This window comes from Rhinoraja longicauda, chromosome 19 (genome assembly GCF_053455715.1).
Source record: "Rhinoraja longicauda isolate Sanriku21f chromosome 19, sRhiLon1.1, whole genome shotgun sequence".
Classification (NCBI taxonomy): Eukaryota; Metazoa; Chordata; class Chondrichthyes; order Rajiformes; family Arhynchobatidae; genus Rhinoraja; species Rhinoraja longicauda.
Genome location: NC_135971.1, coordinates 15,535,337 through 15,679,515, shown reverse-complemented (window position 1 = coordinate 15,679,515; position 144,179 = coordinate 15,535,337). Strand labels below are relative to the sequence as shown.

The 144,179-nt window shown below is 46.9% G+C and overlaps 1 protein-coding gene across 1 annotated transcript; it reads left to right on the top strand.

Moving 5' to 3' along the window:
* The first annotated feature begins 50,247 nt into the window (after nt 1-50,247).
* LOC144603152 (zinc-binding protein A33-like) lies at nt 50,248-102,822 on the top strand. Its single transcript, XM_078416312.1, has 6 exons — nt 50,248-50,280; nt 91,092-91,187; nt 92,488-92,721; nt 93,902-93,924; nt 94,020-94,138; nt 102,145-102,822. Exons 1-6 carry the CDS (start codon nt 50,248-50,250, stop codon nt 102,675-102,677), a joined length of 1,038 nt encoding a protein of 345 aa, XP_078272438.1. The 3' UTR covers nt 102,678-102,822.
* The last annotated feature ends 41,357 nt before the right edge of the window (nt 102,823-144,179 follow it).

Genomic DNA, 144,179 nt, shown 5'->3' with positions numbered 1-144,179 from the left:
CTGGTGTTCATGGGGTCATGAAAGAGACTCTGGATTTCCTGATCATGGGCACGCTTTGCTCGCCTGATGACTCGGTTCAGGCTGGCTCTTGCTGATCTGAGTGCCACCATGTCACCGGATTTAAATGCCGCATTACGTGCTCTCAGCATTGCACGTGCCTCGCTGGTCAACCAGGGATTCTGGTTGGCCCGTAAAGTTATGATCTCGGTGACACAGACATCCTCTATGCACTTGTCCATGTACGCACACGCAGCGTACTCCTCCAGGCTGGTGTGTTGATTGTCAGTCGCAGCCATCTTGAACATGTCCCAGTCAGCGCACTCAAAGCAGTCCTGTAATGCTGACATAGCTCCCTCTGGCCAGACCCTAACCTGCTTCACAGTGGGGGTTTCTCTGGTGAGCAGAGGCCTGTATGCAGGAATTAGCATCACTGAGAGATGGTCTGAGGAGCCAAGGTGGGGGCGGGGGACTGCCTTGAATGCCTTCTTGATGTTTGTATAGGCTAGGCCCAGTGTGTTCACACCCCTGGTTGCAAAGTCCACATGCTGGTAGTAATGAGGGAGAACTGTCTTCATGTTGGCCTGGTTAAAGTCCCCAGCAACAATGAAAACACCGTTGGGATGTGTAGTTTGCAGGTCACTGATGGAGCGATAAAGGACATTCAGGGCCTCCTTAGTGTTTGCACTGGGGGGATGTACACGGCTGTGATGGTTATGATAGTAAATTCCCTGGGCAGATAGAAGGGTCTACATTTTATTGTCAAAAACTCAATGTCTGGAGAGCAATGACTTGAGACCACTGTGGCATTATTACACCAGCTGTTATTAGTGTAAATGCACACACCACCGCCCCGGGATTTACCACTGAGAGCGCAGCTGCTGTCCGACCGGAATGTTGTTCGCCCTCCACGCTGATAGTGACGTCGGGAACGGAGGAGTTTAACCACGTCTCTGTCAAGATCAGGGCGCAGCAGTCTCTCATCTCCCGTTTGGTTATTAAACCCAGCTTCAGATAGTCCAGTTTATTCTCCAAGGGGCGGACGTGAGCGAGCAGAATAGATGGAAGCGGCGTTCTGCAGGGGTTCGCCTTTAGCTTCGCTGTTAGCCCTCCCCGAGTGCCGCACTTCTGCCTCCTGTCGCACCGCCTCCGTCTCCTCCGACAGCGGCTGGGGCTGGGAGGAGACTCCGCAGCTTTGTCGGCCGCCGGTACCAGCCGACGTAGCAGTCCCAGGCTCCGTCGAGTGGCCAGAGTGGCCGGATCCACGGTTGCTGAACTGCTAGATGGACGGAATTCTAGCACAAACTGACAATCATATACTAGTTGTACTTTGGTACTGAACATTTACTCCTGAAATCTCTGGTCTAAGTGAGTTATTTACTGCTAAATCAGGATGCCGTCCGCCAGCCTGATTCTCTCCTCACTGAAACCTCAATCATCCCCTCTAACATCTTCAGACTTTAAACTCAAAGCTTGTCACCGACTGATTGCTGAAGATAGACACAAAAGGCTGGAGTAACTCAGCGGGACAGGCAGCATCTCTGGAGAGAGGGAATGGGTGACGTTTCGGGTCGAGACCCTTCTTCAGACTCAATCTTCGGTTTAAACCAGCATCTGCAGTTCCTTCCAACGCATGGGTCGATTCTGACCGTTTGAAGATGGGTCTTGACACGAAATGTCACCCATTCCTTCTCTCCAGAGATGCTGTTTGTCCCGCTGAGTTACTCCAGCATTTTGTGTCTGTCTTCGGTTTAAACCAGCATCTGCAGTTCCTTCCTACACAGACCGACTGATTACTGTTCACTTCAGCTTTGATGTCAACCGGTATTATGGAAGCAAGACCCCATGGCGCTGATGGCGGCGGCAACCCGAGACCCGCTGTTGCCGCAGCTCCTCATCCCCCTCCTCCACCCTCTCCCCCTCATCCCCCTCCCTCTCCGCCGGGCCTGCAGCGGCGGCCTCGACCCCGACCCCGCCCGGCAGCGGCTCCACAAGGAGCGGCGGCGGAGAGAGGGGCCTTCGAGGCCCGGAGTGGAGGAGGAGAGAAAAATGGAGGGGTGAGGGAGAGGAGGAGAGAGAAATGGAGGGGTGAGGAGGCGAGGAAGAGGAGGAGACGAGGGAGAGGAGAGGTGAGGTGAAAGAGGGATGAGGGAGAGGTGGAGGTGGAGAGGAAGAGGGGAGAGGAGGGGGAGGAGGAGGAGGAGAAGAGGTGAAGGAGAGGAAGAAGGGGAGGAGAGGTGAAGGAGAGGAAGGGGGGGGGGGGTGAGGAGGAGGTTCAGGGAGAGGGAGAGGATGAGAGAGAGTGGTGGACAGGGAGAGGAGGGTGAAAGGGGAAAGAGGGTGAAAGGGAGAGGAGGAGAGGGGAGGAAGAGAAGGAGGAGGAGGGGTGAAGGAGAGGAAGTGGAGGGGTGATTCAGAGGTATCCACTTTCTTCAGGAAACGGGGCTTCAACTCCACTCCACGTTGTTGTCCAGCCTCACTTACCCCCTCTGGCAGCTTGTTCCAGACACCCACGAACTTCTGTGTGAAAATGTTGGTCCTCAGGTTCCGATTAAATCTTGCACCTCTCACCACAAACCTGTGTCCTCTAGTTCTCGATTCCACTGCTCCGGGTAACAGACTGTGCATTCTCCCTGTCTATTCACCTCTTGATCTTGTGCACTTCAGCCTCCTGCTCTGCAATTAATAAATCCTTCCCTGCCCAACCTCTCCCTTTCGCTCTGACCCTCAAATCCTGGCACCATCTTCGTGAATCCACTCTGCAGTTGTTTCCAGCATTTTATCCTGCCTTACACTGTCCCAAGCACTACTCTCCGCTTCCGTCTATATTCAGAACAGTTTAATGTGTAACTGACCCTCCCTGTGGTAGAGAGCGGGGGAACCCTCCATAGTTTCCGCGGGTGGATTTGTCTCCTTCCTTTAAAATGGTCGTAACGATGGTGACCCTCGGGTGCTCTGGCCGGCGCTCCTCTTCCCAGAGGAAGGCAGACATTGATGGTGAAACTCACCAGCGCCTTCAGTGCACCTGCACAACCTTTGGCCGTCTGAGGAGAAGACTGTTTGAAGATCAGGACACAATTCGCAAGTCCTCAATCATTTTAGAAACATAGAAAATAGGTGCAGGAGTAGGTCATTCGGCCCTTCGAGCCTGCACCGCCATTCAATATGATCATGGCTGATCATCCAGCTCAGTAACCTGTACCTGCCTTCTCTCCATACCCCCTGATCCATTTAGCCACAAGGGCCACATCTAACTCCCTCTTAAATATAGCCAATGAACTGGCCTCAACTACCTTCTGTGGCAGAGAATTCCACAGACCCACCACTCTGTGTGAAGAAATGTTGTCTCATCTCAGTCCTAAAAGACTTCCCCCTTATCCTTAAGATGTGACCCCTGGTTCTGGACTTCCCCAACATCGGGAACAAACTTCCTGCATCTAACCTCTCCAACCCCTTAAGAATTTTATATGTTTCAATAAGATCCCCCCTCAGTCTTCTAAATTCCAGCGAGTATAAGCCTAGTCTATCCAGTCTTTCTTCATATGAAAGTCCTGCCATCCCAGGGATCAATCTGGTGAACCTTCTCTGTACCCCCTCTAATGCTAGAATGTCTTTCCTCAGATTAGGAGACCAAAACTGTACACAATATTCCAGGTGTGGTCTCACCAAGGCCCTGTACAACTGCAGCAGAACCTCCCTGCTCCTATACTCAAATCCTCTTGCTATGAATGCTAACATACCATTCGCTTTCTTCACTGCCTGCTGCACCTGCACGCTTGCTTTCAATGACTGGTGCACCACGACACCCAGGTCACGTTGCATCTCCCCTTTTCGTAATTGGCCACCATTCAGGTAACACTCTGCTTTCCTGTTCTTGCCGCCAAAGTGGATTACCTCACATTTATCCACATAATATTGCATCTGCCGCATTTGCCCACTCTCCTAATCTATCGAAATCACTCTGCAGCCTCCTAGCAACCTCCTCGCAGCTAACACTGCCACCCAGCTTCGTGTCATCCGCAAACTTAGATATGTTGCATTCAATTCCCTCGTCCAAATTATTAATATATATTGTAAATAACTGGGGTCCCAGCACTGAGCCTTGCGGTACCCCACTAGTCACTGCCTGCCATTCCGAAAAGGACCAGTTTACTCCTACTCTTTGCTTCCTGTCCGCCAACCAATTCTCTATCCACCTCAACACTGAACCCCCAATACCGTGTGCTTTAAGTTTGTACCCCAATCTCCTATGTGGGACCTTGTCGAAGGCCTTCTGAAAGTCCAGATATAACACATCGACTGGTTCTCCCTTATCCACTCTGCTAGTTACATCCTCGAAAAATTCTATAAGATTCGTCAGGCATGATTTGCCTTTCATAAATCCATGCTGGCATTTTTCCTATGATTTCATCACTTTCCAAATGTGATGCTATCACATCTTTAATAACTGACTCTAGCATTTTCCCCACTACCGATGTTAGGCTAACTGGTCTATAATTCCCCGTTTTCTCTCTCCCTCCCTTTTTAAAAAGTGGGGTTACATTAGCTACCCTCCAATCCTCAGGAACTACTCCAGAATCTAAAGAGTTTTGAAAAATTATCACTAATGCATCCACTATTTCTGAGGCTACTTCCTTAAGCACTCTGGGATGCAGCCTATCTGGCCCTGGGGATTTAACGGCCTTTACTCCATTTAATTTACCTAACACCACTTCCCGACTGTAGATCAGTGCATGTTCCTTTAACATAGTGACCTCACCACTACTAACCACTCCCCATTGTCTCTTGTATAATTGTAGCTTCCCCACCTCCAGCTCGCTCTCTAGTTCCAGTGATGACCACGGACAGCTAGGGCATAACATGTGTGTAGTGAAATTAATAAACAATATCCAGTAAAAGACTCTGTGTGCAAAGGACGTCTCTTTACATGGTGTCAGAGCGGTAGACTTGCGTCTCCTGTTTATCGGGTTTTTATTTTTAGCATTTGTTCGTCCCAGTTGTGTCCCATCCTTCCACTTTGCCATGGCTCCCTCGTGTCGTCGTCCGGACACGCTTGTTTTTGATGAGGACATAGTGCACCGCTGGACTGTCTTCCAGCGGGACTACGAGCACTATATAGCGATTGCCCATCCTGATGCAACTGCTGCGATAAAAGCTCACCTGCTCCTCAACCTGGCTGGTCCGGAGGCAATGGAACGCTATGCGTCGTTCGAATTCGTCCCTCCGGAGGACCGCAACGACCCGGTATGTCTCATGGCTAAGTTCACTGCCCTGTGCGATATACCCACCAATAACATTATCGAACGTTTCAACTTTTTCTCGCGGCGTCAGACTCCAGGGGAGCACGTTGACGCCTTCATTGCATCCTTAAGACATATGGCTCGGCGGTGCCGCCTTCAAACGATTACACCCGACGAGATGATCAGGGACGTCCTGGTCAACGGTCTCCTAAACTCTAAGCTGCGGGATGAGCTCCTGATGAAGCCTGACCTGTCGCTAACGGACGCCATACATGCCGCACGCATGGCCTCTGCTGTTGGCTCAGTATCTCGGCCGGCGCCCCAGGACATAAATTTCACCGGCCGCCGGCGATTGAATGACCCGCAGACCAGGGTCACCCCCTCCGCGCCCACTATGGTCACCCCTCGCAGATGCCCAAACTGCAACTTCTCGTCACACAGGTATAACGTTTGCCCAGCGCAGGGCAAAACTTGTAATTCCTGCGGGAGGCAGAACCATTTTTCTGCAGCTTGTCGTTCTCGTGGGAGACCTGTCCCTGCTCCTAGAAGGAGTCTAAACAACCTTGCGACCGATGATAGCGCAACCGGTTCCCGGTACCAACATGAGGAACTCCATGGCTCAGATACGACTTCCTCCCATGGAGACTCTCTGGTGTTTTCGCTCTTGGGAGCACCTGCATTGATAACGGATCCATCCGTGCATGTTACAGTCAATGGACACTCCTTCCCTGCCAAGGTCGATACTGGGGCTTTTGCAAATGTTATGTCTGTGGGCCTCTTCGAGCAGATAAGCTCGGGGGAGAGGGTTACTCCTGACAACTCCCGCCTCCATGCCTATGGGGGAGGCATTCTGATTGCCGTGGGAAAGGCAACGGTTATCTGTACTGTTCTGGAGACCTCTCGGCCCCTCACGTTCCTCCTGCTAGCATCTGACAACGTCACCCTGCTGGGCGCCCGTGCATGCCAGGACTTTGGTTTGGTCTCATTCCACCGCGACATCCACCTGGTGCAGGCCCCCATGGACCCCCTGATCGAGTACCCTGACCGATTTGATGACGTCCTGGGGAAGCTGCCCTGTGCCTACAAGATCGTTGTGGACCCGGGGGTCGACCCAGTGGTCAGACCGGCCCACCGTGTGTCTTTTGCCATGAAGGGCCGCGTGGAGTCCACACTACGTGGCATGGTGGACATGGGCATCCTCAAGGAGGTGAGTGCCCCCACCCAGTGGGTCTCCACCATGGTGGTCGCTGCCAAGAAGGACGCGAGCGAGATCAGGATCTGCATCAACCCCAAGGACCTGAACCTGGCTATTAAACGCCCGCACTACCCCATGCGGACGGTGGAGGACGTCGCGGCACAGGTCGGTCCAGCCACAGTTTTCTCGGTCCTGGATGCCAAGAGCTCCTTTTGGCAGATCCCGCTGGATGCACGTTCCTCCTTCCTGACCACCTTCAGCACACCGTTCGGCAGGTTCCGTTTCCTCCGCATGCCTTTTGGGATCAACTCGGCAAGCGAGGTTTTTCAGCGTACGATGGAGCAGCTGTTTGCTGGGTTGCCGTGCGCCATCATTGTGGATGACATCCTGGTGTACGGGAGGGACGTCGCTGAGCATGACCGACACCTCCGCCAAGTCCTGGACAAGGCTCGTGAGATCAACCTCAAGCTTAATCGAAGGAAGTGTCGGTTCCGCGTTGAGGAAGTCACCTACGTCGGCCACGTTTTCACGGCGGGGGGCCTGAAGCCAGACCCCGAGAAGACGGCGGCGATCACCAAAATGCCCGCTCCCACTGACGTGCCCGGCCTGCAGCGCTTCCTGGGCATGGTCAACTACTTGGGTAAGTTCATACCCGACCTCAGCGAACTGAGTGCCCCCCTGAGGGAGCTGACCAAGAAGGACAATGCCTGGGTCTGGCTCCCGCACCACCAATCGGCCTTCGTGGCCCTGAGGTCCAGACTCGCACGGACCCCCACTTTGCAGTTCTTCGACCTGAACAGGCCAATCGTCCTCACCTGCGATGCATCTCGGTTCGGCCTTGGTGCTGCCTGCCTGCAGCTCTACGACGACCGACAGCTGCCCGTCTCCTATGCCTCTCGCACAATGACCCCTGCTGAACAGCGCTACGCCCAGATAGAAAAGGAGCTCCTTGCCGTGGTGTTCGCGTGCTCCAAATTCAGAGACTACGTTCTTGGAAAAACTTTCACCATCGAAACTGACCACCAGCCGCTGGTCTCTATTTTAAACAAGCCCATCCACGCAGCCTCGTCCCGCTTGCAGCGAATGATGCTGCAGCTGCAGCGTTTCACATTCAAAATCGTGTACCGCAAAGGCAAGGAGATGTTCGTGGCAGACACTTTGTCCCGTGCCCCACTACCTTCCACTTCCCGCCATCCGTACGAATCGGCTGACCTGATGGTGTTGAACGTCAACATCGTTCCATCTTGGCAGATGCAGTCACTGGTCACACACACTGCCGCTGATCCGAACCTTCAACAGCTTGAGGGCGTCATCCGCCGTGGCTGGCCTGAACGACGGTCTTCCCTGCCGGCTGGTGCCGTGCCCTACTTCCTGGTTCGGGATGAACTGGTGCTGCACGCGGGCGTGGTGGTGAAGGGTCACAAGGTTGTGGTGCCGGCTGCGCTGCGAGATCACTACTTCCAGACTGCCCACAACGGACACCCAGGGGTGGAGGCCACGTTATCCCAGGCCCAAGCACAGTTTTACTGGCCTGGCATGGTCAAGGACATCCAGGACAGGGTCTCCGCCTGCGCTGCCTGCAACAGCCTACTACCTCATCAGCAGCGCCAGCCTCTCCTGCAGCAGCCGGCTCCCGAGTTGCCGTGGATGGCTGTTGCCGCTGATATTTTCGAGTGGCGTGGCAAACACTACCTGGTCCTGGTGGACTCCTACTCCAGCTGGTTCGAGGTGGACCTGCTGCCGTCCCTCACGTCTGCTGCCGTCATCGGGAAGCTTCGCCGCCACTTCTCTACCTTTGGTTCCCCGGCATCCCTCCAGTCCGACAACGGCAGCCAGTTTACCAGCGCGGAGTTTGCTGCTTTCGCCACCCGGTGGAACTTTCGCCACATCACCAGCAGCCCCGAGTACCCGCAAAGCAATGGACTTGCAGAGCGCGCTGTCCGCAGCGCTAAGGAACTGATGGAACGTTGCCGGCTTGACAGTTCGGACTTGTACCTTGCCCTCCTCAACCTCCGCAACATCTCCCGGGACCCCGCGCTCGGTTCCCCTGCCCAGCGCCTCATGTCCCGCACCACTAGACCCCCTATCCCCGTCTCCCAGCAATCCCTGCAACCCACGGCTCGGAGCCCTGCCGCTGTCAGGGAGCGCTTCACTGAAAAGCAGCTCATTCAGAAGCGCTCCTTTGACAAATCGTCCCGTCCCCTTCCACCTCTGTTCGCTGGCCAGGTTGTCCGGATGGAGTCCACCTCCGGTCACCACCGGCTGGCCGTGGTCGTCGGCAATGCTGACTCTCCACGGTCGTACCTGGTCAACTACGAGGGCACCGTGTATCGTCGTACCCGCCAGCACCTGATGCTGGTAAACGAGCCTGCACCGCCTCCCGCGGTCCCGTATTCACCTCCCGTCCAGTCCCCGGTGCCTGATGTGCCTCCTGCTCCGGTACATCCGCAGTCGCCCCAGCCCCCTTCCCCTCCCTCGCCTGCGCGTGTATCGCTTCCCAGTCCTCCTCCTTCCCCTGGTTCCCCAGCCTCTGTACCCGCACCCGTCCATGCTGTTCCTTCGACCGGAGGGGATGGTGGGTTGCGCACCCGCTCTGGGAGAGTGGTCAGGCCGCCTGTCCGGTACGGTGTGTACGAGTAGTTTGTGTTGTGCTGCATTCTATCTGCTCCCTGCTTGTAGTTTGAGCCTAGCGCATGAGCCGTGGTCACTTTTGTTTCCAAGAGGAAGGATGTAGATCAGTGCATGTTCCTTTAACATAGTGACCTCACCACTACTAACCACTCCCCATTGTCTCTTGTATAATTGTAGCTTCCCCACCTCCAGCTCGCTCTCTAGTTCCAGTGATGACCACGGACAGCTAGGGCATAACATGTGTGTAGTGAAATTAATAAACAATATCCAGTAAAAGACTCTGTGTGCAAAGGACGTCTCTTTACACCGACTAACCAGGATTACCCCCAGTTCCTCCATCTTGTTAGACCCCCGGTCCCCTGCTATTTCCGGCAGATTGTTTATGTCTTCCCTAGTGAAGACAGAACCAAAGTAGTTGTTCAATTGGTCTGCCATCTCCTTGTTCCCTATGATCAATTCACCTGTTTCCGACTGCAAGGGACCTACATTTGTCTTAACTAGTCTTTTTCTCTTCACATATCTATAAAAGCTTTTGCAGTCAGTTTTTATGTTCCCTGCCAGTTTTCTCTCATAATCAATTTTCCCTTTCCTAATTAAGCCCTTTGTCCTCCTCTGCTGGACTCTGAATTTCTCCCAGTCCTCTGGTTTGCTACTTTCTCTGGCTAATTTATATGCTTCATCTTTTGTTTTAATACTATCCTTGATTTCCCTGGTTAGCCACGGATGCACTACCTTTCCTGGTTTGTTCTTTTGCCAAACTGGGATGAACAATTGTTGTAGTTCATCCATGCAATCTTTAAATGCCTTCCATTGCATGTCCACCGTTAACCCTTTAAGTATAAATTGCCAATCTATCTTGGACAATTCACGTCTCATACCCTCAAAGTTACCTTTCTTTAAGTTCAGAACACTTGTTTCTGAATTGACTTTGTCACTCTCCATCCAAATGAAGAACTCCACCATATTATGGTCACTTTTGCCCAAGGGGCCTCGCACAACAAGACTGCTAACTAACCCTTCCTCATTACTCAATACCCAGTCTAGAATGGCCTGCTCTCTCGTTGGTTCCTCGACATGTTGGTTTAGAAAACCATCTCGCAAACATTCCAAGAAAGCCTCTTCCTCAGCACCCCTGCCAATTTGGTTCACCCAATCTATATGTAGATTGAAGTCACCCATTATAACTGCTGCACCTTTAGTGCACGCATTTCTAATTTCCTGTTTGATGCCATCCCCAACCTCACTATAGACAATAGACAATAGGTGCAGGAGTAGGCCATTCAGCCCCTCGAGCCAGCACCGCCATTCAATGTGATCATGGCTGATCATTCTCAATCAGTACCCCGTTCTTGCTTTCTCCCCATACCCCCTGACTCCACTATCCTTAAGAGCTCTATCTAGCTCTCTCTTGAATGTCACCACTACTGCTGTTAGGTGGCCTGAACACAACTCCCACTAGCGTTTTCTGCCCCTTAGTGTTTCGCAGCTCTACCGATATCGATTCCACATCCTCCGAGCTAATGTCCTTCCTTTCCACTGCGTTAATCTCCTCTCTAATCAGCAACGCTACCCCACCTCCTTTTCCTTTCTGTCTATCCTGCCTGAATATAGAATATCCCTGGATGTTGAGCTCCCAGCGTTGGTCACCCTGGAGCCATGTCTCCGTAATCCCAACTATATCATAATCATTAATAACTATCTCCACATTTAATTCATCCACCGTATTACGTATACTCCTTGCATTGAGACACAAAGCCTTCAGGTTTGTTTTTACAACGCTCTTACCCCTTATACAATTATGTTGAAAAGTGGCCCTTTTTGATTTTTGCCCTGGATTTGTCTGCCTGCCACTTTTACTTTTCACCTTGCTACCTATTGCTTCTACCCTCATTTTACACCCCTCAGTCTCTCTGCTCATGCTCCCATCCCCCTGCCACATTAGGTTAAATCCTCCCCGACAGCACTAGCAAACACTCCCCCAAGGACATTGGTTCTATTCCAGCTCAGGTGCAGACCGTCCTGTTTGTACTGGTCCCACCTCTCCCAGAACTGGTTCCAATGTCCTAGAAATTTGAATCCCTCCCCCTTGCACCATTTTTCAAGCCACATATTCATCTAAAATATCCTCCTATTTCTACTCTGACTAGCACGTGGCACTGGTAGTAATCCAGAGATTATTACCTTTGAGGTCCTACTTTTAAGTTTATCTCCTAGCTCCCTAAATTCACCTTGTAGGACCTCATCCCGTTTTTTACCTATATCGTTGGTGCCAATGTGCACCACGACAACTGGCTGTTCACCCTCCCCCTCCAGAATGTTCTGCAGCCGCTCAGAGACATCCCTGACCCTTGCACCAATAATATAAAGGAGGATAGCAAAAGTTTTTTTAGGTACGTGAAGAGGAAAAAAATAGTCAAGGCAAATGTGGGTCCCTTGAAGACAGAAGCAGGGGAATTTATTATGGGGAACAAAGAAATGGCAGACGAGTTAAACCGTTACTTTGGATCTGTCTTCACTGAGGAAGATACACACAATCTCCCAAATGTTCTAGGGGCCGGAGAACCTAGGGTGATGGAGGAACTGAAGGAAATCCACATTAGGCAGGAAATGGTTTTGGGTAGACTGATGGGACTGAAGGCTGATAAATCCCCAGGGCCTGATGGTCTGCATCCCAGAGTACTTAAGGAGGTGGCTCTAGAAATAGTGGAAGCATTGGAGATCATTTTTCAATGTTCTATAGATTCAGGATCAGTTCCTGTGGATTGGAGGATAGCAAATGTTATCCCACTTTTTAAGAAAGGAGGGAGAGAGAAAACGGGTAATTATAGACCAGTTAGTCTGACATCAGTGGTGGGGAAGATGCTGGAGTCAATTATAAAAGACGAAATTGCTGAGCATTTGGATAGCAGTAACGGGATCATTCCGAGTCAGCATGGATTTACGAAGGGGAAATCATGCTTGACAAATCTACTGGAATTTTTTGAGGATGTAACTAGGAAAATTGACAAGGGAGAGTCAGTGGATGTGGTGTACCTCGACTTTCAGAAAGCCTTCGACAAGGTCTCACATAGGAGATTAGTGGGCAAAATTAGGGCACATGGTATTGGGGGTAGGGTACTGACATGGATAGATAATTGGTTGACAGACAGAAAGCAAAGAGTGGGGATAAATGGGTCCCTTTCGGAATGGCAGGCAGTGACCAGTGGGGTACCGCAAGGTTCGGTGCTGGGACCCCAGCTATTTACGATATACATTAATGACTTAGACGAAGGGATTAAAAGTACCATTAGCAAATTTGCAGATGATACTAAGTTGGGGGGTAGTGTGAATTGTGAGGAAGATGCAATAAGGCTGCAGGGTGATTTGGACAGGTTGTGTGAGTGGGCGGATACATGGCAGATGCAGTTTAATGTAGATAAGTGTGAGGTTATTCACTTTGGAAGTAAGAATAGAAAGGCAGATTATTATCTGAATGGTGTCAAGTTAGGAGGAGGGGGAGTTCAACGAGATCTGGGTGTCCTAGTGCATCAGTCAATGAAAGGAAACATGCAGGTTCAGCAGGCAGTGAAGAAAGCCAATGGAATGTTGGCCTTCGTAACAAGAGGAGTTGAGTATAGGAGCAAAGAGGTCCTTCTACAGTTGTACCGGGCCCTGGTGAGACCGCACCTGGAGTACTGTGTGCAGTTTTGGTCTCCAAATTTGAGGAAGGATATTCTTGCTATGGAGGGCGTGCAGCGTAGGTTCACCAGGTTAATTCCCGGAATGGCGGGACTGTCGTATGTTGAAAGGCTGGAGCGATTGGGCTTGTATACACTGGAATTTAGAAGGATGAGGGGGGATCTTATTGAAACATATAAGATAATTAGGGGATTGGACACATTAGAGGCAGATAACATGTTCCCAATGTTGGGGGAGTCCAGAACAAGGGGCCACAGTTTGAGAATAAGGGGTAGGCCATTTAGAACGGAGATGAGGAAGAACTTTTTCAGTCAGAGGGTGGTGAAGGTGTGGAATTCTCTGCCTCAGAAGGCAGTGGAGGCCAGTTCGTTGGATGCTTTCAAGAGAGAGCTGGATAGAGCTCTTAAGGATAGCGGAGTGAGGGGGTATGGGGAGAAGGCAGGAACGGGGTACTGATTGAGAGTGATCAGCCATGATCGCATTGAATGGCGGTGCTGGCTCGAAGGGCTGAATGGCCTACTCCTGCACCTATTGTCTATTGTCTATTGTCTCGTTTGCGGCCTATCTATTCCCCTTACAATTGAATCCCCTATTACTATAGCCCTTCCACTCTTTTTCCTCCCCTCTTTTGCCGCAGAGCCACCCACGGTGCCAAGAACTTGGCTGCTGCTGCCTTCCCCTGATGAGCCATCTCCCCCAACAGTATCCAAAATGGCATATCTGTTTAGGAGGGAGATGACCGCAGGGGACTCCTGTACTACCTGCCTACTGCTACGCTGGCTAGTGGCCACCCGTTTCCTTTCTGTCCGCTTATCTTTTACCTGCGGTGTGGCCAACTCACTGTACGTGCTATTCACGACCTTCTCAGCATCGTGGATGCTCCAGTATGAGCCCAACTGCAGCTCCAACCGTTCAATGCGGTCTGCCAGGAGCTGCAGCTGGACACACTTCCTGCACACGTAGTCATCAGGGACACCGACAATATCCCTGATCTCCCACATGTTGCAGGATGAGCATTCCACGGGGCCGATCTCACCTGACATGTCTTACCCCCAAATTAAATCAAATCCCTCTTAATCCTTTAAACTGTACCTTTACTGAAAAGCACTGAACCCTTAACTCATTGAACCCTTAACTCACTGAACCCTTAACTCACTGAACCCTTAACTCACTGAACCCTTAACTCACTGAACCCTTAATTCACTGAACCCTTAAGGATAGCGGAGTGAGGGGATATGGGGAGAAGGCAGGAACGGGGTACTGATTGAGAGTGATCAGCCATGATCGCATTGAATGGCGGTGCTGGCTCGAAGGGCTGAATGGCCTCCTCCTGCACCTATTGTCTATTGTCTATTAATTCACTGAACCCTTAACTAAAAGTACGAATAAAATGCAGAAATACAACCCTGGGGTTACGCCCAATCAGCTGCTTCCTCTAGTCCGCTTCCACCAATCAGCGGCTTCCTCCAGACCACTTCTTTTGAATTGTGCAGGAACGTTTTTACACCAACGCTGCACCAACCGCTCCTGGGCCCCGCCCACACGCTGTCCCAACCGCTCCTGGGCTCCGCCATACGCTGCTCCAACCGCTCCTGGGCCCCGCCCACACGCTGCACCAACCGCTCCTGGGCTCCGCCATACGCTGCTCCAACCGCTCCTGGGCCCCGCCCACACGCTGTCCCAACCGCTCCTGGGCTCCGCCATACGCTGCTCCAACCGCTCCTGGGCCCCGCCCACACGCTGTCCCAACCGCTCCTGGGCTCCGCCATACGCTGCTCCAACCGCTCCTGGGCCCCGCCCACACGCTGCTCCAACCGCTCCTGGGCCCCGCCCACACGCTGCTCCAACCGCTCCTGGGCCCCGCGCACACGCTGCACCAACCGCTCCTGGGCCCCGCCCACACGCTGCACCAACCGCTCCTGGGCCCCGCCCACACGCTGTCCCAACCGCTCCTGGGCTCCGCCATACGCTGCTCCAACCGCTCCTGGGCCCCGCCCACACGCTGCTCCAACCGCTCCTGGGCCCCGCCCACACGCTGCTCCAACCGCTCCTGGGCCCCGCCCACACGCTGCTCCAACCGCTCCTGGGCCCCGCGCACACGCTGCTCCAACCGCTCCTGGGCCCCGCCCACACGCTGCACCAACCGCTCCTGGGCCCCGCCCACACGCTGCTCCAACCGCTCCTGGGCCCCGCCCACACGCTGCTCCAACCGCTCCTGGGCCTCTGTGAAAACAAAGCCCCGCGCTCGGTTTTTAAACCTACCGCCCGGACAATAGACAATAGGTGCAGGAGGCTCTTGTTCAGACCTTATCTTTTTTCCTGACTATCGTGTAATGAGGATCTGTGATGCCGTCTGCCAGCCTGATTCTCTCCTCACTTACAACTCAATCATCCCCTCTAACATCTTCAAACTTTAAACTCAAAGCTTGTCCCCGACTGATTGCTGAAGATAGACACAAAAGGCTGGAGTAACTCAGCGGGACCGGCAGCATCTCTGGAGAGAAGGAATGGGTGACGTTTCGGGTCGAGACCCTTCTTCAGACTCAATCTTCGGTTTAAACCGGCATCTGCAGTTCCTTCCTACACAGACCGACTGATTACTGTTCACTTCAGCTTTGATGGCAACCGGTATTATGGGAGCAAGACCCCATGGCGCTGATGGCGGCGGCAACCCGAGACCCGCTGTTGCCGCGGCTCCTCATCCCCCTCCTCCACCCTCTCCCCCTCATCCACCTCCCTCTCCGCCGGGCCTGCAGCGGCGGCCCCGACCCCGACCCCGACCGGCAGCGGCTCCACAAGGAGCGGCGGCGGCTGCGGAGATAGGCGGCCATGGAGGCCCGGAGTGGAGGAGGAGAGAGAAATGGAGGGGTGAGGGAGAGAGAGAAATGGAGGGGTGAGGGAGAGGAAGAAGAGGAGGCGAGGGAGAGGAGGGGTGAGGGGAAGCAGAGGGATGAGAGAGAGGTGGAGAAGAAGAGGGGGAGGAGGAGGAGAGGTGAAGGAGAGGAAGAGGGGGGTGAGGAGGGGGTGCAGGGAGAGGGAGAGAATGAGAGGGAGTGGAGGAGAGGGAGTAGAGGAGAAGAAGTGAGGGAGAGGAGGAGAGGGAGAGGTCGAGGAGGAGGGGTGAAGGAGAGGAAGGGGGGGGGGGGGGTGAGAGGGAGGAGGAGCAAGCGGAGGAGGGGTGATTCAGAGGTATCCTCTGTTCAGTAAACGGGGCTTCAACTCCACTCCACGTTGTTGTCCAGCCTCACTTACCCCCTCTGGCAGCTTGTTCCACACACCCACGACCTTCTGTGTGAAAATGTTGTTCCTCTGATTCCGATTAAATCTTGCACCTCTCACCACAAACCTTTGTCCTCTAGTTCTCGATTCCATTGCTCCGGGTAACAGACTGTGCATTCACCCTGTCTATTCGCCGCTTGATCTTATGCACTTCAGCCTCCTGCGCTCCAATTAATAAATCCTTCCCTGCCCAACCTCTCCATTTCGCTCTGACCCTCAAATCCTGGCACCATCTTCGTGAATCCACTCTGCAGTTGTTTCCAGCATTTTATCCTGCCTTACACTGTCCCAAGCGCTACTCTCCGCTTCCGTCTATATTCAGGACAGTTTAATGTGTAACTGACCCCTCCCTGTGGTAGAGAGCGGGGGAACCCTCCATAGTTTCCGCGGGTGGATTTGTCTCCTTCCTTTAAAATGGTCGTAACGATGGTGACCCTCGGGTGCTCTGGTCGGCGCTCCTCTTCCCAGAGGAAGGCAGACATTGATGGTGAAACTCACCAGCGCCTTCAGTGCACCTGCACAACCTTTGGCCGTCTGAGGAGAAGACTGTTTGAAGAACAGGACACAATTCGCAAGTCCTCAATCATTTTGTCACACACCTTCTGTCTTTTCATCTCTGTCCAACCGTCTGACTATCAACTCCCTCTCCCCCCTCAACTGTGTCAACCTATTGCCAGCCAGGCTTTGTCCTGCCCCCTTCCTCCCATCGTTATTCCATCTCCCACCCCCTACAATCAGTCTGAAGAAGGGTCCCGACCCGAAACATCAGCTGTCCATGTTCTCCAGATGTGCTGCTTGACCCACTGACTTACTCCAGCACTTTGTACTTTTTTTTGTAAACCTGCATCTGCAGTTCCTTGTTTCTTCGTCTTCACGTTGAACTTTTGCGTCAGATTTACATTCATTCCTCTAGACGGCGGCGTGCGCAGTGGACATGCGTTTTGAACCAGGAAGTTGCAGAGTTAAATGGCTTCGAAAGACCAGGTCGAGAGTTGGTCCGAGGAGGCAGTTTGTCCCATCTGCCTGGATTTCTTCACTGATCCGGTGTCACTGGAGTGTGGACACTACTTCTGCCGCTCCTGTATCACACAGAGTTGGGACAGGGAGGGGAGAAACTCCTGCCCGGAATGTAGAGAGGTGTTTACAGACCGCACCCTCAGGGTGAGTCGGGCCTTGGCGAGACTGGCTGAGAAAGCTCGAACACTGAGCCTGAATCGGACAGAGAAGGAAAGTAAACTTCACTGCGAGGAACATCAGGAAGAACTGAAGCTGTTTTGTGAAACTGACAAGAAGCTGATCTGTGTGGTTTGTGCAGCTGGGCGGGAACACAAGTCTCACAGCTTCATGCCGGTTAAAGAAGCTGTTGAAAACCACAAGGTAAAAGCAAACCGATTTTGATCGCATCATTGTTTAATTCCGTTTTTATTGTCTAACACTTTTATTCTCCGATTTTCAAACACAACCGCAGGGTCAGGTTAAAGCTTCCATCCAGTCTCTCACAAAAGATAAATCAGAGATCCAGCAAATGGAGCAGCAACAGAAGGAGAAGATTTCTGGAGTTCTGGTAAGGCTTTTAAGTTTCGATTTCCTGATCTTGTGCAGGTTTGATCCCTGTGACGCGTGTAATAACAGGGCAGCGCAGTGACACAAGTAGTGCTGCTGTCTCCTAGTTCTGGTGACCGGGTTCGATCCTGACCTCGGGTGCTGCATAGAAAATAGGTGCAGGAGTAGGCCGTTCGGCCCTTCGAGCCAGCACCGTCATTCAATATGATCATGGCCTACCCTTTATTCTTAAACTATAACCCCTGGTTCTGGACTCCCCCAACATCGGTAAATTTTTTCCTGCATCTAGCCTCTCCAATCCCTAAAGAATTTTACATGTTTCTATAAGATCCTATCTCATCTTTCTAAATTCCAGTGAATACGAGCCCAGTCGAGCCATTCAGAATCAGTCTGAAGAGGGTCTCGACCCAAAACGTCACCCATTCCCTCTCTCCTAGATGCTGCCTGACCTGCTGAGTTACTCCAGCATTTGTGATACATTCTTTCATCATATGTCAGTCCTGCCATCCCGGTAATTAACCTGATGAACCTACACTGCACTCCCACAATAGCAAGAATGTCCTTCCTTAAATTAGGAGATCAAAAGAGCACACAATTTTCCAGGTGTGGTCTCAACAGGACCCTGCACAACTGCAGTAGGACCTCCTTGCTCCTAAACTCCAATCCTCTCACAATGAAGGCCAACATGCCATTAGCTTTCTTCACTGCCTGCTGTACGTGCATGCTTACTTTCATAGACTGGTGTACAAAGACACCCAGGTCTCATTGCACCTCCACTTTTCCTAATCTGACACCATTCAGATAATAATCTGCCTTCTTGTTCTTGCCACCAAAGTGGATAACGTCACATTTATTCACATTTTACTGCATCTGCCCACTCACCCAACCTGTCCAACTCACCCTGCAGTCTCACAGCATCCTCCTCGCAGCTCACACTGCCGCCCAGCTTTGTGGCATCCGCAAACTTGGAGATGTTACATTTAATTCCCTCGTCTAAATCGTTATATATTGTAAATAACTGCGGTCCCAGCAATGAGCCTTGCGGCACCCCACTAGGGGGTGGTGGACGGATAAATGGGAATTAATGGGCACTTGAAAAGGAATAGGCAGCTGGGAATTGCATTAGGGGTAGAGGGTTGATGGGTTATCAGATTACCCTCACAACACTTCAGAAGCATTTAGACAAACTATTGAATTGCCAAAGCAAATAAAAATGCATGGGACAAATGTCACCGTCAACCTCTGAGGGAAACACAATCAGTGACATTACATATTGATCTTCACCTTTCATTTGACAGGAACAGTCACACAACCTTCAGTCCAAGATCGCATCCCAGTTTGCTGAACTGCACCAGATTCTCACTGAGAAAGAGCAGCGTATACAGGCAGATATCCGGGAGGAAGAGAAGAGGATTCTGAATAGAATGAAGAAAAATCTTGGAGAGATCGAAGAGAATTTAAAATCTATTCAGGAGGAACTCTCTAAGTTGCAGCAGCAGATGGATCAAAAGGACAGTGTGGTGTTTCTGAAGGTGAGGGGTTACACCACAGTCTGGCGAAGTGAAAGTGCAGTCACAAAATGGAGGGGGATATTTCAGAAGAATACATGCTGCATTTACCAGTAATTCAGAACTGGGTAAATGTTTCATCTTTTCCAGCTGTTGTTCCCAAACTAATTGGCCTCCCGCATAATCTATGGGATCTCAGGACTGCCTCGCCTGAATGTAGAGAGGTGTTTGTATTCTGTGGAGTTGAGAACTACGACGGGTGATCCTATATCTGATCCCAAGGGCCACGAATGAGCAGAGGACAGTAAATCTCTGGGATTTTCCAACCAAGAGACTCTGAGAGGTTTAACCTGTTAGACGTATTTATACCAGAGGAAGATACATTTTTGAAAATTCGGGGAACTGAAATCAAAGGGAATGGGACAAGTCAGAGGAGTTCGTTCCTGGGCTAGATCAGCCATGACCACATTGTGGGGATTAACATTGAAATCTAGAATGTGGCGCACACAGCAGATTGAACATCTATATCCGGTTCCCATCAGCAGTGGGTGGTCACCTTGGGGGAATTTGCTCTGTTTGTTTTACCCACCTTTGTTCACCATAGAATGACATCCTATTCTACATCATAGACAGGCCATTCGGCCCATCCTATCCAGCCAAGATTTCTGCTCCACTCAACATCCCTCCCATCTACTCACCACACCCGGTAACAATACCCCGAATTCCAGGAGTGCTCGCGTGTTTATCCCGCTTGCCCTTAAATGTATCTCTGCTGTTGTCTTCATTCCCTCCAATGCAAGTGAGGTCCATGTTCTCATGACTGCATTCCTTTCGGTATTTGTTGAAGACCAGGTTACATTTCAGCTTTGATTTTTGCTCTCCCATCGATTAGAGATATTATTTCATCCTCACCCATTTAAATCCACCGATAAATTAAATCCTATCTCATCATTCCTGACATTTTCTCCAGATAAAATCCCACGACCTGCCCAGTCTTTACATTGAGCTCCATCCTCTCAGTCATGGCATCATTCTCATGAACATTCCTTGTGCTTTTCCCCATCGTTCTACGTCTCGACGGTAATGTCCACTTTCTATCTGCATGGCAGCGGAGATAAGAGTTGGGAAATGGAAATTATCAGAGGGTTGTAGAAATGTGGAGAAATTCCCGCTGTCGGGATGAGGACGGTCCATCTCAGTCAATTGAGATTTGTGTTTTATTTCTTTCAGGGGGAAGCTGGTCGCAAGCGAAGGTAGGACATGCTCTTGACGGAAACATTGTAAGTTTTCGTGGAACAGTTCAAAACATTTCTAATGCTGTTGATAACCGGCTGTTAAATATTCGCAGGGTTCGTGATGAAGCCAAACCACTGTCGGTGGTAGAGGAGGCCTTGCCGATTGAAAAGTTTCATTGCCCTGTTTCATTCAACACAACATTTAAAGACACATCTGATGACTTCAAGCAAGGTAAAGCTTATACCTTTTCCATTGTTCTTGTTTCTGACATCTTGAAGTAAGATGTGTACGAAAGAACTGCAGTTGCTGGTTTAAATCGAAAGTAGACACAAAATGCTGGAGTGACTCAGCGGGACAGGCAGCATCTCAGTCGAGAAGGAATGGGTGATGTTTCAGGTCTGGACCCTTCTTCAGTCTGAAGAAGGGTCTCGACCTGAAACGTCACCCATTCCTTCTCTCCAGAGCTGCTCCTGTTGTAGTCCGTGGCCTATTAGAAAAAACAGGCAGACAACCGAATTCGTTTAACCTCTTTATTCTACTCACCCAGGTGGGAGAGAGTCTAGAAACCGAAGCGTTTAGAAACGCTTAGGAAGCCAGTGTAGTCTCTCTCCCCGAATGCTAACAATTACACACATTTTATACCCGTAATACATGTGCCAGTACATTTCCGTTGCTACCTTATATGGCAAGTTTTACAATGTCCTATAAATCTTTATGTGCCCTTTAGGACCCCCATGTCCTCCGTGTCCTGTGTGACCTACATGTCCTCGGTATTCCCAGGACCAAAGAGCAGGCTATATGGCCAAATGTTCCCCTTAACCATCAAAGGATGGTTAACCATCAAAGCCTTAAAGCCAGTTGCCCATATCAAAGGATACACTTAGCCATAAACTGCGCTTCCATGCTGACAACAGGATGTCCTGGCAACATAATCGAGCCGGAGCTTTCACACCCCTTTTACACCCCTGCAATAAAACCCACATGGCTACATTCGTAATGTGAGCCCTTACATTCCCCTCTTTGATTATGCTATAATCACTATAATTATGCTATAATTATTCTATAGTCTTTTAAAGTGGCCGATTGACAATAGACAATAGGTGCAGGAGTAGGCCATTCAGCCCTTCGAGCCAGCACCGCCATTCAATGCGATCATGGCTGATCACTCTCAATCAGTACCTCGTTCCTGCCTTCTCCCCATACCCCCTCACTCCGCTATCCTTAAGAGCTCTATCCAGCTCTCTCTTGAAAGCATCCAACGAACTGGCCTCCACTGCCTTCTGAGGCAGAGAATTCCACACCTTCACCACTCTCTGACTGCAAAAGTTCTTCCTCATCTCCGTTCTAAATGGCCTACCCCTTATTCTTAAACTGCGGCCCCTTGTTCTGGACTCCCCCAACATTGGGAACATGTTTCCTGCCTCTAATGTGTCCAATCCCCTAATTATCTTATATGTTTCAATAAGATCCCCCCTCATCCTTCTAAATTCCAGTGTATACAAGCCTAATTGCTCCAGCCTTTCAACATACGACAGTCCCGCCATTCCGGGAATTAACTTAATGAACCTACGCTGCACGCCCTCAATAGCAAGAATATCCTTCCTCAAATTTGGAGACCAAAACTGCACACAGTACTCCAGGTGCGGTCTCACCAGGGCCCGGTACAACTGTAGAAGGACCTCTTTGCTCCTATACTCAACTCCTCTTGTTATGAAGGCCAACATTCCATTGGCTTTCTTCACTGCCTGCTGTACCTGCATGATTCCTTTCAGTGACTGATGCACTAGGACACCCAGATCTCGTTGAACATCCCCTCTTCCTAACTTGACACCATTCAGATAATAATCTGCCTTTCTATTCTTACTTCCAAAGTGAATAACCTCACACTTATCTTCATTAAACTGCATCTGCCATGTATCCGCCCACTCACACAACCTGTCCAAGTCACCCTGCAGCCTTATTGCATCTTCCTCACAATTCACACTACCCCCCTGCTTAGTATCATCTGCAAATTTGCTAATGGTACTTTTAATCCCTTCACCTAAGTCATTAATGAATATCGTAAATAGCTGGGGTCCCAGCATCGAACCTTGCGGTACCCCACTGGTCACTGCCTGCCATTCCGAAAGGGACCCATTTATCCCCACTCTTTGCTTTCTGTCTGTCAACCAATTTTCTATCCATGTCAGTACCCTACCCCCAATACCATGTGCTCTAATTTTGCCCACTAATCTCCTATGTGGGACCTTGTCGAAGGCTTTCTGAAAGTCGAGGTACACCACATCCACTGACTCTCCCCTGTCAATTTTCCGAGTTACATCCTCAAAAAATTCCAATTCCAGTAGATTTGTCAAGCATGAATTCCCCTTCGTAAATCCATGCTGACTCGGAATGATCCTGTTACTGCTATCCAAATGCTCAGCAATTTCGTCTTTTATAATTGACTCCAGCATCTTCCCCACCACTGATGTCAGACTAACTGGTCTATAATTACCCGTTTTCTCTCCCTCCTTTCTTAAAAAGTGGGATAACATTTGCTATCCTCCAATCCACAGGAACTGATCCTGAATCTATAGAACATTGAAAAATGATCTCCAATGCTTCCACTATTTCCAGAGCCACCTCCTTAAGTACCCTGGGATGCAGACCATCAGGCCCTGGGGATTTATCAGCCTTCAGTCCCATCAGTCTACCCAAAACCATTTCCTGCCTAATGTGGATTTCCTTCAGTTCCTCCATCACCCTAGGTTCTCCGGCCCCTAGAACATTTGGGAGATTGTGTGTATCTTCCTCAGTGAAGACAGATCCAAAGTAACGGTTTAACTCGTCTGCCATTTCTTTGTTCCCCATAATAAATTCCCCTGCTTCTGTCTTCAAGGGACCCACATTTGCCTTGACTATTTTTTTCCTCTTCACGTACCTAAAAAAACTTTTGCTATCCTCCTTTATATTATTGGCTAGTTTACCCTCGTACCTCATCTTTTCTCCCCGTATTGCCTTTTTAGTTAACTTTTGTTCCTCTTTAAAAGAGTCCCAATCCTCTGTCTTCCCACTCTTCTTTGCTATGTTATACTTCCTCTCCTTAATTTTTATGCTGTCCTTGACTTCCCTTGTCAGCCACAGGTGTCTCTTACTCCCCTTAGAGTCTTTCCGCCTCTTTGGGATAAATTGATCCTGCAACCTCTGCATTATTCCCAGGAATACCTGCCATTGCTGTTCTACCGTCTTCCCTGCTAGGGCCTCCTTCCAGTCAATTTTGGCCAGCTCCTGCCTCATGCCTCTGTAATCCCCTTTGCTATACTGTAATACTGACAAGGTCCCAGCACCGAGCCTTGCGGTACTCCACTAGTTACCTCCTGCCATTCTGAAAGGGACGCATTTATCCCCACTCTTTCTGTCTGTCAACCAATTTTCTATCCATGTCAGTACCCTACCTCCAATACCATGAGCTCTAATTTTGCCCACTAATCTCCTATGTGGAACCTTGTCAAAGGCTTTCTGAAAGTCAAGGTGCACCACATCCACCGGCTCTCCCCTGTCAATTTTCCTGGTTACATCCTCAAAGAATCCCAGAAGATTAGTCAAGCATGATTTCCCCCTCGTAAATCCATGCTGACTCGGAACAATCCTGTTACTACTATCCAAATGCTCCGCAATTTTGTCTTTTATAATTGACTCCAGCATCTTCCCCACCACTGATGTCAGACTAACTGGTCTATAATATCCCGTTTTTTCTCTCCCTCCTTTCTTAAAAAGTGGGACAACATTAGCTAACCTCCAATCCACAGGAACTGATCCTGAATCTATAGATCATTGGAAAATGATCACCAATGCGTCCACAATTTCTAGCGCCACCTCCTTAAGTACTCTGGAATGCAGACCATCAGGCTACCCAACACCATTTCCTGCCTAATGTGGATTTCCTTCAGTTCCTCCATCACCCTAGGATCTCTGCCCACTAGAACATCTGGGAGATTGCTTGTACGCTCCTTAGTGAAGACAGATCCAAAGTACCGGTTCAACTCGTCTGCCATTTCCTTGTTTCCCATAATAAATTCTCCCGCTTCTGTCTTCAAGGGACCCACATTTGCCTTGACTATTTTTTTCCTCTTTACATACCTAAAAAAGCTTTTACTATCCTCCTTTATATTATTGGCTAGTTTACCCTCGTACCTCATCTTTTCTCCACGTTTTGCCTTCTTAGTCATCTTCTGTTGCTCTTTAAAAGAGTCCCAATCCTCTGGCTTCCCACTCTTCTTTGCTTTGTTGTACTTCTGCTCTTTTATTTTTATGCTGTCCTTGACTTCCCTTGTCAGCCACGGGTGTCTCTTACTCCCCTTGGAATCTTTCCTCCTCTTTGGGATAAAATGGATGGAGTTGAGGGGGGAGGTAAAGGGACCGGTGTTGCATCTCCTGCGGTTGCAGGGGAATGTGCCCGGGGATGGGGTGGTTTGGGCAGGAAGGGACGAAAGGTCAGAGCCTCAGAATTAAAGGATGTTCCGTTGGGAAGGAGATGAGGGGAAATGCTTTTAATCAGAGGGTGTTGAATTTGTGGAATTCATTGCCACAGAAGGCTGTGGAGGCCAAGTCGGTGGATATTTTTAAGGCAGAGATAGCTGGATTCTTGATTAGTATGGATGTCAGAGGTTATGGGGAGAAGACAGGAGAATGGGGTTAGGAGGGAGAGATAGATCAGCCATGATTGAACGGTGGAGTAGAATTGAAGGGCCGAATGGCCTAATTCTAATACTTTCATTGATGACATTATGACCTGATGACTGTCCAACTTCACCCGATAACCCAGACCTTCAGACCTGATGAAGTTGTTGTAAACCCTTTTGCACCCATTCCAATTGAATAACAAACCCACCCTTCCCTTTGTCTCACCCTCCACTCAAAAAACACAGGAGCAGGTCATCTGGCCCCTCGTGTCTACCCCCACTCACTGTGATCATGACGACCCCACTACGCACCTCTACCTCCTCTTTAACAACCTCAAATTACTGCTAACCTCAATATCAACCTGCTCCGATCTGCCTCCACATCTGAATAACCCGCTTCATTCCTCCATCCCGACCGCAATTTCACAATCCTCCTCACTCTCCGCACTCGTCCTCCCCGTCCACCCTCCCCCACCTCACGAAATTCCCCTCTCCATCCCCGGATAAAAACTCCGGGAGAGATGTCTGTTGTCCACCCGATGTGGTCGGGGTGAAACCCCGGGCAGGGTTTCAGTTGTCCGCCCGCCTGTGCCTGAGGCTGAGCGGCCTCTCCCCCGGTCCCGGGGCCGCGCTGCCCGAGTCTCCCCCCGACCCCCGGGGACTCTCTGATTCTCTGCTTCTCCCCCCAGTCTCCGTCACCCTGGATGTGGAAACAGCGGCTCCGGGGCTCGAGGTGTCTGAGGATCGGAAGAGGGTGAGATGGACCGGGACCGGGAGGAGTCTCCCTGACACCGGGAAGAGGTTTACAGGCAGTGCGTGTGTGCTGGGATCGGAGGGATTCACATCGGGGAGACATTACTGGGAGGTGGAGGTGGCGGGGAGTCGGGGCTGGAGTCTGGGAGTCGCCGCAGAGTCTGTGGAGAGGAAGAGACGGGTCACACCGACCCCGGAGACTGGAGTCTGGAGCATCAGGCGGGTGGGTGGCGGGTTTGATGCACTCACCTCCCCTCCATCCCGTCTCCCCGCCCGTCCCATCCCCGGGAGGGTGGGAGTTTATCTCAGTTACGAGTCCGGGACAGTTTCATTTTACGACGCGGACACCAAGTCCCATCTCCACACCTTCACTGGGAATAAATTCACGGGGAAACTTTATCCTTTCTTCGGGGAATATTGGGATGGAAACTGGCTGAGGATCTACTCCGGTTCCGCACCGGGTGTGTAAAAGTGTCGGGTCTCGGGACCGGCGTCAGGAGCGGGGCTCAGGGGCTGTGGGGCAGAAACCCGGTGGACAACAGGTCGGCGCTGAACGGCTCCCATTTAATCCCCAAATTCGGCGTCGTAAAACCCCAGTGAGCGCGGAAATAAAACCAGGGGGAATGTAAATGTGGGAAGAGAGAAATAAACAGCAAGTGGAATCAGAGCTGTCGATCCGTTCATTTCAACTCGTTAACTGCGTCACTTCTTTGTCCCGCCACTAGATGGCAGCAACGCCACGCGGTGCGACCACAGACCAGCTGTAACTTTGAGAATTAACTTTGACAATTGCAGAAACAGCGGGAATCTGATTTAATAAGTGACTTTTGTCACCTGTTACCACACCTGCGGCCCAAACCACATGCATGGCTTAAAATGGGGAACATAATCGAGCTGGAGCTTTTGCACCTTTTTTACACCCCTGCAATAAAACCCACATGGCTACGCTGAATTTGAGCCCTGACATCCCCTCTTTGATTATACTATAATCACAGTCTTTTAAAGTGGTTGATTGACAAATATTTGGCATATACATGGACCAAAGCAATAACAGATTAACAGAATCACAACAATTAACGCAATGATACTGCCATAATGGAGAATCAGCCCCCACAATTATCCTAAACCAAACCAATCCCATCCTGAAGCATTAATTCGATCTTGGGCTAAATCTGCCCCTATTTTCTTAGTCAAGTCAAGTCAATTTTATTTGTATAACACATCTAAAAACAACCCACATTGACCAAAGCGCTGTACATCAGTTCAGGTACTAAGAACAAACATACAATGGCACACAAACATAACAGCACATACATAAACAGTTCACAGCGCCCCCTCAGAGGGCTCAAACGCTAAATGCTCTTTCTATAACCTCCTTCACATGCCCCGCGATATTGGTGATATTAGAGGATACATCTGGTACAAATGTACAACATTCTTGCCCTATCATAGCACAGGTACCCCCTCTCTCGGCTAGCAGGAAATCTAGAGCCATACGATTCTGGAGAGCGACAAGACGCAGGGCCATCATTTCAGTTGTTAACTGGCCTATTTGTTCCTGAGTCTCGTACAGTCCATCAGCGGTACAATTTGCTAATTGTTCCAGGGCACTAGCTAAGTTTCAAATTTCAGTTCCCGCCCGAGCGGTTCCCCATCTCGGGAATATTAGCCACCAAAACCCCTCAAACTCCGATACAGCTCGTTTAGAGCTCTGGATGCTGTAGAAGATGATTTATGATTCGTAAATGTGGGATTACAAAAGCTAGATAACAGCACCCTGTCCAGGTCTCATAAGACCCCTGATCATACCGTGGCGAAAGTCCTGGTGACCAGACATATGCTCAGCTCCCACATATTAAGTAAGTCCCATTAAGAGGTCTTGGGGGAACTGCAGTACTGATATGGGTGCATGTGCTGAATCCCACAGACAGGCTAACTTCATTTGGTTTAGATCCCATTCTACAGAAACAAGTTGTATTGGTGTTTCTGGAGAGTCATGAGGAGAATTAACTTGTATCCGGGGCCAATTCTCCTGTGTTTGATTAAGATAGGGTCTCAAGGACCACCCATTAAAACATTGAAATCCACAGTCATCTGGTCGGTTATCATAATCCGTACACCAATTATTGGGGCCAGGGCTCTGTGAGTGATTCAAAAAGAACCGGGCAGACCTGGTGTTCTAAAGCACCAGCTCACCCTCCGAGCAAATGGTTATCGCTCTCAATACTAGGCAGTAAATAAGTCAATAATAAAGCGTGCACGGAATAGGAGTAAGGAAAGGTGTTATCCATAAAATAGTTCACCATGAAGTTGCTACGCCTGATTAAAAGTTTTGTCAACTTGTAACATGAATTTTAAAATATCTGGACTGAAAGACAAAAAAAAAATTCCCATGTAACCTCCAATTTTTCCCAGTCTATTCTTCCCCTCATCTCCTCTCGTAGGGACGACTGATGTAACCCTCGAGTTCGTCTAGATCGACCCTGATACGGCTGCTGCTTCTTACATGGAAAACTAAATTCATCTGTCAGGCATTGGAAATTAAACTGGCACAAAGCATGTCCACAGGGTACAACCCAATAGGCTTGGTCTCTCAATTGTTTAGCTCTGGTCTTATTAAACCATTAAACTATCCTGAGCAGGGTCCTATTCTTTCTGCCTTCCAGGGTATTGTGCCTTTGTCTCCTCTGCACATCATCTGATCGTCTTTACATAAATGTCATGGAGTAAATACAGATTGACCACAATACCATATAATTCTTGAGTGCACTTCCCCTAATAGCAGGAGTAACAATAGCAAAATAGCAACATCAATAGCAAAATCAATCCATCAGCTAAACACATCAACAATAACTAAGCAATACTTATAACTATGTACACGTGGCAATTCAATAAAATCAATTTGTAAACCCCAATGTATTTTGGGGTGATACCATGTAGCATTTATTACATCCAACATTCCCCTCTTACCAGCATAGGTAAGAGAGTGCACATAATGCAACAAAACAGGTAAAAGCGCGTTAGGGACACAAACTTTGCCAGAGGCAGTAACCCAAAGCGAGTTAGATTCGCGAGGGGAACACCCATCCTGGCTCCACTGGTGTCTCTCAGCCTCGGGGGCGTCCCCCTGAAGCTGGCAGAATTCCGAAACACTGGGCATAGCGATAGTTGCAGAAAACTGCTGTTGTTCCCTGAAGAAACTAAAATGGTAGGGGTCAGGGCTTCTGTGCGTACCAATGTGTCAGTCAATGCATTCCTGAAAGAAATGGGATCCTTGACAGATGTATGCGAATTACATTTAATGACAGCCAAGATTTTCGGGAGTGTTAAACTCGCTAGTAGATTTCGGACAAACAGGGCATTTTTAATAGGAGTGCCTGCTGCAGTCAAAAAGCCCCTGTGCTGCCACGGGGTACCAAAATCATGTGCAACCCCAAAAGCATATTGTGAGTCGGTGTAAATATTAGCACATTGGTCAGCGCAAAGGTGGCAGGCCCGTGTGAGAGCAAATAATTCAACCTGCTCGGCAGCATGAGGTGTACTGAAAAAAGCTAGGGTGGGCAGTATCCTCAATCTCTAGCGCCGATCGTGCGGATTCTTGTCCGTGGCGCAACCTAACCCTTTCACCAACGGTTGTCTGGGACCTATCCATATTCCCTGATGCTGCCTCATAATTGGGGGGGTAGTCCCGAATATCCTGGCGGGAGGGTAGAACCGGGACTGGCACCACCGCAGCCGGTGGCTCTGCCTGTGGGGCTGTGGGGATCGGACACGTCCAGGGTTCCTCGGATTCCTGATGACCTAATATAGCCGCTATGCCTTCCAGTGGTTCGGACTCTGACTTTTGTTGTTGTTGGGCGGGATATATCCCTTTGGTACCGGGTTTAAATTCATCTCGAGCTCGGGTATCACGGTCAAGTCTTAGATCATACACCTTACATTCCGCTTGCAAAATATCGCTTGTTTTCGGTATTCCCAACCTATCACACACTGATATCCCTCTACTACTTGCATTTTCCCTCCAACTTCGCTCCCTCGACTCCTGATGGCGCTTCTGCACCCCCTCTTTGATAGTCTCTACATTCCATGTACCCCCTACTGGCCAGGCCTCGTTTCCCAATCTTTTCATTAACGAAGCAAATAAATAAATAACACATGTGTTGTACCGGGGCACCGCCATCACTCTTATCCAAAGACTGTCCCATATGTCTGATTGCCAATTACCCGAAAATATGTTACCAATAAATACTACCAATAAATATTACCAATAAATATTAATTGCACCCAGACCAAGACAATGACAACAAGAGTGACCGCCCCTTACCTTCCAAATCCGGAACCTTATCCTTATCCTTATCCTTGTCCTTATCGGTTCGTCCGTGAATCTCAGTTGAACACGAAATCAACCCCAAACGAGGGACTTCAGTGTCTGAAAAACGTCAACGTCCGGGGTCTCGAACAACGGTCGAGAAGTGCACTCTGTCCCCTTCGGACGTGTTTCAGCCACCGATGACGCTTAGTCGTTCGTGGTTGACGGTGCCAAAGAGATCCTGCCGACTACGCCAAATGTTGCAGTCTGTGGCCTATTAGAAAAAACAACCAAATTCGTTTAACCTCTTTATTCTACTCACCCAGGTGGGAGAGAGTCTAGAAACCGAAGCGTTTAGAAACGCTAAGGAAGCCAGTGTAGTCTCTCTCTCCGAATGCTAACAATTACACATATTTATACCCGAAATACATGTGTCAGTACATTTCCTGTTGCTACCTTATATGGCAAGTTTTACAATGTCCTGTAAATCTTTATGTGTCTTTCGGGACCTCCGTGTCCGTTGTGTCCATCGTGACCTCTTCTTTCTTGGGAACAAAGGGCAGTCCATACGGCAAGTTGTTCTTCTTAACACTTCAAAGGATGGCTAACCATCAAAGCCTTAAAGCCAGTTGCCCATATCAAAGGATACCCTTAGCCATAAACAGGATGTCCTGGCAACATAATCGAGCTGGAGCTTTTACACCTTTTTTACACCCCTGCAATAAAACCCACATGGCTACGCTGAATTTGAGCCCTTACAGGGGTCCCTCATGATCTTGCTTGCTCTGGATCTGCACCTCGTGATGTATGGGTCCTGCAGGGGGACGAGTGTAGTTCCCATGGTGCGTTCTGCCGAACGCACTACTCTCTGCAGGGCCATCCTGTCCTGGGCAGAGCTGTTCCCAAACCAGACTGTAATGTTGCCGGACAGGATGCTCTCTACAGCCCCAGAGTAGAAGCAATGAAGGATCCCCAGAGACACTCTGAATTTCCTCAGCTGTCTAACGTGGTAAAGGCGTTCCTTTGCCTTACCCACCAGTGCGGCAATGTGCGTTGCCCACGTCAGATCCTCTGTAATGTGGACTCCCAAGTATTTAAAACTGCTCACCCTATCCACAGTAGACCCATTTATCTCCAGTGGCGTGTACGTCCTTGGATGTTTAGCCCTTCTAAAGTCCACAATCAGCTCCTTAGTTTTAGTGACATTCAAGAGGAGGCTATTGTCCTGACACCAGAGTGCCAGATCAGCCACCTCCTCCCGGTAGGCCTTCTCATCATTGTCGGAGATCCGGCCCACCACCACAGTGTCATCAGCAAACTTGATGATGGAGTTTGAGCTGAACCTGGCCCCACAATCATGTGTGTACAGGGAGTACAGTAGGGGGCTAAGGACGCAACCATGGGGGGATCCTATGTTCAGACTGAGGGAGCTAGATGTGTGTTCCCCCATCCTGACCACTTGGGGCCTGGCGGTGAGAAAATCCAGGACCCAGGCACACAGAGGGGTGCTAATCCCCAGTTCCAGCAGCTTCTCAGCCAGTCTGCTGGGGACTACTGTGTTAAAAGCTGAACTAAAGTCAATGAACAGCATCATCACATAGCCCCCCTGGCTGTCCAGATGAGAGAGAGCGGTGTGCAGAACCTGGGAGACCGCATCATCCGTGGACCTGTTCGGACGGTATGCGAACTGTAGTGCGTCCATGTTGCGAGGACGATGAATGGTCTTTCCATTCGGATTTTCAGGATCTGTGTTTTTTTTTAACTTCATCCAGTTGATTGGGTGATTGGAATGTGAGACTGAGCATATACTGCCAACAAAAAACAGAAAACGTCCGCATTCAGCAGCTTGGGCAGTATACTATGGGCACAGCGCCTTGGGGTTTAAATATAGCACTATATCCACAGTGCTATGGGTCACAGACTGCTCAGGAAATTTACGTTTACCAAGGGTGACCATCCCTGTGGGGTGCTGGGGGAATGAGATGCTGACGTTCAGGTGAATTGTTAAACTCCAGTGACATCCGCTCCATTGGATGGACTTAGTTTCGTATAGTTTAGTTAAATTTCAGAGGTGCAGATCGGAAACAGGCCCTTCAGCCCACCTAGTCCGTGCTGAACCATCAACACTATGACCATTACCATCAACACTATCATACACAATGGGGACGTTTTAAATTTCTTAACGGAGCCAATTAACCTACAAATCTGCACGTCTTGAAATGTGGGTGGAAACCAGATCACCTGGAGGAAACCCATGCGGTCACACTGAGAACGTACAAACTCTGTGCAGACGGCACCCGTAGTCAGGATTGAACCCTGACGCTGTATATCTAAAGTTTAAAAGACAGTTGGACAGGAACATGGATAGGAAAGGTTCAGAGGGTCGTGGACCAAATGTGGGGCAGGTAGGACTAGTGTAGATGGGGCATGTTCGTTAAGTTGGGCTGTTGGGCCCGTTTCCACACTGTATGACTTAATTGGTGCATCAGGCTTATCATGTCATATCATATATATACAGCCGGAAACAGGCCATTCGGCCCACCAAGTCCGTGCCGCCCAGTGATCCCCGCACATTAACACTATCCTACACCCACTAGGGACAATTTTTACATTTACCCAGCCAATTAACCTACATACCTGTACGTCTTTGGAGTGTGGGAGGAAACCGAAGATCTCGGAGAAAACCCACGCAGGTCACGGGGAGAACGTACAAACTCCTTACAGTGCAGCACCCGTAGTCAGGATCGAACCTGAGTCTCCGGCGCTGTATTCGCTGTAAAGCAGCAACTCTACCGCTGCGCTACCGTGCCGCCCTTGAATAATTGAATATTTGAATAATTGAATAGGCAGCATCACCGGAGAACCTCAATAGGTGACATTTCGGATTGAGTCCGAAACGTCGCCTATCCATGTTCTCCAGAGATGCTGCTTGATGAGCGTTTGACTGCACTGGGTCTGTGCTCGCTGGAGTTTAGAAGAATGCGGGGGGACCTAATCAAAACGTAGTAAATAATGAAAGGCTTGGATATAGTGGAGATAATGTTTCCACCAGTGGGAGAGTCTAGGTCTAGAGGTCATAGCCTCAGAATTGAAGAATGTTCTTTTAGGAAGGAGATGGGCAGGATTTTCATTTTGCCAGACGGTAGTGAGTCTGTGGAATTCTTTGGCACAGATGGCTGTGGAGGCCATCAGTGGATGTTTTTACGGCAGTAATAGATAGTCTTGATTATTTCGGGTATCAGAGGTTATGGGGAGAAGGGAGGAGAATGGGGTTAGGAGGGAGAGATAGATCAGCCATAGTTGAATGGCGGAGTAGACAATAGGCCGAATGGTGGGGCAGCGGTAGAGTTGCTGCCTTACAGCGAATGCAGCGCCGGAGACTCAGGTTTGATCCTGACTACGGGTGCTGTACTGTACGGAGTTTGTACATTCTCCCAGTGACCTGCGTGGGTTTTCTCCGAGATCTTCGGTTTCCCCCCACACTCCGAAGACGTACGGGTTTGTAGGTTAATTGGCTGGGCAAATGTAAAAATTGTTCCTAGTGGGTGGAAGAATAATGTTAACGTGCTGCGTGGAGCCGGTGGGCAGAAGGGCCTGTTTCTGCGCTGTATCTCTAAATCTAAATGTCCCAATTCTGCTCCTATCACTTGTGACCCGCTGAGTTACTCCAGCACTTTGTGTCCTTTTGAACATAATATTCTCGAGTGCAGCCTCACCAATGAGTTGGACAAAGTGAGTGCTGTGGTCTTTGCAGATGGGACACTGAAACATGTGAAGCTCCCACTGTCAGTCCAGGCGTAGATTGGGTGACCAAGTCAAGGGCTCCCAGGAGATTTTTTAATGAATGAACACGTTTAAACACGGCTGTTTGTCTATCCCTTTTCACTGAACAGAATGATTTAGAAATAAACACAACTGTTTTGTTGAATGGCACTGTGGATAACTTCCTGGAACTTCACTTCTGTAACTTATGTTCATCCCCATGACCAAAGCTTCAAAGAGTTGCCAATCTTTGAAGCCGGGATGAGGCTGGGGGAGCGGGGACCCTTGTCACGTGCGGAGGGCGGGACAATGGGAGCGCCCTGCGTTATGTCACTCTGCTGTCACATGCCGTGGGGAAAAGGGGTGTGGACGGAGTCCGCTGTCACGTGTCGGGGGCGTGTTGAATGTGATCTAGTGTCATGTGTCAGGGGCGGGAGAATGGAGATCTGGTGTCACGTGTCGGGGGCGGGAGAATGGAAATCTGGTCTCACGTGTCGGGGGCGGGTTGAATGGGATCTAGTGTCACGTGTCAGGGGCGGGAGAATGGAGATCTGGTATCACGTGTCGGGGGCATGCGAATGGGGTCTGGTGTCACGTGTCGGGGGCAGGGGAATGGGGTCTGGTGTCACGTGTCGGGGGCAGGAGAATGGGGTCTGGTGTCACTTGTCGGGGGCGGGTGAAATGGGGTCTGGTGTCACTTATCGGGGCGGGTGAATGGGGTCTGGTGTGACGTGTCGGGGGCGGGGAATGGGATCTGGTGTCACGTGTCGGGGGAGGGGAATGGGGTCTGGTGTCACGTGTCTGGGCGGGTGAATCGCGATCTTGTGTCTCGTGTCGGGGGCGACGGGGCGGAATAGCGGCGCCGGCCAGTGACGTGTGGTTGGGCGCGCGGGCGGGCCGGCGCTGGAGCAGGAAGCGGGGAGTGGGGGTGAGTAACCATGGCGACCGGAGGAGGGGGAGAGGGGGGCAACGGCGGGGCCCGTTTCCATGGAGACGCGGCCTGGTCCCAACCTGGACAGGGAAGAGGGAGGAAAAAGGGGAAGGGCGGGTTATGGGGGAGGGGGGTGTTTGGGGAGGAGAAGTGACGGGAAAAATGAGGAGGGGGGGTGAGGGGTGGGAGGGGAGGAGGGGTGGGAAAGGAGGGCAGGCAGAAGAGGAGAGGTTGAGGGGAGGGGGACAAGGTGGGATACATAGATAAATAGACAATAGCTGCAGGAGGAGGCCATTCGGCCCTTCGAGCCAGGACCGCCATTCAATGTGGGCATGGCTGATGATCCACAATCAGTGCCCTGTTCCTGCCTTCTCCCCATATCCCTTGGTTCCGCTGGCCCCTAGAGCTCTATCTAACTCTCTCTTGAACATATCTGGTGAATCCACAGATTCACAACTCTCTGGGTGAAAAAGGTTTTTCCTGATCTCAGTTCTAAATGGCCGACCCCTTATTCTTAAACTGTGTGTGACCCCTGGTTCTGGACTGCCCCAACACCGGGAACATGTTTCCTGCAACCAGCGTGTCCAATCCCTTCATAATTTTATGTGTTTCTATAAGGCACGGTAGCGCAGCGGTAGAGTTGCTGCTTTACAGCGAATGCAGCTCCGGAGACTCAGGTTCGATCCTGACTACGGGTGCTGTACTGTAAGGAGTTTGTACGTTCTCCCCGTGACCTGCGTGGGTTTTCTCCGAGATCTTCGGTTTCCTCCCACACTCCAAAGACGTACGGGTATGTAGGTTAATTTGACTGGGTAAATGTAAAAAATTGTCCCTAGTGTGTGTAGGATAGTGTTAATGTGCGGGGATCGCTGGGCGGCGTGGACTTGGAGGGCCGAAAAGGCCTGTTTCCGCGCTGTATATATATGATATGATATGATATGAAGACCCCCACTCATCCTTCTAAATCCCAGTGAATACCAGCCCTGCAGCTCCATTCTTTCATCATATGACAGTCCCGCCATCCCGGGAATTAACCTCGTGAACATGCGCTGCACTCCCTCAATAGGAAGACAGCTCATTCCATGTACCTACCACCCTTTGTATAAAAAAAAGTGACCCCTCACGTTCCTGTGAAATCTTTCCCCAGTCTCACCTTAAATCTATGTCCTCTGGTTCTTGATTCCCCGAATCTGAGTAAAGGACTCTGTGCCTCTACCCTAGCTATTCCCCTCAGGATCGTATATATCATCATAAGGTGACACCTCATCCTCCTGCGCTCGAAGGAATAAAGTCCGAGCCTGTTCAACCTCTCCCTATTGCTCAGGCCCTCAAGTCCTGGCAACATCTTTGTGAAACTTCTCTGTAATCGGACTTCCGGTTGAACGAGCCACGAGATGGCAGATTAGGGTAAGAGCTCCCGACATTTTGAGTTAATATTTACCCACTACAACTCGAATATTTCCAAAACTTTTGTTGCAGTTTCGTAAATATTGTGGGTCAGGATTATGCCTAGAGGAAAGAGTAAAAAGTCGACGCAGATGGAGTTTTTCGATGGTGAGGGGGAAGGGCCTAGCCGAGCCTCCTCAGCTAGCAGTGCAAGGGAGGACGATGATAATCAAATGCACCCAGATAAGGAACGAGAGAGAGCAGACCTCAGCCTCATATTGAAAGAGTTGAGAGAGTTTAGAAAGGACAATAGTGAGCAGCTGAACGGAATTCAGGAAGAAATTACTAAGACGAACACCAGAATCGGGGAGGCGGAAGAGAGGATTGACGCGGCTGAAAACAGGCTACAGGTGGCAGAGGACGTGGTGACGGAGCTGCTGCAACTCCAAATATACCTAGATGCCAAATTGACGGATATAGAGAGCCGCTCCAGACGTGAAAATATCCGAATTCATGGAGTTAAAGAGGGAGCAGAGGAGAACTCCCCGTCAATGGTGGATTTTGTGGAAAGTTTGTTGCGGGAAGGACTGGGGCTCCCGGCCGCCTTTAAATTACGGGTAGAGAGAGCGCACCGAGCTCTGATGTCGAAGCCGCCCGGGGATGCCCGACCGAGGTCCATGGTGGCCAAGTTGTCAAGTTACAGGATGAAAGAGGAGCTGCTTAGACTGGCCTGGCAGAATAGAGGATTTCAATACCTCGAGAAGAGAGTTAACCTGGATCACGATTATGCGCCAGATGTGTTAAAAAAAACGGAGGGAATACGCTGAAGCGAAAAGAATCCTGAAGGAGAAGAAAATCAGATTTCAAAATCCATTTCCGGCCAAGTTAAGAGTTTTCTACCAGGAGGGAACAGTGGTATATGGATCGGCGGAGGAGGCGACGGAGGATATGGCGAAGAGGGGACTCCCGGTGTCGGTCATCAAACACCCGGAGTCCCTTTTGGAGCGGATCCAGCATCTCACTTGGCGTAGTGCCGAGAGACCGGGGAACCGGGAGAGAACGGTCAGGAAAGTGGATTTCAAGGAAAAGTTACAGGCTTTTAGACGCCAGTACTCGGGATAATGACTGAACCGAAAGGTTTGAATGGCAGAGGTGACCAAAGGAAGCGGGTGAGTCGAGTTTTGATGTTGGGGAGTTTCAGGACCCGTCTCCCATCGGAGGACAGACTTTAAGGCCTTGTTTTTACTCGTTACATTAAACGAGCATGGTATTGGCTATGAACACGGATATTACGTATATGTCGGGTGGACTCTTCTAACTGGGTAGCCGGATAGATGGACAGCTTTGGAACGGAAGAGCCACCGTTAGAAGACGGCCCTCTCCCATCTGTCAGGGGGAGAGGCAACACCTCAAAGCCCTCTCACCATCAGGGCTTTAATAGGGTCAAAATCAGGACCCCACAGTTGGAAGTCCGTTTATTTACTTTAGTGTTATTATTGTGTTTTTGTTTTGTAGTTGTTTTTTGGGGGCTGTTTCGTGCATGGATACTGGAGCTGGTATGGTTTATATACTTTTATTTCTTCTACTTATTGAACACTAAATGCAAGCAGTTAAAATAGTAACTTATAATGTGAATGGCCTTATCAATCCTATTAAGAGAAGCAAGATATTAACCAAAATAAAGAGAGATAGAGTCGAGGTGGCCTTTCTACAAGAAACACACCTGTCTGAAACAGAGCATGCTAAACTAAAACGACTGGGCTTTAAACATCAGTACTCCTCATCATATAGTGCTGGTCATAGGAGGGGGGTGGCAATATTAATGTAGGTTATGTAGGTTAATTGACTGGGTAAATGTATGTAGGTTAATTGACTGGGTAAATGTAAAAATTTTCCCTAGTGGGTGTAGGATAGTGTTAATGTGCGGGGATCGCTGGGCGGCGCGGACTTGGTGGGCCGAAAAGGCCTGTTTCCGCGCTGCATATATATGATATGATTAATCTCTAGCAATATAAGTTTTGATCCCACCTTTGAAAAGAGAGATCCAGAGGGGAGATATATCTTCATGAGAGGTCATTTAGGCGGCTCATTGGTTACTCTGTTTAATATTTACGCTCCTCCCAACTCGGATTGGAAATGTTTTAAACAAGTGTTTGATTTGATAATATCTGAAACCCAGGGAGTATTAATCTGTGGGGGGATCTTAATGTTAGATTAAATCCTAAACTGGACTCTTCAAATGTTCATATAGCTCAGCCGAAATTGATAAATAAAAAAATTAATTTGGCAATGAAGGATATTGGATTAATTGATGTATGGAGAGAACTAAATTTGTCAAAACGAGACTACACATATTTTTCTAATCCACATTTGGCATATTCTCGGATTGATTATTTTCTTACCTTTGGAAAAGACCTTCATAGGGTTGTAAGCTGCGAGGTGGGGAGCATGGACCTTTCAGATCATAGTCCTGTGTATTTAAAACTACTTCTTGATCGGTATCAAAGAGACACTTTATGGAGATTAAATACATATGTACTGACTCATATGAAAGAACAGATTAAGAACGATATTACAGAGTATCTGGAACTAAATGACAATGACGAAGTTTCACCTCTGATACTGTGGGATGCATGTAAAGCGGTGCTTCGGGGCAAGATAATAGGATACAGTGCTCACATAAAGAAAGCTAGACATGAAAAGTTAGATCGGCTGCAAGTGGAACTGAAACAACTGGAACAAGTCAAGTCAAGTCAAGTCAAGTCAATTTATTTGTATAGCACATTTAAAAACAACCCACGTTGACCAAAGCGCTGCACATCTGACCAGGAAAAAAAGAAACATACAGTGGCAGGCAGCCAAACACAACGGCGCGGCCATCTTGAACGAAATGTTAATTCAATCACCCACAGTCCAACAATAAAAGCACTAAACAGGCACCCAAATTACCCAACCCCAAAAACCCCCCAAAACACAGTCCAACAATAGAAGCATTAAATAGGCATTCAAATCACACACCCCAAAACCCCCAAAAACACAGTCCAACAATAAAAGCATCAAACAGGCACTCAAACCACCCAACCCCAAAAAACACACAAAAAAGAAACATCCATCAAAGAAACATCCATCACAGTGAGTCTCCTCCAGTCCTCTCTCTCCTCACTGTGATGGAAGGCCACAATGTCTTTCCCTTCTCCCGCTGTCCTCGCCCGCAGTCAGGTTGCTGTGGTTGCAGGCCGCACCGGATGGTCCACAGCGGGCCAAGCCCAAGGCGCGTCGCGTCGCAGCCGCTCCCGCAGCCTCCGAAAACGGCCGGCTCCGCCGATGATAAGTCCGATCCGGGGCGGGCGAACACACTGCTGCTGCCGCTGTTGTTGCACGTCGGGGCGGTCGTGGCTCCCGACATTGAAGCCCCCGCCCAGCAGAGAAATATCCCGCGGCCTATCTTAGGCCGCGCCGGACGGTGAAGTGTCCGCGACCCAAGCCCCGCGATCCGGGGCGGGCGAACATGCTGCCGCTGCCGGAGCTCCCGATGTCGGCATCCACGCGACCCGAGCCTAAGGCGAGTCGCAGCCGCTCCCGCAGCCTCCGAAGACGGCCGGCTCCGGTGGTGGTAAGTCCGATCCGCGGGCTCTGCGAACCAGAGCCCTGGAGGCCGCCAGCTCCAGGAGTTGGGCCGATGGTAGACCGCAGCAGGAACGGAGACACGGCCCAGAAAACAAAGGTCGGGTCTCCGTTCTGAAGGGACACATATTTACAACGTTACAGTTTCCCCCTCCCCCCCACATACACACATAGTACACAAACACAAAAACAGCACATCACAACTACAATTAAGACCAAAAAAACCAACAAAAACACAAAGACAAATGGACCGCAGGTGAGCGGCAGCTGCTAGGGCAGTGCCGCCATTTTGTTCTCGACAAAACCATAAGGATACAAAACAAAACCATAAGGATACAAATGATCAAAAAATCCGAGAACTACTTGTGAAGAAGAAGAATGAAATAAATGATATTTATACAAAAGATATAGAAAAAAAGTTGATTTTTGTAAAACAGAAATATTATGATGGGGGAGGAAAAGCCAGTAAATTATTAGCCTATAAACTAAAAAAACAACAGGCAGAGAATACAATTCATAAAATAAAACACCCTGTAACTAATTTTACACACTATAAATTGAAGGAAATACAACATTGTTTTGATATATTTTTCAAAAGATTATATTTACAACCTCAAATCAGTGGGGAGAAAATGGAGGATTTCTTTAATGAGATTCATTTGCCAAAATTGACCAGTGAACAGAGTAAGTCCCTTGTAGCTGAAATAACAGAGTAAGATGTTAGGTCTGCTATAGTACATCTTAAACCAAATAAGGCCCCGGGCCCAGACGGGTTCCCTTCAGAATGGTACCGGGTAATGGTGGACTCATTGGTCCCTACGTTACAACGCACTTTCAATTGGGTTCTCAAAGAGAACGTAATACCCCCCTCCTGGAAGGAGGCAGTAATCTCATTGATTCTGAAAGAGGGAAAAGATAAATCTGTATTCAGTAATTTTAGGCCAGTGAGCGTACTCAACCAGGATTACAAAATTTTTACTCACATACTAGCCAAACGGTTAGAGTGTTTGCTACCACAAATTATTAGCCTGGATCAGACAGGGTTTGTTCGAGGGAGACAAACCCAAGACAACATTAGAAGGCCCCCATTGCACATAATTGACCACATAACAAAATTTAACTTAGAAGCAGTCCTAGTTGGGCTAGATGCTGAAAAAGCTTTTGATTGTGTAAATTGGTCTTTTTTGCTTAGAGCTTTAGATAGATTTGGATTTCACAATACTTTTATTAAAACAATACAGGCTCTTTATGATAGCCCAAGTGCAAGAATTAAAATTAACGGAGTAGTTTCAAAACCATTTTTGCTAGAAAGAGGAACAAGACAGGGATGTCCAATCAGCCCCCTTTTATTTGCGGTTTTTATCGAACCTTTGAGTCAGTGGATTATCCAGAATAATAATATCAAAGGAATAGTAATGAAAGGAGGGGAACAAAAGATTTCTTTATTTGCCGATGACGTATTGGTGTATTTGTCAGACCCTGAACAATCTTTGTTACAGTTATTTTATGTTTTGGAACGATATGGATCCTTCTCTGGCTATAAGTTAAATGTTATAAAAACACAAATTCTTAGTTTCAAATATAGCCCCTCAGTAAAAGTAAGGGAAAAGTTTAATTTGAGGTGGGATGCTGAATCCATGAGATATCTGGGAATAAATATTCCAATAGATCTGACTAAACTGCACTTGCTTAACTACCTCCCATTGAACAATAAGATCAGGGAAGACATTAGGAGGTGGGACCTAATACCTTATCTTAATTTTGGATCTCGTATTGAATCGGTCAAAATGGTTATGTTACCGAGGCTGTTGTATCTCTTTCAATCACTTCCACTAGATATATCAGACCAACAATTTCAAGAATGGGATAAACAAATCTCGAGGTATATTTGGCAGGGACAAAGACCAAGAATCAGATACCAGGGGTTACAACTGACCAAAAATAAAGGTGGGGTTGCACTCCCGTGCTTGAAAGACTATTATGCAGCTGCTCAGCTGAGAACATTAATTTATTGGTGCAACCCCGACTATTGTGCTAGATGGAAGGAGATTGAGATTGCTATAACAGAGGAATTTCCGATTCAGGTTGCAATCGGAGATAAGGAGTTAACAAATAAGTTAATTAATTTGGGAAACTCATGGATTCGATTATCACTTAAGGTATGGAATAAGGTCGTTACCCAAAATCATCTGAGGGATGCTGTGAAGGTTTTGAGATGGTGCACGTTTGATCCAGATTTTGTACCAAAAAGACAGGACACTAGTTTTAAAAGATGGAGTTCTCAAGGTTTGACATCATATTGCACATTTTGAACAGCTTTGAGAATCTGAAGAGGCAATTTGGTTTGAATAATGATGATTTCTATAGATACCTTCAAATTCGCCATTATATAGATCAAATACAAAAGGAATGTGCAGAAGTAAAATGGGATAATATTTTGTTAAATGTATTTATTGATGCTTACCATGGAGGCTCAAAACAGAAAACCATCTCAAAATTATACAAGGGTTTACGGCAGAGAAAAGGCAACTCACTGTATGTAAAACAGAAATGGGAAAGGGAAGGTAATCTGGTTCTAAAGGAAGAAACCTGGGAGAGCTTATGTGAGATACAATGGAAAACTTCAAGTTCAAATGTTTGGCGGGTGTTTTGCTGGAAAACCCTTATTAGGTTTTTTATTACACCAGTTCAAAAAAGGCATTACACAAATTCTTCTTCATGCTGGCGACAATGTGGGTGTCTTGAGGCAAACCATTTTCACATATTTTGGTCTTGTGTATCAGTGATCCCATTTTGGCAGGAGATTCATAAAGTTTTACATAAAGTTTTTAATATGGATATTCCATTTAAATTTGAGTTTTTATATTTTGGTGCTTTACCAGTACAAAATGCTTCTATTAAAGATAAGTATCTTTTCCAGATCTTAAGTGCTGCCAGCAGGAAAGCTATTACTAGGAAGTGGTTGAAACCTGGAAAACCTAATGTGGATGACTGGATTAACATTGTATATGATATTTTTATAATGGAAAGGATAACTTTTGCTTTAAGATTGCAACAGGGAATATTTTTGAAAAGGTGGGAAAAATGGATGTTGTACATTATGCCCGTACGGCCATCATTTGTTTAAAGCGGATCTTTGTATCCTACTTCCGTGTCCTATCTCATTTTCCTTGATTTCATACCGCTCCAGAAGTAGTGATGAAATATTATAGAGGTATACCCCAAATGTTGGTTTTAGTTGTTTTTGTTTTTGTGTGTAGTTAAGTTTTGGATATGATCAAATGTCCAGTAAGTCATTACCCATCCTTGTAGTGCTTCCAATACCTGTGGTATGATTTATTTTGGGATATGCAGTATTTGTTAACTACGGAGGGCTTAAGGTGAATGAGAATGTGTATCATTGTGGAATGTATGGAACTGGAAAATCAAAATAAAAATAGAATTATAAATTAAAAAAAGAAACTTCTCTGTAATCTTGCCAGTTTAACGACATTTATACATGAATGACACACAACATTCTACAAGAAAGAAGACTGTGCGAAAAAGCGAGACTTTTATGCTGCAAATTCTGCAGGGGCATTGTAACTGTTCGTGCCAGCCCCAAACTGGTCTCAAATCGTCCCTTCCAGTTTTTAATCGTATGATTTTTCTATTAACACAAGTTTGCTAGGAATGCAACTATTACATTACAGCAGGAATGTATATTTTAAATTAGTTTATTAATATAAACTGCAGATTCTGTTTCTAATATTGCAGCCATTTCAATGACAATTTTAATGTTCTTTTAAATATTTTTGTGGATTTTGTTTGAATTATTCATTGGATGCAAAGACACAATTGGACACAATCCGAGACTGTGGAACAGCATCCCTCTCCCCATCAGAACTGCCCCCACCATCGACTCCTTTAAGTCCAGGCTCAAAACCTGTTTCTACTACCCAGCGTTTGAGGCCCTCTTAGGGGGTGCTGTGAACTGTTTATGTATGTGCTGTTATGTTTGTGTGCCACTGTATGTTCGTTTCTTAGTACCTGAACTGATGTACAGCACTTTGGTCAACGTGGGTTGCTTTTAAATGTGCTATACAAATAAAATTGACTTGACTTGACACAAAACAGACATCTAAAGAGGGGTCTCGACCCAAAACATCACCCATTCCTTCCATCCGGACATGCCACCTGTCCCGCTGAGTTACTGCAGCAATTTGTGTCCATGTTTGGTTTAAACTACCATTTGCAGTTCCTTCCTACACACAAACAGACCATTCGGCCCAATCATGCATTTCTGGTCTTCATGCTCCAGGCAAGCTTCCTCCTCAGTTTAAAACTATCGGCATAACCCCCTTTTTTGCTTTTTCCCTCGGGTGGCACAGTGGCCTAGATGGTAGAGCCGCTGCCCCACGGCGCCAGATACCAGGGTTTCCATCCTGACCTCGGGTACTGTCAGTGTGGAGTTTGCACATTCTCCCTGTGATTGCGTGGGTTTCCTCCGGGTGCTCCGGTTTCCTCCCATATCCCAAAGACGTGTGGGTTCGTAGGATTATTGGCTTCGGTAAAAATTGTAAATTGTCCCTAGTGATTAGCCTATTGCTAGTGAACAGGGATCACTGGTTGGCGCGGACCCGGTGGGCCGAAGGGCCTGTTTCTGCGCTGTATGTCACCCCGGTGTCTCGGTAGTTTTGAATTTAGTTGATTGAGTTCAGTTGTCAGGCGTGGTGCAGTGAGAAGCTTTTGTTGAGTGCTAACCAGTGGATGAGAAAGTGAGGTACCATAGAACTAGTGTGAACGGGTGATCGATGGTCGGCGTGGACGCGCTGGATTGAAGGGACTGTTTCCATGCTGTATCTTTAAACTAAAATATATTCACTCTATTCTGTTCAACCTGAGGGAGTGGGTCACACATTCCCACTGTTCTTTGGCTAAAAAACGTTCTTTGGTTTACTTTAAGAGATACAGTGCGGAAACAGGCCCTTTGGCCCACTGTGTCCGTGCTGACCAGCGATACCTGTACATTAGCACTATCCCACACAGGGTGGCGCGGGTCTCTGATGATGCTGGCTGCCTTTCCCAGGAACAGGAAAAAAATCTTCCTTCGAAATCTCACCTAAAAAAAAAATCAGAGCAAATGGAGCAGCAACAAAGCAGAAGCAACAGGGCAGCGCAGTGACACAAGTAGTGCTGCTGTCTCCTAGTTCTGGTGAGCGGGTTCCATCCTGACCTCGGGCGCTGCCCGTGTGGTTCACGCCTTCTCCCGGTGACCACGTCCGATTCCTTCCACGTCCACAATACACACTGGTTCTATGGTCAATCGGCGACTGTAAATTATTCCTGTGAAAGTGGGTGGTGGGCGGATGAATGGGAATTAAAGGGCACGTGAGAAGGAAAAGGCAGCAGGGAATTGTATTGGGGGAAGAGGATTGATGGGTTATAAGATACACTCTCTGCACTCGTCCTCCCCGCCCTCTCCCTCCCCCCTCCCGAAACCTCCCGAAATTCCCCTATCCATCCAGGATAAAGACTCCGGGAGACATGATCTCCCCCGGTCCCGGGGCCGCGCTGCCCGAGTCTCCCCCCGACCCCTGGGGACTCTCTGATTCTCTGCTTCTCCCCCCAGTCTCCGTCACCCTGGATGTGGGAACAGCAGGTCCGGGGCTCGAGGTGTCTCAGGATCGGAAGAGGGTGAGACGGACCGAGACCCGGAGGAGTCTCCCTGACACCGGGAAGAGGTTTACAGGCAGTGCGTGTGTGCTGGGATCAGAGGGATTCACATCAGGGAGACATTACTGGGAGGTGGAGGTGGCGGGGAGTCGGGGCTGGAGTCTGGGAGTCGCGCAGAGTATGTGGAGAGGAAGAGACAGGTCGCACCGACCCCGGAGACTGGAGTCTGGAGTATCTAGCGGGGGCTGGGTAACGGGTCTGATGCACTCGCCTACCCTCCATCCCGTCTCCCCGCCCGTCCCATCCCCGGGAGGGTGGCAGCTTGTCTCAGTTACGAGTCACGGAGTCATAGAGTGACACAGTGTGGAAACTGGCCCTTCGGCCCAACTTGTCCACACCGGCCAACCTGTCCCAGCTACACTAGTCTCACCTGCCTGCGCTTGGTCCATATCCCTCGAAACCTGTCCTATCCATGTACCTGTCTAACTGTTTCTTAAACATTGGGATAGTCCCAGCCTCAACTACCACATCTGGCAGCTTGTTCCATACACCCGCCATCCTTTTGTGTGAAAAGGTTACGCCTCAGATTCCTATTAAATCTTTTCCCCTTCAACTTGAACCTATGCCCTCTGGTCCTCGATTCTCCTACTCTGGGCAAGAGACTGTGCATCTTCCCGATCTATTCCTCTCATGATTTTGTACACCTCTATAAGATCACCCCTCATCCTCCTGTGCTTCAAGGAATAGAGACCAAGCCGACTTAACCTCTCCCTTTTGCTCAAACCCTCGAGTCCTGGCAACATCCTCGTAAATCTTCTCTGAATCCTTTCAAGCTTGACAATTTCTTTCCAATAACATGGTGTCCAGAACTGAACACAATATTCTAAATGCGGTCTCACCAACGTCTTATACAACTGCAACATGACCTCACAACTTCTATATTCTGATTGATGAAGGCCAATGTGCCAAAACCTACTTGAACTTATCTACCTGGGACTTGACCTTCAAGGAACTATACACCTGCACTCCCAGTTCCCACTGCTCTACAACACTCTCCAGAAGCCTACCATTCAGTGTGCAGGTCCTGCCCTTGTTAGACGTTCCAAAATGCAATACCTCACACTTCTCTGTTTTAAATACCATCAACCATTCCTCCGCCCACCTGGCCAATCGATCCAGATCCTGCCGCAATCTTTCACAACCATCTTAACAATCTCAAAACCACCCACTTTTGTATCATCAGCTAACTAGCTAATCGTGCCCTGTATGTTCTCATATGAATCATTGATGTAGATGACAAACAGTAATGGGCCCAGCACTGAACCCTGAGGCACACCATTGGTCACAGGCCTCCAGTCTGAGAAGCAACCTTCCACCATCACCCTCAGCTTCCTTCCATGGAGCCAATTTGCTGTCCATTCAGAGTCCGGGACAGTTTCATTTTACGACGCGGACACCAAGTCCCATCTCCACACCTTCACTGGGAATAAATTCACGGAGAAACGTTATCCTTTCTTCGGGCCTTTTGGGATGGAAACTGGCTGAGAATCTGCTCCGGTTCCGCTCCGGGTGTGTAAAAGAATCGGGTCCCGGGACCGTCGTCAGGAACGGGGCTCGGGCTGTGGGGCAGAAACCCGGTGGACAACAGGTCGGCGCTGAACGGCTCCCGTTTAATCCCCAAATTCCACGTGGTAAAAAACCCCAGTGAGCGCGGAAAGAAAACCAGGGGGAATGTAAATGTGGGAAGAGAGAAATAAACAGCAAGTGGAATCAGAGCTGTCGATCCGTTCATTTCAACGAGTTAACTGCGTCCGTCAACGGAACAGAAATACTTTTGTGAAAATATAAAGAGTGAAACAATCGCCCTTCCCTTTTATTTATTTTTTTATTATCAAAAAATATTTTATTCAAGAAATAAATATATACAAAAGATGTTCCTTCCAAAACTCCATCCGACATTCTCAGTGGCTATACACACATTCAATGCAGATATTCAATACACCACTTACACAAAATTACCCCCTACCCCTGCCACTCATGTGGCTCAATGCCGTGGAATCTCTTCCCTTATTTGGAGGGGCGTCTCCACCACACCCTGCCCCCCTCCCCCCCCCCCCCCGTGTCCAGCAGCAGAAGGACCCTAGTCTGTGGCCCTCCCCCACAGAGCCTTGGTGTTGGCTGCACCAAGCTTCAATGCGTCCCTCAGCACGTACTCCTGCAGTCTGCAGTGGGCCAGTCGGCAACATTACCAGACGGACAGCTCGCTCCGCTGGGAGGTCAACAAAGCTCGGGCAGACCAAAGAGCGTCTTTCACCCAGTTGATGACCTTCCAACAGCACTCGATGTCAGTCTCTGAATGCGTCCCTGGGAACAGTCCGTAGATCACAGAGTCCTCTGTGACGGAGCTGCTCGGAATAAATCGTGACAGGGACCCCTGCAAACCTCTCCAGACTCTCTTGGAAAATCCACACTCTGTGAAGAGGTGTGCGACCGTCTCCTCTCCGTGGCAGCCGTCCCGAGGGCAGTGTGCGCTGGTAGTGAGGTTCTGACGGTGCAGGAAGGATCTGACTGGGAGGGCTCCCCTCACCGCCAGCCAAGCCAGATCTTGGTGCTTGTTGGTGAGTTCTGGTGATGAGACATTTTGCCAGACAAGCTGGGCAGTCTGCTCTAGGAACCACGCCACAGGATCCATGGAGTCATTTCCCTGCAGTGCCTGCAGGACGTTCCGTGCTGACCACTGTCCGATGGACTTGTGCTCAAACGTGTTGGTCTGGAAGAACCTTACCACGAATCACATGTTGCGGCAATGGTCCAGCTGACTGTCACAGTGCGTGGCATCTGCGCCAGGTCCATCCATCGCAACACTGGGGACAGGTAGAACGTCAGCAAACAGTGATACTTGGTGCCCACATGCCTTGGCTCTACGCTCCGCCTGATGCAGCCACACACGAAGGCGTCCATCAGGGTGAATGCGACGTTGGGCAAGCTTTTACCCCCATTGTCTGCCAACTTGTGCATTATGGCCCGTCGCACCCGGTCCATCCACGACCCCCAGATGAAGCGGCGTATGAGTGGGGGAGGGGGGGTCACATAACATGTGACAATAGAGTATAATTGAATCATTGAGTTGAATTCAAGTTTGCACATGAGACTGTTAAATAAAATAACAGTGTTTGCTGTAGAAGTAATGTTATTGTGCAGCCTAATGTAATGAACAATTCACGATGAGAAACACTGATGTGTTGAGTTTAAGGGAATGAAATTTACCCGCAGCTGATTGCAAATGACATCCACTTTGTGGTCAGGGCTGTGATTGACGGGGCTGAGCTCCGCCTCCCCCCAGCCGTGCCCCGCCCCTTTCATTGGCCGCAGGTTCAGCAGCAGTCGCGGCGGCGGCTCCACAGCTCCGCCCCCCCCGGGTCCTAAACCCGCCGCACGTTGTTGTCCAGCCTCACTTACCCCCTCTGGCAGCTTGTTCCAGACACCCACGACCTTCTGTGTGAAAATGTTCCTCAGGTTCCCATTAAATCTTGCACCTCTCACCACAAACCTGTGTCCTCTAGTTCTCGATTCCACTGCTCCGGGTAACAGACTGTGCATTCACCCTGTCTATTCACCTCTTGATCTTATGCACTTCCACCTCCTGCGCTCCAATTAATAAACCCTTCCCTGCCCAACCTCTCCCTTTCGCTCTGACCCTCAAATCCTGGCACCATCTTCGTGAATCCACTCTGCAGTTGTTTCCAGCATTTTATCCTGCCTTACACTGTCCCAAGCGCTACTCTCCGCTTCCGTCTATATTCAGGACAGTTTAATGTGTAACTGACCCCTCCCTGTGGTAGAGAGCGGGGGAACCCTCCATAGTTTCCGCGGGTGGATTTGTCTCCTTCCTTTAAAATGGTCGTAACGATGGTGACCCTCGGGTGCTCTGGCTGGCGCTCATCTTCCCAGAGGAAGGCAGACATTGATGGTGAAACTCACCAGCGCCTTCAGTGCACCTGCACAACCTTTGGGCGTCTGAGGAGAAGACTGTTTGAAGATCAGGATACAATTATCAAGTCATCAATCATTTTGTCACACACCTTCTGTCTTTTCATCTCTGGCCTTTGTCCAACCGTCTGACTATCAACTCCCTCTCCCCCCTCAACTGTGTCAACCTATTGCCAGCCAGGCTTTGTCCTGCCCCCTTCCTCCCTTCGTTATTCCATCTCCCACCCCCTACAATCAGTCTGAAGAAGGGTCCCGACCCGAAACATAAGCTGTCCATGTTCTCCAGATGTGCTGCTTGACCCACAGACTTACTCCAGCACTTTGTACTTTTTTTTTGTAAACCTGCATCTGCAGTTCTTTGTTTTTGCAACTTCACGTTGAACATTTGCGTCAGATTTACATTCATTCCTCTAGACGGCGGCGTGCGCAGTGGACATGCGTTTTGAAACAGAAAGTGGCAGAGTTAAAAAAATGGCTTCGAAAGAACAGGTCGAGAGGTTAACTGAGGAAGCAGTTTGTCCCATCTGCCTGGATTTCTTCACCGATCCGGTGTCACTGGAGTGTGGACACTACTTCTGCCGCTCCTGTATCACACAGAGTTGGGACAGGGAGGAGAGAAACTCCTGCCCGGAATGTAGAGAGGTGTTTCCAGACCGCACCCTCAGGGTGAGTCGGGCCTTGGCGAGACTGGCTGAGACAGCTCGAACACTGAGCCTGAATCGGACAGAGAAGGAAAGTAAACTTCACTGCGAGGAACATCAGGAAGAACTGAAGCTGTTTTGTGAAACTGACAAGAAGCTGATCTGTGTGGTTTGTGCAGCTGGGCGGGAACACAAGTCTCACAGCTTCATGCCGGTTAAAGAAGCTGTTGAAAACCACAAGGTAAAAGCAAACCGATTTTGATCGCATCATTGTTTAATTCCGTTTTTATTGTCTAACACTTTTATTCTCCGATTTTCAAACACAATCGCAGGGTCAGGTTAAAGCTTCCATCCAGTCTCTCACAAAAGATAAATCAGGGATCCTGCAAATGGAGCAGCAACAGAAAGAGAAGATTTCTGGAGTTCTGGTGAGGCTTTTAAGTTTCGATTTCCTGATCTTGTGCAGGTTTGATCCCTGTAACGCGTGTAATAACAGGGCAGCGCAGTGACACAAGTAGTGCTGCTGTCTCCTAGTTCTGGTGAGTGGGTTCGATCCTGACCTCGTGTGTTGCATAGAAAATAGGTGCAGGAGTAGGCCATTCGGCCCTTCGAGCCAGCACCGTCATTCCATATGATCACGGCCTACTTTTTATTCTTAAACTATAACCCCAGGTTCTGACTCCCCCAACATCGGGAACAATTTTCCTGCACCTAACCTCTCCAATCCCTAAAGAATTTTACATGTTTCTATAAGATCCTATCAAATTCCAGTGAATACAAGCCCAGTCGACCCATTTAAAATCAGGCTGAAGAAGGGTCTGACCCAAAACGTCACCCATTCCCTCTCTCCTAGATGCTGCCTGACCTGCTGAGTTACTCCAGCATTTTGTGATACATTCTTTCATCATATGTCAGTCCCGCCATCCCGGTAATTAACCTGATGAACCTACACTGCACTCCCTCAATAGCAAGAATGTCCTTCCTTAAATTAGGAGAACAAACAGCACACAATTTTCCAGGTGTGGCCTCAACAGGACCCTGCACAACTGCAGTAGGACCTCCTTGCTCCTAAACTCAAATTCTCTCACAATGAAGGCCAACATGCCATTAGTTTTCTTCACTGCCTGCTGTACGTGCATGCTTACTTTCATTGACTGGTGTACAAGGACACCCATGTCTCATTGCACCTCCACTTTTCCTAATCTGACACCATTCAGATAATAATCTGCCTTCTTGTTCTTGCGACCAAAGTGGAGAACGTCACATTTATTCACATTTTACTGCATCTGCCATGCATCTGCCCACTCACCCAACCTGTCCAACTCACCCTGCAGCCTCACAGCATCCTCCTCGCAGCTCACACTGCCGCCCAGCTTTGTGGCATCCGCAAACATGGAGATGTTACATTTAATTCCCTCGTCTAAATCGTTAATATATATTGTAAATAACTGCGGTCCCAGCAATGAGCCTTGCGGCACCCCACTAGGGAGTGGTGGACGGATAAATGGGAATTAATGGACACCTGAAAAGGAATAGGCAGCTGGGAATTGTATTAGGTGTAGAGGATTGAAGGTTATAAGATTACCCTCACAACATTTCAGAAGCATTTGGACAAACTTGAATTGCCAAAGCAAGTAAAAAAAATGCACAGGACAAATGTCACCGTCAACCTCTGAGGGAAACACAATCAGTGACATCACATATTGATCTTCACCTTTCATTTGACAGGAACAGTCACACAACCTTCAGTCCAAGATCGCATCCCAGTTTGCTGAACTGCACCAGATTCTCACTGAGAAAGAGCAGCGCGTACAGGCAGATATCCGGGAGGAAGAGAAGAGGATTCTGAATAGAATGAAGAAAAATCTTGGAGAGATCGAAGAGAATTTAAAATCTATTCAGGAGGAACTCTCTAAGTTGCAGCAGCAGATGGATCAAAAGGACAGTGTGGTGTTTCTGAAGGTGAGGGGTTACACCACAGTCTGGCGAAGTGAAAGTGCAGTAACAAAATGGAGGGGGATATTTCAGAAATATATGCTGCATTTACCAGTAATTCAGAACTGGGTAAATGTTTCATCTGTTCCAACTGTTGTTCCCAAACTAATGGGCCTCCTGCATAATCTATGGGATCTGAGGACTGCCTGGCCGGAATGTAGAGAGGTTTGTGTTCTGTGGAGTTCAGAACTACGACAGGTGATCCTATATCTGATCCCAAGGACCACAAATGAACGGAGGGCAGTAAATCTCTGGGACTCTCCAACCCACAGACTCTGAGAGGTTTAACCTGTTAGACGTATTTATACCAGAGGAAGATACATTTTTGAAAATTCGGGGAACTGAAATGAAAGGGAATGGGACAAAGCGGAGGAGTTCGTTCCTGGGCTAGATCAGCCATGACCACATTGTGGGGATTAACATTGAAATCTAGAACGTGGCGCACACAGCAGATTGATCATCTATATCCGGTTCCCATCAGCAGTGGGCGGTCACCTTGGGGGAATTTGCTCTGTTTGTTTTACCCACCTTTTTTCACCATAGAATGACATCCCATTCTACATCATTGACCAAGCCATTCGGCCCATCCTATCCAGTCAGGATTTCTGCTCCACTCAACATCCCTCCCATCTACTCACCACACCCGGTAACAATACCCCGAATTCCAGGAGTGCTCACGTGTTTATCCCGCTCGCCCTTAATGTATCTCTGCTGTTGTCTTCATTCCCTCGACTGCAAGTGAGGTCCATGTTCTCATGACTGCATTCCTTTCGGTATTTGTTGAAGTCGACGTTACATTTCAGCTTTGATGTTTGCTCTCCCATCGATTAGAGCTATTATTTCATCCTCACCCGTTTAAATCCACCGATAAACTTAAATCCTATCTCATCATTCTTCAGATAAAATCCCAAGACCTGCCTAGTCTTTGCATTGAGCTCCATCCTCTCAGTCATGGCATCATTCTCATGAACATTCCTTGTGCTTTTCCCCATCGTTCTATGTCTCGACGGTAATGTCCACTTTCTATCTGCATGGCAGCGGAGATAAGATTTGGGAAATGGGAATTATCAGAGGGTTGTAGAAATGTGGAGAAATTCCCGCTGTCGGGATGAGGACGGTCCATCTCAGTCAATTGAGATTTGTGTTTTATTTTTTTCAGGGGGAAGCTGGTCGCAAGCGAAGGTAGGACATGCTCTTGACGGAAACATTGTAAGTTTTCGTGGAACAGTTCAAAACATTTCTAATGCTCAGTTGATAACCGGCTGTTAAATATTCGCAGGGTTCGTGATGAAGCCAAACCACTGTCGGTGGTAGAGGAGGCCTTGCCGATTGAAAAGTTTCATTGCCCTGTTTCATTCAACACGACATTTAAAGAAACATCTGATGACTTCAAGCAAGGTAAAGCTTATAACTTTTCCATTGTTCTTGTTTCTGACATCTTGAAGTAAGATGTGTACGAAAGAACTGCAGTTGCAGGTTTAAATCGAAAGTAGACACAAAATGCTGCTGTGACTCTGCGGGACAGGCAGCATCTCAGTCGAGAAGGAATGGGTGATGTTTCAGGTCTGGACCCTTCTTCAGTCTGAAGAAGGGTCTCGACCTGAAACGTCACCCATTCCTTCTCTCCAGAGCTGCTCCTGTTGTAGTCCGTGCCTATTAGAAAAAACAGGCGGACAACCGAATTCGTTTAACCTCTTTATTCTACTCACCCACGTGGGAGAGAGTCTAGAAACCGAAGCGTTTAGAAACGCTTAGGAAGCCAGTGTAGTCTCTCTCCCTGAATGCTAACAATTACACACATTTTATACCCGTAATACGTGTGCCAGTACATTTCCGTTGCTACCTTATATGGCAAGTTTTACAATGTCCTATAAATCTTTATGTGCCCTTTAGGACCCCCATGTCCTCCGTGTCCTGTGTGACCTACATGTCCTCGGTATTCCCACGAACAAAGAGCAGGCTATATGGCCAAATGTTCCCCTTAACCATCAAAGCCTAAAAGCCAGTTGCCCATATCAAAGGATACACTTAGCCATAAACCGCGCTTCCATGCTGACAACAGGATGTCCTGGCAACATAATCGAGCTGGAGCTTTCACACCCCTTTTACACCCCTGCAATAAAACCCACATGGCTACATTCGTAATGTGAGCCCTTACATTCCCCTCTTTGATTATACTATAATCACAGTCTTTTAAAGTGGCAATTGACAAATATTTGGCATATACATATACATGGGCCGAAGCAATAACAGATTAACAGAATCACAACAATTAACACAATGATACTGCCATAATGGAGAATCGGCCCCCACAAATATCCTAAACCAAACCAATCCCATCCTGAAGCATAAATTCGATCTTAGGCTAAATCTGCCCCTATTTTCCTATTCAAGCCAAGTCAATTTTATTTGTATAGCACATTTAAAAACAACCCACATTGACCAAAGCGCTGTACATCAGTTCAGGTACTAAGAACAAACATACAATGGCACACAAACATAACAGCACATACATAAACAGTTCACAGCACCCCCTCAGAGGGCTCAAACGCTAAACGCTCTTTCTATAACCTCCTTCACATGCCCCGCGATATTGGTAATATTAGAGGATACATCTGGTACAAATGTACAACATTCCTGCCCTATCATAGCACAGGTACCCCCTTTCTCGGCTAGCAGGAAATCTAGGGCCATACGATTCTGGAGAGCGACAAGACGCAGGGCCATCATTTCAGTTGTTAACTGGCCTATTTGTTCCTGAGTCTCGTACAGTCCATCAGCAGTACAATTTGCTAATTGTCCCAGGGCACTAGCTAAGTTTCTAATTTCAGTTCCCGCCCGAGCGGTTCCCCATCGTGGGAATATTATCCACCAAAAATCTCTCAAACTCCGATACAGCTCGTTTAGAGCGCCACTCTGGATGTTGTAGAGGATGATTTATAATTCGTAAATGTGCGATTACAAAAGCTAGATAACAGCACCCTGTACAGGTCTCATAAGATCCCTGATGATACTGTGGCGAAAGTCCTGGTAACCAGACATATGCCCAGCTCCCACATATTAAGTAAATCCCATTAAGAGGTCTTGGGGGAACTGCAGTACTGATATGGGTGCATGTGCTGAATCCCACAGACAGACCAACTTCATTTGGTCTAGATCCCATTCTACAGAAACAGGTTGTATTTATTGGTGTTTCTGGAGAGTCATGAGGAGAATTAACTTGTACCTGTGTTTGATTAAGATAGGGTCTCAAGGACCACCCATTAAAACATTGACATCCACAGTCATCTGATTGGTTGTCATAATCCGTACACCAATTATTGGGGCCAGGGCTCTATGAGTGATTCAAAAAGAACCGGGCAGACCTGACTTCACTCGGAGTGAAGGGGACCGGGTAAAGAGGCATCATGCTTTTTCCATGTGTTGAAACCTGGGGCGCACACCCAACAGGCAGACCGTTCCACCTGTGTAGCATATGTCTGACATAAAGAGAGGAAACGATTGGTTCGCCGGAGATCCGAGGTTCGTCCTTCTATCTGACTACTGAGGGTCAATATAATCCACAATCCCATCTTAGCCTCATGTTGTCCCGTGGTTTCTGGGCGTCTCGGACCTGAGAATGCTAGACTGATAAAGATTGGGTTAATAATTTCATATATTCAATTAAACACGCATCCAGGTCGTACAGTTCATGGAGGTTGATGCACCCCTTTTCCTCTGCCCCCCAAGGGGTTCGGAGTGGTTTCTCGTATAATACCTCAGCTGGGGTTAAACCTGTAGTAGAGTGTGGGGTTATACGCATAGAGAATAATGCCATCGGCAGGACTTGGACCCAATTTAATTTAGTCTCCTCTTGTAGTTTGACCAATTTATTTTTTAGTGTGCCATTTGCACGTTCCACTAGACCTGCAGCCTGTGGATGGTGTACGCAGTGGAACTGCTGGCGGATATTCAACTGTTTGCACATTTCCTCATTAACTTTAGCTGTGAAATGGGGTCCATTGTCCGAGCTTAATGTACATGGTAATCCAAACCGTGGTACTATTTCCCTTAATAAATCTGCTGCCGTGGTGGTAGCTGTATTATTAGTCGTTGGCACCACTTCAATCCATCGGCTAAACACATCAACAATAACTAAACAATACTTATAACTATGTACACGTGGCAATAGACAATAGGTGCAGGAGGAGGCCATTCAGCCCTTCGAGCCAGCACCGCCATTCAATGCGATCATGGCTGATCACTCTCAATCAGTACCCCGTTCCTGCCTTCTCCCCATACCTCCTCACTCCGCTATCCTTAAGAGCTCTATCCAGCTCTCTCTTGAAAGCATCCAACGAACTGGCCTCCACTGCCTTCTGAGGCAGAGAATTCCACACCTTCACCATTCTCTGACTGAAAAAGTTCTTCCTCATCTCCGTTCTAAATGCCCTACCCCTTATTCTTAAACTGTGGCCCCTTGTTCTGGACTCCCCAACATTGGGAACATGTTTCCTGCCTCTAATGTGTCCAATCCCCTAATTATCTTATATGTTTCAATAAGATCCCTCCTCATCCTTCTAAATTCCAGTGTATACAAGCCTAATTGCTCCAGCTTTTCAACATACGACAGTCCCGCCATTCCGGGAATTAACCTAGTGAACCTACGCTGCACGCCCTCAATAGCAAGAATATCCTTCCTCAAATTTGGAGACCAAAACTGCACACAGTACTCCAGGTGCGGTCTCACCAGGGCCCGGTACAACTGTAGAAGGACCTCTTTGCTCCTATACTCAACTCCTCTTGTTATGAAGGCCAACATTCCATTGGCTTTCTTCACTGCCTGCTGTATCTGCATGCTTCCTTTCAGTGACTGATGCACTAGGATACCCAGATCTCGTTGAACATCCGCTCTTCCTAACTTGACACCATTCAGATAATAATCTGCCTTTCTATTCTTACTTCCAAAGTGAATAACCTCACACTTATCTACATTAAACTGCATCTGCCATGTATCCGCCCACTCACACAACCTGTCCAAGTCACCCTGCAGCCTTATTACATCTTCCTCACAATTCACACTACCCCCCAGCTTAGTATCATCTGCAAATTTGCTAATGGTACTTTTAATCCCTTCATCTAAGTCATTAATGTATATCGTAAATAGCTGGGGTCCCAGCACCGAACCTTGCGGTACCCCACTGGTCACTGCCTGCCATTCCGAAAGGGACCCATTTATCCCCACTCATTGCTTTCTGTCTGTCAACCAATTTTCTATCCATGTCAGTACCCTACCCCCAATACCATGTGCTCTAATTTTGCCCACTAATCTCCTATGTGGGACCTTGTCGAAAGCTTTCTGAAAGTCGAGGTACACCACATCCACTGACTTTCCCCTGTCAATTTTCCTAGTTACATCCTCAAAAAATTCCAGTATATTTCTCAAGCATGATTTCCCCTTCGTAAATCCATGCTGACTCGGAATGATCCTGTTACTGCTATCCAAATGCTCAGCAATTTCGTCTTTTATAATTGACTCCAGCATCTTCCCCACCACTGATGTCAGACTAACTGGTCTATAATTACCCGTTTTCTCTCTCCCTCCTTTCTTAAAAAGTGGGATAACATTTGCTATCCTCCAATCCACAGGAACTGATCCTGAATCTATAGAACATTGAAAAATGATCTCCAATGCTTCCACTATTTCTAAAGCCACCTCCTTAAGTACCCTGGGATGCAGACCATCAGGCCCTGGGGATTTATCAGCCTTCAGTCCCATCAGTCTACCCAAAACCATTTCCTGCCTAATGTGGATTTCCTTCAGTTCCTCCATCACCCTAGGTTCTCCGGTCCCTAGAACATTTGGGAGATTGTGTGTATCTTCCTCAGTGAAGACAGATCCAAAGTAACGGTTTAACTCGTCTGCCATTTCTTTGTTCCCCATAATAAATTCCCCTGCTTCTGTCTTCATGGGACCCACATTTGCCTTGACTATTTTTTTCCTCTTCACGTACCTAAAAAAACTTTTGCTATCCTCCTTTATATTATTGGCTAGTTTACCCTCGTACCTCATCTTTTCTCCCCGTATTGCCTTTTTAGTTAACTTTTGTTCCTCTTTAAAAGAGTCCCAATCCTCTGTCTTCCCACACTTCTTTGCTATGTTATACTTCCTCTCCTTAATTTTTATGCTGTCCTTGACTTCCCTTGTCAGCCACAGGTGTCTCTTACTCCCCTTAGAGTCTTTCCGCCCCTTTGGGATAAATTGATCCTGCAGCCTCTGCATTATTCCCAGGAATACCTGCCATTGCTGTTCTACCGTCTTCCCTGCTAGGGCCTCCTTCCAGTCAATTTTGGCCAGCTCCTGCCTCATGCCTCTGTAATCCCCTTTGCTATACTGTAATACTGACACTTCCGATTTTCTCTTCTGCCTTTCCATTTGCAGAGTAAAACTTATCATGTTGTGATCACTGCCTCCTAATGGCTCTTTTACCTCTAGTCCCCTTATCAGATCAGGATCATTACACAACACTAAATCCAGAATTGCCTTCTCCCTGGTAGGCTCCAGTACAAGCTGTTCTAAGAATCCATCTCGAAGGCACTCTGCAAACTCTCTGTCCTGATTCAATAAAATCAATTTGTAAACCCCAATGTATTTTGGGATGATACCTTGTAGCATTTATTACATCCAACATTCCCCTCTTACCAGCATAGGTAAGAGAGTGCACATAATGCAACAAAACAGGTAAAAGCGCGTTAGGGGCACAAACTTTGCCAGAGGCAGTAACCCAAAGCGAGTCAGATTCGCGAGGGGAACACCCATCCTGGCTCCACTGGTGTCTCTCAGCCTCGGGGGCGTCCCCCTGAAGCTAGCAGAGGTCCGAAACACTGGGCATAGCGGTAGTTGCAGAAAACTGCTGTTGTTCACCTGAAGAAACTAAAATGGTAGGGGTCAGGGCCTCTGTGCGTGCCAATGTGTCAGCCAATGCATTCCCGAAAGAAATGGGATCCTTGACAGATGTATGCGAATTACATTTAATGACAGCCAAGGTTTTCGGGAGTGTTAAACCCGCTAGTAGATTTCGGACAAACAGGGCATTTTTAATAGGAGTGCCTGCTGCAGTCAAAAAGTCCTTGTACTGCCACAGGGTACCAAAATCATGTGCAACCCCAAAAGCATATCGTGAGTCGGTGTAAATATTAGCACGTTGGTCAATGCAAAGGTGGCAGGCCCGTGTGAGGGCAAATAATTCAGCCTGCTGGGCAGCATGAGGTGTACTGAAAAAGGCGAGGGTAGGCAGTATCCTCAATCTCTAGCGCCGATTGTGCGGATTCTTGTTCATGGCGCAACTTAACCCTTTCACCAACGGTTGTCTGGGACCGATCCATATTCCCTGATGCTGCCTCATAATTGGGGGGGTAGTCCCGAATATCCTGGCGGGAGGGTAGAACCGGGACTGGCACCACCGCAGCCGGTGGCTCTGCCTGTGGGGCTGTGGGGATCGGACACATCCAGGGTTCTTCGTCACCCTCGGATTCCTGATTACCTAATAAAGCCGCTATAGACTCCAGTGGTTCGGATTCTGATTTTGTTGTTGTTGGGCGGGATATATCCCTTTGGTACCGGTTTTAAATTCATCTCGAGCTCGGGTAGCACAGTCAAGTCTTAGATCAGCGTAGTGAGGGGGTATGGGGAGAAGGCAGGAACGGGGTACTGATTGAGAGTGATCAGCCATGATCGCATTGAATGGCGGTGCTGGCTCGAAGGGCTGAATGGCCTACTCCTGCACCTATCGTCTATTGTTTATTGTCTGTCATACGCCTTACATTCCGCTTGCAAAATGTCCCATGTTTTCGGTATTCCCAACCTATCACACACTGATATCCCTCTACTACTTGCATTTTCCCTCCAACTTCGCTCCCTCGACTCCTGATGGCACTTCTGCACCCCCTCTCTCCATTCTTTAATCCTCTTTGAGAGTCTCTACATTCCATTTACCTCCCACTGGCCAGGCCTCGTTTCCCAATCTTTTCATTAACGAAGCAAATAAATAAATAACACACGTGTTGTACCGGGGCACCGCCATCACTCTTATCCAAAGACTGTCCCATATGTCTGATTGCCAATTATCCGAAATTATGTTACCAATAAATACTACCAATAAATATTACCAAACGATCAATTTCATCCAGACCAAGACAATGACAACAAGAGTGACCGCCCCTTACCTTCCAAATCCGGAACCTTATCCTTGTCCTTATCCTTGTCCTTTTCCTTATCGGTTCGTCTGTGAATCTCAGTTGAACACGAGATCAACCCCAAACGAGGGACTTCAGTGTCTGAAAGACGTCAACGTTCGGGGTCTCGAACAACGGTCGAGAAGTGCACTCTGTCCCCTTCGGACGTGTTTCAGTCACCGCTGCCTCTTAGTCGTTCATGGTTGACGGTGCCAAAGAGATCCTGCCGACTACGCCAAATGTTGTAGTCCGTGGCCTATTAGAAAAAACAGGCAGACAACCGAATTCGTTTAACCTCTTTATTCTACTCACCCACGTGGGAGAGAGTCTAGAAACCGAAGCGTTTAGAAACGCTTAGGAAGCCACTGTAGTCTCTCTCTCTGAATGCTAACAATTACACACATTTTATACCCGTAATACATGTGCCAGTACATTTCCGTTGCTACCTTATATGGCAAGTTTTACAATGTCCTATAAATCTTTATGTGCCCTTTAGGACCCCCATGTCCTCCGTGTCCTGTGTGACCTACATGTCCTCGGTATTCCCAGGACCAAAGAGCAGTCTTTATGGCCAAATGTTCCCCTTAACAATCTAAGGATGGTTAACCTTCAAAGCCTTAAAGCCAGTTGCCCATATCAAAGGATACACTTAGCCATAAACCGCGCTTCCATGCTGACAACAGGATGTCCTGGCAACATAATCGAGCTGGAGCTTTCACACCCCTTTTACACCCCTGCAATAAAACCCACATGGCTACATTCGTAATGTGAGCCCTTGCACTCCCTGTCCCGCTGAGTTATTCTAGCATTTTGTGTCTACCTTTGATTGGTCTATCTAAGATGCAAAGATTAATGTTATTTTGAACTGAAGGGAAATTGAAGATTTGATCTCCCACCAAGCTCATCTGCTGGGAAACATCACCGAGTCAGAGAGCTTTGTAGCACAGCAACAGGCCCTTTGACTCGACTCGACCATGCCAACCACGTTGCCCAACCAAGCTAGCCCCACTTGCCTGAGTCTGGCTCATATCTTTCCAAGTCTTTCTTATCCACGTATCTACCCAATTCTCTGTGAACTGTTGTAATTGTACCTGCCTCGACCACTTCCTCTGTCAGATCGTTCCACATCTACACTACCCACTGACTGAAAAACCTGCTCCTCAGGTCCTTTTTATTGTTTCCACTCTCACCTTAAACTGATGCGCTCGAGGTTTAGACTCTCCGACCTTGGGTAAAGTATTGCGGCTAATCACCTTGTCTGTGCATCTTATACACATCTATAATGTCACTCTGACAGGCCCCCAAGAAAAAATGTCCCAGTCTGAATAGTCTCTTTTCAGGAATGAGTATATGAATCTATGATGAGCGTTTGTCGGCATTGGGCCTGTACTCGCTGTTGCTTAGAGAAATGAGGGGGGATCTCATTGAAAAATACAGAAAAGTGAAAGGTTTGGATAGAGTGGACGTGGAGAGGATGTTTCCATTAGTGAGTGAGTCCAGGACTAGATATTTATTTACAAAAATGCTGGAGTAACTCAGCAGGTCAGGCAACATCTCAGGAGAGAAGGAAAGGGTGACGTTTCGGGTGGGACAAAGGAAGGATGTATGTGGAGACAGGAAGACAGAGGGAGAACTGGGAAGGGGGAGGGGAAGAGAGGGACAGAGGAACTATCTAAAGACAATAGACAATAGGTGCAGGAGGAGGCCATTCGGCCCTTCGAGCCAGCACCGCCATTCAATGTGATCATGGCTGATCATTCTCAATCAGTACCCCGTTCCTGCCGTCTCCCCATACTCCCTGACTCCGCTATCCTTAAGAGCTCTATCCAGCTCTCTCTTTCATGCATTCAGAGAATTGGCCTCCACTGCCTTCTGAGACAGAGAATTCCACAGATTCACAACTCTCTGACTGAAAAAGTTTTTCCTCATCTCAGTTCTAAATGGCTTATTCTTAAACTGTGTTCTGGACTCCCCCAACACTGGGAACATGTTTCCTGCCTCTAACGTGTCCAACCCCTTAATAATCTTATACATTTCGATAAGATCTCCTCTCATCCTTCTAAATTCCAGTGTATACAAGCCTAGTCGCTCCAGTCTTTGAACATATGAAAGTCCCGCCATTCTGGGAATTAACCTAGTAAACCTATGCTGCACGCCCTCAATAGCAAGAATATCCTTCCTCAAATTTGGAGACCAAAGCTGCACACAGTATTCCAGGTGCGGTCTCACTAGGGCCCTGTACAACTGCAGAAGGACCTCTTTGCTCCTATACTCAACTCCTCTTGTTATGAAGGCCAACATTCCATTGGCTTTCTTCACTGCCTGCTGTACCTGCATGCTTCCTTTCAGTGACTGATGCACTTGGACACCCAGATCTCGTTGTACGTCCCCTGTTCCTAACTTGACACCATTCAGATAATACTCTGCCTTCCTATTCTTAAAACCAAAGTGGATAACCTCACACTTATCCTCATTAAACTGCATCTGCCATGCATCCGCCCACTCACACAACCTGTCCAAGTCACCCTGCAACCTCATAGCATCTTCTTCACAGTTCACACTACCACCCAGCTTTGTATCATCTGCAAATTTGCTAATGGTACTTTTAATCCCTTCATCCAAGTCATTAATATACATTGTAAATAGCTGTGGTCAATAGACAATAGACAATAGGTGCAGGAGTAGGCCATTCAGCCCTTCGAGCCAGCACCGCCATTCAAAGCGATCATGGCTGATCACTCTCAATCAGTACCCCGTTCCTGCCTTCTCCCCATACTCCCTGACTCCGCTATCCTTAAGAGCTCTATCCAGCTCTCTCTTGAAAGCATCCAACGAACTGGCCTCCACTGCCTTCTGAGGCAGAGAATTCCACACCTTCACCACTCTCTGACTGAAAAAGTTCTTCCTCATCTCCGTTCTAAATGGCCTACCCCTTATTCTTAAACTGTGGCTCCTTGTTCTGGACTCCCCCAACATTGGGAACATGTTTCCTGCCTCTAATGTGTCCAATCCCCTAATTATCTTATATGTTTCAATAAGATCCCCCCTCATCCTTCTAAATTCCAGTGTATACAAGCCTAATTGCTCCAGCCTTTCAACATACGACAGTCCCGCCATTCCGTGAATTAACCTAGTGAACCTACGCTGCACGCCCTCCATAGCAAGAATATCCTTCCTCAAATTTGGAGACCAAAACTGCACACAGTACTCCAGGTGCGGTCTCACCAGGGCCCGGTACAACTGTAGAAGGACCTCTTTGCTCCTATACTCAACTCCTCTTGTTATGAAGGCCAACATTCCATTGGCTTTCTTCACTGCCTGCTGTACCTGCATGCTTCCTTTCAGTGACTGATGCACTAGGACACCCAGATCTCGTTGAACATCCCCTCTTCCTAACTTGACAACGTTCAGATAATAATCTGCCTTTCTATTTTTACTTCCAAAGTGAATAACCTCACACTTATCTACATTAAACTGCATCTGCCTTGTATCCGCCCACTCACACAACCTGTCCAAGTCACCCTGCAGCCTTATTGCATCTTCCTCACAATTCACACTACCCCCCAGCTTAGTATCATCTGCAAATTTGCTAATGGTACTTTTAATCCCTTCATCTAAGTCATTAATGTATATCGTAAATAGCTGGGGTCCCAGCACCGAACCTTGCGGTACCCCACTGGTCACTGCCTGCCATTCCGAAAGGGACCCATTTATCCCCACTCTTTGCTTTCTGTCTGTCAACCAATTTTCTATCCATGTCAGTACCCTACCCCCAATACCATGTGCTCTAATTTTGCCCACTAATCTCCTATGTGGGACCTTGTCGAAGGCTTTCTGAAAGTCGAGGTACACCACATCCACTGACTCTCCCCTGTCAATTTTCCTAGTTACATCCTCAAAAAATTCCAGTAGATTTGTCAAGCATGATTTCCCCTTCGTAAATCCATGCTGACTCGGAATGATCCCGTTACTGCTATCCAAATGCTCAGCAATTTCGTCTTTTATAATTGACTCCAGCATCTTCCGCACCACTGATGTCAGACTAACTGGTCTATAATTACCCGTTTTCTCTCTCCCTCCTTTCTTAAAAAGTGGGATAACATTTGCTATCCTCCAATCCACAGGAACTGATCCTGAATCTATAGAACATTGAAAAATGATCTCCAATGCTTCCACTATTTCTAGAGCCACTTCCTTAAGTTCCCTGGGATGCAGACCATCAGGCCCTGGGGATTTATCAGCCTTCAGTCCCATCAGTCTACCCAAAACCATTTCCTGCCTAATGTGGATTTCCTTCAGTTCCTCCATCACCCTAGGTTCTCTGGCCCCTAGAACATTTGGGAGATTGTGTGTATCTTCCTCAGTGAAGACAGATCCAAAGTAACGGTTTAACTCGTCTGCCATTTCTTTGTTCCCCATAATAAATTCCCCTGCTTCTGTCTTCATGGGACCCACATTTGCCTTGACTATTTTTTTCCTCTTCACGTACCTAAAAAAACTTTTGCTATCCTCCTTCATATTATTGGCTAGTTTACCCTCGTACCACATCTTTTCTCCCCGTATTGCCTTTTTAGTTAACCTTTGTTCCTCTTTAAAAGAGTCCCAATCCTCTGTCTTCCCACTACTCTTTGCTATGTTATACTTCCTCTCCTTAATTTTTATGCTGTCCTTGACTTCCCTTGTCAGCCACAGGTGTCTCTTACTCCCCTTAGAGTCTTTCCGCCTCTTTGGGATAAATTGATCATGCAACCTCTGCATTATTCCCAGGAATACCTGCCATTGCTGTTCTACCGTCTTCCCTGCTAGGGCCTCCTTCCAGTCAATTTTGGCCAGCTCCTGCCTCATGCCTCTGTAATCCCCTTTGCTATACTGTAATACTGACAAGGTCCCAGCACCGAGCCTTGCGGTACTCCACTAGTTACCTCCTGCCATTCTGAAAGGGACGCATTTATCCCCACTCTTTCTGTCTGTCAACCAATTTTCTATCCATGTCAGTACCCTACCTCCAATACCATGTGCTCTAATTTTGCCCACTAATCTCCTATGTGGAACCTTGTCAAAGGCTTTCTGAAAGTCAAGGTGCACCACATCCACCGGCTCTCCCCTGTCAATTTTCCTGGTTACATCCTCAAAGAATCCCAGAAGATTAGTCAAGCATAATTTCCCCCTCGTAAATCCATGCTGACTCGGAACAATCCTGTTACTACTATCCAAATGCTCCGCAATTTTGTCTTTTATAATTGACTCCAGCATCTTCCCCACCACTGATGTCAGACTAACTGGTCTATAATTTCCCGTTTTCTCGCTCCCTCCTTTCTTAAATAGTGGGACAACATTAGCTAACCTCCAATCCACAGGAACTGATCCTGAATCTATAGATCATTGGAAAATGATCACCAAGGCGTCCACAATTTCTAGCGCCACCTCCTTAAATACTCTGGGATGCAGACCATCAGGCTACCCAACACCATTTCCTGCCTAATGTGGATTTACTTCAGTTCCTCCGTCACCCTAGGATCTCTGCCCACTAGAACATCTGGGAGATTGCTTGTACCTTCCTTAGTGAAGACAGATCCAAAGTACCAGTTCAACTCGTCTGCCATTTCCTTGTTTCCCATAATAAATTCTCCCTCTTCTGTCTTCAAGGGACCCACATTTGCCTTGACTATTATTTTCCTCTTTACATACCTAAAAAAGCTTTTGCTATGCTCCTTTATATTATTGGCTAGTTTACCATTGTACCTCATCTTTTCTCCACGTATTGCCTTCTTAGTCATCTTCTGTTGCTCTTTAAAAGAGTCCCAATCCTCTGGCTTCCCTCTCTTCTTTGCTTTGTTGTACTTCTGCTCTTTTATTTTTATGCTGTCCTTGACTTCCCTTGTCAGCCACGGGTGTCTCTTACTCCCCTTGGAATCTTTCCTCCTCTTTGGGATAAATTGGATGGAGTTGAGGGGGGAGGTAAAGGGACAGGTGTTGCATCTCCTGCGGTTGCAGGGGAATGTGCCCGGGGATGGGGTGGTTTGGGCAGGAAGGGACGAAAGGTCAGAGCCTCAGAATTAAAGGATGTTCCGTTGGGAAGGAGATGAGGGGAAATGCTTTTAATCAGAGGGTGTTGAATTTGTGCAATTCATTGCCTCAGAAGGCTGTGGAGGCCTAGTCGGTGGATATTTTTAAGGCAGAGATAGCTGGATTCTTGATTAGTATGGATGGGGAGTATAGTATAGTATGGGGAGAAGACAGGATAATGGGGTTAGGAGAGAGAGATAGATCAGCCATGATTGAATGGTGGAGTAGAATTGAAGGGCCGAATGGCCTAATTCTAATACTTTCATTGATGACATTATGACCTGATGACTGTCCAACTTCACCTGATAACCCAGACCTTCAGACGTGATGAAGTTGTTGTAAACCCTTTTGCACCCACTCCAATTGACTAACAAACCCACCCTTCCCTTTGTCTCACCCTCCACTCAAAACACAGGAGCAGGTCATCTGGCCCCTCGTGTCTGCCCCCACTCACTGTGATCATGACGACCCCACCACGCACCTCTACCTCCTCTTTAACAACCTCAAATTACTGCTAACCTCAATATCAACCTGCTCCGATCTGCCTCCATATCTGAATAACCCGCTTCATTCCTCCATCCCCACCGCAATCTCGCAATCCTCCTCACTCTCCACACTCGTCCTCCCCGTCCACCCTCCCCCACCTCACGAAATTCCCCTCTCCATCCCCGGATAAAAACTCCGGATGAGATGTCTGTTGTCCACCCGCTGTGGTCGGGGTGAAACCCCGGGCAAGGTTTCAGTTGTCCGCCCGCCTGTGCCTGAGGCAGAGCGGCCTCTGCCCCGGTCCCGGGGCCGCGCTGCCCGAGTCTCCCCCCGACCCCCGGGGACTCTCTGATTCTCTGCTTCTCCCCCCAGTCTCCGTCACCCTGGATGTGGAAACAGCGGGTCCGGAGCTCGAGGTGTCAGAGGATCGGAAGAGGGTGAGACTGACCCGGACCCGGAGGAGTCTCCCTGACACCGGGAAGAGGTTTACAGACAGTGCGTGTGTGCTGGGATCGGAGGGATTCACATCGGGGAGACATTACTGGGAGGTGGAGGTGGCGGGGAGTCGGGGCTGGAGTCTGGGAGTCGCCGCAGAGTCTGTGGAGAGGAAGGGATGGGTCACACTGACCCCGGAGACTGGAGTCTGGAGCATCAGGCGGGGGCTGTGTGACGAGTTTGATGCACTCACCTCCCCTCCATCCCGTCTCCCCGCCCGTCCCATCCCCGGGAGGGTGGGAGTTTATCTCAGTTACGAGTCCGGGACAGTTTCATTTTACGACGCGGACACCAAGTCCCATCTCCACACCTTCACTGGGAATAAATTCACGGAGAAACTTTATCCTTTCTTCGGGCCTCCTTCGTTTGGAAACTGGCTGAGGATCTGCTCCGGTTCCGCTCCGGGTGTGTAAAAGGGTCGGGTCCCGGGACCGGCGTCAGGAGCGGGGCTCAGGCTGTGGGGCAGAAACCCGGTGGACAACAGGTCGGCGCTGAACGGCTCCCATTTAATCCCCAAATTCCACGTCGTAAAAACCCCAGTGAGCGTGGGAATAAAACCAGGGGGAATGTAAATGTGGGAAGAGAGAAATAAACCGCAAGTGGAATCAGAGCTGTCGATCCGTTCATTTCAACGCGTTAACTGCGTCACTTCTTGGTCCCGCCACTAGATGGCAGCAACGTCACGCGGTGCGATCACAGACCAGCTGTAACTTTGAGAATTAACTTTGACAATTGCAGAAACAGCGGGAATCTGATTTAATAAGTGACTTTTGTCACCTGTTACCACACCTGCGGCCCAAACCACATGCATGGCTTAAAATGTGGAATAAAAGCATGAATTGCACCAAATACTCAGCAGGTCAGGCAGCATCTGCAAGGTGAAACAGACTTTACATTTCAGGTCTAATACAAGTCAAGTCAAGTTTATTTGTCACATACACACACACGATGTGTAATGAAATGAAAGTGGATTGTGCACAAAAAAGAATTACAGTTACAGCATATAAATAAAGTTAATAAGTTAATATAGAGAAGACAAAATTTAGCCCCTGGAGTTATAAAAGTTAACAGTCCCGATGGCCTGTGGGAAGAAACTCCGTCTCACCCTCTCCTTTTTCACAGCGTGACAGCGGAGGCGTTTGCCTGACCGTAGCATCTGGAATAGTCCATTGCTGGGGTGCCAGGGGTGTTGTAGTCTGTGGCCTATTAGAAAAAACAGGCAGACAACCGAATTCGTTTAACCTCTTTATTCTACTCACCCAGTTGGGAGAGGGTCTAGAAACCGAAGCGTTTAGAAACGCTTAGGAAGCCAGTGTAGTCTCTCTCCCCGAATGCTAACAATTACACATATTTATACCCGAAATACATGTGCCAGTACATTTCCTGTTGCTACCTTATATGGCAAGTTTTACAATGTCCTATAAATCTTTATGTGTCTTTCGGGACCTCCGTGTCCATTGTGTCCATCGTGACCTCTTCTTTCTTGGGAACAAAGGGCAGTCCATATGGCAAGTTGTGTTCTTCTTAACACTTCAAAGGATGGCTAACCATCAAAGCCTTAAAGCCAGTTGCCCATATCAAAGGATACCCTTAGCCATAAACAGGATGTCCTGGCAACATAATCGAGCTGGAGCTTTTACACCTTTTTTATATCCCTGCAATAAAACCCACATGGCTACGCTGAATTTGAGCCCTTACATCCCCTCTTTGATTATAGTATAATCACAGTCTTTTAATGTGATTGATTGACAAATATTTGGCATATACACGAACCGAAGCAATAACAGATTAACAGAATCACAACAATTAACGCAATGATACTGCCATAATGGAGAATCGGCCCCCACAAATATCCTAAACCAAACCAATCCCATCCTGAAGCATTAATTCGATCTTGGGCTAAATCTGCCCCTATTTTCTTAGTCAAGTCAAGTCAATTTTATTTGTATAACACATCTAAAAACAACCCACATTGACCAAAGCGCTGTACATCAGTTCAGGTACTAAGAACAAACATACAATGGCACACAAACATAACAGCACATACATAAACAGTTCACAGCGCCCCCTCAGAGGGCTCAAACGCTAAATGCTCTTTCTATAACCTCCTTCACATGCCCCGCGATATTGGTGATATTAGAGGATACATCTGGTACAAATGTACAACCTTTCTTGCCCTATCATAGCACAGGTACCCCCTCTCTCGGCTAGCAGGAAATCTAGAGCCATACGATTCTGGAGAGCGACAAGACGCAGGGCTATCATTTCAGTTGTTAACTGGCCTATTTGTTCCTGAGTCTCGTACAGTCCATCAGCGGTACAATTTGCTAATTGTTCCAGGGCACTAGCTAAGTTTCTAATTTCAGTTCCCGCCCGAGCGGTTCCCCATCTCGGGAATATTAGCCACCAAAACCCCTCAAACTGCGATACAGCTCGTTTAGAGCTCCACTCTGGATGCTGTAGAGGATGATTTATGATTCGTAAATGTGGGATTACAAAAGCTAGATAACAGCAAACTGTCCAGGTCTCATAAGACCCCTGATCATACCGTGGTGAAAGTCCTGGTAACCAGACATATGCTCAGCTCCCACATATTAAGTAAGTCCCATTAAGAGGTCTTGGGGGAACTGCAGTACTGATATGGGTGCATGTGCTGAATCCCACAGACAGGCTAACTTCATTTGGTTTAGATCCCATTCTACAGAAACAAGTTGTATTTATTGGTGTTTCTGGAGAGTCATGAGGAGAATTAACTTGTATCCGGGGCCAATTCTCCTGTGTTTGATTAAGATAGGGTCTCAAGGACCACCCATTAAAACATTGAAATCCACAGTCATCTGGTCGGTTATCATAATCCGTACACCAATTATTGGGGCCAGGGCTCTGAGTGATTCAAAAAGAACCTGGCAGACCTGGTGTTCTAAAGCACCAGCTCACCCTCCGAGCAAATGGTTATTGCTCTCAATACTAGGCAGTAAATAAGTCAATAGTAAAGCGTGCACGGAATAGGAGTAAGGAAAGGTGTTATCCATAAAATAGTTCACCATGAAGTTGCTACGCCTGATTAAAAGTTTTGTCAACTTGTAACATGAATTTTAAAATATCTGGACTGAAAGACAAAAACAAAATTCCCATGTAACCTCCAATTTTTCCCAGTCTATTCTTCCCCTCATCACCTCTCGTAGGGACGACTGATGTAACCCTCGAGTTCGTCTGATACGGCTGCTGCTTCTTACATGGAAAACTAAATTCATCTGTCAGGCATTGGAAATTAAACTGGCACAAAGCATGTCCACAGGGTACAACCCAATAGGCTTGGTCTCTCAATTGTTTAGCTCTGGTCTTATTAAACCATTAAACTATCCTGAGCAGGGTCCTATTCTTTCTGCCTTCCAGGGTATTGTGCCTTTGTCTCCTCTGCACATCATCTGATCGTCTTTACATAAATGTCATGGAGTAAATACAGATTGACCACAATACCATATAATTCTTGAGTGCACTTCCCCTAATAGCAGGAGTAACAATAGCAAAATAGCAACATCAATAGCAAAATCAATCCATCAGCTAAACACATCAACAATAACTAAGCAATACTTATAACTATGTACACGTGGCAATTCAATAAAATCAATTTGTAAACCCCAATGTATTTTGGGGTGATACCATGTAGCATTTATTACATCCAACATTCCCCTCTTACCAGCATAGGTAAGAGAATGCACATAATACAACAAAACAGGTAAAAGCGCGTTAGGGACACAAACTTTGCCAGAGGCAGTAACACAAAGCGAGTTAGATTCGCGAGGGGAACACCCATCCTGGCTCCACTGGTGTCTCTCAGCCTCGGGGGCGTCCCCCTGAAGCTGGCAGAGGTCCGAAACACTGGGCATAGCGATAGTTGCAGAAAACTGCTGTTGTTCCCTGAAGAAACTAAAATGGTAGGGGTCAGGGCTTCTGTGCGTACCAATGTGTCAGTCAATGCATTCCTGAAAGAAATGGGATCCTTGACAGATGTATGCGAATTACATTTAATGACAGCCAAGATTTTCGGGAGTGTTAAACTCGCTAGTAGATTTCGGACAAACAGGGCATTTTTAATAGGAGTGCCTGCTGCAGTCAAAAAGCCCCTGTGCTGCCATGGGGTACCAAAATCATGTGCAACCCCAAAAGCATATTGTGAGTCGGTGTAAATATTAGCACATTGGTCAGCGCAAAGGTGGCAGGCCCGTGTGAGAGCAAATAATTCAACCTGCTCGGCAGCATGAGGTGTACTGAAAAAAGCTAGGGTGGGCAGTATCCTCAATCTCTAGCGCCGATCGTGCGGATTCTTGTCCGTGGCGCAACCTAACCCTTTCACCAACGGTTGTCTGGGACCTATCCATATTCCCTGATGCTGCCTCATAATTGGGGGGGTAGTCCCGAATATCCTGGCGGGAGGGTAGAACCGGGACTGGCACCACCGCAGCCGGTGGCTCTGCCTGTGGGGCTGTGGGGATCGGACACGTCCAGGGTTCCTCGGATTCCTGATGACCTAATATAGCCGCTATGCCTTCCAGTGGTTCGGACTCTGACTTTTGTTGTTGTTGGGCGGGATATATCCCTTTGGTACCGGGTTTAAATTCATCTCGAGCTCGGGTATCACGGTCAAGTCTTAGATCATACACCTTACATTCCGCTTGCAAAATATCGCTTGTTTTCGGTATTCCCAACCTATCACACACTGATATCCCTCTACTACTTGCATTTTCCCTCCAACTTCGCTCCCTCGACTCCTGATGGCGCTTCTGCACCCCCTCTTTGATAGTCTCTACATTCCATGTACCTCCTACTGGCCAGGCCTCGTTTCCCAATCTTTTCATTAACGAAGCAAATAAATAAATAACACATGTGTTGTACCGGGGCACCGCCATCACTCTTATCCAAAGACTGTCCCATATGTCTGATTGCCAATTACCCGAAAATATGTTACCAATAAATACTACCAATAAATATTACCAATAAATATTAATTGCACCCAGACCAAGACAATGACAACAAGAGTGACCGCCCCTTACCTTCCAAATCCGGAACCTTATCCTTATCCTTATCCTTGTCCTTATCGGTTCGTCCGTGAATCTCAGTTGAACACGAAATCAACCCCAAACGAGGGACTTCAGTGTCTGAAAAACGTCAACGTCCGGGGTCTCGAACAACGGTCGAGAAGTGCACTCTGTCCCCTTCGGACGTGTTTCAGCCACCGATGACGCTTAGTCGTTCGTGGTTGACGGTGCCAAAGAGATCCTGCCGACTACGCCAAATGTTGCAGTCTGTGGCCTATTAGAAAAAACAACCAAATTCGTTTAACCTCTTTATTCTACTCACCCAGGTGGGAGAGAGTCTAGAAACCGAAGCGTTTAGAAACGCTAAGGAAGCCAGTGTAGTCTCTCTCTCCGAATGCTAACAATTACACATATTTATACCCGAAATACATGTGTCAGTACATTTCCTGTTGCTACCTTATATGGCAAGTTTTACAATGTCCTGTAAATCTTTATGTGTCTTTCGGGACCTCCGTGTCCGTTGTGTCCATCGTGACCTCTTCTTTCTTGGGAACAAAGGGCAGTCCATACGGCAAGTTGTTCTTCTTAACACTTCAAAGGATGGCTAACCATCAAAGCCTTAAAGCCAGTTGCCCATATCAAAGGATACCCTTAGCCATAAACAGGATGTCCTGGCAACATAATCGAGCTGGAGCTTTTACACCTTTTTTACACCCCTGCAATAAAACCCACATGGCTACGCTGAATTTGAGCCCTTACAGGGGTCCCTCATGATCTTGCTTGCTCTGGATCTGCACCTCGTGATGTATGGGTCCTGCAGGGGGACGAGTGTAGTTCCCATGGTGCGTTCTGCCGAACGCACTACTCTCTGCAGGGCCATCCTGTCCTGGGCAGAGCTGTTCCCAAACCAGACTGTAATGTTGCCGGACAGGATGCTCTCTACAGCCCCAGAGTAGAAGCAATGAAGGATCCCCAGAGACACTCTGAATTTCCTCAGCTGTCTAACGTGGTAAAGGCGTTCCTTTGCCTTACCCACCAGTGCGGCAATGTGCGTTGCCCACGTCAGATCCTCTGTAATGTGGACTCCCAAGTATTTAAAACTGCTCACCCTATCCACAGTAGACCCATTTATCTCCAGTGGCGTGTACGTCCTTGGATGTTTAGCCCTTCTAAAGTCCACAATCAGCTCCTTAGTTTTAGTGACATTCAAGAGGAGGCTATTGTCCTGACACCAGAGTGCCAGATCAGCCACCTCCTCCCGGTAGGCCTTCTCATCATTGTCGGAGATCCGGCCCACCACCACAGTGTCATCAGCAAACTTGATGATGGAGTTTGAGCTGAACCTGGCCCCACAATCATGTGTGTACAGGGAGTACAGTAGGGGGCTAAGGACGCAACCATGGGGGGATCCTATGTTCAGACTGAGGGAGCTAGATGTGTGTTCCCCCATCCTGACCACTTGGGGCCTGGCGGTGAGAAAATCCAGGACCCAGGCACACAGAGGGGTGCTAATCCCCAGTTCCAGCAGCTTCTCAGCCAGTCTGCTGGGGACTACTGTGTTAAAAGCTGAACTAAAGTCAATGAACAGCATCATCACATAGCCCCCCTGGCTGTCCAGATGAGAGAGAGCGGTGTGCAGAACCTGGGAGACCGCATCATCCGTGGACCTGTTCGGACGGTATGCGAACTGTAGTGCGTCCATGTTGCGAGGACGATGAATGGTCTTTCCATTCGGATTTTCAGGATCTGTGTTTTTTTTTAACTTCATCCAGTTGATTGGGTGATTGGAATGTGAGACTGAGCATATACTGCCAACAAAAAACAGAAAACGTCCGCATTCAGCAGCTTGGGCAGTATACTATGGGCACAGCGCCTTGGGGTTTAAATATAGCACTATATCCACAGTGCTATGGGTCACAGACTGCTCAGGAAATTTACGTTTACCAAGGGTGACCATCCCTGTGGGGTGCTGGGGGAATGAGATGCTGACGTTCAGGTGAATTGTTAAACTCCAGTGACATCCGCTCCATTGGATGGACTTAGTTTCGTATAGTTTAGTTAAATTTCAGAGGTGCAGATCGGAAACAGGCCCTTCAGCCCACCTAGTCCGTGCTGAACCATCAACACTATGACCATTACCATCAACACTATCATACACAATGGGGACGTTTTAAATTTCTTAACGGAGCCAATTAACCTACAAATCTGCACGTCTTGAAATGTGGGTGGAAACCAGATCACCTGGAGGAAACCCATGCGGTCACACTGAGAACGTACAAACTCTGTGCAGACGGCACCCGTAGTCAGGATTGAACTCTGACGCTGTATATCTAAAGTTTAAAAGACAGTTGGACAGGAACATGGATAGGAAAGGTTCAGAGGGTCGTGGACCAAATGTGGGGCAGGTAGGACTAGTGTAGATGGGGCATGTTCGTTAAGTTGGGCTGTTGGGCCCGTTTCCACACTGTATGACTTAATTGGTGCATCAGGCTTATCATGTCATATCATATATATACAGCCGGAAACAGGCCATTCGGCCCACCAAGTCCGTGCCGCCCAGTGATCCCCGCACATTAACACTATCCTACACCCACTAGGGACAATTTTTACATTTACCCAGCCAATTAACCTACATACCTGTACGTCTTTGGAGTGTGGGAGGAAACCGAAGATCTCGGAGAAAACCCACGCAGGTCACGGGGAGAACGTACAAACTCCTTACAGTGCAGCACCCGTAGTCAGGATCGAACCTGAGTCTCCGGCGCTGTATTCGCTGTAAAGCAGCAACTCTACCGCTGCGCTACCGTGCCGCCCTTGAATAATTGAATATTTGAATAATTGAATAGGCAGCATCACCGGAGAACCTCAATAGGTGACATTTCGGATTGAGTCCGAAACGTCGCCTATCCATGTTCTCCAGAGATGCTGCTTGATGAGCGTTTGACTGCACTGGGTCTGTGCTCGCTGGAGTTTAGAAGAATGCGGGGGGACCTAATCAAAACGTAGTAAATAATGAAAGGCTTGGATATAGTGGAGATAATGTTTCCACCAGTGGGAGAGTCTAGGTCTAGAGGTCATAGCCTCAGAATTGAAGAATGTTCTTTTAGGAAGGAGATGGGCAGGATTTTCATTTTGCCAGACGGTAGTGAGTCTGTGGAATTCTTTGGCACAGATGGCTGTGGAGGCCATCAGTGGATGTTTTTACGGCAGTAATAGATAGTCTTGATTATTTCGGGTATCAGAGGTTATGGGGAGAAGGGAGGAGAATGGGGTTAGGAGGGAGAGATAGATCAGCCATAGTTGAATGGCGGAGTAGACAATAGGCCGAATGGTGGGGCAGCGGTAGAGTTGCTGCCTTACAGCGAATGCAGCGCCGGAGACTCAGGTTTGATCCTGACTACGGGTGCTGTACTGTACGGAGTTTGTACATTCTCCCAGTGACCTGCGTGGGTTTTCTCCGAGATCTTCGGTTTCCCCCCACACTCCGAAGACGTACGGGTTTGTAGGTTAATTGGCTGGGCAAATGTAAAAATTGTTCCTAGTGGGTGGAAGAATAATGTTAACGTGCTGCGTGGAGCCGGTGGGCAGAAGGGCCTGTTTCTGCGCTGTATCTCTAAATCTAAATGTCCCAATTCTGCTCCTATCACTTGTGACCCGCTGAGTTACTCCAGCACTTTGTGTCCTTTTGAACATAATATTCTCGAGTGCAGCCTCACCAATGAGTTGGACAAAGTGAGTGCTGTGGTCTTTGCAGATGGGACACTGAAACATGTGAAGCTCCCACTGTCAGTCCAGGCGTAGATTGGGTGACCAAGTCAAGGGCTCCCAGGAGATTTTTTAATGAATGAACACGTTTAAACACGGCTGTTTGTCTATCCCTTTTCACTGAACAGAATGATTTAGAAATAAACACAACTGTTTTGTTGAATGGCACTGTGGATAACTTCCTGGAACTTCACTTCTGTAACTTATGTTCATCCCCATGACCAAAGCTTCAAAGAGTTGCCAATCTTTGAAGCCGGGATGAGGCTGGGGGAGCGGGGACCCTTGTCACGTGCGGAGGGCGGGACAATGGGAGCGCCCTGCGTTCTGTCACTCTGCTGTCACATGCCGTGGGGAAAAGGGGTGTGGACGGATTCCGCTGTTACGTGTCGGGGGCGTGTTGAATGATATCTAGTGTCACGTGTCAGGGGCGGGAGAATGGAGATCTGGTATCACGTGTCGGGGGCGGGAGAATGGAAATCTGGTCTCACGTGTCGGGGGCGGGTTGAATGGGATCTAGTGTCACGTGTCAGGGGCGGGAGAATGGAGCTCTGGTATCACGTGTCGGGGGCATGCGAATGGGGCTGGTGTCACGTGTCGGGGGCAGAGGAATGGGGTCTGGTGTGCCGTATCGGGGGCGGGGAATGGGATCTGGTGTCACGTGTCGGGGGAGGGGAATGGGGTCTGATGTCACGTGCCTGGGCGGGTGAATCGCGATCTTGTGTCTCGTGTCGGGGGCGACGGGGCGGAATAGCGGCGCCGGCCAGTGACTTGTGGTTGGGCGCGCGGGCGGGCCGGCGCTGGAGCAGGAAGCGGGGAGAGGGGGTAAGTAACCATGGCGACCGGAGGAGGGGGAGAGGGGGGCAACGGCGGGGCCCGTCTCCATGGAGACGCGGCCTGGTCCCAACCTGGAGAGGGAAGAGGGAGGAAAAAGGGGAAGGGCGGGTTATGGGGGGTGGGGGGGTGTTTGGGGAGGAGAAGTGACGGGGAAAATGAGGAGGGGGGTGAGGGGTGGGAGGGGAGGAGGGAGGAGGGGTGGGAAAGGAGGGCAGGCAGAAGAGGAGAGGTTGAGGGGAGGGGGACAAATGGGATACATAGATAAATAGACAATAGCTGCAGGAGGAGGCCATTCGGCCCTTCGAGCCAGGACCGCCATTCAATGTGGTCATGGCTGATCATCCACAATCAGTGCCCTGTTCCTGCCTTCTCCCCATATCCCTTGGTTCCGCTGGCCCCTAGAGCTCTATCTAACTCTCTCTTGAACATATCTGGTGAATCCACAGATTCACAACTTTCTGGGTGAAAAAGGTTTTTCCTGATCTCAGTTCTAAATGGCCGACCCCTTATTCTTAAACTGTGTGTGACCCCTGGTTCTGGACTGCCCCAACACCGGGAACATGTTTCCTGCATCCGGCGTGTCCAATCCCTTCATAATTTTATGTGTTTCTATAAGGCACGGTAGTGCAGCGGTAGAGTTGCTGCTTTACAGCGAAAGCAGCTCCGGAGACTCAGGTTCGATCCTGACTACGGGTGCTGTACTGTAAGGAGTTTGTACGTTCTCCCCGTGACCTGCGTGGGTTTTCTCCGAGATCTTCGGTTTCCTCCCACACTCCAAAGACGTACGGGTATGTAGGTTAATTTGACTGGGTAAATGTAAAAAATTGTCCCTAGTGTGTGTAGGATAGTGTTAATGTGCGGGGATCGCTGGGCGGCGCGGACTTGGTGGGCCGAAAACGCCTGTTTCCGCGCTGTATATATATGATATGATATGATATGAAGACCTCCGCTCATCCTTCTAAATCCCAGTGAATACCAGCCCTGCAGCTCCATTCTTTCATCATATGACAGTCCCGCCATCCCGGGAATTAACCTCGTGAACATGCGCTGCACTCCCTCAATAGGAAGACAGCTCATTCCATGTACCTACCACCCTTTGTATAAAAAAAAGTGACCCCTCACGTTCCTGTGAAATCTTTCCCCAGTCTCACCTTAAATCTATGTCCTCTGGTTCTTGATTCCCCGAATCTGAGTAAAGGACTCTGTACCTCTACCCTAGCTATTCCACTCAGGATCGTATACATCATCATAAGGTGACACCTCATCCTCTTGCGCTCCAAGGAATAAAGTCCGAGCCTGTTCAACCTCTCCCTATTGCTCAGGCCCTCAAGTCCTGGCAACATCTTTGTGAAACTTCTCTGTAATCGGACTTCCGGTTGAACGAGCCACGAGATGGCAGATTAGGGTAAGAGCTCCTGACATTTTGAGTTAATATTTACCCACTACAACTCGAATATTTCCAAAACTTTTGTTGCAGTTTCGTAAATATTGTGGGTCAGGATTATGCCTAGAGGAAAGAGTAAAAAGTCGACGCAGATGGAGTTTTTTGATGGTGAGGGGGAAGGGCCTAGCCGAGCCTCCTCAGCTAGCAGTGCAAGGGTGGACGATGATAAGCAAATGCACCCAGATAAGGAACGAGAGAGAGCGGACCTCAGCCTCATATTGAAAGAGTTGAGAGAGTTTAGAAAGGACAATAGTGAGCAGCTGAACGGAATTCGGGAAGAAATTACTAAGACGAACACCAGAATCGGGGAGGCGGAAGAGAGGATTGATGCGGCTGAAAACAGGCTACAGGTGGCAGAGGACGTGGTGACGGAGCTGCTGCAACTCCAAATATACCTAGATGCCAAATTGACGGATATAGAGAGCCGCTCCAGACGTGAAAATATCCAAATTCATGGAGTTAAAGAGGGAGCAGAGGAGAACTCCCCGTCAATGGTGGATTTTGTGGAAAGTTTGTTGCGGGAAGGACTGGGGCTCCCGGCCGCCTTTAAATGACGGGTAGAGAGAGCGCACCGAGCTCTGATGTCGAAGCCGCCCGGGGATGCCCGACCGAGGTCCATGGTGGCCAAGTTGTCAAGTTACAGGATGAAAGAGGAGCTGCTTAGACTGGCCTGGCAGCATAGAGGATTTCAATACCTCGAGAAGAGAGTTAACCTGGATCACGATTATGCGCCAGATGTGTTAAAAAAACGGAGGGAATACACTGAAGCGAAAAGAATCCTGAAGGAGAAGAAAATCAGATTTCAAACTCCATTTCCGGCCAAGTTAAGAGTTTTCTACCAGGAGGGAACAGTGGTATATGGATCGGCGGAGGAGGCGACGGAGGATATGGCGAAGAGGGGACTCCCGGTGTCGGTCATCAAACACCCGGAGTCCCTTTTGGAGCGGATCCAGCATCTCACTTGGCGTAGTGCCGGGAGACCGGGGAACCGGGAGAGAACGGTCAGGAAAGTGGATTTCAAGGAAAAGTTACAGGCTTTTAGACGCCAGGACTCGGGATAATGACTGAACCGAAAGGTTTGAATGGCAGAGGTGACCAAAGGAAGCGGGTGAGTCGAGTTTTGATGTTGGGGAGTTTCAGGACCCGTCTCCCATCGGAGGACAGACTTTAAGGCCTTGTTTTTACTCGTTACATTAAACGAGCATGGTATAGGCTATGAACACGGATATTACGTATATTTCGGGTGGACTCTTCTAACCGGGTAGCCGGATAGATGGACAGCTTTGGAACGGAAGAGCCACCGTTAGAAGACGGCCCTCTCCCACCTGTCAGGGGGAGAGGCAACACCTCAAAGCCCTCTCACCATCAGGGCTTTAATAGGGTCAAAATCAGGACCCCACAGTTGGAAGTCCGTTTATTTACTTTAGTGTTATTATTGTGTTTTTGTTTTGTAGTTGTTTTTTGGGGGCTGTTTCGTGCATGGATACTGGAGCTGGTATGGTTTATATACTTTTATTTCTTCTACTTATTGGACACTAAATGCAAGCAGTTAAAATAGTAACTTATAATGTGAATGGCCTTATCAATCCTATTAAGAGAAGCAAGATATTAACCAAAATAAAGAGAGATAGAGTCGAGGTGGCCTTTCTACAAGAAACACACCTGTCTGAAACAGAGCATGCTAAACTAAAACGACTGGGCTTTAAACATCAGTACTCCTCATCATATAGTGCTGGTCATAGGAGGGGGGTGGCAATATTAATGTAGGTTATGTAGGTTAATTGACTGGGTAAATGTATGTAGGTTAATTGACTGGGTAAATGTAAAAATTGTCCCTAGTGGGTGTAGGATAGTGTTAATGTGCGGGGATCGCTGGGCGGCGCGGACTTGGTGGGCCGAAAAAGCCTGTTTCCGCGCTGTATATATATGATATGATTAATCTCTAGCAATATAAGTTTTGATCCCACCTTTGAAAAGAGAGATCCAGAGGGGAGATATATCTGCATGAGAGGTAATTTAGGCGGCTCATTGGTTACTCTGTTTAATATTTACGCTCCTCCCAACTTGGATTGGAAATGTTTTAAACAAGTGTTTGATTTGATAATATCTGAAACCCAGGGAGTATTAATCTGTGGGGGGGATCTTAATGTTAGATTAAATCCTAAACTGGACTCTTCAAATGTTCATATAGCTCAGCCGAAATTGATAAATAAAAAAATTAATTTGGCAATGATATTGGATTAATTGATGTATGGAGAGAACTAAATTTGTCAAAACGAGACTACACATATTTTTCTAATCCACATTTGGCATATTCTCGGATTGATTATTTTCTTACCTTTGGAAAAGACCTTCATAGGGTTGTAAGCTGCGAGGTGGGGAGCATGGACCTTTCAGATCATAGTCCTGTGTATTTAAAACTACTTCTTGATCGGTATCAAAGAGACACTTTATGGAGATTAAATACATATGTACTGACTCATATGAAAGAACAGATTAAGAACGATATTACAGAGTATCTGGAACTAAATGACAATGACGAAGTTTCACCTCTGATACTGTGGGATGCATGTAAAGCGGTGCTTCGGGGCAAGATAATAGGATACAGTGCTCACATAAAGAAAGCTAGACATGAAAAGTTAGATCGGCTGCAAGTGGAACTGAAACAACTGGAACAAAACCATAAGGATACAAATGATCAAAAAATCCGAGAACTACTTGTGAAGAAGAAGAATGAAATAAATGATATTTATACAAAAGATATAGAAAAAAAGTTGATTTTTGTAAAACAGAAATATTATGATGGGGGAGGAAAAGCCAGTAAATTATTAGCCTATAAACTAAAAAAAACAACAGGCAGAGAATACAATTCATAAAATAAAACACCCTGTAAATAATTTTACACACTATAAATTGAAGGAAATACAAAATTGTTTTGATATATATTTCAAAAGATTATATTTACAACCTCAAATCAGTGGGGAGAAAATGGAGGATTTCTTTAATGAGATTCATTTGCCAAAATTGACCAGTGAACAGAGTAAGTCCCTTGTAGCTGAAATAACAGAGAAAGAAGTTAGGTCTGCTATAGTACATCTTAAACCAAATAAGGCCCCGGGCCCAGACGGGTTCCCTTCAGAATGGTACCGGGTAATGGTGGACTCATTGGTCCCTACGTTACAACGCACTTTCAATTGGGTTCTCAAAGAGAACGTAATACCCCCCTCCTGGAAGGAGGCAGTAATCTCATTGATTCCGAAAGAGGGAAAAGATAAATCTGTATGCAGTAATTTTAGGCCAGTGAGCGTACTCAACCAGGATTACAAAAATTTTACTCACATACTAGCCAAACGATTAGAGTGTTTGCTACCACAAATTATTAGCCTGGATCAGACAGGGTTTGTTCGAGGGAGACAAACCCAAGACAACATTAGAAGGACATTGCACATAATTGACCACATAACAAAATTTAACTTAGAAGCAGTCCTAGTTGGGTTAGATGCTGAAAAAGCTTTTGATTGTGTAAATTAGTCTTTTTTGCTTAGAGCTTTAGATAGATTTGGATTTCACAATACTTTTATTAAAACAATACAGGCTCTTTATGATAGCCCAAGTGCAAGAATTAAAATTAAAGGAGTAGTTTCAAAACCATTTTTGCTAGAAAGAGGAACAAGACAGGGATGTCCAATCAGCCCCCTTTTATTTGCGGTTTTTATCGAACCTTTGAGTCAGTGGATTATCCAGAATAATAATATCAAAGGAATAGTAATGAAAGGAGGGGAACAAAAGATTTCTTTATTTGCCGATGACGTATTCGTGTATTTGTCAGACCCTGAACAGTCTTTGTTACAGTTATTTTATGTTTTGGAATGATATGGATCCTTCTCTGGCTATAAGTTAAATGTTATAAAAACACAAATTCTTAGTTTCAAATATAGCCCCTCAGTAAAAGTAAGAGAAAAGTTTAACTTGAGGTGGGATGCTGAATCCATGAGATATCTGGGAATAAACATTCCAATAGATCTGACTAAACTGCACTTGCTTAACTACCTCCCATTGAACAATAAGATCAGGGAAGACATTAGGAGGTGGGACCTAATACCTTATCTTAATTTTGGATCTCGTATTGAATCGGTCAAAATGGTTATGTTACCGAGGCTGTTGTATCTCTTTCAATCACTTCCACTAGATATATCAGACCAACAATTTCAAGAATGGGATAAACAAATCTCGAGGTATATTTGGCAGGGACAAAGACCAAAAATCAGATACCAGGGGTTACAACAGACCAAAAATAAAGGTGGGGTTGCACTCCCGTGCTTGAAAGACTATTATGCAGCTGCTCAGCGGAGAACATTAATTCATTGGTGCAACCCCGACTATTGTGCTAGATGGAAGGAGATTGAGATTGCTATAACAGAGGAATTTCCGATTCAGGCTGCAATCGGAGATAAGGAGTTAACAAATAAGTTAATTAATTTGGGAAACTCATGGATTCGATTGTCACTTAAGGTATGGAATAAGGTCGTTACCCAAAATCATCTGAGGGATGCTGTGAAGGTTTTGAGATGGTGCACGTTTGATCCAGATTTTGTACCAAAAAGACAGGACACTAGTTTTAAAAGATGGAGTTTTCAAGGTTTGACATCATATTGCACATTTTTACATAAGGGATCTATGAACAGCTTTGAGAATCTGAAGAGGCAATTTGGTTTGAATAATGATGATTTCTATAGATACCTTCAAATTCGCCATTATATAGATCAAATACAAAAGGAATGTGCAGAAGTAAAATGGGATAATATTTTGTTAAATGTATTTATTGATGCTTACCATGGAGGCTCAAAACAGAAAACCATCTCAAAGTTATACAAGGGTTTACGGCAGAGAAAAGGCAACTCACTGTATGTAAAACAGAAATGGGAAAGGAAACATTTTTTATATGGATATTCCATTTAAATTTGAGTTTTTATATTTTGGTGCTTTACCAGTACAAAATGCTTCTATTAAAGATAAGTATCTTTTCCAGATCTTAAGTGCTGCCAGCAGGAAGCTATTACTGGGAAGTGGTTGAAACCTGGAAAACCTAATGTGGATGACTGGATTAACATTGTATATGATATTTTTATAATGGAAAGGATAACCTTTGCTTTAAGATTGCAACAGGGAATATTTTTGAAAAGGTGGGAAAAATGGATGTTGTACATTATGCCCGTACGGCCATCATTTGTTTAAAGCGGATCTTTGTATCCTACTTCCGTGTCCTATCTCATTTTCCTTGATTTCATACCGCTCCAGAAGTAGTGATGAAATATTATAGAGGTATACCCCAAATGTTGGTTTTAGTTGGGGGTTTTTTTGTGTGTAGTTAAGTTTTGGATATGATCAAATGTCCAGTAAGTCATTACCCATCCTTGTAGTGCTTCCAATACCTGTGGTATGATTTATTTTGGGATATGCAGTATTTGTTAACTACGGAGGGTTTAAGGTGAATGAGAATGTGTATCATTGTGGAATGTATGGAACTGGAAAATCAAAATCAAAATAGAATTATAAAAAAAAAAAAGAAACTTCTCTGTAATCTTTCCAGTTTAACGACATGTATACATGAATGACACACAACATTCTACAAGAAGGACTGTGCGAAAAAGCGAGACTTTTATTCTGCAAATTCTGCAGGGGCATTGTAACTGTTCGTGCCAGCCCCAAACTGTGGTCCCAAATCGCCCCTTCCAGTTTTTAATCGTGTGATTTTTCTATTAACACAAGTTTGCTAGGAATGCAACTATTACATTACAGCAGGAATGTATATTTTAAATTAGTTTATTAATATAAACTGCAGATTCTGTTTCTAATATTGCAGCCATTTCAATGACAATTTTAATGTTCTTTTAAATATGTTTGTGGATTTTGTTTGAATTATTCATTGGATGCAAAGACACAATTGGACACAATCCGAGACTGTGGAACAGCATCCCTCTCCCCATCAGAACTGCCCCCACCATCGACTCCTTTAAGTCCAGGCTCAAAACCTGTTTCTACTACCCAGTGTTTGAGGCCCTCTTAGGGGGTGCTGTGAACTGTTTATGTATGCGCTGTTATGTTTGTGTGCCACTGTATGTTCGTTTCTTAGTACCTGAACTGATGTACAGCACTTTGGTCAACGTCAATGTGCGAGACAAATAAAATTGACTTGACTTGACACAAAACAGACATCAAAAGAGGGGTCTCGACCCAAAACATCACCCATTCCTTCCATCCGGACATGCCACCTGTCCCGCTGAGTTACTCCAGCAATTTGTGTCTATGTGTCTATGGCAAACCACCATTTGCAGTTCCTTCCTACACACAAACAGACCATTCGGCCCAATCATGCATTTCTGGTCTTCATGCTCCAGGCAAGCTTCCTCCTCAGTTTAAAACTATCGGCATAACCCCCTTTTTTGCTTTTTCCCTCGGGTGGCACAGTGGCCTACATGGTAGAGCCGCTGCCCCACAGCGCCAGATACCAGGGTTTCCATCCTGACCTCGGGTACTGTCCGTGTGGAGTTTGCACATTCTCCCCGTGACTGCGTGGGTTTCCTCCGGGTATTCCGGTTTCCTCCCATATCCCAAAGACGTGTGGGTTCGTAGGATTATTGGCTTCGGTAAAAATTGTAAATTGTCCCTAGTGATTAGCCTATTGCTAGTGAACAGGGATCACTGGTTGGCGCGGACCCGGCGGGCCGAAGTGCCTGTTTCTGCGCTGTATGTCCCCCCCGGTGTCTCGGTAGTTTTGAATTTAGTTGATTGAGTTCAGTTGTCAGGCGTGGTGCAGTGAGAAGCTTTTGTTGAGTGCTAACCAGCGGATGAGAAAGTGAGGTACCATAGAACTAGTGTGAACGGGTGATCGATGGTCGGCGTGGACGCGGTGGATTGAAGGGACTGTTTCCGTGCTGTATCTTTAAACTAAAATATATTCACTCTATTCTGTTCAACCTGAGGGAGTGGGTCACACAATCCCACTGTTCTTTGGCTAAAAAACGTTCTTTGGTTTACTTTAAGAGATACAGCGCGGAAACAGGCCCTTTGGCCCACCGTGTCCGTGCTGACCAGCGATACCTGTACATTAGCACTATCCCACACAGGGTGGCGCGGGTCTCTGATGATGCTGGCTGCCTTTCCCAGGAGCATGAGAAATCTTCCTTCGAAATCTCACCTAAAAAAAAAATCAGAGCAAATGGAGCAGCAACAAAGCAGAAGCAACAGGGCAGCGCAGTGACACAAGTAGTGCTGCTGTCTCCTAGTTCTGGTGAGCGGGTTCCATCCTGACCTCGGGCGCTGCCCGTGTGGTTCACGCCTTCTCCCGGTGACTGCGTCCGATTCCTTCCACGTCCACAATACACACTGGTTCTATGGTCAATCGGCGACTGTAAATTATCCCTTTGAAAGTGGGTGGTGGGCGGATGAATGGGAATTAAAGGGCACGTGAGAAGGAAAAGGCAGCAGGGAATTGTATTGGGGGAAGAGGATTGATGGGTTATAAGATTCACTCTCTGCACTCGTCCTCCCCGCCCTCTCCCTCCCCCCTCCCGAAACCTCACGAAATTCCCCTCCCCGTCCCGGATAAAGACTCCGGGAGACATGATCTCCCCCGGTCCCGGGGCCGCGCTGCCCGAGTCTTCCCCCGACCGCCGGGGACTCTCTGATTCTCTGCTTCTCCCCCCAGTCTCCGTCACCCTGGATGTGGGAACAGCAGGTCCGGGGCTCGAGGTGTCTCAGGATCGGAAGAGGGTGAGATGGACCGAGACCCGGAGGAGTCTCCTTGCACCAGGAAGAGGTTTACAGGCAGTGCGTGTGTGCTGGGATCAGAGGGATTCACATCGGGGAGACATTACTGGGAGGTGGAGGTGGCGGGGAGTCGGGGCTGGAGTCTGGGAGTCGCGCAGAGTATGTGGAGAGGAAGAGACAGGTCGCACCGACCCCGGAGACTGGAGTCTGGAGTATCTAGCGGGGGCTGGGTAATGGGTCTGATGCACTCGCCTACCCTCCATCCCGTCTCCCCGCCCGTCCCATCCCCGGGAGGGTGGCAGTTTGTCTCAGTTACGAGTCACGGAGTCATAGAGTGACACAGTGTGGAAACTGGCCCTTCGGCCCAACTTGTCCACACCGGCCAACCTGTCCCAGCTACACTAGTCTCATCTGCCTGCGCTTGGTCCATATCCCTCGAAACCTGTCCTATCCATGTACCTGTCTAACTGTTTCTTAAATATTGGGATAGTCCCAGCCTCAACCACCACATCTGGCAGCTTGTCCATACACCCGCCATCCTTTTGTGTGAAAAGGTTACGCCTCAGATTCCTATTAAATCTTTTCCCCTTCAACTTGAACCTATGCCCTCTGGTCCTCGATTCTCCTACTCTGGGCAAGAGACTGTGCAACTTCCCGATCTATTGCTCCCATGATTTTGCACACCTCTATAAGATCACCCCTCTTCCTCCTGTGCTTCAAGGAATAGAGACCAAGCCGACTTAACCTCTCCCTTTTGCTCACACCCTCGAGTCCTGGCAACATCCTCGTAAATCTTCTCTGAATCCTTTCAAGCTTGACAATTTCTTTCCAATAACATGGTGCCCAGAACTGAACACAATATTCTAAATGCGGTCTCACCAACGTCTTATACAACTGCAACATGACCTCACAACTTCTATACTCTGATTGATGAAGGGCAATCTGCCAAAACCTACTTGAACTTATCCACCTGGGACTTGACCTTCAAGGAACTATGCACCTGCACTCCCAGTTCCCACTGCTCTACAACACTCTCCAGAAGCCTACCATTCAGTGTGCAGGTCCTGCCCTTGTTAGACATTCCAAAATGCAATACCTCACACTTCTCTGTATTAAATACCATCAACCATTCCTCCGCCCACCTGGCCAATCGATCCAGATCCTGCCGCAATCTTTCACAACCATCTTCACAATCTGCAAAACCACCCACTTTTGTATCATCAGCTAACTAGCTAATCGTGCCCTGTATGTTCTCATACGAATCATTGATGTAGATGACAAACAGTAATGGGCCCAGCACTGAACCCTGAGGCACACCACTGGTCACAGGCCTCCAGTCTGAGAAGCAACCTTCCACCATCACCCTCAGCTTCCTTCCATGGAGCCAATTTGCTGTCCATTCAGAGTCCGGGACAGTTTCATTTTACGACGCGGACACCAAGTCCCATCTCCACACCTTCACTGGGAATAAATTCACGGAGAAACGTTATCCTTTCTTCGGGCCTTTTGGGATGGAAACTGGCTGAGAATCTGCTCTGGTTCCGCTCCGGGTGTGTAAAAGGATCGGGTCCCGGGACCGTCGGCAGGAACGGGGCTCGGGCTGTGGGGCAGAAACCCGGTGGACAACAGGTCGGCGCTGAACGGCTCCCGTTTAATCCCCAAATTCCAGGTGGTAAAAAACCCCAGTGAGCTCGGAAATAAAACCAGGGGGAATGTAAATGTGGGAAGAGAGAAATAAACAGCAAGTGAAATCAGAGCTGTCGATCCGTTCATTTCAACGAGTTAACTGCGTCCGTCAACGGAACAGAAATACTTTTGTGAAAATATAAAGAGTGAAACAATCGCCCTTCCCTTTTATTTATTTTTTTATTATCAAAAAATATTTTATTCAAGAAATAAGTATATACAAAAGATGTTCCTTCCAAAACTCCATCCGACATTCTCAGAGGCTATACACACATTCAATGCAGATATTCAATACACCACTTACACAAAATTACCCCCTACCCTTGCCACTCATGTGGCTCAATGGCGTGGAATCTCTTCCCTTATTTGGAGGGGCGTCTCCACCACACCCTGACCCCCTCCCCCCTCCGTGTCCAGCAGCAGAAGGGCCCTAGTCTGTGGCCCTCCCCCACAGAGCCTTGGTGTTGGCTGCACCAAGCTTCAATGCGTCCCTCAGCACGTACTCCTGCAGTCTGCAGTGGGCCAGTCGGCAACATTACCAGACGGACAGCTCGCTCCGCTGGGAGGTCAACAAAGCTCGGGCAGACCAAAGAGCGTCTTTCACCCAGTTGATGACCTTCCAATAGCACTCGATGTCAGTCTCTGAATGCGTCCCTGGGAACAGTCCGTAGATCACAGAGTCCTCTGTGATGGAGCTGCTCGGAATAAATCGTGACAGGGACCCCTGCAAACCTCTCCAGACTCTCTTGGAAAATCCACACTCTGTGAAGAGGTGTGCGACCGTCTCCTCTCCGTAGCAGCCGTCCCGAGGGCAGTGTGCGCTGGTAGTGAGGTTCTGACGGTGCAAGAAGGATCTGAGTGGGAGGGCTCCCCTCACAGCCAGCCAAGCCAGATCTTGGTGCTGTTGGTGAGTTCTGGTGATGAGACATTTTGCCAGACAAGCTGGGCAGTCTGCTCTCGGAACCACGCCACAGGATCCATGGAGTCATTTCCCTGCAGTGCCTGCAGGACGTTCCGTGCTGACCACTGTCCGATGGACTTGTGGTCAAACATGTTGGTCTGGAAGAACCTTACCACGAATCACATGTTGCGGCAATGGTCCAGCTGACTGTCACAGTGCGTGGCATCTGCGCCAGGCCCATCCTTCGCAACACTGGGGACAGGTAGAACGTCAGCAGGCAGTGATACTTGGTGCCCACATGCCTTGGCTCTACGCTCCGCCTGATGCAGCCACACACGAAGGCGTCCATCAGGGTGAATGCGACGTCGGGCAAGCTTTTACCCCCATTGTCTGCCATCTTGTGCATTATGGCCCGTCGCACCCGGTCCATCCTCGACCCCCAGATGAAGCGGCGTATGAGTGGGGGAGGGGGGTCACATAACATGTGACAATAGAGTATAATTGAATCATTGAGTTGAATTCAAGTTTGCACATGAGACTGTTAAATAAAATAACAGTGTTTGCTGTAGAAGTAATGTTATTGTGCAGCCTAATGTAATGAACAATTCACGATGAGAAACACTGATGTGTTGAGTTTAAGAGAATGAAATTTACCCGCAGCTGATTGCAAATGACATCCACTTTGTGATTGACGGGGCTGAGCTCCGCCTCCCCCCAGCCGTGCCCCGACCCTTTCATTGGCCGCAGGTTCAGCAGCAGCAGTTGCGGCGGCGGCTCCACAGCTCCGCCCCCCCCCCCCCCCCCCCCCCCCGGGTCCTAAACCCGCCGCACGTTGTTGTCCAGCCTCACTTACCCCCTCTGGCAGCTTGTTGCAGACACCCACGACCTTCTGTGTGAAAATGTTCCTCAGGTTCCCATTAAATCTTGCACCTCTCACCACAAACCTGTGTCCTCTAGTTCTCGATTCCACTGCTCCTGGTAACACACTGTGCATTCACCCTGTCTATTCACCTCTTGATCTTATGCACTTCAACCTCCTGCGCTCCAATTAATAAATCCTTCCCTGCCCAACCTCTCCCTTTCGCTCTGACCCTCAAATCCTGGCACCATCTTCGTGAATCCACTCTGCAGTTGTTTCCAGCATTTTACCCTGCCTTGCACTGTCCCAAGCGCGACTCTCCGCTTCCGTCTATATTCAGGACAGTTTAATGTGTAACTGACCCCTCCCTGTGGTAGAGAGCGGGGGAACCCTCCATAGTTTCCGCGGGTGGATTTGTCTCCTTCCTTTAAAATGGTCGTAACGATGGTGACCCTCGGGTGCTCTGGCCGGCGCTCCTCTTCCCAGAGGAAGGCAGACATTGATGGTGAAACTCACCAGCGCCTTCAGTGCACCTGCACAACCTTTGGCCGTCTGAGGAGAAGATTGTTTGAAGATCAGGACACAATTCGCAAGTCCTCAATCATTTTGTCACACACCTTCTGTCTTTTCATCTCTGGCCTTTGTCCAACCGTCTGACTATCAACTCCCTCTCCCCCCTCAACTGTGTCAACCTATTGCCAGCCAGGCTTTGTCCTGCCCCCTTCCTCCCATCGTTATTCCATCTCCCACCCCCTACAATCAATCTGAAGAAGGGTCCCGACCCGAAACATCAGCTGTCCATGTTCTTCAGATGTGCTGTTTGACCCACAGACTTACTCCAGCACTTTATACTTTTTTTTGGTTATCCTGCATCTGCAGTTCCTTGTTTCTGCATCTTCACGTTGAACATTTGCGTCAGATTTACATTCATTCCTCTAGACGGCGGCGTGCGCAGTGGACATGCGTTTTGAACCAGGAAGTGCCAGAGTTTAAAAAATGGCTTCGAAAGACAGGTTCGAGAGTTGGACCGAGGAGGCAGTTTGTCCCATCTGCCTGGATTTCTTCACCGATCCGGTGTCACTGGAGTGTGGGCACAACTTCTGCCGCTCCTGTATCACACAGAGTTGGGACAGGGAGGGGAGAAACTCCTGCCCGGAATGTAGAGAGGTGTTTACAGACCGCACCCTCAGGGTGAGTCGGGCCTTGGCGAGACTGGCTGAGAAAGCTCGAACACTGAGCCTGAGTCGGACAGAGAAGGAAAGTAAACTTCACTGCGAGGAACATCAGGAAGAACTGAAGCTGTTTTGTGAAACTGACAAGAAGCTGATCTGTGTGGTTTGTGCAGGTGGGCGGGAACACAGAGATCACCGCTTCATTCTGATAGATGAAGCTGTTGAAAACTACAAGGTAAAAGTAAACCGATTTTGATCGCATCATTGTTTAATTCCGTCTTTATTGTCTAACGCTTTTATTCTCCGATTTTCAAAAACAATCGCAGGGGCAGGTTAAAGCTTCCATCCAGTCTCTCACAAAAGATAAATCAGAGATCCAGCAAATGGAGCAGCAACAGAAGGAGAAGATTTCTGGAGTTCTGGTAAGGCTTTTAAGTTTCGATTTCCTTATCTTGTGCAGGTTTGATCCCTGTGACGTGTGTAATAACAGGGCAGCGCGGTGACACAAGTAGTGCTGCTGTCTCCTAGTTCTGGTGACCGGTTTCGATCCTGACCTCGGGTGCTGCATAGAAAATAGGTGCAGGAGTAGGCCGTTCGGCCCTTCGAGCCACCACCGTCATTCAATATGATCATGGCATACCCTTTATTCTTAAACTATAACCCCTGGTTCTGGACTCCCCCAACATCGGGAACATTTTTCCTGCATCTAGCCTCTCCAATCCCTAAAGAATTTTACATGTTTCTATAAGATCCTATCTCATCTTTCTAAATTCCAGTGAATACGAGCCCAGTCGACCCATTCAGAATCAGTCTGAAGAGGGTCTCGACCCAAAACGTCACCCATTCCCTCTCTCCTAGATGCTGCCTAACCTGCTGAGTTACTCCAGCATTTGTGATACATTCTTTCATCATATGTCTGTTCCGCCATCCCGGTAATTAACCTGATGAACCTACACTGCACTCCCACAATAGCAAGAATGTCCTTCCTTAAATTAGGAGATCAAAAGAGCACACAATTTTCCAGGTGTGGTCTCAACAGGACCCTGCACAACTGCAGTAGGACCTCCTTGCTCCTAAACTCCAATCCTCTCACAATGAAGGCCAACATGCCATTAGTTTTCTTCACTGCCTGCTGTACGTGCATGCTTACTTTCATTGACTGATGTACAAGGACACCCAGGTCTCATTGCACCTCCACTTTTCCTAATCTGACACCATTCAGATAATAATCTGCCTTCTTGTTCTTGCCACCAAAGTGGATAACGTCACATTTATTCACATTTTACTGCATCTGCCCACTCACCCAACCTGTCCAACTTACCCTGCAGCCTCACAGCATCCTCCTCGCAGCTCACACTGCCGCCCAGCTTTGTAGCATCCGCAAACTTGGAGATGTTACATTTAATTCCCTCGTCTAAATCATTATTATATATTGTAAATAACTGCGGTCCCAGCAATGAGCCTTGCGGCACCCCACTAGGGGGTGGTGGGCGGATAAATGGGAATTAATGGGCACTTGAAAAGGAATAGGCAGCTGAGAATTGCATTAGGGGTAGAGGATTGATGGGTTATCAGATTACCCTCACAACACTTCAGAAGCATTTAGACAAACTATTGAATTGCCAAAGCAAATAAAAATGCACGGGACAAATGTCACCGTCAACCTCTGAGGGAAACACAATCAGTGACATTACATATTGATCTTCACCTTTCATTTGACAGGAACAGTCACACAACCTTCAGTCCAAGATCGCATCCCAGTTTGCTGAACTGCACCAGATTCTCACTGATAAAGAGCAGCGCGTACAGGCAGATATCCGGGAGGAAGAGAAGAGGATTCTGAATAGAATGAAGACAAATCTTGGAGAGATCGAAGAGAATTTAAAATCTATTCAGGAGGAACTCTCTAAGTTGCAGCAGCAGATGGATCAAAAGGACAGTGTGGTGTTTCTGAAGGTGAGGGGTTACACCACAGTCTGGCGAAGTGAAAGTGCAGTCACAAAATGGAGGGGGATATTTCAAAAATACATGCTACATTTACCAGTAATTCAGAACTGGGTAAATGTTTCATCTGTTCCAGCTGTTGTTCCCAAACTAATTGGCCTCCCGCATAATCTATGGGATCTCAGGACTGCCTGGCCTGAATGTAGAGAGGTGTTTGTATTCTGTGGAGTTGAGACGGGTGATCCTATATCTGATCCCAAGGGCCACGAATGAGCAGAGGACAGTAAATCTCTGGGATTCTCCAACCAAGAGACTCTGAGAGGTTTAACCTATTAGACGTATTTATACCAGAGGAAGATAAATTTTCGAAAATTCGGGGATATGAAATCAAAGGGAATGGGACAAGGCGGAGGAGTTTGTTCCTGGGCTAGATTAGCCATGACCACATTGTGGGGATTAACATTGAAATCTAGAATGTGGCGCACACAGCAGATTGGACATCTATATCCGGTTCCCATCAGCAGTGGGCGGTCACCTTGGGGGAATTTGCTCTGTTTGTTTTACCCGCCTTTGTTCACCATAGAATTACATCCCATTCTACATAATAGACCAGGCCATTCGCCACATCCTATCCAGTCAGGATTTCTGCTCCACTCAACATCCCTCCCATCTACTCACCACACCCGGTAACAATACCCCAAATTCCATGAGTGCTCACGTGTTTATCCCGCTTGCCCTTAAATGTATCTCTGCTGTTGTCTTCATTCCCTCCAATGCTAGCGAGGTCCATGTTCTCATGACTGCATTCCTTTCGGTATTTGTTGTAGACCAGGTTACATTTCAGGTTTGATTTTTGCTCTCCCATCGATTAGAGATATTATTTCATCCTCACCCATTTAAATCCACCGATAAATTAAATCCTATCTCATCATTCCTGACATTTTCTCCAGATAAAATCCCACGACCTGCCCAGTCTTTGCATTGAGCTCCATCCTCTCATGAACATTCCTTGTGCTTTTCCCCATCGTTCTATGTCTCGACGGTAATGTCCACTTTCTATCTGCATGGCAGCGGAGATAAGAGTTGGGAAATGGGAATTATCAGAGGGTTGTAGAAATGTGGAGAAATTCCCGCTGTCGGGATGAGGACGGTCCATCTCAGTCAATTGAGATTTGTGTTTTATTTTTTTCAGGGGGAAGCTGGTCGCAAGCGAAGGTAGGACATGCTCTTGACGGAAACATTGTAAGTTTTCGTGGAACAGTTCAAAACATTTCTAATGCTGTTGATAACCGGCTGTTAAATATTCGCAGGGTTCGTGATGAAGCCAAACCACTGTCGGTGGTAGAGGAGGCCTTGCCGATTGAAAAGTTTCATTGCCCTGTTTCATTCAACACAACATTTAAAGAAACATCTGATGACTTCAAGCAAGGTAAAGCTTATAACTTTTCCATTGTTCTTGTTTCTGACATCTTGAAGTAAGATGTGTACGAAAGAACTGCAGTTGCAGGTTTAAATCGAAAGTAGACACAAAATGTTGGAGTGACTCAGCGGGACAGGCAGCATCTCAGTCGAGAAGGAATGGGTGATGTTTCAGGTCTGGACCCTTCTTCAGTCTGAAGAAGGGTCTCGACCTGAAACGTCAACCATTCCTTCTCTCCAGAGCTGCTCCTGTTGTAGTCCGTGGCCTATTAGAAAAAACAGGCAGACAACCGAATTCGTTTAACCTCTTTATTCTACTCACCCAGTTGGGAGAGAGTCTAGAAACCGAAGCGTTTAGAAACGCTTAGGAAGCCAGTGTAGTCTCTCTCCCCGAATGCTAACAATTACACACATTTTATACCCGTAATACATGTGCCAGTACATTTCCGTTGCTACCTTATATGGCAAGTTTTACAATGTCCTATAAATCTTTATGTGCCCTTTAGGACCCCTATGTCCTCCGTGTCCTGTGTGACCTACATGTCCTCGGTATTCCCAGGACCAAAGAGCAGGTTATATGGCCAAATGTTCCCCATAACCATCAAAGAGTGGTTAACCATCAAAACCTTAAAGCCAGTTGCCCATATCAAAGGATACACTTAGCCATAAACCGCGCTTCCATGCTGACAACAGGATGTCCTGGCAACATAATAGAGCTGGAGCTTTCACACCCCTTTTACACCCCTGCAATAAAACCCACATGGCTACATTCGTAATGTGAGCCCTTACATTCCCCTCTTTGATTATGCTATAATCACAGTCTTTTAAAGTGGCCAATTGACAAATATTTGGCATATACATGGGCCGAAGCAATAACAGATTAACAGAATCACAACAATTAACGCAATGATACTGCCATAATGGAGAATCGGTCCCCACAAATATCCTAAACCAAACCAATCCCATCCTGAAGCATTAATTCGATCTTGGGCTAAATCTGCCCCTATTTTCCTAGTCAAGCCAAGTCAATTTTATTTGTATAGCAGATTTAAAAACAACCCACATTGACCAAAGCGCTGTACACCAGTTCAGGTACTAAGAACAAACATACAATGGCACACAAACATAACAGCACATACATAAACAGTTCACAGCGCCCCCTCAGAGGGCTCAAACGCTAAACACTCTTTCTATAACCTCCTTCACATGCCCCGCGATATTGGTAATATTGGAGGATACATCTGGTACAAATGTACAACATTCCTGCCCTATCATAGCACAGGTACCCCCTTTCTCGGCTAGCAGGAAATCTAGGGCCATACGATTCTGGAGAGCGACAAGACGCAGGGCCATCATTTCAGTTGTTAGCTGTCCTATTTGTTCCTGAGTCTCGTACAGTCCATCAGCGGTACAATTTGCTAATTGTTCCAGGGCACTAGCTAAGTTTCTAATTTCAGTTCCTGCCCGAGCGGTTCCCCATCGTGGGAATATTATCCACCAAAAATCTCTCAAACTCCGATACAGCTCGTTTAGAGCGCCACTCTGGATGTTGTAGAGGATGATTTATAATTCGTAAATGTGGGATTACAAAAGCTAGATAACAGCACCCTGTCCAGGTCTCATAAGATCCCTGATGATACTGTGGCGAAAGTCCTGGTAACCAGACATATGCCCAGCTCCCACATATTAAGTAAATCCCATTAAGAGGTCTTGGGGGAACTGCAGTACTGATATGGGTGCATGTGCTGAATCCCACAGACAGACCAACTTCATTTGGTCTAGATCCCATTCTACAGAAACAGGTTGTATTTATTGGTGTTTCTGGAGAGTCATGAGGAGAATTAACTTGTATCCGGGGCCAATTCTCCTGTGTTTGATTAAGATAGGGTCTCAAGGACCACCCATTAAAACATTGACATCCACAGTCATCTGATTGGTTGTCATAATCCGTACACCAATTATTGGGGCCAGGGCTCTGTGAGTGATTCAAAAAGAACCGGGCAGACCTGACTTCACTCGGAGTGAAGGGGACCAGGTAAAGAGGCATCATGCTTTTTCCATGAGTTGAAACCTGGGGCGCACACCCAACAGGCAGACCGTTCCACCTGTGTAGCATATGTCTGACATAAAGAGAGGAAACGATTGGTTCGCCGGAGATCCGAGGTTCGTCCTTCTATCTGACTACCGAGGGTCAATATAATCCACAATCCCATCTTAGCCTCATGTTGTCCCGTGGTTTCTGGGCGTCTCGGACCTGAGAATGCTAGACTGATAAAGATTGGGTTAATAATTTCATATATTCAATTAAACGCTCATCCAGGTCGTACAGTTCATGGAGGTTGATGCACCCCTTTTCCTCTGCCCCCCAAGGGGTTCGGAGTGGTTTCCCGTATAATACCTCAGCTGGGGTTAAACCTGTAGTAGAGTGTGGGGTTATACGCATAGAGAATAATGCCATCGGCAGGACTTGGACCCAATTTAATTTAGTCTCCTCTTGGAGTTTGACCAATTTATTTTTCAGTGTGCCATTTGCACGTTCCACTATACCTGCAGCCTGTGGATGGTGTACGCAGTGGAACTGCTGGCGGATATTCAACTGTTTGCACATTTCCTCATTAACTTTAGCTGTGAAATGGGGTCCATTGTCCGAGCTTAATGTACATGGTAATCCAAACCGTGGTACTATTTCCCTTAATAAAACTGCTGCCGTGGTGGTAGCTGTATTATTAGTCGTTGGCACCACTTCAATCCATCGGCTAAACACATCAACAATAACTAAACAATATTTATAACTATGTACACGTGGCAATAGACAATAGACAATAGGTGCAGGAGTAGGCCATTCAGCCCTTCGAGCCAGCACCGCCATTCAATGTGATCATGGCTGATCACTCTCAATCAGTACCCCGTTCCTGCCTTCTCCCCATACCCCCTCACTCCGCTATCCTTAAGAGCTCTATCCAGCTCTCTCTTGAAAGCATCCAACGAACTGGCCTCCACTGCCTTCTGAGGCAGAGAATTCCACAGATTCACAACTCTCTGACTAAAAAAGTTCTTCCTCAGCTCCGTTCTAAATGGCCTACCCCTTATTCTTAAACTGTGGCCCCTTGTTCTGGACTCTCCCAACATTGGAAACATGTTTCCTGCCTCTAATGTGTCCAATCCCCTAATTATCTTATATGTTTCAATAAGATCCCCCCTCATCCTTCTAAATTCCAGTGTATACAAGCCTAATTGCTCCAGCCTTTCAACATACGACAGTCCCGCCATTCCGGGAATTAACCTAGTGAACCTACGCTGCACGCCCTCAATAGCAAGAATATCCTTCCTCAAATTTGGAGACCAAAACTGCACACAGTACTCCAGGTGCGGTCTCACCAGGGCCCGGTACAACTGTAGAAGGACCTCTTTGCTCCTATACTCAACTCCTCTTGTTATGAAGGCCAACATTCCATTGGCTTTCTTCACTGCCTGCTGTACCTGCATGCTTCCTTTCAGTGACTGATGCACTAGGATACCCAGATCTCGTTGAACATCCCCTCTTCCTAACTTGACACCATTCAGATAATAATCTGCCTTTCTATTCTTACTTCCAAAGTGAATAACCTCACACTTATCTACATTAAACTGCATCTGCCATGTATCCGCCCACTCACACAACCTGTCCAAGTCACCCTGCAGCCTTATTGCATCTTCCTCACAATTCACACTACCCCCCAGCTTAGTATCATCTGCAAATTTGCTAATGGTACTTTTAATCCCTACATCTAAGTCATTAATGTATATCGTAAATAGCTGGGGTCCCAGCACCGAACCTTGCGGTACCCCACTGGTCACTGCCTGCCATTCCGAAAGGGACCCATTTATCCCCACTCATTGCTTTCTGTCTGTCAACCAATTTTCTATCCATGTCAGTACCCTACCCCCAATACCATGTGCTCTAATTTTGCCCACTAATCTCCTATGTGGGACCTTGTCGAAGGCTTTCTGAAAGTCGAGGTACACCACATCCACTGACTCTCCCCTGTCAATTTTCCTAGTTACATCCTCAAAAAATTCCAGTAGATTTGTCAAGCATGATTTCCCCTTCGTAAATCCATGCTGACTCGGAATGATCCTGTTACTGCTATCCAAATGCTCAGCAATTTCGTCTTTTATAATTGACTCCAGCATCTTCCCCACCACTGATGTCAGACTAACTGGTCTATAATTACCCATTTTCTCTCTCCCTCCTTTCTTGAAAAGTGGGATAACATTTGCTATCCTCCAATCCACAGGAACTGATCCTGAATCTATAGAACATTGAAAAATGATCTCCAATGCTTCCACTATTTCTAGAGCCACCTCCTTAAGTACCCTGGGATGCAGACCATCAGGCCCTGGGGATTTATCAGCCTTCAGTCCCATCAGTCTACCCAAAACCATTTCCTGCCTAATGTGGATTTCCTTCAGTTCCTCCATCACCCTAGGTTCTCCGGCCCCTAGAACATTTGGGAGATTGTGTGTATCTTCCTCAGTGAAGACAGATCCAAAGTAACGGTTTAACTCGTCTGCCATTTCTTTGTTCCCCATAATAAATTCCCCTGCTTCTGTCTTCATGGGACCCACATTTGCCTTGACTATTTTTTTCCTCTTCACGTACCTAAAAAAACTTTTGCTGTCCTCCTTTATATTATTGGCTAGTTTACCCTCGTACCTCATCTTTTCTCCCCTTATTGCCTTTTTAGTTAACTTTTGTTCCTCTTTAAAAGAGTCCCAATCCTCTGTCTTCCCACTCTTCTTTGCTATGTTATACTTCCTCTCCTTAATTTTTGTGCTGTCCTTGACTTCCCTTGTCAGCCACAGGTGTCTCTTACTCACCTTAGAGTCTTTCCGCCCCCTTTGGGATAAATTGATCCTGCAACCTCTGCATTATTCCCAGGAATACCTGCCATTGCTGTTCTACCGTCTTCCCTGTTAGGGCCTCCTTCCAGTCAATTTTGGCCAGCTCCTGCCTCATGCCTCTGTAATCCCCTTTGCTATACTGTAATACTGACAAGGTCCCAGCACCGAGCCTTGCGGTTCTCCACTAGTTACCTCCTGCCATTCTGAAAGGGACGCATTTATCCCCACTCTTTCTGTCTGTCAACCAATTTTCTATCCATGTCAGTACCCTACCTCCAATACCATGTGCTCTAATTTTGCCCACTAATCTCCAATGTGGAACCTTGTCAAAGGCTTTCTGAAAGTCAAGGTGCACCACATCCACCGGCTCTCCCCCGTCAATTTTCCTGGTTACATCCTCAAAGAATCCCAGAAGATTAGTCAAGCATGATTTCCCCCTCGTAAATCCATGCTGACTCGGAACAATCCTGTTACTACTATCCAAATGCTCCGCAATTTTGTCTTTTATAATTGACTCCAGCATCTTCCCCACCACTGATGTCAGACTAACTGGTCTATATTTTCCCGTTTTCTCTCTCCCTCCTTTCTTAAATAGTGGGACAACATTAGCTAACCTCCAATCCACAGGAACTGATCCTGAATCTATAGATCATTGGAAAATGATCACCAATGCGTCCACAATTTCTAGCGCCACCTCCTTAAATACTCTGGGATGCAGACCATCAGGCTACCCAACACCATTTCCTGCCTAATGTGGATTTACTTCAGTTCCTCCGTCACCCTAGGATCTCTGCCCACTAGAACATCTGGGAGATTGCTTGTACCTTCCTTAGTGAAGACAGATCCAAAGTACCGGTTCAACTCGTCTGCCATTTCCTTGTTTCCCGTAATAAATTCTCCCTCTTCTGTCTTCAAGGGACCCACATTTGCCTTGACTATTTTTTTCCTCTTTACATACCTAAAAAAGCTTTTACTATGCTCCTTTATATTATTGGCTAGTTTACCCTCATACCTCATCTTTTCTCCACGTATTGCCTTCTTAGTCATCTTCTGTTGCTCTTTAAAAGAGTCCCAATCCTCTGGCTTCCCTCTCTTCTTTGCTTTGTTGTACTTCTGCTCTTTTATTTTTATGCTGTCCTTGACTTCCCTTGTCAGCCACGGGTGTCTCTTACTCCCCTTGGAATCTTTCCTCCTCTTTGAGATAAATTGGATGGAGTTGAGGGGGGAGGTAAAGGGACAGGTGTTGCATCTCCTGCGGTTGCAGGGGAATGTGCCCGGGGATGGGGTGGTTTGGGCAGAAAGGGACGAAAGGTCAGAGCCTCAGAATTAAAGGATGTTCCGTTGGGAAGGAGATGAGGGGAAATGCTTTTAATCAGAGGGTGTTGAATTTGTGGAATTCATTGCCACAGAAGGTTGTGGAGGCCAAGTCGGTGGATATTTTTAAGGCAGAGATAGCTGGAGTCTTGATTAGTATGGATGTCAGAGGTTATGGGGAGAAGACAGGAGAATGGGGTTAGGAGGGAGAGATAGATCAGCCATGATTGAATGGTGGAGTAGAATTGAAGGGCCGAATGGCCTAATTCTAATACTTTCATTGATGACATTATGACCTGATGACTGTCCAACTTCACCTGATAGACAATAGACAATAGACAATAGGTGCAGGAGTAGGCCATTCAGCCCTTCGAGCCAGCACCGCCATTCAATGCGATCATGGCTGATCACTCTCAATCAGTACCCCGTTCCTGCCTTCTCCCCATACCCCCTCACTCCGCTATCCTTAAGAGCTCTATCCAGCTCTCTCTTGAAAGCATCCAACGAACTGGCCTCCACTGCCTTCTGAGGCAGAGAATTCCACACCTTCACCACTCTCTGACTGAAAAAGTTCTTCCTCATCTCCGTTCTAAATGGCCTACCCCTTATTCTTAAACTGTGGCCCCTTGTTCTGGACTCCCCCAACATTGGGAACATGTTTCCTGCCTCTAATGTGTCCAATCCCCTAATTATCTTATATGTTTCAATAAGATCCCCCCTCATCCTTCTAAATTCCAGTGTATACAAGCCCAATCGCTCCAGCCTTTCAACATACGACAGTCCCGCCATTCCGGGAATTAACCTAGTGAACCTACGCTGCACGCCCTCCATAGGAAGAATATCCTTCCTCAAATTTGGAGACCAAAACTGCACACAGTACTCCAGGTGCGGTCTCACCAGGGCCCGGTACAACTGTAGAAGGACCTCTTTGCTCCTATACTCAACTCCTCTTGTTATGAAGGCCAACATTCCATTGGCTTTCTTCACTGCCTGCTGTACCTGCATGCTTCCTTTCATTGACTGATGCACTAGGACACCCAGATCTCGTTGCACTCCCCCTCCTCCTAACTTGACACCATTCAGATAATAATCTGCCTTTCTATTCTTACTTCCAAAGTGAATAACCTCACACTTATCTACATTAAACTGCATCTGCCATGTATCCGCCCACTCACACAACCTGTCCAAGTCACCCTGCAGCCTTATTGCATCTTCCTCACAATTCACACTACCCCCCAGCTTAGTATCATCTGCAAATTTGCTAATGGTACTTTTAATCCCTTCGATGAAGTTGTTGTAAACCCTTTTGCACCCATTCCAATTGACTAACAAACCCACCCTTCCCTTTGTCTCACCCTCCACTCAAAAAACACAGGAGCAGGTCATCTGGCCCCTCGTGTCTACCCCCACGCACTGTGATCATGACGACCCCACCACGCACCTCTACCTCCTCTTTAACAACCTCAAATTACTGCTAACCTCAATATCAACCTGCTCCGATCTGCCTCCATATCTGAATAACCCATTCCATTTCTCCATCCCCACCGCAATCTCACAATCCTCCTCACTCTCAACACTCGTCCTCCCCGTCCACCCTCCCCCACCTCACGAAATTCCCCTCTCCATCCCCGGATAAAAACTCCGGGAGAGATGTCTGTTGTCCATCCGATGTGGTCGGGGTGAAACCCCGGGCAAGGTTTCAGTTGTCCGCCCGCCTGTGCCTGAGGCCGAGCGGCCTCTCCCCCGGTCTCGGGGCCGCGCTGCCCGAGTCTCCCCCCGACCCCCGGGGACTCTCTGATTCTCTGCTTCTCCCCCCAGTCTCCGTCACCCTGGATGTGGAAACAGCGGGTCCGGAGCTCGAGGTGTCTGAGGATCGGAAGAGGGTGAGACTGACCCTGACCCGGAGGGGTCTCCCTGACACCGGGAAGAGGTTTACAGGCAGTGCGTGTGTGCTGGGATCGGAGGGATTCACATCGGGGAGACATTACTGGGAGGTGGAGGTGGCGGGGAGTCGGGGCTGGAGTCTGGGAGTCGCCGCAGAGTCTGTGGAGAGGAAGGGACCGGTCACACTGACCCCGGAGACTGGAGTCTGGAGCATCAGGCGGTTGTTTGACGGGTTTGATGCATTCACCTCCCCTCCATCCCGTCTCCCCGCCCGTCCCATCCCCGGGAGGGTGGGAATTTATCTCAGTTACGAGTCCGGGACAGTTTCATTTTACGACGCGGACACCAAGTCCCATCTCCACACCTTCACTGGGAATAAATTCACGGGGAAACTTTATCCTTTCTTCGGGCCTTGGTTTGGAAACAACTGGCTGAGAATCTGCTCCGGTTCCGCTCCGGGTGTGTAAAAGGGTCGGGTCCCGGGACCGGCGTCAGGAGCGGGGCTCAGGGGCTGTGGGGCAGAAACCCGGTGGACAACAGGTCGGCGCTGAACGGCTCCCATTTAATCCCCAAATTCCGCGTCGTAAAACCCCAGTGAGCGCGGAAATAAAACCAGGGGGAATGTAAATGTGGGAAGAGAGAAATAAACAGCAAGTGGAATCAGAGCTGTCGATCCGTTCATTTCAACGCGTTAACTGCGTCACTTCTTGGTCCCGCCACTAGATGGCAGCAACGCCACGCGGTGCGACCACAGACCAGCTGTAACTTTGAGAATTAACTTTGACAATTGCAGAAAGAGCGGGAATCTGATTTAATAAGTGACTTTTGTCACCTGTTACCACACCTGCGGCCCAAACCACATGCATGGCTTAAAATGGGGAATAAAAGCAGAAATTGCCCCAAATACTCAGCAGGTCAGGCAGCATCTGCAAGGTGAAACAGGCTTTACATTTCAGGTCTAATACAAGTCAAGTCAAGTCAAGTTTATTTGTCACATACACACACACGATGTGTAGTGAAATGAAAGTGGCAATGCGTGCGGATTGTGCACAAAAAAGAATTACAGTTACAGCATATAAATAAAGTTAATAAGTTAATATAGAGAAGACAAAATTTAGTCCCTGGAATTATAAACGTTAACAGTCCTGATGGCCTATGGGAAGAAACTCCGTCTCATCCTCTCCGTTTTCACAGCGTGACAGCGGAGGCGTTTGCCTGACCGTAGCATCTGGAACAGTGCGTTGCTGGGGTGGCAGGGGTCCCTCATGATCTTGCTTGCTCTGGATCTGCACCTCCTGGTGTATAGGTCCTGCAGGGGGACGAGTGTAGTTTCCATGGTGCGTTCTGCCGAACGCACTACTCTCTGCAGGCCCATCCTGTCCTGGGCAGAGCTGTTCCCAAACCAGACTGTAATGTTGCCGGACAGGATGCTCTCTCCAGCCCCAGAGTAGAAGCAATGAAGGATCCCCAGAGACACTCTGAATTTCCTCAGCTGTCTAAGGTGGTAAAGGCGCTGCTTTGCCTTACCCACCAGTGCGGCAATGTGCGTTGCCCATGTCCGATCCTCTGTAATGTGGACTCCCAAGTATTTAAAACTGCTCACCCTATCCACAGTAGACTCATTTATCTCCAGTGGCATGTACGTCCTTGGATGTTTAGCCCTTCTAAAGTCCACAATCAGCTCCTTAGTTTTAGTGACATTCAAGAGGAGGCTATTGTCCTGACACCAGAGTGCCAGATCAGCCACCTCCTCCCGGTAGGCCTTCTCATCGTTGTTGGAGATCCGGCCCACCACCACAGTGTCATCAGCAAACTTGATGATGGAGTTTGAGCTGAACCTGGCCCCACAATCATGTGTGTACAGGGAGTACAGTAGGGGGCTAAGGACGCAACCATGGGGGGATCCTATGTTCAGGGTGAGGGAGCTAGATGTGTGTTCCCCCATCCTGACCACTTGGGGCCTGGCGGTGAGAAAGTCCAGGACCCAGGCACACAGAGGCGGTGCTAATCCACAGTTCCAGCAGCCTCTCAGCCAGTCTGCTGGGGACTATTGTGTTAAAAGTTGAACTAAAGTCAATGAACAACATCATCACATAGCCCCCCTGGCTGTCCAGATGAGAGAGAGCGGTGTGCAGAACCTGGGAGACCGCATCATCCGTGGACCTGTTCGGACGGTATGCGAACTGTAGTGGGTCCATGTTGCGAGGACGATGAATGGTCTTTCCATTCGGATTTTCAGGATCTGTGTTTTTTTTTTACTTCATCCAGTTGATTGGGTGATAGGAATGTGAGACTGAGCATATACTGTCAACAAAAAAACAGAAAACGTCCGCATTCAGCAGCTTGGGCAGTATACTATGGGCACAGCGCTGTGGGGTTTAAATATAGCACTATGTCCACAGTGCTATGGGTCACAGACTGCTCAGGAAATTTACATTTACCAAGGGTGACCATCCCTGTGGGGTGCTGGGGGAATGAGATGCTGACGTTCAGGTGAATTGTTAAACTCCAGTGACATCCGCTCCATTGGATGGACTTAGTTTCGTATAGTTTAGTTCATTTCAGAGGTGCAGATCGGAAACAGGCCCTTCAGCCCACCTAGTCCGTGCCGAACCATCAACACTATGACCATTACCATCAACACTATCATACACAATGGGGACGTTTTAAATTTCTTAACGGAGCCAATTAACCTACAAATCTGCACGTCTTGAAATGTGGGTGGAAACCAGATCACCTGGAGGAAACCCATGCGGCCACACTGAGAACGTACAAACTCTGTGCAGATGGCACCCGTAGTCAGGATTGAACCCTGACGCTGTATATCTAAAGTTTAAAAGACAGTTGGACAGGAACATGGATAGGAAAGGTTCAGAGGGACGTGGACCAAATGTGGGGCAGGTAGGACTAGTGTAGATGGGGCATGTTCGTTGAGATGGGCAAGTTGGGCTGTTGGGCCCGTTTCCACACTGTATGACTTAATTGGTGCATCAGGCTTGACTTGGTGTAATGAATATTTGAATAATTGAGTAGGCAGCATCACCAGAGAACTTCAATAGGTGACATTTCGGATTGTGTCGGAAACGTCGCATGTCCATGTTCTCCAGAGATGCTGCCTGATGAGCGTTTGACTGCACTGGGCCTGTGCTCACTGGAGTTTAGAAGAATGCGGGGGGACCTCATCAAAACATAGTAAATAATGAAAGGCTTGGATATAGTGGAGATGATGTTTCCACCAGTGGGAGAGTCTAGGTCTAGAGGTCATAGCCTCTGAATTGAAGAATGTTCTTTTGGGAAGGAGATGAGCAGGATTTTCATTTTGCCAGAGGGTAGTGAGTCTGTGGAATTCTTTGCCACAGATGGCTGTGGAGGCCATCAGTGGATGTTTTTTACGGCAGAAATAGATAGATTCTTGATTATTTCGGGTATCAGAGGTTATGGGGAGAAGGCAGGAGAATGGGGTTAGGAGGGAGAGAGAGATCAGCCATAATTGAATGGCGGAGTAGACAATAGGCCGAATGGTGGGGCAGCGGTAGAGTTGCTGCCTTACAGCGAATGCAGCGCCGGAGACTCAGGTTTGATCCTGACTACGGGTGCTGTACTGTACGGTGTTTGAACATTCTCCCAGTGACCTGCATGGGTTTTCTCCGAGATCTTCGGTTTCCTCCCACACTCCGAAGACGTACGGGTTTGTAGGTTAATTGGCTGGGCAAATGTAAAAATTGTTCCTAGTGGGTGGAAGAATAATGTTAATGTGCTGCGTGGAGCCGGTGGGCCGAAGGGCCTGTTTCTGCGCTGTATCTCTAATTCTAAATGTCCCAATTCTGCTCCTATCACTTGTGACCCGCTGAATTACTCCAGCACTTTGTGTCCTTTTGAACATAATATTCTCGAGTGCAGCCTCACCAATCAGTTGGACAAAGTGAGTGCTGTGGTCTTTGCAGATGGGACACTGAAAGATGTGAAGCTCCCACGGTCAGTCCAGGCGTAGGTTGGGTGACCAAGTCAAGGGCTCCCAGGAGAATTTTTAATGAATGAACACGTTTAAACACGGCTGTTTGGCTATCCCTTTTCACTGAACAGAATGATTTAGAAATAAACACAACTGTTTTGTTGAATGGCACTGTGGATAACTTCCTGGAACTTCACTTCTGCAACTTATGTTCATCCCCATGACCACAGCTTCAAAGAGTTGCCAATCTTTGAAGCAGGGATGAGACTCTGGGAGCGGTGGCCCTTGTCACGTGCGGAGGGCAGGTCACTCTGCTGTCCTGAGTTACGTCACTCTGCTGTCACGTGCCGTGGGCAGGTGGTCGGATGAGCCTGTTAGAAACATAGAAAATAGGTGCAGGAGTAGGCCATTCGGCCCTACGAGCCTGCACCGCCATTCAATATGGGGAGAGGGGGGGGGCAACGGCGGGGCCCGTCTCCATGGAGACGCGACCTGGTCCCAACCTGGACAGGGAAGAGGGAGGAAAAAGGGGAAGGGCGGGTTATGGGGGGGGAGGGAGGGAGATGTTTGGGGAGGAGAAGTGACGGGGAAAATGAGGAGGGGGGGTGAGGGATGGGAAGGGAGGAGGGAGGAGGGGTGGGAAAGGAGGGCAGGCAGAAGAGGAGAGGTTGAGGGGAGAGGGACAAGGTGGGATACATAGATAAATAGACAATAGCTGCAGGAGGAGGCCATTCGGCCCTTCGAGCCAGGACCGCCATTCAATGTGGTCATGGCTGATCATCCACAATCAGTGCCCTGTTCCTGCCTTCTCCTCATATCCCTTGGTTCCGCGAGCCCCTACAGCTCTATCTAACTCTCTCTTGAACATATCTGGTGAATCCACAGATTCACAACTCTCTGGGTGAAAAAGGTTTTTCCTGATCTCAGTTCTAAATGGCCGACCCCTTATTCTTAATCTGTGTGTGACCCCTGGTTCTGGACTGCCCCAACACCGGGAACATGTTTCCTGCATCCAGCGTGTCCAATCCCTTTTATGTGTTTCTATAAGGCACGGTAGCGCAGCGGTAGAGTTGCTGCTTTACAGCGAAAGCAGCTCCGGAGACTCAGGTTCGATCCTGACTACGGGTGCTGTACTGTAAGGAGTTTGTACGTTCTCCCCGTGACCTGCGTGGGTTTTCTCCGAGATCTTCGGTTTCCTCCCACACTCCAAAGACGTGCGGGTTTGTAGGTTAATTTGACTGGGTAAATGTAAAAAATTGTCCCTAGTGTGTGTAGGATAGTGTTAATGTGCGGGGATCGCTGGGCGGTGCGGACTTGGTGGGCCGAAAAGGCCTGTTTCCGCGCTGTATATATATGATATGATATGATATGAAGACCCCCGCTCATCCTTCTAAATCCCAGTGAATACCAGCCCTGCAGCTCCATTCTTTCATCATATGACAGTCCCGCCATCCCGGGAATTAACCTCGTGAACATGCGCTGCACTCCCTCAATAGGAAGACACCTCATTCCACGTACCTACCACCCTTTGTATAAAAAAAAGTGACCCCTCACGTTCCTGTGAAATCTTTCCCCAGTCTCACCTTAAAACTATGTCCTCTGGTTCTTGATTCCCCGAATCTGAGTAAAGGACTCTGTGCCTCTACCCTAGCTATTCCCCTCAGGATCGTATACATCATCATAAGGTGACACCTCATCCTCCTGCGCTCCAAGGAATAAAGTCCGAGCCTGTTCAACCTCTCCCTATTGCTCAGGCCCTCAAGTCCTGGCAACATCTTTGTGAAACTTCTCTGTAATCGGACTTCCGGTTGAATGAGCCATGAGATGGCAGATTAGGGTAAGAGCTCCCGACATTTTGAGTTAATATTTACCCACTACAACTCGAATATTTCCAAAACTTTTGTTGCAGTTTCGTAAATATTGTGGGTCAGGATTATGCCTAGAGGAAAGAGTAAAAAGTCGACGCAGATGGAGTTTTTCGATGGTGAGGGGGAAGGGCCTAGCCGAGCTTCCTCAGCTAGCAGTGCAAGGGAGGACGATGATAAGCAAATGCACCCAGATAAGGAACGAGAGAGAGCGGACCTCAGCCTCATATTGAAAGAGTTGAGAGAGTTTAGAAAGGACAATAGTGAGCAGCTGAACGGAATTCAGGAAGAAATTACTAAGACGAACACCAGAATCGGGGAGGCAGAAGAGAGGATTGACGCGGCTGAAAACAGGCTACAGGTGGCAGAGGACGTGGTGACGGAGCTGCTGCAACTCCAAATATACCTAGATGCCAAATTGACGGATATAGAGAGCCGCTCCAGACGTGAAAATATCTGAATTCATGGAGTTAAAGAGGGAGCAGAGGAGAACTCCCCGTCAATGGTGGATTTTGTGGAAAGTTTGTTGCGGGAAGGACTGGGGCTCCCGGCCGCCTTTAAATTACGGGTAGAGAGAGCGCACCGAGCTCTGATGTCGAAGCCGCCCGGGGATGCCCGACCGAGGTCCATGGTGGCCAAGTTGTCAAGTTACAGGATGAAAGAGGAGCTGCTTAGACTGGCCTGGCAGAATAGAGGATTTCAATACCTCGAGAAGAGAGTTAACCTGGATCACGATTATGCGCCAGATGTGTTAAAAAAACGGAGGGAATACACTGAAGCGAAAAGAATCCTGAAGGAGAAGAAAATCAGATTTCAAACTCCATTTCCGGCCAAGTTAAGAGTTTTCTACCTGGAGGGAACAGTGGTATATGGATCGGCGGAGGAGGCGACGGAGGATATGGCGAAGAGGGGACTCCCGGTGTCGGTCATCAAACACCCGGAGTCCCTTTTGGAGCGGATCCAGCATCTCACTTGGCGTAGTGCCGGGAGACCGGGGAACCGGGAGAGAACGGTCAGGAAAGTGGATTTCAAGGAAAAGTTACAGGCTTTTAGATGCCAGGACTCGGGATAATGACTGAACCGAAAGGTTTGAATGGCAGAGGTGACCAAAGGAAGCGGGTGAGTCGAGTTTTGATGTTGGGGAGTTTCAGGACCCGTCTCCCATCGGAGGACAGACTTTAAGGCCTTGTTTTTACTCGTTACATTAAACGAGCATGGTATAGGCTATGAACAGTTGGAAGTCCGTTTATTTACTTTAGTGTTATTATTGTGTTTTTGTTTTGTAGTTGTTTTTTGGGGGCTGTTTCGTGCATGGATACTGGAGCTGGTATGGTTTATATACTTTTATTTCTTCTACTTATTGGACACTAATGCAAGCAGTTAAAATAGTAACTTATAATGTGAATGGCCTTATCAATCCTATTAAGAGAAGCAAGATATTAACCAAAATAAAGAGAGATAGAGTCGAGGTGGCCTTTCTACAAGAAACACAGCTGTCTGAAACAGAGCATGCTAAACTAAAACGACTGGGCTTTAAACATCAGTACTCCTCATCATATAGTGCTGGTCATAGGAGGGGGGTGGCAATATTAATCTCTAGCAATATAAGTTTTGATCCCACCTTTGAAAAGAGAGATCCAGAGGGGAGATATATCTTCATGAGAGGTAATTTAGGCGGCTCATTGGTTACTCTGTTTAATATTTACGCTCCTCCCAACTCGGATTGGAAATTTTTTAAACAAGTGTTTGATTTGATAATATCTGAAACCCAGGGAGTATTAATCTGTGGGGGGGATCTTAATGTTAGATTAAATCCTAAACTGGACTCTTCAAATGTTCATATAGCTCAGCCGAAATTGATAAATAAAAAAATTAATTTGGCAATGAAGGATATTGGATTAATTGATGTATGGAGAGAACTAAATTTGTCAAAATGAGACTACACATATTTTTCTAATCCACATTTGGCATATTCTCGGATTGATTATTTTCTTACCTTTGGAAAAGACCTTCATAGGGTTGTAAGCTGCGAGGTGGGGAGCATGGACCTTTCAGATCATAGTCCTGTGTATTTAAAACTACTTCTTGATCGGTATCAAAGAGACACTTTATGGAGATTAAATACATATGTACTGACTCATATGAAAGAACAGATTAAGAACGATATTACAGAGTATCTGGAACTAAATGACAATGACGAAGTTTCACCTCTGATACTGTGGGATGCATGTAAAGCGGTGCTTCGGGGCAAGATAATAGGTTACAGTGCTCACATAAAGAAAGCTAGACATGAAAAGTTAGATCGGCTGCAAGTGGAACTGAAACAACTGGAACAAAACCATAAGGATACAAATGATCAAAAAATCCGAGAACTACTTGTGAAGAAGAAGAATGAATTAAATGATATTTATACAAAAGATATAGAAAAAAAGTTGATTTTTGTAAAACAGAAATATTATGATGGGGGAGGAAAAGCCAGTAAATTATTAGCCTATAAATTAAAAAAACAACAGGCAGAGAATACAATTCATAAAATAAAACACCCTGTAACTAATTTTACACACTATAAATTGAAGGAAACACAAAATTGTTTTGATATATATTTCAAAAGATTATATTTACAACCTCAAATCAGTGGGGAGAAAATGGAGGATTTCTTTAATGAGATTCATTTGCCAAAATTGACCAGTGAACAGAGTAAGTCCCTTGTAGCTGAAATAACAGAGAAAGAAGTTAGGTCTGCTATAGTACATCTTAAACCAAATAAGGCCCCGGCACCCAGACGGGTTCCCTTCAGAATGGTACCGGGTAATGGTGGACTCATTGGTCCCTACGTTACAACGCACTTTCAATTGGGTTCTCAAAGAGAACGTAATACCCCCCTCCTGGAAGGAGGCAGTAATCTTGTTAAATCAAATTCTTTACCTTCAGTCTGAATAATCACACGTGATACTGGATTAGCACATCAGATTTATTCCACCATGGGGTTCTTCCCGAGAAGATCTCCAGACACAACACTAGTGTCTGAAGAGACCTCAACTCAGGAGAGGGGAAGAACAACTTCTCCACGATTGTTTACTTTTTTATACAGAAAAAGAGAGGTGCGACAAAAAGAAATCAAGGACCAATTACACATCTAATACAATGACCAATTACACATCTAATACAATTTCCATGGTTACAGAGAAGACACAATCATTGATACAGGTCACATGCTCAAAAACCAAACCATTAATATAAGTCACATGTATTTAGAGAAACGCATCAATTTACCTAGCGTGGATTCAAACTTTTCCTCCTTTCACACGCACCCAAATAAGGAGTTGCTACTAAGAAAGAAACTTTCTTATCTATATAGACGAGCAATCTCGCAGCTGCATGACCTTGCTTTACTGTTTCAATACACAGTACTCGCAGTCAGACAGAGTGGGAGAGGACAATAGCCCATCTCTTCTGTACACTCCTTATCACTCGTAAAGGGACAAACACATTCTGTTCCCAAGGATAACATTTCTGCCACAAGCATCCATCTTACTGCTTTCCACTAAAATAAGCATCCATTTTATATTAGCTAAAACAACACAAGAAACCATCTTTACTACAACAAAATATAATATCTCTAATTGACTATACCAGCTAATAGCATAGATTCACATTCCCTCCTTTTATCATTCTATGATAACTATCAAAGCTTAAAACAATAAATCACCTTAAACACTTCAAGAGTAAAACAACGCCTTCATATTACCTCAGGTGGATAGAAAACAAACTAAGTACAACCAACCCTCTAAATATAATCAAATCAAACTTCAAAATATAATTAAATCAAACTTCTAACTTCAAACTTCTAAATATAATCAATCAAACTTCAAAATATAATCAAATCAAACTTCAACTTCTAATCAAATCAAACTTCAACTTCTAATCAAATCAAACTTCAAACTTCTAACTTCTAATCAAATCAAACTTCAACTTCTAATCAAATCAAACTTCAACTTCTAATCAAATCAAACTTCAACCTTCTAATTAAATCAAACTTCAACCTTCTAATCAAATCAAACTTCAACCTTCTAATCAAATCAAACTTCAACCTTCTAATCAAATCAAACTTCAACCTTCTAATCAAATCGAACTTCAACCTTCTAATCAAATCAAACTTCAACCTTCTAATCAAATCAAACTTCAACTTTCTAATCAAATCGAACTTCAACCTTCTAATCAAATCAAACTTCAACCTTCTAATCAAATCAAACTTCAACCTTCTAATCAAATCGAACTTCAACCTTCTAATCAAATCGAACTTCAACCTTCTAATCAAATCAAACTTCAACCTTCTAATCAAATCAAACTTCAACCTTCTAATCAAATCAAACTTCAACCTTCTAATCAAATCGAACTTCAACCTTCTAATCAAATCAAACTTCAACCTTCTAATCAAATCAAACTTCAACTTTCTAATCAAATCGAACTTCAACCTTCTAATCAAATCAAACTTCAACCTTCTAATCAAATCAAACTTCAACCTTCTAATCAAATCGAACTTCAACCTTCTAATCAAATCGAACTTCAACCTTCTAATCAAATCAAACTTCAACCTTCTAATCAAATCAAACTTCAACTTTCTAATCAAATCGAACTTCAACCTTCTAATCAAATCAAACTTCAACCTTCTAATCAAATCAAACTTCAACCTTCTAATCAAATCGAACTTCAACCTTCTAATCAAATCAAACTTCAACCTTCTAATCAAATCGAACTTCAACCTTCTAATCAAATCAAACTTCAACTTTCTAATCAAATCAAACTTCAACCTTCTAATCAAATCAAACTTCAACTTTCTAATCAAATCGAACTTCAACCTTCTAATCAAATCAAACTTCAACCTTCTAATCAAATCAAACTTCAACCTTCTAATCAAATCAAACTTCAACTTTCTAATCAAATCGAACTTCAACCTTCTAATCAAATCAAACTTCAACCTTCTAATCAAATCAAACTTCAACCTTCTAATCAAATCGAACTTCAACCTTCTAATCAAATCAAACTTCAACCTTCTAATCAAATCGAACTTCAACCTTCTAATCAAATCAAACTTCAACTTTCTAATCAAATCAAACTTCAACCTTCTAATCAAATCAAACTTCAACTTTCTAATCAAATCGAACTTCAACCTTCTAATCAAATCAAACTTCAACCTTCTAATCAAATCAAACTTCAACTTTCTAATCAATCGAACTTCAACCTTCTAATCAAATCAAACTTCAACCTTCTAATCAAATCAAACTTCAACCTTCTAATCAAATCAAACTTCAACTTTCTAATCAAATCGAACTTCAACCTTCTAATCAAATCAAACTTCAACCTTCTAATCAAATCAAACTTCAACTTTCTAATCAAATCGAACTTCAACCTTCTAATCAAATCAAACTTCAACTTTCTAATCAAATCGAACTTCAACCTTCTAATCAAATCAAACTTCAACCTTCTAATCAAATCAAACTTCAACTTTCTAATCAAATCGAACTTCAACCTTCTAATCAAATCAAACTTCAACTTCAACCTTCTAATCAAATCAAACTTCAAACTTCAACTTCTAATCAAATCGAACTTCAACTTCTAATCAAATCAAACTTCAAACTTCTAATCAAATCAACTTCAAACTTCAACTTCTAATCAAATCGAACTTCAACTTCTAATCAAATCAAACTTCAAACTTCTAATCAAATCAACTTCAAACTTCAACTTCTAATCAAATCAAACTTCAAACTTCAACTTCTAATCAACTTCAAACTTCAACTTCTAATCAAATCAAACTTCAACTTTCTAATCAAATCGAACTTCAACCTTCTAATCAAATCAAACTTCAACTTCAACCTTCTAATCAAATCGAACTTCAACCTTCTAATCAAATCAAACTTCAACTTCAACCTTCTAATCAAATCAAACTTCAACCTTCTAATCAAATCGAACTTCAACCTTCTAATCAAATCAAACTTCAACTTCAACCTTCTAATCAAATCAAACTTCAACCTTCTAATCAAATTAAAAAGGAAACTACATCAATACTGGACCACCATTAACACTTCTAAACAATGACCCCTGACACCAGAAAACTGCTCCCTGCTACAATATCTCTTACATGAACTGCTTCTTGCCTACATCACCTTAACCCTTTTAGTTCCAAACTCCACACATCTCCAAACCACTTCAGCTTCCCCTTTGCTGTTACCTCCTAATCTAATACCCTTCCTAATCGTTCACACTCTTCCTCCACACCATCAATATCCTCAGTCTTCGTATCATTCAATTCAATTTGTCTTACCACTAACAAATTCCCAGGTACAATGCCATATTAATCAATTTGTCTGACCAGCCTCCGAAACCCCAATCACCCCAACTAGTCGATTCCTTCATGTTATCCATTTGCTCTCTTATCTTTGTGATATAACGAGTAATATTCTTTGTCTGATCCCTAACTCCCATCATGCACCTACCTTTCACTATAGCACAAACACCACCTTCTCGAGCCAACAAATAATCTAGGGCATATCTGTTCTGCATAGTAAAAAGCCTAAGTTCAGTAAGTCCCTGGGTAATCATGTCTAGGGCCCCCGTGGTTGCATTACCCATGATAGTGAGACCACAAATGAGGTAATTACGATTATTGACAGCCAAATACCCTCCAATGAAGCCTAGACTAAAGGAGCTCGTCCATCCGTATACCACAGAGCTCCCATATGTTCCCAGAGAAGTGGGATTCTTCCACTTTGAACAAAAAATTTCCGAAACAGCTTTAGTCACCAACCTTTGACGAGAGACCCACTGGGAGGGACAGGGTATTGTCATAGGAATCAGGGTTCCTATTGCCACCTCGGGACTGGTGGATTCAGGACATTAGTGGCTGTACCATTAAAGAAAAAGAAAAGGTTTGTATCCGTTAAAAACAAAGTGCCATGACATATCGAATACATGTTTAACTCACCTCCCTCTATCAAGATCCTAAACTGTTCAGAGAACCATTGTGCATCTCTGCCACCTCTTTCTTTCATCATCTGGGTAAAAGTTGGGTGTGAATTTGCACGGTTTGGCGATATCCGCGACCAAACATACGTCCCGTGAATGTGAATTATCCTTTGGTAACGGAAGACAAATAGCAGGCGGGGCAGTAAAAGGTTCATAAATGAAGTGGATAGGTTTCGGCGCCTTTATTTTGGCTTTTTCCCTCCAATTATCACATGTAAGGTACTTTAGAGGGTCCCATTCTGGTTTTATGCTGAATAGTGCCTGTACTGAGGTCATGGATGGGTAACAAACAACTGACTGTGGGGAGTACATAGCTGAGTGAGCTTGGAGAAATAAGTTACCTCCTGGGACTCCTCTGAGAAACTTGAGATCACGCTTACGTCTCTGTAGTGGAGAGACCCGACATAGTTCCATGGGAAATCTACCTTCCATACTTTGGCATGCATAATCAAATTTACACTTAGTCCTAAAACAAGGTAACATTTTATGATGATGGTCCTTCAACAGTAATGAAAAGTGAAGATGCCTCAAAAGTCCAGTGCAATCTTTCATTCGACTGACATTCCATTGTCCAAATCCCTCCGGGTTATCATCATCGCATTGGAGTACATCTCCTTGACACAGGTGGTGCACGTGGTTAGGCTGGTTCGGCCTGCACATTCTTTCCTTCATCATTCCCGGAATCAGTAAGGCTTTAAAACAGATGATCACCAGGTGCACTTTCATTGTAAGATGATCCATCTATTCTGAAGAGAATTTTCTTAAGAAAACGGTTAGTAATTTAGGTTTCAGGTTCAATATTGACAATTTTACAGTGGTGAAGATGGATCCATGCATTTCTCCCTTCCACTTTAGCTGCTGTTGGGGTTGTGAGAAGAACCTGGTAGGGTCCTTCCCATCGAGCATCCAACCCCTTCCTCGTCCAATTCTTGATCATCACATTAACACCTGGTTTAATTTTAGACCGAGTGATTAAAGGTGGGAGTTCAACGTACGCCGCTCGTACCCTGGAATGTAGGTCTCTTAACGCCCTGGTTAACGATAAAATATAGTTAGTCATCTCCGTTGCCATGTGGTGAAAGTGGACAGTCTTTGGAACATTCTGGTCCCATGGGGTTCTGAGAGGTCTGCCGTAAATAATTTCAGCAGGACTCAGCCGTGCTTCCCCAGCCGGGGTAGTACGTATCTGAAACAGGGCCACGGGAAGTAATTTGAGCCATGTAGTTCCCGTTTCAGCCTGTAGTTTAGCCAATTTATTTTTCAAGGTTTGGTTAACCCTTTCAACCAATCCAGCTGCCTGTGGTCTGTAGGCGCAATGTAACTGCTGCTGGATACCCATCTGGGTACAGAATTCCTTATTTATTTGACCCACGAAATGAGGGCCGTTGTCTGAACTTAAGCGATTTGGAATTCCATACCTGGGAATAATTTCTCTCATTAACACTTTCACCACTGTAGAGGCTTTATTATCCCTTGTCGGGTAAGCCTCAATCCATTTACTAAAAACATCTACAATTACTAATACATATTTATAACACTGACATCTTCCCAATTCAATGTAGTCCATTTGGAGGGTCTCAAAGGGACCCGTGGGCAATGGTGTTTGGCCCATCCCACAAGGTACACCCTTTCCTGGATTATGTTGCTGACAAATCAGGCAACGATTGCTAACACCTTGAGCCAGAGGTTGCAAACGTGGATGCCACCATGTGGCTAGGAGCGTATCACTGATTGCTTTAGCGCCGCAATGCGTTGCAAAGTGTATACATTCAATAACCCACATTGCTAAATCATCTGACATACAAGCCTGTCCAGCAGGGGTGATCCACAGTTTAGATTCACAATCAACTGTACACCCGAGCTGTTTCCACAGTACCTTATCCCGGTCAGGAGCGTCCTCCTGTAATTTAAAGACGTCTTGGATGGTTGGCATTGGCCTTTCCGAGGGAGACTTGCTTTTATTTGAGCTTTTAGTCTGGCTCATCATTTTAGGCACAACCACCCGCTGTCCCCGGGATGCCTCTTTAGCTTCCTGGTCTGCGCATCGGTTCCCTACATCAACTGGTGTACGGCCTGTCGTGTGAGCTGTACATTTTATAACAGAAATCTGTTTTGGTAACATAAGGGCTCGTAACAAATCTGATACTAGTTTTTGGTGAGATATCTGTGTTCCTGCAGAAGTCAGGAATCCTCTGTTTTTCCACAATTGTCCAAAATCATGGACCACTCCGAAAGCATATCGTGAGTCTGTATAAACATTGATTTTTGAGTCCTTCCCCAAGATGCAAGCTCGTATTAAAGCAAACAGTTCAGCTTGCTGGGCAGAATATGTAGACTCAAAAGCTGCTGACTCCAGCGTCTTGTTATCCTGATTTATGATTGCGTATCCAGAAAGTTTCCTCCCATACGGACTGACAGATGCACTACCATCTACGTACATTGTTATATCAGGATCCAACATTGCAACATCTGATAAATCTTCCCGAACCGAAGTATTTTCTTTAATTATGAATAGGCAGTCATGTCCTGGGTCCATCTGTTCCTGGGGTGGTTCGGTAAGAAAGCATGCTGGGTTGATGGTAGTACAATACTTAAACTGCAATCTGGGATTGTTCAGTAAATATATCTCATACCTATTTTGTCTGGCCATGGTAAGCGCCATGGTGTTTGTAGCTGACCTAGGAGTGCTGTCACTGAATGTGAACTGTAGACGGTAATATCTTGTTGTAGAGTCAGATTAGCAGCCGATTGTAAACTGTTATAAATAGCCGTCAGGATTTGAGTGCATACCGGGTGTCCTAGTGCCACTGGGTCTAACTTAGAGGAGTAATAAGCCACTGGCCGATGCTTATCCCCATGTTTTTGAGTGAGAACGGCAGTTGAGCAGTCAGTGAGGATTGTACAGTACAGCTGGAAAGGTCTGTCATAAAGGGGCCTCCCCAAGGCTGGTGCTTGTGCCAAGGCTGCCTTTAGGTTTTCAAACGCCTTCTGGGCATCTGGATCGAGCTGAAACTCCCCCTCCATACTGCTATATGGTGTCAGTCGTTTAGTTTCCATGGTGATATTAGGTATCCACTGTCGGCAGTAATTCACCATTCCCAACCATTGTCTCATTTGTTTTGCATTCCGAGGTATTGGGAACTGGCAGATCGGTTCAATTCTGCTTTCCTCCAGACTCCTTTCGGTTGCTGAAAGCATTACACCAAGAAACTTAATTTTCTTCTGAGCCACCAACACCTTAGATTGGGATACTACGTATCCCAATGAGGCCAAATAATTGAGCAACTGGGTCGTGTCTTCTTGGTTGCTCTGCTCGTCAGGGCTAGCTACTGGTAGATCATCCACATACTGAACTAGAGTGGAGCCGTGTCTGAAAGTTAACCCTTGCAACTGCTCCTGCAGGCACCTAGAGAACAGTGTTGGGGAATTAACGAACCCTTGGGGCAATCGGGTCCATGTATACTGTTGCCCATTATAAGTAAAAGCGAAGAGGTATTGGCTTGTTGAGTGCAGTGGTAAAGAAAAGAAAGCGTGCTGGAGATCAACAACTGCAAAGATTTTTGCTTGTGCCGGGATCTGGGCTAGAATGTGAGCTGGATTTGGTACTAATGCATGTAATGATTGTACAATAGCATTGATAGATCATAAATCCTGCACTAGCCTGTACTGGTCCGGCTTCCCTGGTTTCGGAACTGCCAGTATGGGCGTGTTACATGGAGAGTGACACTTAACAAGGATTCCCTGCTTCAGTAATCCTTTGATTAATTTATCGATGCTCAGTATTGCTTGTTGCTTTAACGGATACTGTTGGATAGACGGCAGCACGGCGTCCTTTTGCAAGGTAACTTTGATGGGAGTGATTTGAACACATCCCACCTGCGTGGGGTCCTCTGCCCACACCTGCGGATCCACATATTCTTGTACCTCTCTCCCAACATGATGATGCAAATGTGATACGACTACTTTTGGAGATTGATAAAATAGAATAGTACAGTCATCTGGCAAGGACTGCTTCTTCCAGTGATTTGGATCAGCCTGTTCAACCACTCGCTTTACCATGGGTCCCAAATCCTTCGCATGGTACGGAAAGTTCACTTTCCTTGTGATGTGTGGGGCTACCATAGGAGATTGCTTCCATAGTTCCAAAGGGACCTCTACACATTCCGCCTCTCCCTGTGGTCCCGTGACCAGGGCTCTGATCACCACATTCCACTCGCTCCCCTCATGCCCCTTGCAGAAAGTCTCTAATTCCATGTCCCCTCCGCTTTGGTCATAAGCTAGGGTAACATGAGAAGGGGATTGATCCTTCAAATCCAGAGTCCACCATTGGGGAGTAGTAGAGGCATAACATTGTCTCCTAGGGGCCCATGGTTTTACAGTGATTCCTTCATCTCCACACTCAAGGCTTAATTGAAAGGCACATAGCAGATCTCTTGCCATAAGATTGCAGTCTAGTCCAGTGGTAATCACAAACTGATGTCTCACAGATTCATTTTGAAATGTTACGTCAACTGGTTTAGATATCGGATACTGTCGTGCTTGCCCCTGGAATCCAGACAAGCTTTGTGTCCTTTCTGATTCAGGGAGGTTGAGTTCAGACTGGACAGAGGACATGGATGCCCCAGTGTCCACTAAAAAACGATGCCAGCTTCCTTTAACCATCAGTGATAGAACGGGCTCTTTGTCTGATTGAGACCCGTTTACCACGAGGTTCGCTAGTCAGTACTGGGGAAAGGGGTTATCCTGGGAATAGGTCGCATGCCCATGTCCTCCTTGTCCCCTATTTCCCTGCCAACCTCCCCGGTATCCTTGCACGGGTCCCTCTCCCCCCTCTGCTCCATGTCTGAGAGAGGGGCACTCATTTTTCCAATGGCCCTGCTGGCCGCAGTTAAAGCAGACGCTTGCCCCTACTTGTCTGCCTCCCCTCCCCTCGCTGAAACTTTGTCTCTGGGGAGTGTAGGGCGGGCCTCGAGTAGGAGTGGGCGGGCCATGGTAATTGTTTTTTGAAATCCCACCACTATTGTAATTGACATATCCGAACTCTGGTCCGTTCCCTCATCCGAGGACACAGTATTGGGGCTCCCTCCGATACTCCGCCCTACCTGGGACAGGTTTGTTCTTCCTCATCACATACTCAGTCTTTACTTTAGGGATAACGGGTCGTCCTCAGAATCCTCACTACTATTATCACTATAAATCTGAAACATTTGCCTCTGATTTCTTCGTTGTCTTCTTGATCCAGACATTTTAAGTGGTGGTAGTGAGATCGATACCCGATTATTTTTAGTCTTATTCCTTGTGTGAGAAGCTACAGGAGATGTATGCTGTGAACCCAGCTGCTGGCTCGTTCCCTGACCTGTGGCATTATTCACCTGGGTTGTGATTGCTAGCGGCTGAGAATCAGGGCTGCCAGAGATTTGGGATATCGGCGCATGGGCAGGAGATATATGTAGTGAAGTGGCGGGTGCAGTGGGCTTCTGGGGCACCCTGCTAGTTCTAATATTCCACTCATCCAAGTCATCATCGTCGTCTCCCCCTTCCAGGGCAAGGTCAACCATCGGATTACATATCCTACTTACATCAATACCCCCAGACCCACTTAGGGTCTTACCACACTTCTGTTTCAAATGTTTTTTATGAGCACATTCTTTCTTTAACACTCCGGTTGATTTAGTCACTCCCCCTTCAATAATTCCTATTCCCAATTTCAAAGCATTATCCTGCCAACTTGCCAACACTGAAGCTTCCCTTAATTCTTGACAATACTGTTTCCACAGGGCAATAAGTTCCTTAGCCACAGTACTCCTATTACTCTTCCTAATTATGTCCTGAACCTTCTTAACATCATCCAGAACCTTTATTCCTCCTAATGGCCAAAAGTCATCCCCTAATTTCTTGTTTAACTCCCCCGACAATTGTCTTAATTGCTCCGCTTTGTCAGGATACCGTTTACATAAGATTTGCAAAGCACTGTTTGATTCAGTTGTAGTATCTAAACGATTACCCATCTTGCTGGCTGATAATTCAACACAGTGCGTTGTAATGACACAAATTACACAGTCGCGTTCCAAACGTCACAAATCTTAATACACCCCACAACACTTTCATACACATAATCGGCGTCACAAATCTTAATACACCCCACAACACTTTCATACACACAATCGGTGTCACAAATCTTAATACACCCCACAACACTTTCATACACACAATCGGCGTCACAAATCTTAATACACAATCGGACCCAACCTTACAGCGACTGTAACCCACGCTTTCAGGACTGAAACCTGAACAACGTCCGCACTTTCAGGACTGAAACCTGACCTGTGCCCCACTCTCTCAGGACTGAAACCTGACCCAGTGGTATTGATACCGATATCAGTTAATTATAGTCGACTTCCAGTGATACCAATCACTGACCAAAATATCTGCCGCTTCCAGTATTCACCAGACTGACCTGATTTCGTCAAGATATCACACAAGAGTTAGCGAATGGCCAATTCGTCATCAGACGACAGATCAGAGGAAACCGATGCAGTAAAACAAACCACTTGCATCGGGGGCCCAATTCCTCTCCCTGCCTCCGAGACTTCTCAGCTCCTTGGCCGCGAACTCGTGGTAATTGTCTTTTGAAATCCCACCGCTGCCACCAAATGTTAAATCAAATTCTTTACCTTCAGTCTGAATAATCACACGTGATACTGGATTAGCACATCAGATTTATTCCACCATGGGGTTCTTCCCGAGAAGATCTCCAGACACAACACTAGTGTCTGAAGAGACCTCAACTCAGGAGAGGGGAAGAACAACTTCTCCACGATTGTTTACTTTTTTATACAGAAAAAGAGAGGTGTGACAAAAAGAAATCAAGGACCAATTACACATCTAATACAATGACCAATTACACATCTAATACAATTTCCATGGTTACAGAGAAGACACAATCATTGATACAGGTCACATGCTCAAAAACCAAACCATTAATATAAGTCACATGTATTTAGAGAAACGCATCAATTTACCTAGTGTGGATTCAAACTTTTCCTCCTTTCACACGCACCCAAATAAGGAGTTGCTACTAAGAAAGAAACTTTCTTATCTATATAGACGAGCAATCTCGCAGCTGCATGACCTTGCTTTACTGTTTCAATACACAGTACTCGCAGTCAGACAGAGTGGGAGAGGACAATAGCCCATCTCTTCTGTACACTCCTTATCACTCGTAAAGGGACAAACACATTCTGTTCCCAAGGATAACATTTCTGCCACAAGCATCCATCTTACTGCTTTCCACTAAAATAAGCATTCATTTTATATTAGCTAAAACAACACAAGAAACCATCTTTACTACAACAAAATATAATATCTCTAATTGACTATACCAGCTAATAGCATAGATTCACAATCTCATTGATTCCGAAAGAGGGAAAAGATAAATCTGTATGCAGTAATTTTAGGCCAGTGAGCGTACTCAACCAGGATTACAAAATTTTTACTCACATACTAGCCAAACGATTAGAGTGTTTGCTACCACAAATTATTAGCCTGGATCAGACAGGGTTTGTTCGAGGGAGACAAACCCAAGACAACATTAAAAGGACATTGCACATAATTGACCACATAACAAAATTTAACATAGAAGCAGTCCTAGTTGGGTTAGATGCTGAAAAAGCTTTTGATTGTGTAAATTGGTCTTTTTTGCTTAGAGCTTTAGATAGATTTGGATTTCACAATACTTTTATTAAAACAATACAGGCTCTTTATGATAGCCCAAGTGCAAGAATTAAAATTAACGGAGTAGTTTCAAAACCATTTTTGCTAGAAAGAGGAACAAGACAGGGATGTCCAATCAGCCCCCTTTTATTTGCGGTTTTTATCGAACCTTTGAGTCAGTGGATTATCCAGAATAATAATATCAAAGGAATAGTAATGAAAGGATTGGAACAAAAGATTTCTTTATTTGCCGATGACGTATTGGTGTATTTGTCAGACCCTGAACAGTCTTTGTTACAGTTATTTTATGTTTTGGAACGATATGGATCCTTCTCTGGCTATAAGTTAAATGTTATAAAAACACAAATTCTTAGTTTCAAATATAGCCCCTCAGTAAAAGAAAGGGAAAAGTTTAATTTGAGGTGGGATGCTGAATCCATGAGATATCTGGGAATAAACATTCCAATAGATCTGACTAAACTGCACTTGCTTAACTACCTCCCATTGAACAATAAGATCAGGGAAGACATTAGGAGGTGGGACCTAATACCTTATCTTAATTTTGGATCTCGTATTGAATCGGTCAAAATGGTTATGTTACCGAGGCTGTTGTATCTCTTTCAATCACTTCCACTAGATATATCAGACCAACAATTTCAAGAATGGGATAAACAAATCTCGAGGTATATTTGGCAGGGACAAAGACCAAGAATCAGATACCAGGGGTTACAACTGACCAAAAATAAAGGTGGGGTTGCACTCCCGTGCTTGAAAGACTATTATGCAGCTGCTCAGCTGAGAACATTAATTTATTGGTGCAACCCCGACTATTGTGCTAGATGGAAGGAGATTGAGATTGCTATAACAGAGGAATTTCCGATTCAGGCTGCAATCGGAGATAAGGAGTTAACAAATAAGTTAATTAATTTGGGAAACTCATGGATTCGATTATCACTTAAGGTATGGAATAAGGTCGTTACCCAAAATCATCTGAGGGATGCTGTGAAGGTTTTGAGATGGTGCACGTTTGATCCAGATTTTGTACCAAAAAGACAGGACACTAGTTTTAAAAGATGGAGTTCTCAAGGTTTGACATCATATTGCACATTTTGAACAGCTTTGAGAATCTGAAGAGGCAATTTGGTTTGAATAATGATGATTTCTATAGATACCTTCAAATTCGCCATTATATAGATCAAATACAAAAGGAATGTGCAGAAGTAAAATGGGATAATATTTTGTTAAATGTATTTATTGATGCTTACCATGGAGGCTCAAAACAGAAAACCATCTCAAAATTATACAAGGGTTTACGGCAGAGAAAAGGCAACTCACTGTATGTAAAACAGAAATGGGAAAGGGAAGGTAATCTGGTTCTAAAGGAAGAAACCTGTGAGAGCTTATGTGAGATACAATGGAAAACTTCAAGTTCAAATGTTTGGCGGGTGTTTTGCTGGAAAACCCTTATTAGGTTTTTTATTACACCAGTTCAAAAAAGGCATTACACAAATTCTTCTTCATGCTGGCGACAATGTGGGTGTCTTGAGTCAAACCATTTTCACATATTTTGGTCTTGTGTATCAGTGATCCCATTTTGGCAGGAGATTCATAAAGTTTTACAAAAAGTTTTTTATATGGATATTCCATTTAAATTTGAGTTTTTATATTTTGGTGCTTTACCAGTACAAAATGCTTCTATTAAAGATAAGTATCTTTTCCAGATCTTAATTGCTGCCAGCAGGAAGTTATTACTAGGAAGTGGTTGAAACCTGGAAAACCTAATGTGGATGACTGGATTAACATTGTATATGATATTTTTATAATGGAAAGGATAACATTTGCTTCAAGATTACAACAGGGAATATTTTTGAAAAGGTGGGAAAAATGGATGTTGTACATTATGCCCGTACGGCCATCATTTGTTTAAAGCGGATCTTTGTATCCTACTTCCGTGTCCTATCTCATTTTCCTTGATTTCATACCGCTCCAGAAGTAGTGATGAGGTCCCACATAGGAGATTGGTGTACAAACTTAAAGCACACGGTATTGAGGGTTCAGTGTTGAGGTGGATAGAAAATTGGTTGGCGGACAGGAAGCAAAGAGTAGGAATAAACGGGTCCTTTTCGGAATGGCAGGCAGTGACTAGTGGGGTACCGCAAGGCTCAGTGCTGGGACCCCAGTTATTTACAGTGTATATTAATGATTTGGACGAGGGAATTGAATGCAACATCTCTAAGTTTGCGGATGACACGAAGCTGGGTGGCAGTGTTAGCTGCGAGGAGGATGCTAGGAGGCTGCAGAGTGACTTGGATAGATTAGGCGAGTGGGCAAATGCATGGCAGATGCAATATAATGTGGATAAATGTGAGGTTATCCACTTTGGCGGCGAGAACAGGAAAGCAGAGTATTACCTGAATGGTGACCGATTGGGAGAAGGGGAGATGCAACGTGACCTGGGTGTCATGGTGCACCAGTCATTGAAAGCAAGCATGCAGGTGCAGCAGGCAGTGAAGAAAGCGAATGGTATGTTGGCATTCATAGCAAGAGGATTTGTGTTTAGGAGCAGGGAGGTTCTGCTGCAGTTGTACAGGGCCTTGGTGAGACCGCACCTGGAGTATTGTGTGCAGTTTTGGTCTCCTAACCCGAGGAAAGACGTTCTTGCCTTAGAGGGAGTACAGAGAAGGTTCACCAGATTGATCCCTGGGATGGCGGGACTTACATATGAGGAAAGACTGGATAGACTAGGCTTATACTTGCTGGAATTTAGAAGACTGAGGGGGGATCTTATAGAAACATATAAAATTCTTAAGGGGTTGTGTAGATTAGTGTAATGATGTCACTCATGTTATGTGTCATGCTTTTGTAGTTACGCCCCTTTGGGCTTTGGAGTGACTGCTGTTTGCGTGACTCGAGTTAGTGTAAGTGCGACGTACCTGCCAAAGTAGTTAATAAAGACTAAGGTTTACTATCTAGGTGTACGGCTTCTGTTATTATACAGCAAACGCCAACATGGTGTCAGAAGTGGGATTATCTTAGTTTGTTATTTTTCTACTTTGTGCGATGGCTTCTGCTCTCAGGAAACCGGAGATCTTGGTGTTTGATGCAGAACTTGCGGAACGGTATCGCGTTTTTGAAGAGGATTTTTCAATCTACATAGAAGCTGCATACCCTGCGGCTGTCCCTGCTCTTCGTGCGTCAATCCTTCTTAATTTGGCGGGCACGGAGGCTGCTCGTCGTGCCAGAAGATTTCACTATGCACCGGCTAGAGTTGATGCCAATGGTGTCCAAATTGCTGCGGAGTCTATCCGTGACCCTGAATGTCTCCTGCGTAAATTCCGACAATTATGTGAGTTACAAATCAATGTGAGCATTGAACGCCATAAATTCTTTTCAAGGAATCAAAAGCAAGGAGAGCCAGTTGAGTTATATGTTAGTGCGCTCAAGCATATCTCTAGTCGATGTGAATTTGGAGATACTCACGATGGTCTTGTTCGCGATCGTTTAATCCATGGCATACTGAATGATAAGGTGCGCGATGAATTACTGCGGGAAGTTGACCTAACCTTAGCGGCTGCTGAAAACCGCTGTCGCATAGCTGAATTGACTGATGTTCACATTAAAACTCTGGGACATTCTGCTGCTCGTGAAATTAATGCAGCCAGCATGTCTTATCAAGCTTCTCTGGGTTTATCTCAACTGCCAGTCACCAAGTTAAGATTGATCGATAATTGCTTCAACTGTGGAGGTTCACATGTCGCGGTTCGTGATCGTTGCCCTGCGTATGGAAAAATAGGTCGGCTTTGCAACAAACGTAACCATTTCATTAGGTGTTGTCGAGCACGCAGTAACAGATTTCAAATGAGACAGTCAGTTAACTCGCTTGCCCATAATGAAGGTTCAATCTCTGAGTACACTGAGTTCTCACACCCAGAGAACAGCATGTTCTCACACCATGTACGAACTGCTGGCGAAAGTGCAGAGATTGATATACATGCTTTGTCTAAGTCAGTGCACCAACAGCTAGATCCCAAGGTCGCATTGCTCATTAATGGTAAAACCCTTTATCTCAAAGTCGACTCGGGAGCGCGCTGCAACGTTATCTGTTTGGCTGTCTTCCAGAAGCTGAAAAACACAGAAACCTTATTTCCAACAGTTACATCACTTGTCTCATTTGCGGGAACTCGAGTACACCCCATCGGCCAAGTTGAGTTACGTTGTCTCAACTCACGTGCCCACATCCTGGATTTTTACGTGGTACGTGAGAATGTACCATCCCTACTGGGTGCTGATGCATGCCTAGATATGGGTTTGATCGCTTTCAGCCCTTCTGTCTGTCCTCTGACTACAGACTGTGATTTTACACGTCAAATTCTCACGCAATACAAAGATTTGTTTAACGACAAGCTGGGCAAGCTGCCTGTCAGGTACACAATTACCATTGACCCTGAGGTTATCCCAGTTGTTCGTCCAGCTCATAGGATTCCCCACGCTATGCGGGATCGTGTTCAAAGTGAACTAAACAGAATGGTGTCTCTGGGTGTGCTTACTCCCGTATCTGACCCCTCAGACTGGGTCTCCACAATGGTTGTCGCTGCTAAGAAGAACAAAGACGAGATACGGATTTGTATCAATCCCAAGGACTTAAACGCAGCGATCAAACGACCACATTATCCCATGCGCACTGTGGATGAGATTGCTGCGCAGATGGCTGAAGCAACTGTATTCACGGTGCTAGATGCCAAGAGCTCATTTTGACAGATCCCACTGGAACTCAACTCCTCCAAGCTGACGACTTTCAGCACTCCATTCGGACGCTATAAATTTCTTAGGATGCCTTTTGGTATATGTTCTGCCAGTGAAGTATTTCAACAAGCCATGGAGCAATTGTTTGCGGGCTACCCGTGCTCCATTGTAGTGGACGATATCCTCATTGCTGGAAAAACAGTCAACGAGCACGATGCCAATCTGTCGCTAGTGTTGAAGCGTGCCGAGGCCATCCATCTCAAGCTAAATCCTCTGAAATGCAAGTTCAGAGTGAATGAGGTAAAATACTTAGGTCATATATTTACTAAAGACGGCCTCAAAACTGATCCAGCGAAAACTAGTGCTATCAACGAGCTTCCAGCACCCACAGACGTGCTCAGTTTGCAGAGATTCCTTGGCATGGCCAACTATTTGAGCAAATTCATTCAGGACTTCAGTGAAATTTCGGCCCCATTACGCCAGCTTACGCACAAGGACACTGCTTAGACTTGGCACGAGCAACAACAGACAGCATTTGACACTCTTAAAAGGCGGATGTCTAATGCTCCGACTCTGGCTTACTTTGACCCTAAACTACCGATTACTCTTACTTGTGATGCCTCACAACACGGGCTGGGCGCTGCATGCCTTCAGAATGATGGCAATGGCAATAAGCCTGTTGCCTATGCTTCACGCACCATGACTGACACAGAACAACGATATGCCCAAATTGAAAAAGAGCTGTTAGCGGTTGTTTTTGCCTGCAAGAAATTTAACGATTTTGTCTTTGGCCACACTGTCACAATTGAAACTGACCACCAACCTCTAATCAGCATTATAAAAAAACCTATCCACACCTCTCCAGCGCTCCTACAACGGATGCTACTGCAACTCCAGAAATATGACATGGTGCTAATCCACAAACGCGGTAAGGATATGCACCTGGCCGATACTCTTTCGCGTGCACCCCGGAAGACCTGCGAGGGTCCGCCCTCACCGGATGACGACTTTGTGGTGATGAGTGTGTCTTTTATCCCTTCGTCCTGCATGGAGGACCTGGTTGCCCACACTGCTGTTGACAGTACACTGCGGTCCCTAACCTCCGTCATTAAGCGCGGCTGGCCAGACAAGCACTACAATGTTCCGCTGCCAGTCCGGCCCTTCTTTGCTGTCCGAGATGAGCTCGTGCTGCAAGATGGCATCATTTTAAAAGGACACAAGGCCGTGGTTCCTGCCTCGCTGTACCACCGGTATTTTAACGCTGTCCATGCGGGACACCCGGGTGCTGAAGCCACTGTCTCACGGGCGAAAAGCATGTTTCACTGGCCTGGCATGGCTGAATACATCACCGAGAATGTGGCATCCTGTGCAGTGTGTAACAGTTTGGCCCCTCACCAACAAAAGCAGCCACTTCTTCCACATCCAGTACCTGAGCTCCCGTGGTCTACAGTCGCAGCTGACATATTTGATTGGCAGGGCAAACAATACCTGGTGCTCGTGGATTCGTATTCAGGATGGTTCGACATTGATTTTCTCAGCACCCCCACTTCCAGCGGAGTGATTTCAAAGTTATCTCGCCACTTTTCAGTCCACGGATCCTCGGTCAAACTGCTAACTGACAACGGCAGTCAATTCACTAGCCAACAATTCAGGGAGTTCGCTGGACACTGGAATTTTCACCATATCACCAGCAGCCCCGAATATCCCCAGTCTAACGGGCTGTTAAAAGTGCTAAACAGCTCATGGAACGTTCGTACAGAGCAAAATCGGACATATTCCTGGATCTGCTTAACTTACGCAACATCTCCCGTGACCCCATCTTGGGGTCACCGGCTCAACGTTTATTGTCAAGGCAAACCCGTGCCACAGTGCCTGTAGCCAATCAAGCTTTAGTCCCACAAGTGTTTCCACCGGAGGAGGTTCAATCCAGGTTGCAACAGAAGCGTGACATTCACAAACGATGGTTTGACAAGACAAGTAGGCCACTGCCACCGCTGACCAAAGGGCAGGTAGTCCGCTTACAGACTGACAGAGGCCATGACCGTATCGGAGTCATTTCTGGAATTGCTTCAGAGCCACGCTCATATATCGTTAGTGCCGATGGTGGTACCTACCGACGTAACAGGCGACACATCCTGCCTGTGAACGAGCCAGTTCCTCCTCAATATAATCCAGATGGTACAAGTTCGCTTCCGTTTGCGCCTACTGGCACTCGCATGTTTTTGCCAGCACGGCAATCCATGCCTGTAACAGCTCCTTTGCCTGTTCCATCTTCGCCTCCATATTCATCGCCTGTTCCACAGTTTGCTGCTTCGTCTCCAGGGACATTGATTCAGTCTCCCTCGCCTGTGGAATCACCTGCTCTCTCCCCAGATAAGAGGAATGGAGATGGTCTCTATCGTACGCGTGCTGGTCGTGTTTGCAGGCCGGTTGTGAAGTATCAGGACTATGTTTAACTTTCCTCCAGTTTGTCACCGATTGTTATACATGCTCAGTTTATGTGTCTGTATCGTTGTTGATTCTTTAAGAGGGAGGATGTAGATTAGTGTAATGGTGTCACTCATGTTATATGTCATGCTTTTGTAGTTACGCCCCTTTGGGCTTTGGAGTGACTGCTGTTTGCGTGACTCGAGTTAGTGTAAGTGCGACGTGCAGGCATAAGGTCATACCTGCCAAAGTAGTTAATAAAGACTAAGGTTTACTATCTAGGTGTACGGCTTCTGTTATTATACAGCAAACGCCAACAGTTTGGAGAGGCTAGATGCGGGAAGCTTGTTCCCGATGTTGGGGGAGTCCAGAACCAGGGGTTACAGCTTAAGGATAAGGGGGAAGTCTTTTAGGACCGAGATGAGAAAACATTTCTTCACACAGAGAGTGGTGAGTCTGTGGAATTCTCTGCCACAGAAGGTAGTTGAGGCCAGTTCATTGGCTATATTTAAGAGGGAGTTAAATGTGGCCCTTTTTGCTAAAGGGATCAGGGGGTATGGAGAGAAGGCAGGTACAGGTTACTGAGCTGGATGATCAGCCATGATCATATTGAATGGCGGTGCAGGCTCGAGGGGCCGAATGGCCTACTCCTGCACCTATTTTCTATGTTTCTATGTTTTATTGTTTCTATGAAATATTATAGAGGTATACCCCAAATGTTGGTTTTAGTTGTTTTTGTTTTTGTTTTTGTGTGTAGTTAAGTTTTGGATATGATCAAATGTCCAGTAAGTCATTACCCATCCTTTTAGTGCTTCCAATACCTGTGGTATGATTTATTTTGGGATATGCAGTATTTGTTAACTACGGAGGGGTAAGGTGAATGAGAATGTATATTATTATGGAATGTATGGAACTGGAAAATAAAAATAAAAATAGAATTATTTTAAAAAAAAAGAAACTTCTCTGTAATCTTGCCAGTTTAACGACATTTATACATGAATGACACACAACATTCTACAAGAAAGAAGACTGCGAAAAAGCGAGACTTTTATTCTGCAAATTCTGCAGGGGCATTGTAACTGTTCGTGCCAGCCCCAAACTGTGGTCCCAAATCGCCCCTTCCAGTTTTTAATCGTGTGATTTTTCTATTAACACAAGTTTGCTAGGAATGCAACTATTACATTACAGCAGGAATGTATATTTTAAATTAGTTTATTAATATAAACTGCAGATTCTGTTTCTAATATTGCAGCCATTTCAATGACAATTTTAATGTTCTTTTAAATATTTTTGTGGATTTTGTTTGAATTATTCATTGGATGCAAAGACACAATTGGACACAATCCGAGTCTGTGGAACAGCATCCCTCTCCCCATCAGAACTGCCCCCACCATCGACTCCTTTAAGTCCAGGCTCAAAACCTGTTTCTACTACCCAGCGTTTGAGGCCCTCTGAGGGGGTGCTGTGAACTGTTTATGTATGTGCTGTTATGTTTGTGTGCCACTGTATGTTCGTTTCTTAGTACCTGAACTGATGTACAGCACTTTGGTCAACGTGGGTTGTTTTTAAATGTGCTATACAAATAAAATTGACTTGACTTGACACAAAACAGACATCTAAAGAGGGGTCTCGACCCAAAACATCACCCATTCCTTCCATCCGGACATGCCACCTGTCCCGCTGAGTTACTCCAGCAATTTGTGTCTATGTTTGGTTTAAACCACCATTTGCAGTACCTTCCTACACACAAACAGACCATTCGGCCCAATCATGCATTTCTGGTCTTCATGCTCCAGGCAAGCTTCCTCCTCAGTTTAAAACTATCGGCAACTAACCCCCTTTTTTGCTTTTTCCCTCGGGTGGCACAGTGGCCTAGATGGTAGAGCCGCTGCCCCACGGCGCCAGATACCAGGGTTTCCATCCTGACCTCGGGTACTGTCCGTGTGGAGTTTGCACATTCTCTCTGTGACTGCGTGGGTTTCCTCCGGGTATTCCGGTTTCCTCCCATATCCCAAAGACGTGTGGGTTCGTAGGATTATTGGCTTCGGTAAAAATTGTAAATTGTCCCTAGTGATTAGCCTATTGCTAGTGAACAGGGATCACTGGTTGGTGCGGACCCGGTGGGCCGAAGGGCCTGTTTCTGCGCTGTATGTCCCCCCCCCCCCCCCCCCCCGGTGTCTCGGTAGTTTTGAATTTAGTTGATTGAGTTCAGTTGTCAGGCGTGGTGCAGTGAGAAGCTTTTGTTGAGTGCTAACCAGTGGATGAGAAAGTGAGGTACCATAGAACTAGTGTGAACAGGTGATCGATGGTCGGCGTGGATGCGGTGGATTGAAGGGACTGTTTCCGTGCTGTATCTCTAAACTAAAATATATTCACTCTATTCTGTTCAACCTGAGGGAGTGGGTCACACAATCCCACTGTTCTTTGGCTAAAAAACGTTCTTTGGTTTACTTTAAGAGATACAACGCGGAAACAGGCCCTTTGGCCCACTGTGTCCGTGCTGACCAGCGATCCCTGTACATTAGCACTATCCCACACAGGGTGGCGCGGGTCTCTGATGATGCTGGCTGCCTTTCCCAGGAGCAGGAGAAATCTTCCTTCGAAATCTCACCTAAAAAAAAAATCAGAGCAAATGGAGCAGCAACAAAGCAGAAGCAACAGGGCAGCGCAGTGACACAAGTAGTGCTGCTGTCTCCTAGTTCTGGTGAGCGGGTTCCATCCTGACCTCGGGCGCTGCCCATGTGGTTCACGCCTTCTCCCGGTGACCACGTCGGATTCCTTCCACGTCCACAATACACACTGGTTCTCTGGTCAATCGGCGACTGTAAATTATTCCTGTGAAAGTGGGTGGTGGGCGGATGAATGGGAATTAAAGGGCACGTGAGAAGGAAAAGGCAGCAGGGAATTGTATTGGGGAAAGAGGATTGATGGGTTATAAGATTCACTCTCTGCACTCGTCCTCCCCGCCCTCTTCCTCCCCCCTCCCGAAACCTCCCGCAATTCCCCTCCCCGTCCCGGATAAAGACTCCGGGAGACATGATCTCCCCCGGTCCCGGGGCCGCGCTGCCCGAGTCTCCCCCCGACCCCCGGGGACTCTCTGATTCTCTGCTTCTCCCCCCAGTCTCCGTCACCCTGGATGTGGGAACAGCAGGTCCGGGGCTCGAGGTGTCTCAGGATCGGAAGAGGGTGAGATGGACCGAGACCCGGAGGAGTCTCCCTGACACCAGGAAGAGGTTTACAGGCAGTGCGTGTGTGCTGGGATCAGAGAGATTCACATCGGGGAGACATTACTGGGAGGTGGAGGTGGCGGGGAGTCGGGGCTGGAGTCTGGGAGTCGCGCAGAGTATGTGGAGAGGAAGGGACCGGTCGCACCGACCCCGGAGACTGTAGTCTGGAGTATCTAGCGGGGGCTGGGTAACGGGTCTGATGCACTCGCCTACCCTCCATCCCGTCTCCCCGCCCGTCCCATCCCCGGGAGGGTGGCAGTTTGTCTCAGTTACGAGTCACGGAGTCATAGAGTGACACAGTGTGGAAACTGGCCCTTCGGCCCAACTTGTCCACACCGGCCAACCTGTCCCAGCTACACTAGTCTCACCTGCCTGCGCTTGGTCCATATCCCTCGAAACCTGTCCTATCCATGTACCTGTCAAACTGTTTCTTAAATATTGGGATAGTCCCAGCCTCAACTACCACATCTGGCAGCTTGTCCATACACCCGCCATCCTTTTGTGTGAAAAGGTTACGCCACAGATTCCTATTAAATCTTTTCCCCTTCAACTTGAACCTATGCCCTCTGGTCCTCGATTCTCCTACTCTGGGCAAGAGACTGTGCATCTTCCCGATCTATTCCTCTCATGATTTTGTACACCTCTATAAGATCACCCCTCTTCCTCCTGTGCTTCAAGGAATAGAGACCAAGCCGACTTAACCTCTCCCTTTTGCTCACACCCTCGAGTCCTGGCAACATCCTCGTAAATCTTCTCTGAATCCTTTCAAGCTTGACAATTTCTTTCCAATAACATGGTGCCCAGAACTGAACACAATATTCTAAATGCGGTCTCACCAACGTCTTATACAACTGCAACATGACCTCACAACTTCTATACTCTGATTGATGAAGGCCAATGTGCCAAAACCTACTTGAACTTATCTACCTGGGACTTGACCTTCAAGGAACTATGCACCTGCACTCCCAGTTCCCACTGCTCTACAACACTCTCCAGAAGCCTACCATTCAGTGTGCAAGTCCTGCCCTTGTTAGACATTCCAAAATGCAATACCTCACACTTCTCTGTATTAAATACCATCAACCATTCCTCTACCCACCTGGCCAATCGATCCAGATCCTGCCGCAATCTTTCACAACCATCTTCACAATCTGCAAAACCACCCACTTTTGTATCATCAGCTAACTAGCTAATCGTGCCCTGTATGTTCTCATACGAATCATTGATGTAGATGACAAACAGTAATGGGCTCAGCACTGAACCCTGAGGCACACCACTGGTCACAGGCCTCCAGTCTGAGAAGCAACCTTCCACCATCACCCTCAGCTTCCTTCCATGGAGCCAATTTGCTGTCCATTCAGAGTCCGGGACAGTTTCATTTTACGACGCGGACACCAAGTCCCATCTCCACACCTTCACTGGGAATAAATTCACGGAGAAACGTTATCCTTTCTTCGGGCCTTTTGGGATGGAAACTGGCTGAGAATCTGCTCCGGTTCCGCTCCGGGTGTGTAAAAGGATCGGGTCCCGGGACCGTCGTCAGGAACGGGGCTCGGGCTTTGGGGCAGAAACCCGGTGGACAACAGGTCGGCGCTGAACGGCTCCCGTTTAATCCCCAAATTCCACGTGGTAAAAAACCCCAGTGAGCGCGGAAATAAAACCAGGGGGAATGTAAATGTGGGAAGAGAGAAATAAACAGCAAGTAAAATTAGAGCTGTCGATCCGTTCATTTCAACGAGTTAACTGCGTCCGTCAACGGAACAGAAATACTTTTGTGAAAATATAAAGAGTGAAACAATCGCCCTTCACTTTTATTTATTTTTTTATTATCAAAAAATATTTTATTCAAGAAATAAGTATATACAAAAGATGTTCCTTCCAAAACTCCATCCGACATTCTCAGAGGCTATACACACATTCAATGCAGATATTCAATACACCACTTACACAAAATTACCCCCTACCCTTGCCACTCATGTGGCTCAATGGCGTGGAATCCCTTCCCTTATTTGGAGGGGCGTCTCCACCACACCCTGCCCCCCTCCCCTCCCCCGTGTCCAGCAGCAGAAGGACCCTAGTCTGTGGCCCTCCCCCACAGAGTCTTGGTGTTGGCTGCACCAAGCTTCAATGCATCCCTCAGCACGTACTCCTGCAGTCTGCAGTGGGCCAGTCGGCAACATTACCAGACGGACAGCTCGCTCCGCTGGGAGGTCAACAAAGCTCGGGCAGACCAAAGAGCGTCTTTCACCCAGTTGATGACCTTCCAACAGCACTCGATGTCAGTCTCTGAATGCGTCCCTGGGAACAGTCCGTAGATCACAGAGTCCTCTGTGACGGAGCTGCTCAGAATAAATCGTGACAGGGACCCCTGCAAACCTCTCCAGACTCTCTTGGAAAATCCACACTCTGTGAAGAGGTGGGCCACCGTCTCCTCTCCGTAGCAGCCGTCCCGAGGGCAGTGTGCGCTGGTAGTGAGGTTCTGGCGGTGCAGGAAGGATCTGAGTGGGAGGGCTCCCCTCACCGCCAGCCAAGCCAGATCTTGGTGCTTGTTGGTGAGTTCTGGTGATGAGACATTTTGCCAGACAAGCTGGGCAGTCTGCTCTAGGAACCACGCCACAGGATCCATGGAGTCATTTCCCTGCAGTGCCTGCAGGACGTTCCGTGCTGACCACTGTCCGATGGACTTGTGGTCAAACGTGTTGGTCTGGAAGAACCTTACCACGAATCACATGTTGCGGCAATGGTCCAGCTGACTGTCACATTGCGTGGCATCTGCGCCAGGCCCATCCTTCGCAACACTGGGGACAGGTAGAACGTCAGCAGGCAGTGATACTTGGTGCGCACATGCCTTGGCTCTACGCTCCGCCTGATGCAGCCACACACGAAGGCGTCCATCAGGGTGAATGCGACGTTGGGCAAGCTTTTACCCCCATTGTCTGCCAACTTGTGCATTATGGCCCGTCGCACCCGGTCCATCCTCGACCCCCAGATGAAGCGACGTATGAGTGGGGGAGGTCACATAACATGTGACAATAGTATAATTGAATCATTGAGTTGAATTCAAGTTTGCACATGAGACTGTTAAATAAAATAACAGTGTTTGCTGTAGAAGTAATGTTATTGTGCAGCCTAATGTAATGAACAATTCACGATGAGAAACACTGATGTGTTGAGTTTAAGGGAATGAAATTTACACGCAGCTGATTGCAAATGACATCCACTTTGTGGTCAGGGCTGTGATTGACGGGGCTGAGCTCCGCCTCCCCTCAGCCGTGCCCCGCCCCTTTCATTGGCCGCAGGTTCAGCGTGAAAATGCTGTGTGAAAATGTTCCTCAGGTTCCCATTAAATCTTGCACCTCTCACCACAAACCTGTGTCCTCTAGTTCTCGATTCCACTGCTCCGGGTAACAGACTGTGCATTCACCCTGTCTATTCACCTTTTGATCTTATGCACTTCAACCTCCTGCGCTCCAATTAATAAACCTTTCCCTGCCCAACCTCTCCCTTTCGCCCTGACCCTCAAATCCTGGCACCATCTTCGTGAATCCACTCTGCAGTTGTTTCCAGCATTTTATCCTGCCTTACACTGTCCCAAGCGCTACTCTCCGCTTCCGTCTATATTCAGGACAGTTTAATGTGTAACTGACCCCTCCCTGTGGTAGAGAGCGGGGGAACCCTCCATAGTTTCCGCGGGTGGATTTGTCTCCTTCCTTTAAAATGGTCGTAACGATGGTGACCCTCGGATGCTCTGGCCGGCGCTCCTCTTCCCAGAGGAAGGCAGACATTGATGGTGAAACTCACCAGCGCCTTCAGTGCACCTGCACAACCTTTGGCCGTCTGAGGAGAAGACTGTTTGAAGATCAGGACACAATTCGCAAGTCCTCAATCATTTTGTCACACATCTTCTGTCTTTTCATCTCTGGCCTTTGTCCAACCGTCTGACTATCAACTCCCTCTCCCCCCTCAACTGTATCAACCTATTGCCAGCCAGGCTTTGTCCTGCCCCCTTCCTCCCATCGTTATTCCATCTCCCACCCCCTACAATCAGTCTGAAGAAGGGTCCCGACCCGAAACATCAGCTGTCCATGTTCTCCAGATGTGCTGCTTGACCCACAGACTTACTCCAGCACTTTGTACTTTTTTTGTAAACCTGCATCTGCAGTTCTTTGTTTTTGCATCTTCACGTTGAACATTTGCGTCAGATTTACATTCATTCCTCTAGACGGCGGCGTGCGCAGTGGACATGCGTTTTGAACCAGGAAGTGGCAGAGTTAAAAAATGGCTTCGAAAGAACAGGTCGAGAGTTTAACCGAGGAGGTAGTTTGTCCCATCTGCCTGGATTTCTTCACCGATCCGGTGTCACTGGAGTGTGGACACTACTTCTGCCGCTCCTGTATCACACAGAGTTGGGACAGGGAGGGGAGAAACTCCTGCCCGGAATGTCGAGAGGTGTTTACAGACCGCACCCTCAGGGTGAGTCGGGCCTTGGCGAGACTGGCTGAGAAAGCTCGAACACTGAGCCTGAATCGGACAGAGAAGGAAAGTAAACTTCACTGCGAGGAACATCAGGAAGAACTGAAGCTGTTTTGTGAAACTGACAAGAAGCTGATCTGCCTGGTTTGTCGAGATGCGCGGGAACACAGAGATCACCGCTTCATGCCGGTTAAAGAAGCTGTTGAAAACTACAAGGTAAAAGCAAACAGATTTTGATCGCATCATTGTTTAATTCCGTCTTTATTGTCTAACGCTTTAATTCTCCGATTTTCAAACACAATCGCAGGGTCATGTTAAAGCTTTCATCCATTCTCTCACAAAAGATAAATCAGAGATGCAGCAAATGGAGCAGCAACAGAAAGAGAAGATTTCTGGAGTTCTGGTGAGGCTTTTAAGTTTCGATTTCCTGATCTTGTGAAGGTCTGATCCCTGTGATGCGTGTAATAACAGGGCAGCGCAGTGACACAAGTAGTGCTGCTGTCTCCTAGTTCTGGTGAGCGGGTTCGATCCTGACCTCGGGTGCTGCATAGAAAATAGGTGCAGGAGTAGGCCGTTCGGCCCTTCGAGCCAGCACCGTCATTCAATATGATCATGGCCTACCCTTTATTCTTAAACTATAACCCCTGGTTCTGGACTCCCCCAACATCGGGAATTTTTTTCCTGCATCTAGCCTCTCCAATCCCTAAAGAATTTTACATGTTTCTATAAGATCCTATCTCATCTTTCTAAATTCCAGTGAATACGAGCCCAGTCGACCCATTCAGAATCAGTCTGAAGAGGGTCTCGACCCAAAACGTCACCCATTCCCTCTCTCCTAGATGCTGCCTGACCTGCTGAGTTACTCCAGCATTTGTGATACATTCTTTCACCATATGTCAGTCCTGCCATCCCGGTAATTAACCTGATGAACCTACACTGCACTCCCACAATAGCAAGAATGTCCTTCCTTAAATTAGGAGATCAAAAGAGCACACAATTTTCCAGGTGTGGCCTCAACAGGACCCTGCACAACTGCAGTAGGACCTCCTTGCTCCTAAACTCCAATCCTCGCACAATGAAGGCCAACATGCCATTAGCTTTCTTCACTGCCTGCTGTACGTGCATGCTTACTTTCATAGACTGGTGTACAAGGACACCCAGGTCTCATTGCACCTCCACTTTTCCTAATCTGACACCATTCAGATAATAATCTGCCTTCTTGTTCTTGCCACCAAAGTGGATAACGTCACATTTATTCACATTTTACTGCATCTGCCATGCATCTGCCCACTCACCCAACCTGTCCAACTCACCCTGCAGTCTCACAGCATCCTCCTCGCAGCTCACACTGCCGCCCAGCTTTGTGGCATTCGCAAACTTGGAGATGTTACATTTAATTCCCTCGTCTAAATCGTTAATATATATTGTAAATAACTGCGGTCCCAGCAATGAGCCTTGCGGCACCCCACTAGGGGGTGGTGGACGGATAAATGGGAATTAATGGGCACTTGAAAAGGAATAGGCAGCTGGGAATTGCATTAGGGGTAGAGGGTTGATGGGTTATCAGATTACCCTCACAACACTTCAGATGCATTTAGACAAACTATTGAATTGCCAAAGCAAATAAAAATGCATGGGACAAATGTCACCGTCAACCTCTGAGGGAAACACAATCAGTGACATTACATATTGATCTTCACCTTTCATTTGACAGGAACAGTCACACAACCTTCAGTCCAAGATCGCATCCCAGTTTGCTGAACTGCACCAGATTCTCACTGAGAAAGAGCAGCGCGTACAGGCAGATATCCAGGAGGAAGAGAAGAGGATTCTGAATAGAATGAAGAAAAATCTTGGAGAGATCGAAGAGAATTTAAAATCTATTCAGGAGGAACTCTCTAAGTTGCAGCAGCAGATGGATCAAAAGGACAGTGTGGTGTTTCTGAAGGTGAGGGGTTACACCACAGTCTGGCGAAGTGAAAGTGCAGTCACAAAATGGAGGGGGATATTTCAGAAATACATGCTGCATTTACCAGTAATTCAGAACTGGGTAAATGTTTCATCTTTTCCAGCTGTTGTTCCCAAACTAATTGGCCTCCCGCATAATCTATGGGATCTCAGGACTGCCTGGCCTGAATGTAGAGAGGTGTTTGTATTCTGTGGAGTTGAGAACTACGACGGGTGATCCTATATCTGATCCCAAGGGCCACGAATGAGCAGAGGACAGTAAATCTCTGGGATTCTCCAACCAAGAGACTCTGAGAGGTTTAACCTGTTAGACGTATTTATACCAGAGGAAGATACATTTTTGAAAATTCGGGGAACTGAAATCAAAGGGAATGGGACAAGTCAGAGGAGTTCGTTCCTGGGCTAGATCAGCCATGACCACATTGTGGGGATTAACATTGAAATCTAGAACGTGGCGCACACAGCAGATTGAACATCTATATCCGGTTCCCATCAGCAGTGGGTGGTCACCTTGGGGGAATTTGCTCTGTTTGTTTTACCCACCTTTGTTCACCATAGAATGACATCCCATTCTACATCATAGACAGGCCATTCGGCCCATCCTATCCAGCCAAGATTTCTGCTTCACTCAACATCCCTCCCATCTACTCACCACACCCGGTAACAATACCCCGAATTCCAGGAGTGCTCGCGTGTTTATCCCGCTGTCCCTTAAATGTATCTCTGCTGTTGTCTTCATTCCCTCCAATGCAAGTGAGGTCCATGTTCTCATGACTGCATTCCTTTCGGTATTTGTTGAAGACCAGGTTACATTTCAGCTTTGATTTTTGCTCTCCCATCGATTAGAGATATTATTTCATCCTCACCCATTTAAATCCACCGATAAATTAAATCCTATCTCATCATTCCTGACATTTTCTCCAGATAAAATCCCACGACCTGCCCAGTCTTTACATTGAGCTCCATCCTCTCAGTCATGGCATCATTCTCATGAACATTCCTTGTGCTTTTCCCCATCGTTCTACGTCTCGACGGTAATGTCCACTTTCTATCTGCATGGCAGCGGAGATAAGAGTTGGGAAATGGAAATTATCAGAGGGTTGTAGAAATGTGGAGAAATTTCCGCTGTCGGGATGAGGACGGTCCATCTCAGTCAATTGAGATTTGTGTTTTATTTCTTTCAGGGGGAAGCTGGTCGCAAGCGAAGGTAGGACATGCTCTTGATGGAAACATTAAGTTTTCGTGGAACAGTTCAAAACATTTCTAATGCTCAGTTGATAACCGGCTGTTAAATATTCGCAGTGTTCGTGATGAAGCCAAACCACTGTCGGTGGTAGAGGAGGCCTTGCCGATTGAAAAGTTTCATTGCCCTGTTTCATTCAACACAACATTTAAAGAAACATCTGATGACTTCAAGCAAGGTAAAGCTTATACCTTCTCCATTGTTCTTGTTTCTGACATCTTGAAGTAAGATGTGTACGAAAGAACTGCAGTTGCAGGTTTAAATCGAAAGTAGACACAAAATGTTGGAGTGACTCAGCGGGACAGGCAGCATCTCAGTCGAGAAGGAATGGGTGATGTTTCAGGTCTGGACCCTTCTTCAATCTGAAGAAGGGTCTCAACCTGAAACGTCACCCATTCCTTCTCTCCAGAGCTGCTCCTGTTGTAGTCCGTGGCCTATTAGAAAAAACAGGCAGACAACCGAATTCGTTTAACCTCTTTATTCTACTCACCCAGGTGGGAGAGAGTCTAGAAACCGAAGCGTTTTGAAACGCTTAGGAAGCCACTGTAGTCTCTCTCTCCGAATGCTAACAATTACACACATTTTATACCCGTAATACATGTGCCAGTACATTTCCGTTGCTACATTATATGGCAAGTTTTACAATGTCCTATAAATCTTTATGTGCCCTTTAGGACCCCCATGTCCTCCGTGTCCTGTGTGACCTACATGTCCTCGGTATTCCCAGGACCAAAGAGTAGTCTATATGGCCAAATGTTCCCCTTAACCATCAAAGGATGGTTAACCATCAAAGCCTTAAAGCCAGTTGCCCATATCAAAGGATACACTTAGCCATAAACCGCGCTTCCATGCTGACAACAGGATGTCCTGGCAACATAATCGAGCTGGAGCTTTCACACCCCTTTTACACCCCTGCAATAAAACCCACATGGCTACATTCGTAATGTGAGCCCTTGCACTCCCGGTCCCGCTGAGTTACTCCAGCATTTTGTCTCTACCTTTGATTGGTCTATCTTTAAGTAATGCTAAGATGCAAAGATTAATGTTATTTTGAACTGAAGGGAAATTGAAGATTTGATCTCCCACCAAGCTCATCTGCTGGGAAGCATCACCGAGTCAGAGAGCTTTGTAGCACAGCAACAGGCCCTTTGACTCGACTCGACCATGCCAACCACGTTGCCCAACCAAGCTAGCCCCACTTGCCTGAGTCTGGCTCATATCCTTCCAAGTCTTTCTTATCCACGTATCTACCCAATTCTCTGTGAACTGTTGTAATTGTACCTGCCTCGCCCACTTCCTCTGTCAGATTGTTCCACATCTACACTACCCACTGACTGACAAACCTGCTCCTCGGGTCCTTTTTATTGTTTCCACTCTCACCTTAAACTGATGCGCTCGAGGTTTAGACTCTCCGACCTTGGGTAAAGTATTGCGGCTAATCACCTTGTCTGTGCATCTTATACACATCTATAATGTCACTCTGACAGGCTCCCAAGAAAAAATGTCCCAGTCTGAATAGGCTCTTTCAGGAGTGAGTATATGAATCTATGATGAGCGTTTGTCGGCATTGGGCCTGTACTCGCTGTTGCTTAGAGGAATGAGGGGGGATCTCATTGAAAAATACAGAATAGTGAAAGGTTTGGATATAATGGACGTGGAGGATGTTTCCATTAGTGAGCGAGTCTAGGACTAGATATTTATTTACAAAAATGCTGGAGTAACTCAGCAGGTCAGGCAGCATCTCAGGAGAGAAGGAAAGGGTGACGTTTCGGGTAGGACAAAGGAAGGATGTAGGTGGAGACAGGAAGACAGAGGGAGAACTGGGAAGAGAGGGACAGAGGAACTATCAAAAGACAATAGACAATAGGTGCAGGAGGAGGCCATTCAGCCCTTCGAGCCAGCACCGCCATTCAATGTGATCATGGCTGATCATTCTCAATCAGTACCCCGTTCCTGCCTTCTCCCCATACTCCCTGACTCCGCTATCCTTAAGAGCTCTATCCAGCTCTCTCTTTCATGCATTCAGAGAATTGGCCTCCACTGCCTTCTGAGGCAGAGAATTCCACAGATTCACAACTCTCTGACTGAAAAAGTTTTTCCTCATCTCAGTTCTAAATGGCTTATTCTTAAACTGTGTTCTGGACTCCCCCAACACTGGGAACATGTTTCCTGCCTCTAACGTGTCCAACCCCTTAATAATCTTATACGTTTCGATAAGATCTCCTCTCATCCTTCTAAATTCCAGTGTATACAAGCCTAGTCGCTCCAGTCTTTGAACATATGAAAGTCCCGCCATTCTGGGAATTAACCTAGTAAACCTATGCTGCACGCCCTCAATAGCAAGAATATCCTTCCTCAAATTTGGAGACCAAAGCTGCACACAGTATTCCAGGTGCGGTCTCACTAGGGTCCTGTACAACTGCAGAAGGACCTCTTTGCTCCTATACTCAACTCCTCTTGTTATGAAGGCCAACATTCCATTGGCTTTCTTCACTGCCTGCTGTACCTGCATGCTTCCTTTCAGTGACTGATGCACTAGGACACCCAGATCTCGTTGTACGTCCCCTGTTCCTAACTTGACACCATTCAGATAATACTCTGCCTTCCTATTCTTAAAACCAAAGTGGATAACCTCACACTTATCCTCATTAAACTGCATCTGCCATGCATCCGCCCACTCACACAACCTGTCCAAGTCACCCTGCAACCTCATAGCATCTTCTTCACAGTTCACACTACCACCCAGCTTTGTATCATCTGCAAATTTGCTAATGGTACTTTTAATCCCTTCATCCAAGTCATTAATATACATTGTAAATAGCTGTGGTCAATAGACAATAGACAATAGGTGCAGGAGTAGGCCATTCAGCCCTTCGAGCCAGCACCGCCATTCAAAGCGATCATGGCTGATCACTCTCAATCAGTACCCCGTTCCTGCCTTCTCCCCATACTCCCTGACTCCGCTATCCTTAAGAGCTCTATCCAGCTCTCTCTTGAAAGCATCCAACGAACTGGCCTCCACTGCCTTCTGAGGCAGAGAATTCCACACCTTCACCACTCTCTGACTGAAAAAGTTCTTCCTCATCTCCGTTCTAAATGGCCTACCCCTTATTCTTAAACTGTGGCTCCTTGTTCTGGACTCCCCCAACATTGGGAACATGTTTCCTGCCTCTAATGTGTCCAATCCCCTAATTATCTTATATGTTTCAATAAGATCCCCCCTCATCCTTCTAAATTCCAGTGTATACAAGCCTAATTGCTCCAGCCTTTCAACATACGACAGTCCCGCCATTCCGGGAATTAACCTAGTGAACCTACGCTGCACGCCCTCAATA

Bases quoted from the DNA above. Each gene is read 5' to 3' on its own strand.
- LOC144603152 (XM_078416312.1), top strand. From the start codon at position 50,248: ATGCCGGTTAAAGAAGCTGTTGAAAACCACAAG. The intron at 91,188-92,487 runs GTAAGGCTTTTA...TTCATTTGACAG, and splicing joins AGAAGATTTCTGGAGTTCTG to GAACAGTCACACAACCTTCA. The intron at 93,925-94,019 runs GTAGGACATGCT...AAATATTCGCAG, and splicing joins GAAGCTGGTCGCAAGCGAAG to GGTTCGTGATGAAGCCAAAC.